At 44.4% G+C, this 144179-nt stretch overlaps 5 protein-coding genes across 12 annotated transcripts in view; 2 read left to right on the top strand and 3 right to left on the bottom strand.

Annotated features, from left to right (window-relative positions):
• LOC139364605 (junction plakoglobin-like) overlaps positions 1–31021 on the top strand; it is a 71744-nt gene extending 40723 nt beyond the window's left edge. For 3 of the 4 annotated variants that reach the window (XM_071101488.1, XM_071101490.1, XM_071101487.1), the window contains exons 2-16: positions 5550–5604; positions 6291–6455; positions 6899–7152; positions 15807–16045; positions 17191–17392; positions 19878–20022; positions 20198–20301; positions 20985–21323; positions 25048–25200; positions 26300–26419; positions 26586–26736; positions 27599–27720; positions 28457–28499; positions 30358–30507; positions 30790–31021. In XM_071101488.1, the coding sequence (XP_070957589.1) occupies positions 5589–5604; positions 6291–6455; positions 6899–7152; positions 15807–16045; positions 17191–17392; positions 19878–20022; positions 20198–20301; positions 20985–21323; positions 25048–25200; positions 26300–26419; positions 26586–26736; positions 27599–27720; positions 28457–28499; positions 30358–30494 (2190 nt within the window). In that variant the 5' untranslated portion in view covers positions 5550–5588 and the 3' untranslated portion in view covers positions 30495–30507; positions 30790–31021. The remainder of the gene's footprint in view (positions 1–5549; positions 5605–6290; positions 6456–6898; positions 7153–15806; positions 16046–17190; positions 17393–19877; positions 20023–20197; positions 20302–20984; positions 21324–25047; positions 25201–26299; positions 26420–26585; positions 26737–27598; positions 27721–28456; positions 28500–30357; positions 30508–30789) is intronic. The other variant, XM_071101489.1, reaches the window with a different exon arrangement.
• Positions 31022–37394: 6373 nt separating this feature from the next.
• On the top strand, positions 37395–44242 carry LOC139364604 (WAS/WASL-interacting protein family member 2-like). 2 transcript variants are annotated; one of them, XM_071101485.1, is made up of 8 exons: positions 37395–37572; positions 38363–38484; positions 39517–39649; positions 39906–40016; positions 40578–41264; positions 41609–41806; positions 42282–42383; positions 42554–44242. In XM_071101485.1, the coding sequence occupies exons 2-8, from the start codon at positions 38425–38427 to the stop codon at positions 42592–42594; spliced, it is 1332 nt and encodes a 443-aa protein (XP_070957586.1). In that variant the 5' UTR covers positions 37395–37572; positions 38363–38424; the 3' UTR covers positions 42595–44242. The 2 variants fall into 2 exon arrangements, with proteins under 2 accessions (XP_070957586.1, XP_070957587.1); XM_071101486.1 differs by lacking the exon at positions 37395–37572 and adding an exon at positions 37991–38177.
• Positions 44243–54722: 10480 nt separating this feature from the next.
• Positions 54723–87411, bottom strand: LOC139364603 (rap guanine nucleotide exchange factor-like 1). Of its 2 annotated transcripts, none has more exons than XM_071101484.1 (15): positions 86232–87411; positions 71626–71704; positions 68563–68713; positions 67846–67943; positions 66800–66912; positions 66350–66517; positions 65893–65990; positions 65556–65678; positions 65225–65403; positions 64913–65003; positions 64578–64628; positions 64277–64364; positions 59585–59649; positions 59371–59425; positions 54723–56902 (listed from the first exon to the last, which is right to left on the bottom strand). In XM_071101484.1, exons 1-15 carry the CDS (start codon positions 86611–86613, stop codon positions 56778–56780), a joined length of 1866 nt encoding a protein of 621 aa, XP_070957585.1. In that variant the 5' UTR covers positions 86614–87411; the 3' UTR covers positions 54723–56777. The 2 variants fall into 2 exon arrangements, with proteins under 2 accessions (XP_070957585.1, XP_070957584.1); XM_071101483.1 differs by having other exon boundaries at positions 66800–66915; positions 86232–87341.
• Positions 87412–102272: 14861 nt separating this feature from the next.
• LOC139364602 (protein CASC3-like) lies at positions 102273–115666 on the bottom strand. Of its 2 annotated transcripts, XM_071101482.1 has the most exons (13): positions 115481–115666; positions 112891–112915; positions 112743–112798; positions 111612–111815; positions 111366–111511; positions 110394–110567; positions 109185–110077; positions 108551–108612; positions 108305–108413; positions 107041–107148; positions 105441–105643; positions 105025–105214; positions 102273–104318 (listed from the first exon to the last, which is right to left on the bottom strand). In XM_071101482.1, exons 1-12 carry the CDS (start codon positions 115664–115666, stop codon positions 105053–105055), a joined length of 2328 nt encoding a protein of 775 aa, XP_070957583.1. In that variant the 3' UTR covers positions 102273–104318; positions 105025–105052. The 2 variants fall into 2 exon arrangements, with proteins under 2 accessions (XP_070957583.1, XP_070957582.1); XM_071101481.1 differs by having other exon boundaries at positions 102273–105214.
• A 409-nt stretch (positions 115667–116075) lies between these two features.
• On the bottom strand, positions 116076–120662 carry LOC139364601 (male-specific lethal 1-like 1). 2 transcript variants are annotated; one of them, XM_071101479.1, is made up of 9 exons: positions 120608–120662; positions 118965–119790; positions 118364–118569; positions 117917–118182; positions 117651–117715; positions 117484–117551; positions 117185–117309; positions 116867–116939; positions 116076–116749 (listed from the first exon to the last, which is right to left on the bottom strand). In XM_071101479.1, the coding sequence occupies exons 2-9, from the start codon at positions 119640–119642 to the stop codon at positions 116659–116661; spliced, it is 1572 nt and encodes a 523-aa protein (XP_070957580.1). In that variant the 5' UTR covers positions 119643–119790; positions 120608–120662; the 3' UTR covers positions 116076–116658. The 2 variants fall into 2 exon arrangements, with proteins under 2 accessions (XP_070957580.1, XP_070957581.1); XM_071101480.1 differs by lacking the exon at positions 120608–120662 and adding an exon at positions 120249–120365.
• Positions 120663–144179: the final 23517 nt, after the last annotated feature.

Here is a 144179-nt window from a genome sequence, read left to right as displayed (position 1 = left end):
CCCATTCATTTGATTAGTCACTCTCTCTCAGATAGCATAACATGGCTTAAGTCATGGCAAAATGTGTAGAATTGCAGGGAATGAACTCTAAAACATTTTTGTCACTGCACCGTCAAGAGTTGGGCCACTAAAATTATTTCCTGCAAGGTGGAGGGGATGGGGGCAACAATTGTTCACTTAAGGCCCCAAAAGCGTAGGGCTTGCCCTGGGGAACAACAACGTAGAAATAGAATTAACAACAGCAACAGCAACAGCAGTAGCTTTTCAAAGCTCTGAGATCAGTAGCACAGGTATCGGGGGGGAAGGAAAGTTGGGAACACTGTCTGGGTTTGTAATTGGAGGGCGACCGGTGGGGGGGAGTGACGGTGTCATCAGATCCACTCCAGGAATTTGGCAAACATGGCATGTCTGCAGCCGACTGTGATGCCAAATAAACGGCCGCTGCTTTCATTTGCATGGCCCGGTGTGTATAGCGATTAGAGAGTTAGAGAGAGAGACTGTCATCTCATTATCAGATCCCGGAGATGAGTCAGTCATGGAGAGACGGGGTGACCGTTGACCTTGTCTGCACCCACACACACACACACACACACACACACACACACACACACACACACACTCACTGTCACTCACCCACACACATTTTGATCCACAGTGAAGTATAAGTACCAAGGACCCGTGAGTCAGTCACCAATACATCTGTGTGTCATGAACATCAATACGTGTTACACACATACAAACACATCGCACACAATCTGTTGACCTACGACTTACAAACGAAAACACACAAACGCAGACTGCCAAACTTGCACAGGCCCTTGACGTCAGATGGAAGAAGGCAGATCTGCTGGTGTATCATTGTTCAGCTGTGCGCCGTCCAAAAACATCCTTCCTGTGCCTGAGAGCCCTGGCAACAGCAGCCTTGATGTGTGTGTGAGTGAAAGAGAGAAAGAGAGAAATTGATATGTGAGATGAATACAAGAGAGAAGTAGAAACATACAAGGAGAGAAGCCAAGAATTATTGAGAAAGCAAGCAGGGGACTTATAAAGGTGAAAGAAAGAATGGGATATAGAGAAAAGGAAAGTGAAAAAGAGATTACGTGAATATAATCATGACCTTCACTGGGACAATGGACAGAACACAGGAATTTCCTCTCTTCTGCTCTTTCCTGCCCTGGTTATTTCTGTCCTTGACCTATGAGGATACACACACACACACACACACACACACACACACACACACACACACACACACACACACACACACACACACACACATTTAATACTCTTCAAAGCAACTGATCAAGATTAAACCCAGCAGTACGTGTGTATAGCCTACTTTAAATAGTATCACAGTTGTATTCTAATGTGAAAGGAAATAAAAAAATATCCTTCTCTTTCTAAATCAGAGAGCAGGTTTTTGCCCTTTGAACCAAACCAAAGCCTTCAGATAAACTGAATGAACATTAATGAAGAAGGTTCATCTAAGAGTAATATACTAACCTTGTCTTATTTAATTATGTCAAGGCAGTTCTGTTAAAAGCCATTTTGAATTCCACCAGTGTTTTTAAGTGCTTTTTAATGAACTAAATATCATCCCTGGCCACCGTTGGCTAGACCAACTGGCTCTTGGGGCGTGTGTGTGTGTGTGTGTGTGTGTGTGTGTGTGTGCGTGTGTGCATGCATCGACATGAGACACTCCATGGCCAGTTTGATTAATGACTTCGTGGAAAACAGGCTCTGTGGCATCATAACAACAACAATTAAAAAAGCTATTTCCCAGAAGCATTGTGTGTGTCCCAGCGACAGTGAGAGAATGGTGGAGTTGTTTTTTTATCTTCTCCAGAGTAAATGGAGAATGAAAGAGGGAGAGAGAGAGAGAGAGACTTTAGAGAGGAACAGAGGTTTGGAAAGAGAAAAAAGGGAAAAAACATTTGAAAGAAAAGTTATTTTTTAATAGAGGGTTGAAGGAACGATTGAGAAAATACAACCTAGAGAGTTTAATGGTGTGGCTGAAAGTGAGCAAAGAGATTAGGCGTCCTTGGAGAGAGAACATGAGGGATAGATTGAAAGAGAGATAGGAAAAAGAGGTTGTGAGAAAAAGGCATGTCCGTAGAGATTGCAGAAACAAACTTAAGAATGACGGCTTCTGTCAAAAAACACCCTTGTGCTAAAGAGAATTGTCAGTTTGTCTTAGTGGAGGTTTCTAAATGTTTTATATCGAGAACTAACATTCAGGTTTTTTTTCTCTCTCGAGGTGCCGCTGAACATCGAACGGTAAACCTGAGAAAATGGCTCTCTGAAAAGCCTGTTGTGACAGTCCAAATGTCCAACTCTGCTTTTTACCAGTTATGCTTCTGCTTTCATGTCACCCTGCCATTTTGTGTCAGAAAGACAGGCTGCATTATCTCTTAGTGTGGGTGCGGATCGAGGCCCTCACTAATTTGGCTCTATGGGTGATTGTGTGGTTGGTGTGGAAACTGGAGGTCTTTCATCTACCTGTCAGTCACACGGAACACTTCATTACGTTGTGAAGGGGGTGATGATGAAATGTATGAGCCGTTTTCCATGCCTGGAGAAAAGCAGTTACACTTTGCTCATTTGTTTTGTTCTCCGTCTGCCTTCCAGTCAGTTTAAGTTCAGTTAAAGAGAGTGTATCTGTCATCATTTGTTAGCAATTTCTCATTCGGAATGGAGAAAATGTGGTTTATATGCAGGCTAGCATAATGAGTTTTAGATATCTCGCTTCGAACAAGATTAGTATCAGATGCACATACAGTTGAAGTCGGAAGTTTACATACACCTTAGCCAAATACATTTAAACTCAGTTTTTCACAATTCCTGACATTTAATCCTAGTAAAGAATTCCCTGTCGTAGGTCAGTTAGGATCATCACTTTATTTTAAGAATGTGAAATGTCAGAATGATAGTAGAGAGAATAATTTATTTCAGCTTTGATTTCATTCATCACATTCCCAGTGGGTCAGAAGTTTACATACACTCAATTCGTTTTTGGTAGCATTGCCTTTAAATTGTTTAACTTGGGTCAAACATTTGAGGTAGCCTTCCACAAGCTTCCCACAATAAGTTGAATGAATTTTGGCTCATTCCTCCTGACAGAGCTGGTGTAACTGAGTCAGGTTTGTAGGCCTCCTTGCTCGCACACTTTTTTAGTTCTGCAAAACACATTTTCTATAGGATTAAGGTCATGGCTTTGTGATGGCCACTCCAATACCTTGACTTTGTTGTTCTTAAGCCATTTTGCCATTTTACTTTGGAAGTATGCTTGGGGTCATTGTCCATTTGGAAGACCCATTTGCGACCAAGCTTTAACTTCCTGACTGATGTCTTGAGATGTTGCTTCAATATATCCACATAATTTTCCTACCTCATGATTCCATCTATTTTGTGAAGTGCACCAGTCCCTCCTTCAGCAAAGCACCCTCACAACATGATGCTGCCACGCCCGTGCTTCACGGATGGGATTGTGTTCTTTGGCTTGCAAGCCTCCCCATTTTTTCCTCCAAACATAATGATGGTAATTATGGCCAAACAGTTCTATTTTTGTTTCATCTGACCAGAGGATATTTCTCCAAAAGGTACGATCTTTGTCCCCATGTGCAGTTGTAAACCGTAGTCTCTTTTTTATGGCGGTTTTGGAGCAGTGGCTTCTTCTTTGCTGAGCGGACTTTCAGGTTACGTCGTTATAGGACTCATTTTACTGTGGATATAGATACTTTTGTACCTGTTTCCTCCAGCATCTTCACAAGGTCATTTGCTGTTGTTCTGGGATTGATTTTCACTTTTCGCACCAAAGTACGTTCATCTCTAGGAGACAGAACGCCTCTCCTTCCTGAGCAGTATGACGGCTGCGTGGTCCCATGATGTTTATACTTGTGTACTATTGTTTGTACAGATGAACGTGTTACCTTCAGGTGTTTTTAAATTGCTCCCAGGGATGAACCAGACTTGATTTGATTTTCCCATGATGTCAAGCAAAGAGGCACTGAGTTTGAAGGTAGGCCTTGAAATACATCCACAGGTACACCTCCAATTGACTCAAATGATGTCAATTAGCCTATCAGAAGCTTCTAAAACCATGACATAATTTTCTGGAATTTTCCAAGCTGTTTAAAGGCACAGTCAACTTAGTGTATGTAAACTTCTGACCCACCGGAATTGTGACACAGTGAATTATAAGTGAAGTAATTTGTCTGTAAACAATTGTTGGAAAAATGACTTATGTCATGCACAAAGTAGATGTCCTAACCGACTTGCCAAAACTATAGTTTGTTAACAAGAAATTTGTGGAGTGGTTGAAAAACGAGTTTTAATCACTCCAACCTAAGTGTATGTAAACTTCTGACTTCAGCTGTACATGGACAGTGGACATACACCGCGCACACAGACACACTCATATTGTGCTCCACACGACCACACATTCCAAGTAGCCTAGATCACTCGCTAGTTCATTTATCACTTTGTTTTATATTCTGCTCAGTAAGTGGTTAGCAAATAGATCTGAGCTATTTGGCAGAATGGCCAATTCAGACATTGATTAGCTCAGAGGAGAGAAGAAGAAAAACAAGATTTCCCACCCAAAATTAGGGTCGATAATTGATTAAGCGCCTTCCAGCGAGTACTTTGCAGCTATTTACATCAGCGACAAACATGCAGAAAAGCTCTCTGATGTCTCTTGGGGAATTTTTGTCACAAACAGCAGGGGACAATGCTCTTTCCCATAATGCATTTGGAATATTCCTCTGCAACACCACCGCCAGCCTCCTCCCTCTGTCGCTCATCTCCACCATTGGCCTAATTATAGTCATGAATTAAGCATTGTTCTGCGAACGGAAAGGAGAAACCTTTTCAGGGAGTGACGCTCACGACTTCTTAAATGTCACCGTCTCCCCCCCCCCCCACCCCACCCCCCCACCCGCCCTGCAGTAGTTGGGCCGGGCTGTACCGTAGGGACAGGATATGTCTGTCCCATTTACGCCACTCTCAGTCCTTACTGTCGTGCTGCACAAACTTTGTTCGATTTTATGGGGACGCACAAACTTTGTTCGATTTTATGGGGGCACTTAATATTATGTTGACATTAATGTGACATTTTACATGGTTTGGAGTGTCCAGTTTAGTTGTGCCTCACTTACATGGGAGCATTGGACTCAATGAAACAAATCAACAGCCAAAGGTGTTTTATGAACTTTTCAGTTGTTACCAGGCAGATAATAGTCTAGTTGTTTATACAATGAGTTATTACAGTAGATGCTCCATGTTTTTGGTATCCCGCAGCAATAAGGGCATTGTAATATATAGTTGCTCTGGATGCATTCGTTTTTGTTTTTCTTCAGATTTATTAGCTCTCTGACGGTCGTTTTCCGTTCATGTCATTTAGCAGACGCCCTTATCCAGAGCGACTTACAGTAGTGATACCAACCCACAACCCTGGCGCTGCAAGGGCCATGGTCTACCAATTGAGCCACACAGGACCATGATTCACGGCCTAATGTTCTCTCTTTCTCTTTTATTCTCCTTTCTTCTAGAAAGTTTTCTCCAAAGGCCAGTTTTGAGAGTGGACAGTGATGATGTCCATGCAAAGTAAGTATTTTGTTAAAGACTCGCTGGCTTCGTTTAATCTGCCAAGAATCATTCTTGATGAACCAAAGTTTGGAGCACTGTGTTGCTGTACCCTAGAAACACACTAGCAACCGTCCCCTCAGTGTCCCTTCAGAGTGGCTGAGCATAAGTATAGTGTCTGAATATGGTGCAGAGGGAGACAATAGACCACTGGCTGTCAGTCAATCAATCACACTATTTTTATAGCCTGTTTTACATATCCACTGTGTCACAAGGTTAATCCAGGGTCTAGGATAGTGAAAAGGGATATGTCACTCTGCCAACCCGTCTCCAACCTCTCTCTCTCTCTCTCTCTCTCTCTCTCTCTCTCTCTCTCTCTCTCTCTCTCTCTCTCTCTCTCTCTCTCTCGCTCTCTCTCTCTCTCGCTCTCTCGCTCTCTCTCTCTCTCTCTCTCTCTCTCTCTTTGTCTCTCGCTGTCTCCCCATCTCTCTCTCGCTCTCTCTCTCTCTCTCTCTCTCCCTCTCTCTTCTCTCTCTTTGTCTCTCGCTGTCTCCCCATCTCTCTCTTCTCTCGCTCTCTCCCCATCTCTCTCTCTCTCTCCCTCTCTCTCTCTCTCTTCTCTGTCTTTCTTTCGCTCTCTCTTCCCTCTCTCCCTCTCTCTTCTCTCTCTCTCCCTCTCTCTCTTCTCTCTCTCTCTCTCCTCACAGTGAACGAGGCAGAGGGGTCAGTGAAGGTGGCCGAGTGGCAGCAGACGTACTACGCCCACGACTCCGGCATCCAATCAGGCGCCACCACCATGCGAGATGATGAGGGCACAGAGTACAGCGCCAAGAAGTATGCCGTCACCACCACCTTGGTGGAAAACCCTACAGGTATAAGTTATCTCTCTCTCTCGCTCTCTCCCTTTCTCTCATAGTCCCACTTCCCACTCTCTCTTCCCGTCCCTCCCTTTCTCTCTCATTCCAATTTTCCTTCTTGCTCTACTTCTCTTTCAGTCTCTCTACATCTCTCTGTCTGTCTGTACAAATAGGTCAACACTTACTCATTCAATGTCATAATCATGCTGTGATTCACTCACTCGCTCATACGCCATCACATACGTACACAGGCCAGTTTGGACTGTTCTCATGTCTTAAAATAGGCATGATTCTTCTTCTGAAAACTCACTGACTAGGAACTCACTGACTAGGGGCTAGAACAACTTTCAAACTATCACTAGTTTGAAACACTATCTATGGATGTATCTATCACGTATCCAATGATCTCCCCCTCCTCCTCCATTTCTCCACCCTCTTTCATCCCTCTCTCCCACCAGAGATGGAGGCCCAGTACACCCTGACACGGGCCCAGCGAGTGAGAGCGGCCATGTTCCCAGAGACCCTGGTGGAGGGCGAGGCGGTGCTGTCCACTCAGACTGACCCGGGTCAGCAGACCAACGTCCAGCGGCTAGCTGAGCCCTCGCAGCTTCTCAAGACCGCCATCGTCCACCTCATTAACTACCAGGATGACGCCGAGCTGGCCACTCGCGCCGTGCCCGAGCTCACCAAGCTGCTGGCCGATGATGATGCGGTAACTAACCTCTAAGAGTTAACAAACAAAAACTGAACTTTTGTTATAAATCCAATTTTCACAAAGCCCAGCTGTTAACACATGAATGCATTAAACAATACTATTTCCAATGTGCTCCTATTTAAAAAATATAAAAAATCCTTCAGTATTAATCAGTATTAATAAATTAGTGATGCAGCTAATCAAATAGAAGAGATGGTCTTTGATTTCTAGATTAAAGACATTCCAATGGATGACCTTGTCCCTCCTCCCTCCCTCAACCGCCTCATGCTGCCTGGTGGGAGCAATCTTTGATAAAACTCTAGTGCACTGTTTAAACAAATGGGCTGATTTGGAAATGATTCAGCCAGTGACTATTGTAAGATAAACGTGTGTACTATGTGTATCTAATGTACAGTGTCTTCAGAAATGAATCACACCCCTTTTTACTTAAAATTCATTAAATTGCCTTTTTTTGTTGTCACTGCCCTACACAAAATACCCCCCAAAATGTCAAAGAGGAATTATGTTTTTAGAAATATATATATATTTTTTAAGGAAAAGCTGAAATGTCTTCAGTCATTAAGTATTCAACCACTTTGCTATGGCAAGCCTAAATAAGGAGTAAAAGGTTGCTTAACAAGTCACGTAAGTTGCATGGACTCTGTGTGCAATAATAGTGTTTATCATGATTTTTTGAATGACTACCACATCTCTGTCCCCGACACACACATACAATTATGTGTAAGGTCCCTCAGTGGAGCAGTGAATTTCACAGATTCAACCACAGTGGCAAGGGAAACGCAGACGTTGAATATCTGTTTGAGCATGGTGGAGTTTTTAATTACACTTTGGATGGTGTATCAATATACTCAGCCACTACCAAGATAACAGGCGTCCTTCCCTAGGGCTGTGGCGGCCATGAAATGTGTCAGACCGTTACTGTCATGCATAAGACTGCCGGTCTCATGGTAATTTCCCGTTAATTAACATTAACCCGCTTAGCATCGCCAGGCCTCCACGCGTACAAGCTGCCTGATGCGCGCCTTTGAAACATCTACAATTAACACGCGCTTAATACATCTATTTAAAATACACCATCACAACGCATCCATTATTTATTTTAGTCCGTTCTAAATAAACATTATGATATGAAGAAAACGTGTTTCAGAAAAACAGAATATGAGTTGGCCTACTGTAGGACTATGTTATTATAATTGTGTGGTGTTCGTGTGTATGTGTTGCAAATGTATTTATTGCACTTGATGCATGTCTACTGTGTCTTCCTGTCCTTGGGTCCACACACATCACAGCGTTTCTTCTTGTTTCTACCGGCTGCAATCTAGAAGGATGATAACACTTAGTTCAGGAATTGTACTAACATCTCACTCACTCAATCACATACATGATATAGTTACAGCAGGCCACGGTAAGAGAGTCAGACGCACACAAATGCAACAGCATCACTCACACTTACTTCTGGTATTGGAGTTGTTGGTTCTGTGGGTCGGGCGGATGGGGCATCAGCATCCTTCACCTGAATCCTCCTCATGATGGCTCCAGAATCTGGGGTCCTTTGGGATATGGTGCCTCCTCTGGATTTAAGGTCTTACCAATGCCTTGCCCAGCTCCTCAAGAAAGAGCCGTCTCCTCTGGAGCTTCCCTCTGGTCCAATCTGGGTTCAACGCCACCTGGATGACAAACGCGCTGTACACCGAGATGTCCAAGATGTTGAAGAATATCACAAGTGGCCAGCGTAGGGTTCTTCTTCTGCAGCTGTAGCCAGTCACCATCTTGTCTAAATTGTCCACCCCTCCTTTTGTGGCATTATAATCCATTATGATTTGGGTTTTTTTATGTTCCTGGCCACCGATTCTCCCATCCCTATGCAGCGTACTCATGAGTTATCGCATGTGATGATGTGGGCACGGAGTCCCTGTGTCACGTCCAGGACAACCCGCATCTCTTGGTTCTTCTCAGGGGCTCCTCCATCTGGCTTCCCCGTACACACTTGCAAGTTCCACTCATATGATGAAGCAGCATCACAGGCAGCCCAGATCTTGATTCCATATTTTGTTTAGACAGTATGTGCTGCTTGAAAGGGGCAGCGGCCCCTAAATGGCATGACCGGCTCATCAACAGTAACGTTGGGCCCAGGGTTGTAAAATAGGGGAAGGTGGTCCACCCACTTGTCCCACACTGACCTGATAGCAGCTAGCTTGTCTCTCTACACTGACCTGATAGAAGCTAGCTTGTCTCTCTGCACTGACCTGACTGCAGCTAGCTTGTCTCTCTGCACTGACCTGACTGCAGCTAGCTTGTCTCTCTGCACTGACCTGACTGCAGTTAGCTTGTCTCTCTGCACTTACCTGACTGCAGCTAGCTTGTCTCTCTGCACTGACCTGACTGCAGTTAGCTTGTCTCTCTACACTTACCTGACTGCAGCTAGCTTGTCTCTCTACACTTACCTGACTGCAGCTAGCTTGTCTCTCTGCACTGACCTGATTGCAGCTAGCTTGTCTCTCTGCACTGAACTGATTGCAGCTAGCTTGTCTCTCTGCCGCCGAGCTGGTCAGGTGTCTCGATTATCGAAGCGGATCATCCTGGAAATAATGGGACATTGTTGCACAGGAAAGTTCTCTGCCAGTTTCTGCATCCCCACAGGGATTCTGTTGATTCCCCATTAGATCTGAAAACACCAGCAAGGATAAGAACCCCAAAGAATGCATGTAAATGAGTTGGTCCATCTCCTTCCACCAAAATTACGCCTTCCCTCCAAATTAGTGCAGTCCAGAATGATTTTCTACACGGTGTCTGGGATGAACAGTTCAAAAGAAGACTCTATGTCTTGCACATGAGTTACCGCCATCTGCGTCGACCTTGGTTGCATCCTTATCACATTGGCAGCCATGCGGGTGGCTCATTCCTTGGGCAAGAAGACCATTCAATTTCTTTTCTACATCCATATTTCTCCGCCTGCAAGCTGCTGATGAGCTGGTTGCTGACGGGCTGGTCCTGGGGCTGACTGAGGGTCAATCTCATCCTCTTCTTCCAACTCACTGTCAGACTCCGAATTGACAGAGACATGTTCCTAATATTCTGAAAATACGTCATCTTTCAACGTGGAAGACATTTCTTCCACACTAGCTTCTCTCTCTGCAAAACAAATGGCTAAGGCCCTCTGAGCGTACTGATTGATTGTGGTAATGAGCCACACATGCAAAGCTACTTATTTGTTGTGTCCCTCCCCCAATTTGCACTTGGCTGGGGTAGAGTGTGGGAAAATACTGAATTTTGTACAATGTATCGAAAGATAATGTATTGTAATAACATTGTGCAGGTACCCACAAGACATTGTGTAGTTTAACACACTACAAAGGGTAAAGAGTGCAAGAAAAGCGGGAGACAGGGAGAGAGACAGAGAGAGAGACAGACAGGTTTTTGGTGCTATGTTGAAACAGCAGGCCCAGGGAGGAGGAAGACAGAGTGAAGGCACACAGCAAAACTTTTTGTTTAAATTTGACTTGTTTTCACCTACACACACACTTTTACACACTTTTATTACCCTCGGGTCCAGGGGACCCGAACACCACATATGTAATATACATTTGTATGGGGGATGCACAGTGTGCACTCAATGAAAATGTGTTCTTTTAGTAAACATTGAAAATGGGTCAACAGACCCGAACGCCACACAAGGGTTAATATGAGCAGCTGTGAATTAAATCTAAAAACACTTGTTTCATTCCACGCGTCAACCACTGAGGCCGAGCAATTGCCGTACCAGGCAGTGATGCAACCGGTCAGGATGCTCTCGATGTTGCAACTGTAGAACCTTTTGAGGATCTCAGGACCCATGCCAAATATTTTTAGTTTCCTGAGGGGGAATAGGCTTTGTCGTGCCCTCTTCACGTCTGTCTTGGTGTGTTTGGACCAATCTAGTTTGTTGTTGATGTGGACACCTAGGAATTTAAAGCTCTCAACCTGCTCCACTACAGCCCTGTCGATGAGAATGTGGACGTGCTCGGTGTTTAGTCCCAGGATCCTTAGCTTGGTGATGAGCTTTGAGGGTACTATGGTGTTGAACCCTGAGCTGTAGTCAATGAACAGCATTCTCACATAGGTGTTCCTTTTGTCCAGGTGGGAAAGGGCAGTGTGGAGTGCAATAGAGATTGCATCATCTGTGGATCTGTTTGGCCGGTTTGCAAATTGGAGTGTGTCTAGGGTTTCTAGGATAATGGTGTTGATGTGAGCCATTACCAGCCTTTCAAAGCTCTTCATGGCTACGGACATGAGTGCTACAGGTCTGTAGTCATTTAGGCAGGTTGCCTTTGTGTTCTTGGGCACAGGGACTATGGTGGTCTGCTTGAAGCATGTTGGTATTACAGACTCAATCAGAGACATGTTGAAAATGTCAGTGAAGACACCTGCCAGTTGGTCAGCACATGCCCGGAGCACATGTCCTTGTAATCCGTCTGGCCCCGCAGCCTTGTGTATGTTGACCTGTTTAAAGGTCTTACTCACGTCTGCTACGGAGAGCGTGATCACACAGTCGTCTGGAGCAGCTGATGCTCTCATGCATGCCTCAGTGTTGCTTGCCTCAAAGCGAGCATAGAGCATAGGGAACATCAATAGTAGTGTATTTTTGTAGCAAAACAACTGTAGACAGCCCGTCTGCGTGCCCAAGAAAGGATAAAGGAGAGAGAGGAGGAGATGGAAATGCATGGTGGTGAGATATTCTGTATAGCTGAAGGTAATGTGACACTCAATTAATATGAAGATATTTGTAAAAGATCCCTATTACTAGGCTATTCCAAATCAAATACAAATTTTCACTAATTGTAGGCTAACTGTAAGCCGCCCTGCACAAACAATGAACCAACAGCATTGCCTAGGCCTGGCTATATGTTCTCTCCCAGACTCGTGCATATACATTTTGGAGCGTAGCGTAAGGTTCATCCAGTATGAATAATAATACAGTCCACACTCAAAGGCGATTACACAAATTTGTTTACTTTTGGAGAATAGGCTAGAACAATTATGTACCAAGACGTCTTAAATCAGTGTTTTTTAATGTTTTTCTGCCATGCGTAATATGCTCTAGGCTGTGTGTTGTATAATCATCATTTTAATTGAGTTTTTTTTCTGGCTTGGGCTGGTAAGCCTATGCAGAAGCTTTAATATGCGTGAGTGTTTCGAATGAATCATCACCTTAGAAAGGCTGTCCAGTTCGTCGTGTTAGGCTTTGAAACAGCATCCACAACAACCATGTTAACACTGTTTCAACCTGCTGTTGAACTTCTTTCTTCAAATTAATCATCACAGTGAGGTGAGTTTTAAAGTATGATTGGCCAACTGTTGATAAGATGATAAGTGTTTGATGTGTTTTTCGAAGCATTTTCATGGATGTCAGAGCGGTTAGGGGGAAAATAGAGGCCTGTGTACCAGGCCATTAGGACCTGATGGTAGTTAGCAAATTGGGTACTACCAAAGCATGTCCAGAGGGCATAAAATGAGATTACTGTGACTCAACAGTCAACTGGAATTTTACTGTGGTCACGACTCATGACTGCCTGTGTGGCGGTAACATGGTCACTGCAACAGCCCAAGTCCACTCAGGGATTTCACAATGAGGCCAATGGTGACAGATACAGAGTTTAATGGCTGTGATAGAGAAAACTGAGGATGGATCAACAACATTGTAGTTGCTCCACAATACTAACCTAATTGACAAAGTGAAAAGAAGGGAACCTATACAGAATACAAATATTCCAAAACATGCATCCTGTTTACAAACAAGGCACTAAAGTAATACTGCAAAAAATGTGTCAATGTTATGTTTGCATCATGTTATAGGTACGCTTGTAATCGTTAAGGACTGGAGAGTTTTTCAGGATAAAAAATAAACAGAATGGCGCTAAGCACAGGCAAATCCTAGAGTAAAACCTGGTTCAGTCTGCCTTCCACCAGACACTGGGAGATTAATTCACAGTTCATCAAGACTATAACCTAAAACACAAGGCCAAATCTACACTGGAGTTGCTTACCAAGAAGACAGTGAATGTTCCTGAGTGGCCGAGTTACAGTTTTGACTTACATATATAGCAAGATCTGAAAATGGTTGTCTAGCAATGATCAATAACCAATTTGAGCTTGAAGAATTTTGAAAATAATAATGGGCAAATGTTGCACCTTCCAGGTGTGGAAAGCTCTTAGAGACTTAACCAGAAAGACTCACAGCTATAATTGCTGCCAAAGGTGCTTCTAGAAAGTATGAAAATTAGATATTTCTGTATTTCATTTTCAATAAATGTGCAAACATTTCAAAAAAAATGTTTCCACTTTGTCATTAAGGGGTATTGTGTGTAGATAGGTGAGAAAAATGTTTATTTAATCAATGTTTAGTTTCAGGCCATAACACAACAAAATGTGGAATAAGTCAAGGGGTATGAATACAGTGCCTTGCGAAAGTATTCGGCCCCCTTGAACTTTGCGACCTTTTGCCACATTTCAGGCTTCAAACATAAAGATATAAAACTGTATTTTTTTGTAAAGAATCAACAACAAGTGGGACACAATCATGAAGTGGAACGACATTTATTGGATATTTCAAACTTTTTTAACAAATCAAAAACTGAAAAATTGGGCGTGCAAAATTATTCAGCCCCCTTAAGTTAATACTTTGTAGGTCCACCTTTTGCTGGGATTACAGCTGTAAGTCGCTTGGGGTATGTCTCTATCAGTTTTGCACATCGAGAGACTGAAATTCTTCCCATTCCTCCTTGCAAAACAGCTCGAGCTCAGTGAGGTTGGATGGAGAGCATTTGTGAACAGCAGTTTTCAGTTCTTTCCACAGATTCTCGATTGGATTCAGGTCTGGACTTTGACTTGGCCATTCTAACACCTGGATATGTTTATTTTTGAACCATTCCATTGTAGATTTTGCTTTATGTTTTGGATCATTGTCTTGTTGGAAGACAAATCTCCGTTCCAGTCTCAGGTCTTTTGCAGACTCCATCAGGTTTTCTTCCAGAATGGTCCTGTATTTGGCTCCATCCATCTTCCCATCAATTTTAACCATCTTCCCTGTCCCTGCTGAAGAAAAGCAGGCCCAAACCATGATGCTGCCACCACCATGTTTGACAGTGGGGATGGTGTGTTCAGCTGTGTTGCTTTTACGCCAAACATAACGTTTTGCATTGTTGCCAAAAAGTTCAATTTTGGTTTCATCTGACCAGAGCACCTTCTTCCACATGTTTGGTGTGTCTCCCAGGTGGCTTGTGGCAAACTTTAAACGACACTTTTTATGGATATCTTTAAGAAATGGCTTTCTTCTTGCCACTCTTCCATAAAGGCCAGATTTGTGCAATATACGACTGATTGTTGTCCTATGGACAGAGTCTCCCACCTCAGCTGTAGATCTCTGCAGTTCATCCAGATTGATCATGGGCCTCTTGGCTGCATCTCTGATCAGTCTTCTCCTTGTATGAGCTGAAAGTTTAGAGGGACGGCCAGGTCTTGGTAGATTTGCAGTGGTCTGATACTCCTTCCATTTCAATATTATCACTTGCACAGTGCTCCTTGGGATGTTTAAAGCTTGGGAAATCTTTTTGTATCCAAATCCGGCTTTAAACTTCTTCACAACAGTATCTCGGACCTGCCTGGTGTGTTCCTTGTTCTTCATGATGCTCTCTGCGCTTTTAACGGACCTCTGAGACTATCACAGTGCAGGTGCATTTATACGGAGACTTGATTACACACAGGTGGATTGTATTTATCATCATTAGTCATTTAGGTCAACATTGGATCATTCAGAGATCCTCACTGAACTTCTGGAGAGAGTTTGCTGCACTGAAAGTAAAGGGGCTGAATAATTTTGCACGCCCAATTTTTCAGTTTTTGATTTGTTAAAAAAGTTTGAAATATCCAATAAATGTCGTTCCACTTCATGATTGTGTCCCACTTGTTGTTGATTTTTCACAAAAAAATACAGTTTTATATCTTTATGTTTGAAGCCTGAAATGTGGCAAAAGGCCGCAAAGTTCAAGGGGGCCGAATACTTTCGCAAGGCACTGTAATTTCTGAAGGCACTGTATCTCTTGTACTATAGAAGTACCATTATGTACTTAATAGTGACATTGACTCTGTCACTATTGTGTGCTGTCCCTCCTCACACTCGAGCACCGTCTTACTGGCTAGCATTGATCCAGTTCCATGCTTGACTAGCTCCTAGCTCTCTGTGGCTGTGGCTGTGCTTGTCAAGGTCGTGACTGAGCCAGTTAGATTGGACACAGATTAGGACTACCCCAGAAACAAATCCTCTATAGGTTTATATTGTCATTGAACATCATTTCAGCTGTCCTTAAAGGATTCAGTGTACAACATTGCTTGTGTTGAAGACTAGTTCTGATTATGATTGAAAGTCATGATGAACCCTAGTCCTTCTCTGTCTTCTACTCACAATTCAAACTCAAGGCGTGGTCTGTTCCTGAATCTTGTTATCAATGCCTATGTTCAATGAACCAATGAATTGCTGAAGTGCAACGTTTGAAATCAGCTATGCCGTAAAGCCATGACCCTAAAGAAATGTGCAGACCTAACATTGGGTCCCAATCCAATGTCACCATTTTGCATGCACAGAAATTCACAATTATGCATTGTCTCATTCCCCACAGGTGGTGGTCAACAAGGCGGCCATGATCGTGAACCAGCTGACGCGGAAAGAGGCGTCTCGCCGGGTGCTGATGCAGTCCCCCCAGATGGTGGCGGCGGTGGTGCGGGCCATGCAGAACACGGGAGACATGGAGACAGCCCGTTGTGCTGCCAGCATCCTCCACAGCCTGTCCCACCAGAGAGAGGGCCTGCTCGCCATCTTCAAGTCCGGGGGCATCCCCGCCCTGGTCCGCATGCTCAGGTAGGAGAGGAGGGATGGATTAGTGGGTGGATGGATGTTGAGGGGTAGATGGGAGTGGATAGTGTGAGGGAAGTATCGACAGATGTTTGGATAGATTGTTGGTAAATGGTTTGATGTGAAGGAGTAGGTATGGATGGATGGGTGGATAGAAGGATCGATAGATGTTTGGATACTTTTATGGTTAAAGTAGGGAATGGACTGGTTGGGGTGAATAGGCATGGATGGATGGAGGGATGGATGGATGGTGATGGATTTATATTTTTATAGGCATTGTAGGTTGGTGGTTTGATTGGGAGTGAATTAGTGAAATATAGAGAGAGAAAAAGCAAGGGGGTGAAAGAGAGAAAAATATATACTCGTCAGATGGAATTCAGTGTTAGAAATAAAGTGATTTAGGCACGCACTGTTCTGGCCTGTCTCTGCATCTGCAATTGTGTACGTGCTGTGTGTGCTAATTTGTGTGTGTGTGTGTGTGCTTGCATGTATGCAAGCATGAGCGTGTGTGTGTGTGCGTGCATACATGCTTATGTGTGTGTATCCACACCACCATGTCCACTACTGCCTGCAGGCTACGATATTAGCCTATCACATTATTACCCATCAGAAATGAGGTGTCATGCTGTGCTCATTAACTTGGCCAAACTGGTCTGCACATCATTTCAACCTGACCACCAGGCTCATTTTAACCTCACGATAAGCGGTGGCCATTTTTCATATTCATTTCTCATAGAGGCAGAGAGTCCCTTTATCTCTGTTCACACAGTATAAACCCCGTATAACAGTCTAGGAGGCATTAGACAGAAACCGAATCAAGACATTTAATTAATTCAGAAACATAATTCAGATAAATACAAATGGAAAAACCTACCTTTACTAGACTATCAAATAGGGATTTAGATGCAGATTCACGATATAAAAATATGTGCTTTTTTAATGATACAAAGAGCAGATTCGAGCAAATTAAATTCAGAGGGAACTAATTGGGAAAAGAAAGGTCATGCTAATTTCTCTCACACCTCAATCTCTTCCTCTGCTCTCCTCTGCCTCTCTCTTTTTCTCAACCTACTCTCCCTATTTCCCTCCCTCTCCCTCTCCCCTCCCTCCACTCTCCTCTTACCTCCCCCTCCCCTCTCCTCTTCCCTCAGTTCTCCCATGGAGTCAGTGCTGTTCTATGCCATCACCACCCTCCACAACCTGCTACTGCATCAGGAGGGAGCCAAGATGGCGGTGCGCCTGGCCGACGGCCTGCAGAGGATGGTGCCCCTGCTGAAGAAGAGCAACCCCAAGTTCCTGGCCATCACCACAGACTGCCTGCAGCTGCTCTCCTACGGAAACCAGGAGAGCAAGGTGTGTGGTTGAGCCATCATATTTGGCATAGTGGTATTGGCACAGACTACCTGCATCTTCACTGCAGCCAGGGTTGTGTGTGTGTGTGTGTGTGTGTGTGTGTGTGTGTGTGTGTGTGTGTGTGTGTGTGTGTGTGTGTGTGTGTGTGTGTGAGTAATTTCTTTACTGTCAAATGAGGAGAGACAAACTTATCATACAAGTCAGAGTTATTCTTTCAACTAAATATTTATTCACTTATTAGTAAGAGAGCAGGTCAATACAACAAACACATATAAAGTGAATCGATTGAGTGCTCTACGTTAATGATGACTGGTCGACAAATCACCCTCGGATGATTCGTTGAGAGCCCAGAGACAAAGGTACAAAGGTATTTTATAGCCAAGATACACCCCCGTCAGTCTACATGACAAACAACAGATGTATGGAATGGGCCACAAGGTGAAGATTTGTATGAAAGATACTTAAAATTCACAGCAGACAGTATCTGATTGTGTAGAGACCAGGGTCTGGCCCTGGAGTCATCTCTCCCTGCTACCTTATAGAACAGAAACATTAACTCATGATCTGGAATGCGGTATCACTCAAAGACATCGTAAATCTTCCAGAGGCCCATCCTCAGTAGAACACACACAGATGAGAGTTCTAACAACCCGTTATTCTGTTGCATTAAACAACCCTTTGATGCAATTACAGCATTATAGCATAATCTTGCAATTTTGCTCTCACAGTATGTGTGTGTGTGTGTGTGTGTGTGTGTGTGTGTGTGTGTGTGTGTGTGTGTGTGTGTGTGTGTGTGTGTGTGTGTGTGTGTGTGTGTAGTTGCAGGTCTGGATTATGCGTGGTCCCTTTTAGTGCCACCTGCAGCTGCACTGCAGGAGAGCAAGGGTGTATATGCACGTGATGTGTGTGTGTGTGTGTACATGCACACACACAAGCACTCACACACTGTACATGTCCTTAACACTGGCTGCTTGCAGCTGCATTGGTGCAGCAAATGTAAAACCCTGTATGGGGTTAGTAATGTACCCTCTATTACATCAGTAATATACTGAACATTAAGTAAATATAATTAAATTAAATACACACACTGCTATTATTACTCTAACAATCATATGCGAGACAATTCATAATGCAATGTAATGTAATGTCCAAACTCTGTAATGATATTTCATTGTACATGACAGTGTGTTTTCATTGTTATTCCTCTCAGCTTATCATCTTAGCTAACGGGGGCCCTGAGGGGATGGTCTTCATCATGAGGAACTATAATTATGAGAAACTGTTGTGGACCACCAGCCGTGTGCTCAAAGTTATCTCAGTGTGCCCTAGCAACAAGCCCGCCATAGTGGAATCTGGTGTGTGTGTGTGTGTGCGTGTGTGCGTGTGTGTGTGTGTGTGTGTGTGTGTGTGTGTGTGTGTGTGTGTGTGTGTGTGTGTGTTGTGGTGGTTAATTTCTTTACTGTTAATTGAGGAGAGACAAACTTATCATACAAGTCAGAGTTATACTTCATCTAAATCTTTATTCACTTATTAGTAAGAGAGCAGGTCAATACAACACACACATATAAAGTGAATCGATTGAGTGCTCTAACGTTAATGATGACTGGTCGACGAATCACCCTCAGATGATTAGTTGAGAGCCCCGAGACAAAGGTGCAAAGGTCTTTTATAGCCAAGATACACCCCCTTCAGTCTACATGACAAACAACAGATGTATGGAATGGGTCACAAGGTGAAGATTTGTATGAAAGACACTTAGTATTCACAGCAGACTGTATCTGATTGTGTAGAGACCAGGGTCTGGCCCTGGAGTCATCTCTCCCTGCTACCTTATAGAACAGAAACATTAACTCATGCTCTGGAATGCGGTATCACCCAAAGACATCGTAAATCTTCCAGAGGCCCATCCTCAGTAGAACACACACAGATGAGAGTTCTAACAACCCGTTATTCTGTTGCATTAAACAACCCTTTGATGCAATTACAGCATTATAGCATAATCTTGCAATTTTGCTCTCACAGTATGTGTGTGTGTGTGTGTGTGTGTGTGTGTGTGTGTGTGTGTGTGTGTGTGTGTGTGTGTGTGTGTGTGTGTGTTGCAGGTCTGGATTATGCGTGGTCCCTTTTAGTGCCACCTGCAGCTGCACTGCAGGAGAGCAAGGGTGTATATACACGTGATGTGTGTGTGTGTGTACATGCACACACACAAGCACTCACACACTGTACATGTCCTTAACACTGGCTGCTTGCAGCTGCATTGGTGCAGCAAATGTAAAACCCTGTATGGGGTTAGTAATGTACCCTCTATTACATCAGTAATATACTGAACATTAAGTAAATAGAACTAAATTAAATACACACACTGCTATTATTACTCTAACAATCATATGCGAGACAATTCATAACGCAATGTAATGTAATGTCCAAACTCCATAATGATATTTAATTGTACATGACAGTGTGTTTTCATTGTTATTCCTCTCAGCTTATCATCTTAGCTAACGGGGGCCCTGAGGGGCTGGTCTTCATCATGAGGAACTATAATTATGAGAAACTGCTGTGGACCACCAGCCGTGTGCTCAAAGTTCTCTCAGTGTGCCCTAGCAACAAGCCCGCCATAGTGGAAGCTGGTGAGTGTGTGTGTGTGTGTGTGTGTGTGTGTGTGTGTGTGTGTGTGTGTGTGTGTTTTGGGGGAGGGTGTGTGTTATGTGTGTGTTAGTACATATGTGTGTGTCTGTGCGTGTGTTTGTTATCTCATCCTTACCATAAAAGAGCCATTTAACCTCCCCTCTCTCATCCTTCCAGGGGGCATGCAAGCCCTGGGACAGCACCTGACTGGCTCCAGCCAGCGCCTCACACAGAACTGCCTCTGGACCCTGAGGAATCTGTCTGATGCTGCCACTAAACAGGTAGGAGGTCAGGAGTCCATTTTGAATCCGCAGAGACCGTACCATAGAGTAATACAGAGATAGTACAGAGTTTATAAAGACCAATGACTATATATATTAATGAACAAAGCCATTGATCACGTGACAGTATCTATTCCTATGTGAAGACTCTATAGCGCATTGAAACCAAATTAAGTCGGTTAAGATTGCGCCTCATGCAGATGTAACATGCACAGTTTGAGCTAATTCAGGAAGTGACGTTGCAGGCTAGCTCAGTGCTGCCCGCTTTCATTGAGTAATTCATGTTGAAGGCCGACCATTTGCAAACTAAATTCTTCTGTGTGCGATTTTAAAATAATCGGTTCAAGGACATACTGTACATCTTGTGTGTTAGAAAAACAGTTATTGGTACCATGATTGTCTTCATAACATTTATTTATTTTTATGAAGACGGACCACGAAGATCGACATTTTTCCATTTTCTATAATGGGAGATCCTGTTTTCTCCCGCAATCGGCCTCGAACTGCTGTGGCTTCAATGAGGCAGTCGTTCTCCCCTGTTAAAGACAGTACCATCGAGTTCCACAGAGACAGTAACATACAGTAGTTGGAGCTCTACAGTAAAACATATAATGAACAAACAAAGACAAATATGGAATTCTCAATCCCCAATCTTCCTACCTCCCCCCGTTCTCTGTCTGTAGGAGGGTCTGGACGGCCTGCTGCAGGTGTTAGTGGGACAGCTGGGTTCGGACGATGTCAACATGCTGACGTGCGCCACGGGGATCCTGTCCAACCTCACCTGCAACAACTCCCGCAACAAGACCCTGGTCACGCAGTGCGGCGGCGTGGAGGCGCTCATCCACGCCGTGCTGCGGGCCGGAGAAAAGGAGGACGTGGCCGAGCCCGCCGTCTGCGCCCTGCGCCACTTAACGTCACGCCACCAGGACGCCGAGCTTGCCCAGAATGCTGTGAGGCTGCATTATGGTATTCCTGCCATTGTCAAGCTGCTGGGGCAGCCCCACTACTGGCCTGTGGTGAAGGTGAGAGGGGAGATAGTTGGTTGGGGAGGGAGTGGGAGTGGGAGTGGGGAAGAGCTGAGAAAAAGGGTATACTGTTTTTTTTTGTCTTGCTCGTTGTTTTGTCTGGCTGGAAGCTCCATTACTGTTGAAGTTGAAGGTGAGGGGTTGAAGGATCAAAGAGTTTGCAGGTTGGTTGTGGTTGTTTTGTCTGGCCAGTTGATCTTTTGTTTGTTGTTTTGTCTGGCTTGAGTGTTCGGTTGTTTTGTTTGGTTGGCTGCTTTGTCTTTGTGGTTCTTTTGTTTACCTAAATAACTGGTTGTGGTACATCCAATTTGCCTATGTGTCTATATCCAGCAGCTGCAGTCCGCCTTTAATGATTCCTGATTTAACGGGCGCTTGAGTGAGGTTAAAATCATTGCATACAGCCACCACTCATTGTCCCCTTCTTTGCAATGTATGATGCGCTGTACATATGAATGCATTTTCTTTGAGGCTTTAATTGTAAACAACATGGCTGTACTATATAGGGCTCTATTTCATTTGCATTGCAGAAGTTCCACTTTACAGCGTGATTGAATGTTCCCGCTTTAGTGGAGACTTCATAGTGAACACTGCATATGTCGGCCCAATTGGAAATGACCTTAACTTAACATTTCTATCTGCGGAATCCGTAACACTTCAGCATTAGAGATTGAATAGAGCCCTTCATTTAGCTGGAAGTGTCGTTTGAAAATTGTGGTACTTTAATGAAGAATTACTTTTAAATTAAAGCAGGTCAGAGGGGATGTTTTGGAGAGAGTGAGATCTGCATAGGGGAGGAAGTTGTTCACGATGCGAGATGTAGTGCAGGCAGGGTTCTGGGCTGTACCCCAAGGCAGGGCACAGGACGTGCCTCCCATAATCCTGCTGGGACAACACCCGCTGGCTCCCACTGTCCCCTCTCTGGCTTTTTGTTTTTGTTTTGGAGAAAATGAGGGAGGGAGGGAGGGAGGGAGGGAGGGAGGGAGGGAAAATACACAAAGATTAAGTAAGATAGAAATGGCTAACTTGTTGAGAGAGAGAGAGAGAGAGAGAGAGAGAGAGAGAGAGAGAGAGAGAGAGAGAGAGAGAGAGAGAGAGAGAGAGAGAGAGAGAGAGAGACTCTCACATGCAGCAAGTGTAGTATGCTTCACACAACAATGTCACTGTGAAACAAGGATAACATCATCTGGGATTTACAAGGCCGTCGCTGTCATTTCTTTTTTTTTGCAATGAAAACAAGATTGGTTGGATTTTTCCAAAGTGGCTACCTTGGGAATTTATATCAATGTGTTATTGTTTCATCAGGGAATAATGCACACCCATCTTTGACAGCAGGTTAGTTACATGCTCAACTTGCCAGAATAATCAAACAAAATAAATCATGCTAAAATGTCAGCCTAGTGTGAGGGTAAACCAATATCTAACATTATTAGCTATGCTATTGATATACAGTAGATATACTAAGATGATAGTAGGCATAACAGTAATATCAATAGTAATACAGTATAGCAATAGTTTGATACCAGTAATAGTAATATCAATGGTACATTATCATTGTTTTAAAAATACCACCTACCAATTCATGTCACCTTTGCTTTATGATTGGTCGTTTTCCTCTCTTATGATCTAGACAGTCAAATAGTATGATAAGGAAGGTTAGTTTCCCTTCCCCCTCCAACCCCGTGCTTCAGTGTCTGATCGCTGATTGGTTTCGAGATGCTCCTCTGATTCGCTCCGAGCAAGCAGCATCCGTGAAGCACGCTTGAATTCATGCCAATCGGAACAGAACCCTTCAATGGTCGAGTCTGCTTGTGTGTCTTGCTGTCCTGCTCTGTTCCCATGGGCACTGGTCCACAAGAATGGCCCTTTATTTTTACCCTGATGTGCACTAGCCTCTGTGTGTGTCGTGGTTGTCTCCCAATAGTCCATCGAGGTGTTCTTTCCTTGTGTCCTTTCCTTCAATTCTGATCTGAAAGTATTTGATGAGTGAGTGAAAGCACTATGGTAGGCAGCTATCTAGTCTTTTCTACCTGTCATTGGTCTTTAAGGACAGAGGAAAGTAATCAATTTAAGAGTATTTGTACTCTCTGTGTGTGTGCATGTAGGCCTATGCCTGTACACTTGACAAGTGGCCATGTGTATCTTCATGACTCCAGTGACACATCTCCCCCATCTGTAGCACCAGGTAAACATTGACGTCTCTCATCCTCTACTCCAACTGAAAGAAAGGTGTTTTCTAAGGCCTATCGGCAGCCAGCTATCCATGTATTGGCACCTTGTTCCCGATTCCTTGACCATGTATACAACTCTTCCCATTTGGGGGATATTAGGCTTTTTGAGTTCATTAGCTCTGATTGACTATCACTTAGTTCCCACACAAAGAACATGAATGACACGCACACTCTGCTCTCTCCCACACACACACACACACACACACACACACACATACACATACACAGACACACACACACACACACACACACACACACACACACACACATACATACACACACACACACACACACACACACACACACACACACACACACACACAGCTCTCTCTCTCCCTCACACGCACATACACTCACGCACGCACACACACACACACATACACACACACACAGCTCTCTCCCTCACACACACACTGCTCTCTCCATAACACACACACACTCCTCTATCTCTGCCTCCTTCTGCTCTACGTCAGCCAGAAGGTCGCTCTGCACCAAGCTGTGCCTAATCACTCATTTACGCCTTCTGAATTTAAATCTCATACTGTGGCGGAGTGTGTGTGTGTGTGTGTGTGTGTGTGTGTGTGTGTGTGTGTGTGTGTGTGTGTGTGTGTGCGTGCGTGCGTGCGTGCGTGCGTGCGTGCGTGCGTGTGTGTCCAAACCCATATGGATAAGCAGAGAGAGCCATATAAATATTTACCTGGGCATGCTGGAATGCACTCGTGTGTATGTTCATCTCTGACTGCGTACACATACATGTCTGTGCCTAAGCGGGATTTAATAATTCATTTACAGTCTGAATGAGCCAATCGTTCCGCCCTCTCCCTCTCCCTCTCTCTCAGTGCGGTACGGAGGCAGACGCTATGAGCCATGCCTGAATTTTCCTCCTGATCTGCACTCCTCATTGACAGACAGCAGGGAATGTGTGTGTGCTCGTGTGTGTGTGTGTGGAGAATTAGGCAACCCGATCTCCATCACAGCACACGCCAGTGGAGGATTCTCAATCCAGCCGGAGCTCTTTTAATAAAGGGGAAGTTGTTATTTTATGATGCGAAATGAATGATGTGATTTTTAAAAGGGGACTTTATATAAGATGTTATTGGCCCCTGTTGGGGCTAGAGGTCGGGGTATGTGAAATGGGAGGAAACATCAGAGGGCAGGGCAGGGTTATGGTAAGCCAGATCATCATTTCAGGAGATGGCATCTCACGTTCTGCTAAATGTGACTGCAGTTACATTGCCGCAGCGTGCAACGGCTTGCACAGTCGCACATATAGGTGTATATCTTAGGGTACGCATGCGTTCTTTCACATGAGCGCCACACTGCCGTGCCAAGTCCTTAATAGATGTGTACTGTATGCTTTCATACATGCACTCTCATAGTCATGCAGTATATCATGTATTTGTGGACAAGGTGTTGTAGCAGTAAAAGAGATTATATTGATGCTTTTTCCCCATACAGCTACATTCAACCCGCCCCCTCTCTCTTTCCCGTAGGCCACGGTTGGTCTGATCCGTAACCTGGCGCTGTGCCCAGTCAATCAGGCCCCACTGAGGGATGCTGGAGCCATCCCCCGATTGGTCAACCTGCTGCTGAAGGCTCACCAGGACACCCAGAGACACGCCTCCAGTTCTCAGCAGACGTACCAGGTCGGCCACGACGCCATTTAACACATAAGACTCACTGTCACAGGAATGACACTGTCATAATCCAGAATGATAGAAGTTATGTCGCCTTCACCACAAATGTGCAAGTCACTCACAGTCACAGCACTTGCACAGAGGGAGTCGCCTCCGTTGCAACCCACGTACCACGGATGAATCCACTCCATTACATGCTAGCCATATCACACAATCACCTCAGCCGAATACAGAATTCAAACACACTGAAGCACTCGAGGCAACATTCTTTCAGCACTCCTGCACATCAAACCACACAAATTCCAAGACTGCATTCTCTGTGTTTGAAACCGTTCCTCACACTGTAAAACAAGTAGGTTGTATTTCAGACTCAGTAAAGGGCTGCAATGCGTCACACAGGGGTCCCAGCAGGATAGTCCAGCGGTCAACACCATGCCACGGCGCCAGCACACGCCCCCCATTCCAGGCCTCTCCAACCCAGTGTAGGCCGCTCGGGAGACCCAGTGACAGAGATCCATTTCAGTCCACCGGCCCCACTTTGAACTCTGAACTGCACAACAATACTCACACGTATAGACAGAGAGCTGTGGCTTAAGGGAAGACAAGAAATGTAGGCTAAGTTTGTGAGAGACGCCCGGGGAGTTTTTCACTGATTCTCAGCAGAAGGTTGCAGACATATGCTCCCACCTGTTTCTGGTTTTCACCTGTCAGCTTTTTTCCAGCAAGCCAAAAAGGATTACTAAGCACAACAGGCCCATTCCCCTTGCTCGTTGTCTGTAAATGGTTTACTCAAACATGAGGCAGGATACATGCACACACATACACACCGATACACCCTCCCAAGTCTATGAATCATTTTACAGGGTTTTGCCGCCATTGGGATTAAGGTCCTCTCTGAGTGTCAAAGTGAATGGCGCCCAGCTGTTGTATTGTTAAGATTGTCAAACCAGCTTACATGAAGTAGATCAGACACACACACACACACACACACAATGTTAAGTGCTGAAAACAAACCCATACATCAATGTATCATCCCACAGAGGATTCCACAAAGTTACACATACTACACACACACACTTCCTAAATCTCTTCCCCGCTCTCTTCCCAGGATGGTGTTCGTATGGAGGAGATAGTGGAGGGCTGTACAGGAGCCCTGCACATCCTGGCCAGAGACCCTGTCAACAGGGGAGAGATCGCCAGCATGCAGACCATCCCACTCTTTGTACAGGTTCATGTCTAATACACCATACTCTTGGTTGGTGTTGTATGCACTTGTGTGAGAGAGAGAACGTGGGAAAGAGAGTGAAAATAAGTGAGTGTGTGTACTTGTGAGTTTTTGGTGTATTCTAGCAGATGTGTCTGAGCTCTCCCTCCCTCTCTCCGTCCGTCCGTAGCTGTTGTACTCGTATGTGGAGAACGTGAAGCGTGTGTCTGCGGGGGTGCTGTGTGAGCTGGCCCTGGACAAGCAGTCTGCGGAGATGATCGACGCAGAGGGAGCCTCCGCCCCGCTCATGGAGCTGCTGCACTCCAACAACGAGGGCATCGGTCAGTCTCTTCATAAACAGCAGCTTGTGCTTTAGTGGATTTTATGTAGCACTTGGACTTTCAACAAACAATCAAATATATCTTCTTTACAGACTTGGGCTTTCAAAACAGTCCCATATACTGTACATACAAATATACACGCACGCACACACACGTTACACTCCTACACTCTTAGAGGAGAAAGGTGCTATCTAGGACCTGAAAGGGTTCTTCGGCTGTCCCCATAGGAAAACCCTTTGTATAACCTTTTTTTGGTACCGGGTAGAACCCGTTTGGATCCAGGTAGAACCCTTTTGAAATCCATGTAGAACCCTTTCCACAGAGGGTTCTATGTGGAACCCAAAAGGGTTCTACTATGGGGACAACCGAAGAATCCTTTTGGAAAACCTTTTTTTCTAAGAGTGTACGCACAAGTCTTCAGAAACAAACACACCGTAAGCCACACTTTCTTTATTTTATCTCTCTCTTTCTCTCGCTCTCTCTCTCTCTCTCTCTCTCTCTCACAAGCATATGCACACAGACCTCTTACAAACAAATATGACCTCTTTCTCTATCTCTCCCTGGGCTCTCTCCATCTCCTTTTAATAATGTGTGCTGACTAATCAAACATGACTCTCTGTCTCTTTAAATCTCTCTATATCTCTGCCTCCCACCTCTCTCTGCCCATCTCACTTTCTCAATGTTTCTCAGTGTACCCCATTAGCATTTTGAGTACTCATCATAACTGTCGTAGCATAGAGGCAATGACAAACAACCTCTTGATATCTCTTCCTTCTTCTCTCCCTCCCTCTTTCCATGTCTCTCCCCCCCTCTTTCCCCCACTCCCTCTTTCCATGTCTCTCCCCACACCTCTCCCTCACAGCCACCTATGCGGCAGCTGTTCTCTTCCGTATCTCGGAGGACAAGAGTTCCGACTACAGGAAGCGTGTGTCCGTGGAGCTCACCCACTCACTGTTCAAACACGACCCTGCGGCCTGGGAGATGGTAAGCCTCTGCCTCTGACGCCGCCTATAGCCTGGGAGCGACCAGTACAAGGATCAGTAGTAGCTGGCCCTGTTTGAATACCTTTAAGGTTAATCTCAGTTGTCTATAGGGGCTTGACTGGCCTCCACCCTTGGATTGCTTTAAACCAATCCAATATTTCTCAGGTCAGTCATTGCTTCAGAGAAGAACTGTAGAAAAATCAATATACACGCCACACTACGACACAATCGATACCACTCAGTAATCAATCTGTATGTTTACCTTCCATGCTTGCATTACTATAAGAATGAATCGCCGACAACCAACTATGTCTAGTGTTTGAACATGATTTCAAAACCGGCATGCCTAATGCGCTAAGTATCTCCGAGCCCCACACTTCGCCACAGGCTCCCAAAGCTCATTGGATAATTACCACTATCGAGGCACACCGATTGGATTAGTGGCGGATCTGGCCCAGGTGTGAATCAATCACATCGAGCCGGGAACCTGCTGACTCATCAGGTTGTCAAGGGGAAAGGAGACAGGGAGGCCCAAAGCAGACATGTATACTGTTTACACTACATCCGCCATGAGGAAGTATCGACCTCCAAAAGGATAGATTTAATGACTGAGCGTCGTGGGCACCAGGTGTAAAGTCAACGTCTGCCTCTGTCGGGATCGGTGAAAGTATCGTGTTTTGAAGCTAGAATGGTACAGATTTACATGAATATTTCTCAATCTCTCTCTTTCTCTCCAGGCCCACAATGCTGTACCCATGCAAGCTGCATACTTGGCGGATGGTGAGTGTGGACCAGTCCTATCTTACAGTACAATACACCAATGTACACCACTATTGTATACTATGCTATATTATAAACCAGGTGGTTCAAGCCCTGAATGCTGATTGACTGAAAGCCGTGGTATATCAGACTGCATACCATGGGTATAACAAATATTTACTATTTACTGGTCTAATTGTGTTGGTAACCAGTTTATAATAGCACCTTGGGGGTTTGCGGTATATGGCCAACACACCACGGCTAATGTCTGACAGCCCTTCACCATGGTGCATCAGCCACATACCACACCTCCTCAGGCCTTAATGCTTAATTATACTACTGCAATGAACATCTTACATTACACTACTGCGTCCCCCCCCCCCCCCCCAAAAAAAAAGGCAAGAGCGAGTTAGATTGCAGACCAGAAGAGAGAGAGGCAGAGATGAATTGACACACACGGATTGAAATGGATTGACACACACACACCAGCGTCAGACCGCATTTAGGTTAAGTGCCACTTGATTGGTTTCCTGTTAGTGACTGTGACGAGTGACAGTGGACTGTGTGTGCCAGAGGGTGTTCATTAAGTCAACGCGCAAGCAATGTCACAGCAAAGTCTGCCCTCATCTCACTAGTCACGCACACACACACTTACTTGAACATGAGTGGAAGAAAAGGAAAAAAAACAAATAATTGAGTTTCTCTCTCATATACACGCGTACACATACACACACAGTAGTGAGCATCAGAGAGGAGGGAAACGAGAGACACGTGTCCATAGAACGCCGGAGCCAGGTCTTGTCCTTTTCCCCTCAGCAGTCCATCGGACCGCAGGGAGTGTGGGGGACCCCTGCTGTTTATACAATGTACTCGGCCCCCTGGCCACACTGCGGAGAGTGTGGGTGTGTGTGCGTGCGTGCATTCATGTCCGTTCATGTGTGTGTGTGTTTCTCTCTGATGTGTCTGCGTCCTCCATGCCCTGGAGAGGGGGGGAGGGTGTCAGGGGGTTGGTAAGGGAGGGAGGAGGGGTGCTGTCATCTGGGATGGAATTAAATTCACAGAGGTATCTATCTATTTCCCCTCTGGTCACATTTCCATGTCATTTACATTTCCATTAACTGGCCATCTATCATCATCAAGCGATCTCCCGCTCTCTCTCTCTCTCACACACACACACACACACACACACTGCCGAGTTGACACACACTCTTTCTTTTTCCACTGCTCGGCTAATGCTCCCTCCCGCCTTCCTGTGATTGCGTAACACTTCTCCTCTACAGAAAACACCGGCACTCTCTCTATCTAGTGAATTTATCTTTTGTTTTTTCCCCCTAGCTCTATCGGTCACTACTTTATCTCTTTGCAGTCATACGGCGTCTTTCTCCAGCTAAGCTTCAGGCCTCTGTCATATGTCCTAGTTGTGAATCTCCACTCTGTCTTCCTCTCCTCTCGTCCATCCCTCTCTCTGCATACAGTAAATCCTCCTCATCTCAATATCTTTAATTATAATTCTGAACTCTATCCCTCCTATATCCCCCAGTGTGTGTGTGTGCGCGTGTGTGGTACATTAGTCACCATCCGTCCTTTCGCTGCTGACGCTTTATCCATATTGCAGTGCTCACATTATTAAACAGGGTATGAAATAGCATTAATGGAATAGAATAGAGGTGAAGGTGAAGAGATTGTTATTCCTGCTCTTCTATCCATCCGTCACAGGAAAACGCCTGCTGATGGGAGCAAAGCCCCTTTCTGACTGCCTGTCTAATAATTTGGATGCTTGCACACCGTCTGTCAGTGTCAATCCACCAGATGAGCTTGCCTTTCTGTTGGCCTGTGAATTCTATATTTCTCTCATCTCTCTCGCCCTCCTTCCCCTCAGAGCTGGATGGAGGCTACCCCCCCTACGGCTACTCTGACCTGGGCGTGGACGGGATGCCACTGGAAGCAGAGATGCATGAGCAGTACATGCCTGAGATGGCCTACGATCCCCGACAGGCCTACCCAGAGCCACTCTAACACACAGTGCAAGGTCAGTGATAAGGATGCATACTCACACACACACACACACACACACACAGCTACACAGCACTCCTCTAATGCACAGACTCAGCCCGTACTTTCCCCAGCACACACATACACACAAACACACATGCCCAGAATGGCTGTAAAAAAAAAACAGACAGCTCAGCTCTGTAGTGACATAGTCAATTGCATAGTACACACGCGAATACCTCAACATACCATAATTTCAACATTTTAAGACGCGCATGAAACATGACTTATGTCTAAATAACTGCCTCTTCCATTGAAGGCACAAAATGGAAGGAGTGAAATTGGCATGAACACCATGGAGGGACAGCTGAACGAGGATTTCACAAAGGGAAACTCCTATTTCATGGGGAGACATTGGCCAATCAGGGGCTGTTGTCAGAAAACACAAGAAAAATGTAATAAAAAAATAAAAAAAAGAATTTAGTGTTCCTCAAAATGAAAAGTTGCTTTGTTACAGTTAATGTGGCGGGAAATTGAACTTTAACTTTCAGATGCTGTGTTGGTTTTAGGCGTTTCCTTGCATATTTACCTTGCACATTATTTTACATTATCGTCATGCGTATAATTTACATGGCGGTATGCAGAGCCACATACAGTAGTCCTCGACAATAACAAGTAACATTGAGTTCAGACAAGAAATCCTATTCATCACGTAATGAGTGCTCAGGCCCAGCTGTCTATCCCCCCCAGTCCAGTCCATGATCCAGACTGCCGCTGGGCCTGAGGGTCCGAGACAAGCACCCCCCCCCCACCCCCCCACCCCGGAAGGTTTGTCCACAACCACTCTCTCCCAGTCGAGTGGTCTCCCAAGCACACTGGACCACAACTTCAGTTGGTGCGGTTGGTGCACCCTCTGTTCCTGTGGACCGGTCTTGCTCACCAACAGTTGCAGACACCGCATACATATGCATTGTGGACTCTAATACATTGTGCTTCAACATAAAAATGTGTGTACGATCCAAAAACGTCATGTCTGGCAGGCCCGCACCCTTTTACAGCTACTACAACTGACGTTTCCACAAAGTATGTGCGTTGTTATGGAAGATGTTTTTGATTTTGTCTTGATTCCTGGGGGTTTGGGGGAGGAGGATTGGGAGTGTGTTTTACTGAGGTAAGAGGCAGGGGGTGTATGCCAAAGAGATTTATTTTGTGACGATGATAATCATATAGCTTTCTGTTTATTTTCTATTTTGATTGGGTGGGGGGGTGGGGTTGTGTGTGGGGGGAAGCAGTCATCGTGATCCTGTTGTTTGTAGAGTGTGTTCCATAGCGACCCCGCTGCACATTCCTACCTACCAAACGATTGAAAAGGCAAAGAAAAAACGAGGGATGATCGAAGGATGATGTTGATAAAGAGAGGAGTGAGTGTACCATATGAATGAAGGGGAAATGAACACTATGAATATGCATTTTTACAGAACATTTTTAGTTTGAAACTTTTTCTCAAATAAACAAACTATATTAACTAGCCTGTCTCCTGTGTATTTGTGTGGCTAATTGGATCTTATTTAGCCTTGAGGTCATTATTTGCTTTCACCCACTGTCAGTCAAGCAAGGCCCGAACTCCAGCCTTTTAAAACCACTGCAGGCTGGCGGTGAAGAATCCAAAGGAAACGCTGTCTCACAGCGCCCCCATGTGTCCCTAAGAGGCAGGAAATCTGCCCTCGCAGTACCACATTCGGGTTTCAAACAGTAATAACAACCCCAACGCTTATGATGAATATGCTGATAACTAACCCCTATTCATCTGTGCATGTAACAGAGGGAGATCGTACCGGATAAACTCACCCACAGCTCGAAACGGCGCCATTGAATTGGATCCGGGTTACGGCTCCAATGTAACCGCCATTACTGTGCGTCACATGTGCCAAGAGAGCCATAAAAAAAAGAGAGAAGTATGAAATAAAGTGTATAAAGAGAAGGTAGAGATTCAGCATTGATTATAGGGATAGGATTTCTGGGATAACATAAGAGAAAGGAGGCAGTCAGTGGTTGTGTGTCTGTCTCCCGACTTCATACAGTATAGGCCTACTGCCACCAGGTGACTGTTGTGGTAATTCACTGGGCAGGATGTCTGACGTTTCAATCTCAAACCAATTTGTCACATGCGCCTCAGACAACAGGTGAAATGCATAATTACAAGTCCTTAACCAAAAATGCGGTTTTAAGAAAATACCTATACATTTTTTTTTTTTAAGTAAGAGATAAGAATAACAAATACGGCAGTAAATAAATATATTGTGGCTATTTACAGGGGGTACCGGTACAGAGTCAATGTGCGGGGGCACCGGTGTTGAGGTAATTGAGGTAATATGTACATGTAGGTAGAGTTATTAAAGTGAATATGCATAGATAATAACAGAGAGTAGCAGCAGCACAGAAGGGGGGGGGGGTGCAAATAGTCTGGGTAGCCATTTGAATAGATGTTCAGGAATCTTATGGCTTGGGGGTAGAAGCTGTTTAGAAGCCTCTTGGACCTAGACTTGGCGCTCCGGGAACCGCTTGCCGTGCGCTGGCAGAGAGAGCAGTCTCTGACTAGGGTGGCTGTATTCTTTGACAATTTTTAGGACCTTCCTCTGACACCACCTGGTATAGAGGTCCTGGATGTCAGGAAACTTGGCCATCTACTTTGTGCATGACACAAGTCATTTTCCAACAATTGTTTACAGATTATTTCACTTATAATTCACTGTATCACAATTCCAGTGGGTCAGAATGTACATACATTAAGTTGACTGTGCCTTTAAACAGCTTGGAAAATTCCAGAAAATGATGTCATGGCTTTAGAAGCTTCTGATAGGCTGACATAATTTGAGTCAACTGGAGGTGTACCTGTGAATGTATTTCAAGGCCTACCTTCAAACTCAGTGCCTTATTGCTTGACATCATGGGAAAATCAAAAGAAATCAGCCAAGACCTCAGAAAAAATGTTTTTGACCTCCACAAGTCTGGTTCATCCTCGGGAGAAATTTCCAAATGCCTGAAGGTTCCACGTTCATCTGTACAAACAATAGTACACAAGTATAAACATCATGGGACCACGCAGCCGTCATACGGCTCAGGAAGGAGACGCGTTATGTGTCCTAGAGATGAACGTACTTTGGTGCGAAAAGTGCAATCCCAGAACAACAGCAAAGGACCTTGTGAAGATGCTGGAGGAAACAGGTACAAAAGTATCTATATCCACTGTAAAATAAATCCTATTTCGACATAACCTGAAAGTCCACTCGGCAAGGAAGAAGCCACTGCTCCAAAACCGCCATAAGAACAACTAACTACGGTTTGCAACTGCACATGGGGACAAAGATCGTACTTTTTGGAGAAATGTCCTCTGGTCTGATGAAACTAAAATAGAAATGTTTGGCCATAATGACCATCATTATGTTTGGAGGAAAAAGGGGGAGGCTTGCAAGCCAAAGAACTCCATCCCAACTGTGAAGCACAGGCAGCATCATGTTGTGGGGGTGCTTTGCTGCAGGAGGGACTGGTGCACTTCACAAAATAGATAGAATCATGAGGTAGGAAAATTATGTGGATATATTAAAGCAACATCTCAAGACATCAGTCAGGAAGTTAAAGCTTGGTCGCAAATGGGTCTTCCAAATGGACAATGCCCCAAGCATACTTCCAAAGTCGTGGCAAAATGGCTTAAGGACAACAAAGTCAAGGTATTGGAGTGGCCATCACAAAGCCCTGACCTCAATCCTATTGAAAATTTGTGGGCAGAACTGAAAAATCGTGTGCGAGCAAGGAGGCCTTCCAAACCTGACTCAGTTACACCAGCTCTGTCAGGAGGAATGGGCCAAAATCCACCCATCTTATTGTGGGAAGCTTGTGGAAGGCTACCCGAAACGTTTGACCCAAGTTAAACAATTTAAAGGCAATGCTACCAAATACTAATTGAGTGTATGTAAACTTCTGACCCACTGGGAATGTGATAAAAGAAATAAAAGCTGAAATAAATCATTCTCTCTACTATTATTCTGACATTCTTAGTCCTGTATTGACGCTTCGCCTGTTTGATGGTTCTTCGGAGGGCATAGCGGGATTTCTTATAAACTTCTGGATTAGAGTCACGCTCCTTGAAAGCGGCAGCTCTACGCTTTAGCTCAGTGTGAATATTGCCTGTAATCCATGGCTTCTGATTAGGGTATGTACATACAGTCACTATGGGGGCATTTCCTCAATGTTCCTATTGATAAAGCCAGTGACTGATGTGGTGTACTCCTCAGTGCCATCGGAAGAATCCCGGAACATATTCCAGTCTGTGCTAGCAAAACAGTCCTGTAGTTTAGCATCTGCCTCATCTGACCACTTTTTAAAAAAGTAGTCACTGGTGCTTCCTGCTTGAATATTTGCTTGTAAGCAGGAATCAGGAGAATATAATTATGGTCAGATTTGCCAAATGGAGGGCAAGGGAGAGCTTTGTACGCGTCTCTGTGTGTGGAGTAAAGGTGGTCTAGAATTTTTTTCCCTCTGGATGCACATTTAACATGCTGATAAAAATGAGTTAAAAGTGTTTCCTGTTTGCTTATGCACACACTGTGTATAGACTTATTTCCTATTGTGTTATGTTTGTATGTTTGTTTATTCCATGTGTAACTCTGTGTTGTTGTTTGTGTCGCACTGCTTTGCTTTGTCTTGGCCAAGTCGCAGTTGTAAATGAGAACTTGTTCTCAACTAGCCTACCTGGTTAAATAGAGGTGAAATAAATCAAAAAAATTGAGTGCGATTTTAGTGCCAGCATCGGTCTGTGGTGGTATGTAGACAGCTATGAAAAATACAGATGAAAACTTTCTAGGTAGATAGTGTGGTCTACAGCTTATCATGAGATACTCTAGCTCAGGTGAGCAAAACTTGGCCAACAAAAATAAAAGATTATGATGGGCAAAAGAACACAGGCACTGGACAGAGGAACTCTGCCTAGAAGGCCAGAATCCCAGAGTCGCCTCTTCGCGGTTGACGTTGAGACTGATGTTTTGCATGTATTATTTAATGAAGCTGCCAGTTGAGGACTTGTGAGGCATCTATTTCCAAAACTAGACACTCTAATGTACTTGTCCTCTTGCTTAGTTGGGCACCAGGGCTTCTAATGTTAACATGCATGAAAACAATGCTTTTACAGTTACAGAAGTCAACAAATGAGAGCGCCTGGGGAATGGGAGTGATGCTGGGGGCTGCAGGGTCTTGGTTAACCTCTACGTCACCAGAGGAAGAGGAGGAGTAGGATAAGAGTACTGAAGGGATAAAATAACTGGTTGTCTAGTGCATTCGGAACAGAGAGTAAAAGGAGCAGGTTTCTGGGCGTGGACGAATAGATTCAAGGCATAATGTACAGACAAGGGTATGGTAGGATATGAGGACAGTGGAGGTAAGCCTAGGCATTGAGTGACAATGAGAGAAGTTGTCTCTAGAGGCACCATTTTACCGCATGGAACATAGGTGCTAGCTAAGGCATTGTGAGCAGGGCTGGAGGCTCTACAGTGAAATAAGACAAAAATGACTAACCAAAACAGCAAAAGACAAGGCATGTTGACATTAGGGAGAGGCATGTGTAGCCGAGTGATCATATGGTCCAGTGAGTAGCTAGGCAAGCTGGAGGCACGGCGATTCAGACAGCTAGCGGGCCGGGGAAAGCAGCAGGCTAGCAGATGGGCCTCCGGGGGACGTTGCAAAGGGAGAGCCTGTTGAAACCCCCTCGGACGATTACGTCGGCAGACCAGTCGTGATGTATCGGCGGGGCTCCGTGTAGGCAGCAAAGGGTCCAGGACAATTGGCAAAAGAGGCCTTGAAGCCCAGGAATTATCTGATGGATTTCTTCGGCTAGCCGGGAGACGGGCCTAGCACGAGGCTAGCTCCAGGCTAACTGGTGCTTGCTTCGGGACAGAGATGTTAGCCAGTAGTAGCCACTCGGATAGCAGCTAGCTAGCTGCAATGATCCGGAGTAAAGGTTCAGAGCTTGTGGTAGGAATCCGGAGATGTGGTAGAGAAAAGCAGTCCGATATGCTCTGGGTTGGTATCGCGCTGTGCAGGCTGGCAGGAGTTGACCGGGCTGCGGCTGGCAGTTGTCGGAGTTAACGGTGATGACCGCTAGCAGTGGCTAACTGACTACTAGCCAGTAGGTAGTTAGCTTCCTTCAGCTTCTAAAGTATAAAAACTAGCAGATCCATACCACATTGGGTGAGGCGGGTTGCAGGAGAGTATGTTCAGTCCGTATATGGAAAATGAGATAAAAAATATGTAAAAAATATACATGGAGATAGATAGAGGACTCATCTTTATATCTGCGCCATTATAGTCGGTGACAGCATGGGCAGCACCATTGAGGCAACAACAACCCTTAGGAATCCCCACCCAGTTGACTACTATGACTACTTTAAAATAGCAGAAGCATGGTGGAAGCCCTCAATGGTGCTGGCCATGCGAATATGGCCTTTTGGCCATTAGAGGCCTCTATCGTTCTCTGTAAAGTGACGTGTTCTGACGATACAGACCTCAAGGCTCATGGTACGTGTAGTTATTTTGTGCTCTTTGTGGCAGAAAGTGACGGTAAAGACATGACTTCTCAAGACAGAGTTTGAAACATTCTTAACCAATGGGCACTACATCAACATACGAATTGTACGTTGTACAGTAGTAATATTGCTATCGATAATATTTATCACAACGGGTGATTTTATTGAGAATTCACTTCCTGGAACCGCTCATTGGTGCGCCCTGTCCTAGAAACTTGTTACGTTTCTGGGGGCTCCCCCTCCGCGGGGCGGGGGCAATAGGTAGACCACGGTGGTGCCAGCCCCGACTCGAAAAAATAGGGAGTGGGGTGTCTCGCTTTCTTTACCATCTCTGGGCATTTTCCGTCTGCACACTTCCATCTTCTCTGCTGCAAGTGAAGGGGCGTGTGCGTGAATGCAGGAGTGAAATATCAATGGCCAGCTTGAAACTTATTAATACACTTGAGATGAAGGAACTACCGAGAACGAAGAAACTAATATGAATTAAAACGTCAAATATCAAACGAATGGGCTGCTAAGAATCTCCAGTAAGTTGCATTCTGAAGCAATCTCGCTAGCAATTCGCCTAATTAATCTAATTTGCAAAGGTTGCCAACTCTGGCAAGCTAACCCAGGTAGTTAGCTCGCAACAGATTCTGTAGTTAGCTAACATGATTGCCATGAACATTAGCCAAACATGATAGCCATGATGAGTTCGCGCCATGTACGATATAGCTGAGATTCATAGCGAACGTTACGTTTGTTAGGATGTATTGTAGCCATACTTTACTACAAGATGGTTAGCTAGTTGAGCTGTTATGTATGGAGTTAGCTTATCCTTTTGCTGAAGGGCCGCCGCAATGGCTTCAAGTTTGTATGCTAATTGGTTAGCTAGCTAACGTTACATTTGTGAGCTTGCTACCTAACGTTAGTCAACCGATTTATGCAAACTATTGGCTAATCTGACCTAGCTACCGATGACCAGGTTTATTTGGAGACGTCACACTGTTGGATGACTTAACGCTATCTACAGTCGGCTCATTTCCAATACACAGCAGCACTGACGTTAGCCCTCTGCTAGCATAACTAGCTAGCTAGATAGGCCAACTTGCTAACGAAGTGAAGAGGTCATCAGTAACGTAATATGAAACCAGTATGTTAACGTTTATTAGATGGCTAGCTGCGTGGTTTAAAATATAATTTATTGCAAGGGAAACAATCAAATCAAAGTGAACCACTTCTACTTAGCTAACTATACTAGTTGACAAATTCATGCTAGATAAGACTGAAATATGTCACTAGATGACTCTGAAACATGTTTTTCTGCGTTTATTGCAGGTGGTGACTGAGTTTGTATCTGAGACCCCAGGCCATCCACAAGACTTGTTGAGCAGGTCAGGATGCCCATTCCTCCCTCTCCACCCCCTGGAGGCCCCCCTCCACCCCCCACCCTCAGCCAGGTAAGACCTTATTCAAGTATGCAAAGTGTCACCTGGATGCAAAATGTTTCCTGTGGAACTGTGTGGATCTAATAGCGAACTGTATCTGTCAAACAAATGATAGGGACATATGTAATGGTATGAGCCATGATGTAGGCCTAGCTCTAGTGTAGTTTATATAAATTAGTTGTAACCAACTTGACAACTCTCAGATCCCTTTTTCACTGGTATTGTGAAGCTGAATGTTTACCTTGTTCAGAGAGCACACTACTGAAATCTGAAATGAGCTCTCCTCATGGCCTGTGATTGTATGTGCTATCCTTTCCCTGCCAAACCCAATCAGAGGTTGTGTCTCAAAAGGCACCCTATTCGCTTTAATAGTGCACTGCTTTTGACCAGGGCCCATAGGGCTCTGGTCAAAAGTAGTGCACTATTTAATGAATAGTGTGCCATTCAGGACATACAGAGCGCTTCTGGTGATTAGCGCTGCTCGCTCATGTAATCATCCTCAACATTTTTTTTTGTTTTACACATGAAGTAATTCACATAATGAGCAGTCAACCGACCAGGCCTCTGCAGACGGGGCTGCATAACGATATGGATTTATGCAATGGACAACTAATTAATGACTTGATGTGAAGGACTCACAAAATATAAATCTTCTAAAAATGTATTGTGCTGTAGCCCCTCGAGGACACGTTCTACCCGGCTAATTCCCTTGCACCAACTGTGACATGGCTTTCTGCAAGCTGTTACCTGTCAGGCCATGTATAATCTTCACTCGTTACACCAAGTCTATGGGCCGAATGGCCCCTCCCCATCCCAATTTCGAAGGACTCCTCTGAAATCGTGATTTGTCCAAAGCACCCAAACTAATGCTACTCGTTATCATACACATCCCGTGGTATCATGACAGATCTACTGTACCGTTTATGTAGTCTGTCCACGAGAAATTGGGTTGTGTACTCGGGTCTGTTCTACGTTAGCATAAAGTGTGCTCTGTTGAGCTAACTAGAGGACACGCGGGCTCTCTCTTCCCCTCCCCCCTTGCAGGCCAACACCACCCCACCTAAGCTCAACCGAGATGAGGCCAAAGGCAGAGGAGCCCTGCTCGGGGACATCCACAAAGGGGCCAAGCTGAAGAAGGTCGGCGTGGTAAATGACAGGAGCGCACCCATCTTAGAAAGTAAGGCCACGGCACCACTAAGGTTCACCCTTGTCTCAGACCTACTATTCTGGTGGTGTTTTACTGACTAATCTGATTGGATGGAAGTAAGAAGCACAGAACTGATGATGCTAGGGTAGTAGTGCATGGAGCACACACACTCTGGGGTCAAGGCTTATTTCACAGGAGTGGAATGGGAGACCATGAGTGTAATTATACATATAATAGGTTAATATTGTAATGTATGTCATTTAACCTTGTTTTCTTCCCTGTCCAGATCCTAAAGGAGATGGCGTTAGTAATGTAGGCGGAGGAGGCTCGTCAGGGGTCATTCAGCCGATGGGAGGTCTTTTCCAGGCAGGTGTGCCTAAATTGAGACCAGTCGGAGGCAAGTATTTAATATCTAATCTGTTTTTACTAATGGTGTCACTTACAAAGATTTCCCAAAACAATCTGGACCGCCGAATGAGTGGTCCGTCAAACTTGTGTTGAAGAAGAAGGTTTAGCACAGCAATTTAATTCCCTTCCGTTACATTTATCTCTGACAAGTATGGGAGCAAGCTTCTTCGTCAAAGCACGATTGCAATTGGTTGAAAAATGAGCACTGGTCTTTGACTGCTTAGATGGGGCACGTCAGGTTTCAGTGTTGTCAGAGGGCAGGGCTGTAATGGATCTGAAAGGCATGGCTGAAGGAGATTTTCTGATTCACAATAATGAGTTCCCTAACCTGCACGTCTGCATTAGTCTTAGATTTCATCATAGGAAAGGCCTTACCCTCTGTCAGAGAGAAAATATTAGAAAATGGATTATGATGAATGAAACAACATAACAAGACATTTCTGTTCTGTAGTAACTCTAGACTCAGAAATGTCCTAATGTTTCTCTGTTCATGTATAAATTCATCTTCATATAAATTGCTGATGATTTTTTTTTTTTTTTTTTGGTGCAGATGGTTCGGTTGGCAGGTCAGCCCTGACGCCTCCTGGCACGCGCCCCGCTGCTCCTCGTCCCCCCGGACCCCCTGTTCGCCAGGACAACACAGATTGCTCAGCCCAACAGGCCTCTCCCCCGGAGCACTCCCGATCCCAGAGGCCCTCCCTCCCCGACCTCTCCCGCCCCCTCAGCGGAGGCAGCCCTAACAGTGGCATGAAGCACAGCTCCTCCGCCCCTCCACCTCCTCCCCCTTTTTCTCGCCGGGGCAACGCACCCCCTGCCCCGACTCAGAAGGCGCCACCACCCGCCCCCTCCTACAACCGGGAGAAGCCCCTCCCTCCCACGCCAGGACAGAGGGGGTCTTCCCCGGTGCCGGCCCGCAACAGCGCCCCTCCTCCACCCCCTTCTCCCAACAACAACCGCCGGCCCCTGACGTCAGGGGGCTCCTCTGCATCCTCCTCTTCCTCCTCTCTGGGTCCACCTCCTCCCCCGTACCGTCAGCCCATGACCAACGGCCCCTCGAGCCCGGTTAACGAAGCAGCCCCGGAGCTACCTCAGAGACACAACTCCCTCAGCAAGAAGCCGTCGCCCGGACCTGGACACACTCCAACCCGTGGGCAAGCGCCACCCCCGCCTCCCTCCCCCTCCCCGCCAGGCGGACGCCCACCCCCTCCAGTCCGTGAGCCCCCCGGTAGAGGAGCAGGTGTGTTGCTACTAGTTCCTTTACCTGTAATGGAGCTGGGTTAGGGCCAGTCCCATTTCAAGTCCATTAAGTTCTAAATATTTTTCTCATTTTTCTGCCTCGTTTAACCTCGATCTCCTCTTGTCAATCACCTATCATAATGTGAGGCAAGCGAGGAGGGGTGATTGTTTATTAGTGTAGACATTTTAAACGAGTGTAGAAAAAGTAGTGTGGCAAGGCGTGGCACGACAGGCCTACAGTGTTTTTCTAGCGTTCCTGTCTTACTGTTGTGTTGTAATGACTGATGGGTAGCCAGTGTGGCTTCTCTATTAGTCCTTAATGACTACCGTTCGTTTTCTGTACAGCTCCACCCCCGCCTGGGTCGAGTCAACGAAACGGTGGTCGGGATGCCCCCCCTCCACCACCCCCCTACAGAGGTAGCCCTTCAGAGCCTCATAGCCGGGGCAAGCCCCCCCCTCCTCCCTCCCGTACCCCTGCCGGACCCCCGCCCCCTCCCCCACCTATCCGCAATGGACACACCTCCCTTTCTCGCTCCTTCGTAGGTGAGTCTTCTTCCCCCATACTGCATCACCTGACCTCACATTTGGTTTCCCTCTACATTGACTACCAAAATGAGAGTTGGTTATTAATCTACTTCGGAGTCTTTTGGAATGTATAAAATGTTGCAGTCCACGTAAGTATTGGATCTGTGAAAGAGAATGGGAAACTATGCATCGGAGTTGGTCAAATCAATTTGAGTTGGGTAAAGGGTAAACTGACTTTAAAAAATATATATTTGTTATATACACTTTTATTTTATTTGTGAGAGCTGATTAATCTCTCGTGCTTCAGGGCACTTGATCCATGGCTCCTTCGGGTGGAACAATTTGGATCAATACAAAAGGGGATTGAGAACGACCGACACTTCACACTCTTCCCTACTGTTCTTTCTATCCTCTCCTCCCCTTTTGCCCCTCAATGGCCTTGACCACCACTCCTGACCTGAACTGTCATCTTCCTAACCTTCTCTCCCTACAGATGACTTTGAGTCCAAGTATTCTTTCCACCCTCTGGATGACTTCCCTGCTCCAGAGGAGTACCGGCACGTCACCAAGATCTACCCCAGCAAAGCCAACAGAGGTGAGGGCTCACTTATCAGTGTGACGCAACATGCCAATAAGTAACGTACACACAGATTTTCTGGTGCAGAGTACATTTTTATTTTTATTTTTTTACATGAAAGGAATATCAATATTTTCCCCATAGGCCTATAGTTTATTGTAACAGTTTTTTTATTGTTTCTTTGGCAGTGATGAGGGGAGCTCCTCCTGCACCACCTGTGGGAAGGTGAACACTGAGACTCCGTCACTTCTAGTGTACAGGAGACAAGGGTTACACACACACACACACACACACACACACATTCTCACATGGAACCTACAGCATATAACATATACATGCTTCTCATTTGACAACATTTCACTTAAGCTCCACAATCATTCACTCACACGCTCGCCCTTGAAAATAGCCCAGGAGTTTTTTTCTATGGCAGTCTCACTCCATTTGGAGGTGGAGTTTGGCAGCTTACTTATACCATTCCCAGCCTGTGTCCGCGTGGGTGAACTTGCCCTGTTTAATCACAAAGGCATACTTACCCATTCATAGTGTTTCCAGGCTCGTGTGTGGATGGGGAACACTATGACACCGTTATGATAGACATTCATCTCCTTACCACATGGGCTCCACGTCAGAGTATGCACTGTGAGAGCCCACATCAGCATCAAATGGGAGAAACCAGTGACTGGTCCTAACAGCCTGGTCCTAACGGCGGTGACTCTACAGCCTGGTCCTAACGGCGGTGACTCTACAGCCTGGTCCTAACGGCGGTGACTCTACAGCCTGGTCCTAACGGCGGTGACTCTACAGCCTGGTTCTAAGTGTCTAAAGGTGAGTGACTTTTGGGGACCACTGCACCTCTTGCCGATGGAGGGAACTGCAACTGTTTGAAAGTTCCTTTCAGGTATACGGTTTGTGGAACAGAGAACTGGAGAAGATAAGAGGTTCTTTCCAAAAGTGCCAACTAAGTCCGAACTGAACTGGGAACAGCTCATATCCCCCATCCTGTCTCCCTGCTGCAAGGCTTGTCATGTGGTTCTCTTATGACTGGTTGGAATGATGGACTGACAAAAGCAATAGTTCCATATGTTCTCGGTGATGGTTGGCAGTAATCAACACCTGTGACAATCGTTGGTTTGTGGAAAAAGTAATCCTGTTGAGAATGATAGTGCACATGTATGGGATCTTGCAGCAAGGAATCTCTCCCTCCCTTCCTCTCTGTGCAGGAAAAGACTAACCAGATAGATGCATGTCGTTGTTTTTTTTTTCAGTGTGTCTTGACAAAATGCACAAAGGTGAGCTTGTTAGTTGTCCTAAATGCTAAGCAGAAGGTTATTATGCCTTTAAACACTAGTCTGGGTCACTGAAACCATTTCACAACTAACTCAACACTATAACCCCACTAGCTCCCTAGCCGGGGCGGCAGGGCAGCCTAGTGGTTAGAGCGTTACTAGTCCAAACCCCCGAGATGACAAGGTACAAATCTGTCGTTCTGCCCCTGAACAGGCAGTTAACCCACTGTCCCTAGGCCGTCATTGAAAATAAGAATTTGTTCTTAACTGACTTGCCTAGTTAAATAAAGGTTAAATAAAAAAACAAAGCTTAAAAATGACAGAGCTTTTCAAATGCATTGGATGCTGCACCATTACATTGACACTAAAATACTTCAAGAGTTTATTGTTCAAAATTGATGGGGGGGGAATTATGTTGTGGGGTAAGTAAATGGATGCTTTCAAACACAAACCTTATCCTGCTGATTTCACATGTTGATACCCACAATAGCCACTTGGTGGCAGTATTTTGTTTTTCCCATAGGGAGACGTGGGAGTTACATGGTTGTGATGCAGTACCCCTTCAACTTGTAATTAAAAAAAAAAAAAAAACAGTTGTGTATTATGGATTTGGCCAATGTTGAGCGAAAGGGCAGTGCAGACCTGTGTCTGTGTACCAATTTTGAGCTCTTCTGCTGAGTGTTGAATGGACAAACTAGTGATTTAACAGCCAAGTTGTTCATCTCAGTCATAGTTGTCTACATTCTGTCTTTTGAAAGAAAAAAGAAAAATCTACTTGATTTCCAGAATAACATTTATGTAATGTAGTCCCTACATTTTCTTTGCTTATTAATGCACTTGACCACAAGCCTGAAACAAATGCACATTGTTACCCAAGGGCGTGAACCTTTAAGGCTGGTACTTGTGATTGGTTCCTATTGTTTGTTTTGTCGGGTTAGTCTTATTCCTCATTGTGACAGAACCCCCCCCTTAAACTGTCACTCGCTATTCTCTTTTTATTTCAACCCTTTGCTGGTCTTTTGCCTTATCATACGCATTCGCTGTAAGTCAATTCAGGATGTGTTAAAAAAAAAAAGCTAAACTAATCATTAAGTGTATACACCTCATATGGGTAAAACGGTAGTCATAGCAATTCTACATGTTAATATGTATAAAGCTTGTAATATAGTGAATAAAACTGGGATAGATGACGGCAGGCTTTTGTCAGAAACCAGTGACGAACTGTTAGTATTTCCATATGTCTTTCTCTTGCCTTCTGTCGTTATTTAGATATTCCCTCTCTGTGTCAGAGGGCCTGTGTGGCCATTTCAACAGGAGCAGTATGCACTCACATTGAGAGAACCTCCTTATTCGTGTCTTCTTCTCGTCCTTCCATTTCATACTTGGCTTAATCCAGGCCCTGGTTCCTTCTGTACATTTCACCCTTCTGCGTCAGACATGTTGTACCAATTAAAATGTCACTGATGGAAACAAGTAAACTTTTCCTGTCTCTGTCCAGTCCCTTGTCATCTGTTATTATTGACAGGATGCAATAATGTGCCACCGGCTTTGGTTAAAAGGATAGTTCACCCACACAATTACATCAGTTTTCTTTTAGGGGGTAGATTGATGGAAGCTACAATGTAATTGTCTGCATCATTTAAAGAATGTTTCCTTTTATGTTCCCCAAATTGGTGTAAACTAATAGACAATAACACTTAGCTTTAACACTATATGCACAAGTATGTGGACACCCCGTCTAATTAGTGGCTTCGGCTATTTCAGCCACAGGTGTCTAATATCGAGTGCACAGCCATGCAATCTCCACAGCAAAACATTAGCAGTAGAATGGCATTACTGAAGAGCTTATAGGATGCCACCTTTCTGCCTTGCTAGAGCTGCCCTGGTCACCTAGGCGCTGTTATTGTGAAGAGGAAATGTCTAGGAGCAACAACGGCTCACCTGCGAACTGGTAGGCCACACAAGCTCACAGAGCGGGACTGCCAAGTGCTGAAGCGCATAAAAATTGTCTATACTAGGTTGCAACACTCACTACAGAGTTCCAAACTGCCTCAGGAAGTAACGTCAGCACAATCACTATCTGTCGGGAACATTGCTGAGGAGCCACACACAAGCCTAAGATCAACATGCGCAATTCCAAGCGTTGGCTGGAATGATTTATAAGTCTGTAACGTAACAAAATGTGGACAAAGTCCAGGGGTCTGAATACTTTCCTAACGCTCTGTATATAACATCCCATTGGTTGCAAGAATTTTGTATAATTAATAATTGGGTCTTCCTTTCCTGTGGTGGTCCTCATGAGAGCCAGTTTCATCATAGCGCTTGGTGGTTTTTGCGACTACACTTGAATAAAATATGAAAGTTCTTGAAATGTTCCACATTGACTGATCTTCATGTTTTAAAGTCATGATGGACTGTCATTTCTCTTTGCTTATTTGAGCTGTTCCTGCCATAATATGCACTTTGTCTTTTACCAAATAGGGCTATCTTCTGTATACAACCCCTACCTTGTCTCAACACAACTGATTGGCTCAAACGCATTAAGAGGGAAAGAAATTCCACAAATGTACTTTTAACAAGGCACACCTGTTAATTGAAATGCATTGCAGGTGGCTACCTCGTGAAGTTGGTTGAGAGAAAGCTTTGCACACTTTGGCAAAGGGTGGCTACTTTGAAGAATCTCATATAAAATCTATTTTGATTTATCACTTTTTTTAAGTTACTACATGATTGCATATGTGTAATTTCATAGTTTTGATGTTTTCACTCTTATTCTACAATGTAGAAAATAGTAACAAAGTGAAACACTGGAATGAGTAGGTGTGTCCAAACTTTTGACTGGTATGACTTATTACCAATCTATCGTCCATGTAAAAAAAAATATATATATATATATAAAAAACCTGTGATTTAGGATTAATAATATCTGACTATCTTTTTAATTCTATGCATTTTGCCAGAATGTTTGCATCACAACACTGAAGTGTAAGGGGGGCCTCTAATTTTTTCAATGGACTGCATCTTTATATTTACCACTTGGGTCCTGTTTTAAGTAGTTATGAAATCAGACCACCTTGTTAAGTATCTGATAATCTACCATTTTTATAGGAGTGGTTAAAACATGCTGAAAACGGTCCTCCGGATACATCGAAAAAGGTCTGCCATCCATCCCTGGAGTTTTCCCAGGCTTAAAGGCTTTAATTGCATAATTTGGCCTTCACATCATTCTTTCTGTACAGATGTTAATTTGACATTATTAATAGAAAGAAAAATTCATACAATTTAACTTTGGTTAGTGGAGATGGAGACTGAAATGAACACAAATGCTCAAAAGTACTTTGCTTCCTGTTTCAAAATATGGTTTGGTGAATCATGGCTGGCTCCATTTTGTAACAAGTTTCAGTCAATTATTTTTGGTATCATTTCTTATGGTGAAGATTAAATAATAATTTGGTGCATTTTTTTCCCCATATTCCATCCAGTTTGCTGTATTTTTATAATATATTACACTTGATTTTTCTGGAATAAGTTCCTCCATTTCTTTTTGTTTTCCCTCTAACTTATTCTGTGTCTCTATAGTACCGTTTTTATTGCTATCTATCTGTACTGTTAGTCCTTCTATTTCCTTTGTTAATATGAACTATTTTGACCTAAATTGCTTTTGTTTTAAAGATTAGTATTGAATTGCATTTCCTCTAAAGGCACATTTTAGAAGTGTCTAAAACAATAAGGGGATCTGCTGTACCTATGTTATGTTGGGGAAAAAGTCTGTTTGCAATATATTCTCCCATGTGGAAATTCTGTAATAGTAATGTATATGCCAATTTATTTGATGGTCCGACCGCATTCTGTCCCCTATCAATACTTTCTGGTGCCAGCGAGAATGACATTAAATAGTAGTCAAGATGACTGGCTTGATTGAGCTTCCGCCATGTATATCTCACTAGGTCAGGATATTTAAGGGTCCGTATATCTCACTAGGTCAGGATATTTAAGTGTCTGTATATCTCACTAGGTCAGGATATTTAAGTGTCCGTATATCTCACTAGGTCAGGATATTTAAGAGTCCGTATATCCACTAGTTCTAATATATCCATGATATTCGTGATTTCCTTAAGTGCGCGAGGGTGATCGTTTGTAGTGTGATTTCCTTTACGGTCCATTGATGTATTTAAACCGTATTATAATCTCCCACCATAATAACTACTGCTTTTAGGCTTCATCAATTATTGTATATTTTCAAAGAATCGTCATTATTTGGACCTTATAGATTAATGAGACATATGTTTATGGTCCAATAAAAAATACAAATCAATCTGTTATCTTATAGATCTGTTTGGACAATTTGCACATTTGGATCAAAATTGTTAATATCATCACCCCTTTTTTTCCCTTTGCCCATAGAAGTATATTTCAACATTTTCAGTAAAATAACATCAAATTGATCAGAAATGCCGTGTAGACATTATTAATGTTGTAAATTACTATTGTAGCTGGAAATGGCAGATTTTTTAATGGAATATCTACATAGGTGTACAGAGGTCCATTATCAGCAACCATCACTCCTGTGTTCCAATGGCATGTTGTGTTAGCTAATCCAAGTTTATCATTTTAAAAGGCTAATTGATCATTAGAAAACCGTTTTGCAATTATGTTAGCACAGCTGAAAACTATTGTTCTGATTAAAGAAGCAATAAAACTGGCCTTTAGGCTAGTTGAAAATCTACATTTACAATGACAGCCTACACCAGCCAAACTCAGACGACGCTGGGCCAATTGTGCGCCGCCCTATGGGACTCCCAATCACAGCCGGTTGTGATACAGTCTTGATTTGAACCAGGTTGTCTGTAGTGACGCCTCTGGCGCTGAGATGCACTGCGCCACTTCGGAGCCCTAACCCTTCACAGAGTTCAAGTAACAGACACATCTCAACATCAACTGTTCAGAGCATGAATCAGGCCTTCATGGTTGAATTGCTGTAAAGAAACCACTACTAAAGGACATCAATAAGAAGAAGAGACTTGCTTGGGCCAAGAAACATGAGTGGAGATCTGCTCTTTTTGGATATATTTTTTTTAACTACGCAAGTCAGTTAAGAACAAATTCTTATTTTCAATGACAGCCTAGGAACAGTGGGTTAACTGCCTGTTCAGGGGCAGAATGACAGATTTGTACCTTGTCAGCTCAGGGATTTGAACGTGCAACCTTTTCAGTTACTAGTCCAATGCTCTAACCACTAGGCTACCCTGCCGCCCCCTGCTGATCTCCGCATGTGTGGTTACCACTGTGAAGCATGGAGGAGGTGGTGTGATGGTGCTTTGCTGGTGACACTGTCTATGATTTATTTAGAATTCAAGGTACACTTAACCAGGGTACCACAGCATTCTGCAGCAATACGCCATCCCATCTGGTTTACGCGTACTGGGACTATCATTTGTTTTTCAACAGGACAATGACCCAATACACCTCCAGGCTGTGTAAATGATATTTGACCAAGAAGAAGAGTGATGGAGTGCTGCGTCAGCTGACCTGGCCTCCACAATCACCCGACTTCAACCCAATTGAGATGGTTTGGGATGAGTTGGACCGCCAAGTGATGGGAAAGCAGCCAACAAGTGCACAGCATATGTGGGAACAACTTCAAGAATGTTGGAAAAGCATTTCAGGTGAAGCTGGTTGAGAGAATTCCAAGAGTGTGAAAAGCTGCCATCAAGGCAAAGTGTGGCTACTTTGAAGAATCTAAAATATATTTAATTTTTATTTTTTACACTTTTGTCTTCACTGTTATTTATTCTACAATGTAGAAAATAGTAAAACAATTAAGAAACTGTTCCACGAAATTAATAATTAATGTATGTGTGTTATATTAAACAGAGTAGGGAGTCATGTAGGCAAGCAATAAACATTTCAGAACTACGAGTCGAATAAGACATGGGAGAGATGACGAATTTTGGAAAATAGATTTATTTATAGACTAATACACTTGAAACAAATAGCCAAACCGAAAACTGCAGACATTACTAGTGCCTCCCCCGCGATCAACCCGGAATCGAAATCAAATTAAACACAGCCTAACGTGATCAGAAATCTCAACTAGCAAGCAAGTCGCTGCAATGAAGAATTGAGTGCGTGCGCGTTCACGCGAAGGGGGGGATTCTGACAGTGGGGAGATTTTCGGCACAACACCTGTCCGTACGCCGCCTGATTCAATACCGCCCGCGTAATCATGCTCGGATCACATGAAGAATTTGCAAGGGTAAAGTTTTGAAAAACGTATTTGTTATTCAAATTAAAAGCCCAATGAATACTCGCCTTTGTGTAATGATTTAAATCCCACTGCTTGTGGGACATTTATTTTGAAGGCACGTATAAATAACAACTGCACGAGGACAGACAGCGGCTGACACACGTCACAGTTGCAAATAGTAGATAGCTAGAAATTGCGCAAAAATTAGTTTTTCAAAGAAAAGGAAAGTAGACGATGAAAGTAGGGTGTGTTTTGGCCTTTTTGTACATTAGATGCAGATGTATAGCCTTGTCAAAGCATTCAATGGAAAATTACTCCTCCTGACCCACCAAGTAGAAGCCAACAATCTCACCCACCTTCTGACACTACCAGTCTGTTCCCTATCAGATGACCACGCTGCTGCGTGCTTTCTTAGTTTTTCAGGATTTCAAAATGTTGGGAAATCACATGCTGTTGGCTTCCTTTCCTTTCACCTTCAATGTGGATAACGCTCCCACTGACCTGCAACTTGAGCTTATTGATCTTCAGTCTGACGCAGTGATTGGAGAATTATTCAAAACAACGTCACTGACGAGGTTCTACGTATCTCTCGATGAACAAAACTTTCCAAAGATTAGGAGTCATACTCAGAAGATGTTTGTACTGTTTGGGTCAACCTATGTATGTGAACAGTCATTTTTTTCAGTAATGAAAGGCACAGATCATCTCTTACTGACTCTCAGCAATCCTGCGCATAGCGACGTCAGAAACTATACCTGACTTCACTGCTCTAGTCAATGCCCATCAGAGACTTACACTGATTGAGTAGTTTAAATGTAATGTTGAGCTCTTTTTGTTTTTGTGCATACCCGTTAACAAGAGTTCTGTCCATGGTGCTGAATGCACAGTGTACTTTTCCTCTGTGTAGTTCATTGCATGTTTAATAATGAAAATACCTACCAAAAGGTGAACATGGATGTGGTTTATTTCGGGGCAAGTGAAGTAGCATATCTGGATGTGACTTACAGTAGATATATCTGTCAACACAGTCATACACATGTATAATCCTGTAATATGATTCTGGCCTGTGATGGCAAAAATACACTGCTCAAAAAAATAAAGGGAACACTTAAACAACACAATGTAACTCCAAGTCAATCGCACTTCTGTGAAATCAAACTGTCCACTTAGGAAGCAACACTGATTGACAATACATTTCACATGCTGTTGTGCAAATGGAATAGACAACAGGTGGAAATTATAGGCAATTAGCAAGACACTCCCAATAAAGGAGTGGTTCTGCAGGTGATAACCACAGACCACTTCTCAGTTCCCATGCTTCCTGGCTGATGTTTTGGTCACTTTTGAATGCTGGCTGTGCTTTCACTCTAGTGGTAGCATAAGACAGAGTCTACAACCCACACAAGTGGCTCAGGTAGTGCATCTCATCCAGGATGGCACATCAATGCGAGCTGTGGCAAGAAGGTTTGCTATGTCTGTCAGCGTAGTGTCCAGAGCATGGAGGCGCTACCAGGAGACAGGCCAGTACATCAGCAGACGTGGAGGAGGCCGTAGGAGGGCAACAACCCAGCAGCAGGACCGCTACTTCCGCCTTTGTGCAAGGAGGAGCAGGAGGAGCATTGCCAGAGCCCTGCAAAATGACCTCCAGCAGGCCACAAATGTGCATGTGTCTGCTCAAACGGTCAGAAACAAGACTCCATGAGGGTGGTACGAGGGCCCGACGTCCACAGGTGGGGGTTGTGCTTACAGCCCAACACCGTGCAGGACGTTTGGCATTTGCCAGAGAACACCAAGATTGGCAAATTCGCCACTGGCGCCCTATGCTCTTCACAGATGAAAGCAGGTTCACACTGAGCACATGTGACAGTCTGGAGACGCCATGGAGAACATTCTGCTGCCTGCAACATCCTCCAGCATAACCGGTTTGGCGGTGGGTCAGTCATGGTGTGGGGTGGCATTTCTTTGGGGAGCCGCACAGCCCTCCATGTGCTAGAGGTAGCCTGACTGCCATTAGGTACCGAGATGAGATCCTCAGACCCCTTGTGAGACCATATGCTGGTGCGGTTGGCCCTGGGTTCCTCCTAATGCAAGACAATGCTAGACCTCATGTGACTGGAGTGTGTCAGCAGTTCCTGCAAGAGGAAGGCATTGATGCTATGGTCTGGCCCGCCCGTTCCCCAGACCTGAATCCAATTGAGCACATCTGGGACATCACGTCTCGCTCCATCCACCAATGCCACGTTGCACCACAGACTGTCCAGGAGGTGGCGGATGCTCTAGTCCAGGTCTGGCAGGAGATCCCTCAGGAGACGATCCGCTACCTCATCAGGAGCATGTCCAGGCGTTGTAGGGAGGTCATACAGGCACATGGAGGCCACACACACTACTGAGCCTAATTGTGACTTGTTTTAAGGACATTACATCAAAGTTGGATCAGCCTGTATAGTGGTTTTCCACTTTAATTTGGAGTGTGACTCCAAATCCAGACCTCCATGGGTTGATACATTTGATTTGCATTGATCATTTTTGTGTGATTTTGTTGTCGGCACATTCAACTATGTAAAGAAAAAAGTATTTAATAAGAATATTTCATTCAGATCTAGGATGTGTTATTTTAGTGTTCCCTTTATTTTTTTGAGCAGTGTATATTTGAATGTGGCCCTCCATGGAAAATAATTGCCCAGGCCTGTCCTAAACCCACTCCAATTTGCTTACCTCCAAAATAGATCCACAGACGATGCAATCTCCATCACACTGCATGCTGCCCTATCCCATCTGGACAAGATGAATACCTATTTAAGAATGCTGTTCGTTGACTATAGCTCAGCGTTCAACACTATATTACCCAACACTATAGTACCCAGGTGGGGCCACACAAGGGTGTGTGCTCAGCCACCTCCTGTACTCCCTGTTCACCCATAACTGCGTGACGATGTACGCTTCCAACTCAATCAAGTTTGCAGAAGACAACAATAGTAGGCTTGATTACCAACAATGACGAGACAGCCTACAGGGATGAGGTGAGGGCTCTGGGAGTGTGGTGTCAGGAAAATAACCTCTCACTCAACGTCAACAAAACAAAGGAGATGATCGTGGACTTCAGGAAACAGCACCCCTCGATCCACATCAAAGGGACAGCAGTGGAGAAGCTGAGCAGTTAAGTTCCTCGGCGTACACATCACCAACAAACTGAAATGGACCACCTACACAGACATTGTTGTGAAGCAGGTGCAACAGAGCCTAATCAACCTCAGGAGGCTGAAGAAATGTGGCGTGTCACCTAAAATCCTCACAAACCTTTATATAGATGCACAATTGAGCATCCAGTTGGGCGGTATCACTGCCTGGTACGGCAACTACACCGCCCACAATCGTAGGGCTCTCCAGAGGGTGGTGCGGTCTTTACAATGCAACACTGGGGGCAAACTACCTGCCCTCCAGTACACCTACAGCACTCGATGTCACAAGAAGGCCAGATAGATCATCAAGGACAAAACCACTTGAGCCACTGCCTGTTCACCCCGCTATCATTGCGAGGTCAGTACAGGGACCGAGACTGAAAAACAGCTTCTATCTCAAGGCCATCAGACTGTTAAATAGCCATCACTAGCACAGAGAGACTGCAGCCTACATACACAGACTTGAATACATTAGCCATTTTAATAAATGGAACACTCGTTTAATGTCACTTTAATAATGTTTACATATCTTGCATTACTCATCTCATATGTATATACTGCATTCTATACTATCTACAGTATCTCAGTCTATGCCGGCTCTGACATTGCCCGTCCATATATTTATATATTCTTAATTCCATTCCTTTACTTAGATGTGTGTATTAGGTATGTTGTGAAATTGTTAAATATTACTTGTTAGATATTGCTGCACTGTCAGAACTAGAAACACAAGCATTTCGCTACACCCGCAATAACATCTGCTAAACACGTGTATGTGACAAATTCAAATCAAATTTGTTACACCCCCTTCCCCTGAAACACCTACGCTGGTCCCCTGTTGTGACCATTTCCACAAGCATCTCTATGCAGTCAGACCTTTGATTATTTTGTGCCACAATCATTTCCCCCCTCTCTGATTGTCCAAGTGTGACCCCTCCTCATGGGTTATTGCAGCTAGTGTTGCCAGCACCCACCGGAATTCCCACCGGCTAGGTACAAGGTCGTTAAGGTTCTCATTAGCAGCTGTGAGAAATGTATTTTATGTTACGCTCACCCATCTGGGGGCTTTGGCTTTGTAAGGCCAGGCAGGCTCAGAATCTTGAGAAGGCGGTGCTTCTTTAGTAGGTCTCTGACTGCATTTATTTCTCTGCCTTGGCTGCATATAGGCTTCTTGCCGTAGGCCTATAAAACACATAAGGACTTCTCAGTGTATGGGTCGCTCAGGTGGGTGTCTAGAGTATATGGTCGGGGACCATTCCATCATGATAGGACAAAATGTATATCCCATATCGGCACAAAATGAAAAGCCGTCTGTCATATTGGTTTGCTTACCCTATAAGCAGTTTATGAAAAGGTGTGACCATGCTTTGTTTTGTTTTCTATCCAGCCACTATCAAATGTTAACTTTTTAGTATATGTGACACAAATCCAATGCAAATTAATGCTACCTATATTAGCATTTTCAGGTCTTCATGTCCAAATTCAGCCATGATTAACTCAAGTTAAGTAACTGATACATTTGAATTGGTTAAAATGAGCTTTTCTAAACCCCTGCTCTGTGTGCCAATGCCTATATGTTTTAAGTGAGAAATTGAGAGGCAGTAGCCAAGGTTAAATGACAGAATAAACCAACAGCACACAGGTGTCATCAGAAGAGGCTTTATTTAGGTGCGTGGTAACTGAGGCCAGAGTGAAGGGCCTCCCCATGGTTAAAAAGAACAGATCGACTCCCAAACCCTCAGCCCCAACCTCCTAAACAGGTGATAGGTGTAAGTAATATAATGTAGTGAAAATTCCATCTAGCCTATCACAGGGCAAAGTGGAGGTATTACTACATTACCACCTATCCAATTACTCCAGATCTACACATTGCCTAAGGGTTAAGGGTGGTTTTGATACAACTGCTCTGATATAACCTTGGGCCACGTCTAATGACACATCTGAGTTTCAGGAGAGATGACTGTAAACACTGACTTCTGTACAAAAACAAAACCCCACGCGAGTCAAATTCCCCCCCACCCCACCCTGTCTCGCTTAAGAAAACAAAAAACAGAAGAAATATGCTGTACAATTCATCAATTCACCTCAACTACAGTAGCAGACTCCATTTCTGTCTCCATTTACACCCGTTCTCAGATTTACAAAAACAAATAAAATAATCTCCTTGCATCTTACATAAAATAGAGTCTCCATATTATTTAGCTATTTACACATAGAATATTTACATTACAGCTTTATCGTACAGGCATTGCCAGGCAGCCCTCCGCGAAGGTCGTGACCCAGGGATCCTGAGAGAGTTGTAGGCAAACAAGTGTTGTCAGCGTCACTGGGTCCAGTTGTTTAACTCCATTTTCAAACGAGAAAATTCATCAATCAGCATATTAGAAACTATGGTGTAGTACAAGTGGCCATGATGATGGTACCATGCCTATAGAATAAAACGGGCCTTGGTTCTTCTGTTGAGAGTTGTGTGACAATGGCTTTGTTAAATTAGCGATAAAAATCATACCGAACTGAACTATACTGAACATTTTGTACAAATCACAAACAATTCTCATGCTGTATTATCCTCATTGAAATGTACCCTGAGGTCAGGCAAAAGTGCTTGGTTGGTACAAATATGTTGGCTGCCATCATCTGTACTGTACATAAAGAAGGGTTTGTCTTGTGATGGTGAACCTGAGGCCTCAGTCTGAACACCCCCCCCCCCCCCCCAAAGGGTGGGATTATCAAGAGCTGTCAATCAACAACTGACTCAGCCAATGAGAGAAATCTTTGAATGTGGGGAGCCAATAAGCACATAAATGGGGTTCAGAGACTTTTCATTCCACCATCACTCAGAATACCACATCTTCTTGTGACATGGTGGAAGCTTTTGTTCAGAGGTATAAACTCTGGGTTTATTTTAGCCCAGAAGTACTAGTACAGGAGTATATTTTCTATTATCCAATTGTCACTGACTCGTTGAGGGCTGCCACTGAGCGGTCGGTGGTAAGTGCCCATGTTGGCTGGTGGGGAGGGGTCAAGAGTTAGGTTAGAGGTCACAGGGTTAGATTGTCTCACGTCCGAGTAGTTCACAGAGAAAAGGTGGGACAATAGCAGGAATTGTCTGGGGGTCAAATGTCATAGAGACTTCAGTTCAACTGGTCTAGTAAAACAAAGCCGGCCTTTCCCCATTTGGGCTAACCATCCTGGTTTGGGTAAGTTCAGAAAGGTTCAGTTGGGGAAGGGGGTTTGGTGGCAGTGCAAACTGGACAGGCTTCACTTGGACGTGAAAGCAAAAGCATGACTTGGTGTTGGGGAAACAAAAACAAATCAAACAAAGGTCTACTATTCATTCATCCTCTGCACAAAATGGCTGTCCAATCTGCTACTCAAGTCAGTCCTGAAACCTCCTGCCCTCCTCATACATCAACATGCTCACAAAGTCACACGCACAAGGCTTCAAAGAAAAGAGTTCCAGTCATTTTTCTCAGCCGTTTCCAGCAGTCTGAGTATTGTACACAAAATCAGCGGTGGCTCGTGACAAGCAGACCGGGAAGGGTGTGGGAGGAAGCCAGGAAAACACAGAGCATAGCAAAGTTACAAAAATGGCTAGCTGATTCATCCAATCAGAGTTGAGGCCATTGAGGAGGGCAGTGGAGAAGGGGGGGGGGGGGGGTGATCTCCCTCTTTCTCGTCCCTCTTCTCACACTTTCTCTCACATGTCTTTGGGCTCCATCTTGCAGGACATTTCAAAGAGCAGGTTCTGATTGTCAATGACCTGCAGCTGGCGAATGTAGGCCTTGGTCTGGAGGTGAGAGGGGGAAGGCTCTGTATCCAAAGCTACGAGAGAGAGAGAGAGGTCAGTTCATTAGTTAAACATACCCCCAACAAAACAATTTAAGCAGTAATCATATTTCACCACCTAGATCAGGGTCCCTCAACTGGCGTCCCACTGGTGGTTTTATTTATTTATTTACCCCCCCAAGTTCTTAGCACAAAAATATATTTTTTTGTATAATTATTATTAGACATTAAAGTCTGTAAAAACACACATATATACATATATATATTTAAATCTAGTTGATGATCCCTGCGCTATATGGTAGTGTAACCCCCAGAGAACCTGCTGTGGCGTGCAATGTCCTGATCTCACCACCGGGCGGCGGCAGATACCCCACAACTTCCACTTGACCTAACTAGAGGATCGCAGCAGCATCTGCTCACGACGAGCCCACACAATGCAGCAGGCAAAGAAACTGGTTTGATTCAGTTCTAACCAACAGCAAAAACACTTTGTCAGGCAGGCTATCAATAGCCTCAACTTGTCCTTTCCCATTCTGGGTGCAGCAAATCCTTCTTGGATGCATCGTTATCCTCCTCTGTGCCACCATCACAACAGCAGCAGCGATCTATAGGATAAGATGGCCATTTTACTACTGAGCCCAAAGGGCCATTTTGAAGCTGTTCCCTTTGGGGGGGGGGGTCAATGGGTTTGTGAATGTGGTGTATGCCTGAATGCAGACTATACCTGTCGGAGAACACAGGGTTAAATGTGTGCTCTAGCTTGCTAAGCAGAAGTAACCTATACTTAATAGAATGAGATGACCATTGTCAAAGTCACTCAGGTGGAGAAAAAAAAAAGATGGTGAAAAATAGAGGGATTGAAATGAGGGAGAGAGACCCCTGCGGTCATCCAACGAGGCACTTTGTCATGCAGTCCATTAGGATACAGTGGTAATCTCAGACAATGTACCCGCTGTAACTAAGCCCTCTAGGACTTATGCATCTAAGCCCAGATTCATTATAGCACTGTGTACCATATAATACACATCTAAAAAAGGCTTTCAGCACTTCCTGCAACTGGTCTGAGGATCCCGAAGGAAGACGACGGAATATTCCAGAGTGAAAAGAAACACCATTTTGTCACTTTCAGGTAGAAGCTATTCAACCTCAGGTTCTAACCACCACAGTTTACGTCAAGTCTTGTTTTTGTGTTCTTTATACATCACAAAAGGAGCTTAAGCCTTGGAATTAACTTGTCATCTAATAGACTGAACTAGATCTGTAACTAGATCTAAAAGTAAAATACAACAACAAAAAACATTAACCCTGCCCTGGCTGAGACAACATTATGCACTGATTAAGGTCATGGTATGACGTGAAGCAGTGAGGCTTGGCTCTGGTCTCACGTCGCAAGTTTTAACGTCATGTACACAAGTACAGTGAAATGCCTTTCTTGTAAAGCTCCAACCCCAACAATGCTTTACTCCATATCAATGTAGCAGTACAAATAAGGTACAGTACTTTGTTATTTTAGTGGTGTTCAGCATTGTGTGGTGTTTGTCCATTAGCAAGTGCACTGTGTCAGGAGTGTTACCATGAGAATGTTCTCACATTTTTTTTCTCCAAATATCTAGACGTAGAGTATTTTTCTACATATAACATGCTTGTACATGTGAAAAATCCTCAGCTGGTATAAAACCTCTACATGTTGTGTTGTATGTAGACAGGCCAAGTTGTTCACCTGCTGTGAAACCCTCTCTTTATGCCCCCATGTCAATAAATACACAGCGATAAGAGGGTGGCGAAAGCCAACGTTCTACTGGGTTATCGAGTGTCTTTGCGTTAGAGTCTTATATCACGTCAGCAATCTCTTGTGTGTGTTGATCGGGGCACAGCGTTAGACTGGACGTGGGCCGGACGTCGATGATCTTAGTGTGGCCGACAGCGTCGCGCTTTATTGAAACTAATGAGCGCAAGGCACGGAGTAGCGCACGAGCGCGATACAAATTAATCACACTGACGCTTGGGGATGCTGGCTCTTAAAAATAGTGGACCAGGCTGTGAGATGTGTTGTGTAACCGTGAGAGTGATATTATGGGAGTGTTAAGCATGCTAGACGATGCGATACCAACATTAGCGAGTGTTTTAGCATGTGATGCTATGTGATAATAATGATATTGAACATTTAACATGCTAGGCTGTGTGATAGCCATGTCACAGCGTTTTGAGCTGTGCCCGGTGCGTTGACTTCATGTTAGTTGGCGTTTATGCAAACTAGGCCATGTAATGAATGATAGTGTTAAACTCAACTTAGTGGAGTGTTTTAGCAAGGTGGTTTGTCAGACAGTAATATCATTCATTATGGGTGGAGAATGCCTGTGTGGGTGTGTAGTGGTCGTGAATGGCAGGTTGTGTGATTGAACGGCCCCGAGGCCTGTGCTGTTCTAAACAGATGGCAGGGTGGAGCTTGGCTCCTTCAAGACTATTCTTAACAGACAGGTGTGCCTGTGGCCATTAACGCTTACCTAGTTGGGAGCTCCTGTATCGTCTGATGCTCCTCACCATCTCTGCAACTTTATGCTGGAAGAGAGAGGAGACGCGTGTAGTAAGACAGTAGTCAGGGAAATCGGGGGGGGGGGGGGGGGGGACTTGTTGTCCAGGGAATCACGCCGATTGTGCCGAATAGAAACAGACATGTATTTCTTTGGCTATTCTGTCAATGGCTGAACGTACACTCACCATCTTCTCAAAATTGACAAGCTCCCCATGAAACGACTTGCAGCTCTCGTGGAGGAAGGTCAGATCTGAGAGAGAGAGCAAGAGAGAAGAAAGAGAGAGAGAAGAAAGAGAGAAGAGGGAAAGAGAGAGAGAAAAAGAAGAGACAGGGAGAGAGAGAGAAAGGTAAACACACGGTGAAGGCAGGGAACAGTTAAGTAATGGCTTGTGGACACCTGCCCCAGCAGCTGCCCTTGTCTACCGGTGCTTTAGCCCATAGACGGAGGACAGGTAGGACCGAGAGGGAGACAAGCCAAAGAGTCACAATCCGTGATCCCTTCATAGGAACTGGAATTTGCGGGTGCTGGGTTTGTTTAATGTTTAATCGAGACGATACGCCCAGTCAGAAAGAATGTTCTGAATGCTGCTGATGGCGCTAGACCTGGGGGAGGGAGGGTGTTTGTGCGTGTGGTGGAGGAAGGGAGGGAGGTGAGGCGATACGCTAATGTGACCTTTTTCCACCCCTGGACTAAAGATGCTAGGAGCTGAGCTTTAAGAGCTGCACACTGGACAGCAGGCACACCTTCTCTTCCCGAACACACACACACACACACACACACACACACACACAATGGGAAAGCTGATTTTGCAGCTTTCTTACTTCATATGACTTCCTAGATTAACTTTGCCAACCAACTCTCTATCACACACATAGCAAGCATATGCATCTTCCTCCCTCACTCCCCCACCATCACCCACACAGAGAGAGAGAAAAGCCAGATGCATCTTACTCTTCAACGTACACATGCCTGCTTGAACTGTTCAGTTATTTAACCACAGAGATGAACGGACAAAGGCTATCGTTCTGAACCAGCGAGCGTGGTACCAGGAAGCCCTCACTGAGCTGTCAGGTTACGCACAATAATACACTCCTGCTATAACATAACGTCCAATAACATTTTGAAAATGCTTCACCTGGCCACCCAGGTCAGAGTGAAATATCACAGAGAATGATATGAGGTTGTACTAGCATTTAAAAAGGTGTCACACCTAGAACTTCTCCCCCTTGTGGAAGCTAGGGTAATTGCAACAGCAATAGGCTGCATTCAAAACAAAATCTCCCAGTCTTCTCATTGAGCCTTAGTCTTTCACTTTTGGTCCAAACAGCTGTAAAAACAATTTTTTGTTATTGAAAATATATTTCCCAGCGATTTAGTACAACAGTATTCAGTGCTTGTTTTCTCAAACTGAAATTGAGTGAACAGTGTAGAATATTAGTAAGCAGGACATGACGGAGCGATTTCTACATGGTCACTCGACCTGGTTTAAACTAGATAACACAGCCAAAATCAGCTTTCCCATTGTGTCAACAGATGCCGCTTTTACGGGAGAAATCAATAGACAAAACAATCATTCCACTATTACTGCTGACATATTAAATGGACATTTTCTGATGCAGAATTTCTTTCAAATCCTATGGGTTGCACCATTTATTATTTTATTTACCTGTTATTTTACCAGGTAAGTTGACCGAGAACACGTTCTCATTTGCAGCAACGACCTGGGGAATAGTTACAGGGATGATTAGGTGACCGTGATGGTATGCGGGCCAGATTGGGAACTTACCCAGGACACCGGGGTTAACACCCCTACTCGTACGATAAGTGCCATGGGATCTTTAATGATCTCACAGAGTCAGGACACCCCATCCGAAAGACAGCACCCTACTTTTATTATTATTTTTTTATTTTACCTTTATTTTACTAGGCAAGTCAGTTAAGAACAAATTCTTATTTTCAATGACGGCCTAGGAACAGTGGGTTAACTGCCTGTTCAGGGGCAGAACGACAGATTTGTACCTTGTCAGCTCGGGGATTCGAACTTGCAACCTTTCGGTTAACTAGTCCAACGCTCTAACCACTAGGCTACCCTGCCGCCCTACACAGGGCAGTGTCCCCAATCACTGCCCTGGGGCATTGGGATATTTTTTAGACCAGAGGAAAGAGTGCCTCCTATTGGCCCTCCAACACCACTTCCAGCAGCATCTGGTCTCCCATCCAGGGACTGACCAGGACCAAACCTGTTTAGCTTCAGAAGCAAGCCAGCAGTGACATGCTGGTGGCCATTAAGAAACATTCAGCAATACATATAGCAATGCTTATGCAAGTATAGTTGTTAAGCTGCTAGCCAGCAGATGTGTCCTACCCATAGAGAATGAGAGTACTCTAGTGCCCAAAAGCCTGTTTTAGCATGGGCAACGCCATTCAGGACTTTCAGCCTTTTGCAGTCAACTGGGTGGGAGTGGGTTAAAGGGATAGTTCATGGATTGCTGTACCTTGTCCATAGACTGCTTACAGGCTAAAGAAACCAATGTGTTAATTCTTCCATTTGGGTGAACTATCCCTTTAATGAAGGATCACATACTATTATTTAGGTCATCAGGAGGGATCAGCTAATGAATTATACTCGTGCGCAAACATTCCATAACTGCAGGTGGCAGTATGCACCATTTCAGTTTGTTTACCAACTGATTAAAAACAGTACAAGAAAATGGACATCTACAAAATGGAGATGGCCTCAATTGCGCTGCCTGTGCGCTCACAGACGCCACAATGGGACAGATACAAAGATGAGTCCTTTATCATTGTCTATGGTCCTATTATGAAAAAGTGGAAGTCGACCTGGTAGCCGTAGGAGTTGATTTTTTTAAGTATGTACGTTGTCTTGTACGTTTGTCTTGTTTAAGTTTATGGTCCTCTGTAGCTCAGTTGGAAGAGCATGGTAATTGCAACACCGGGATAGTGGGTACGATCCCCGGGACCAGCCAAATGTTTTTAAAAAAATGTGCGCACACATGACTAAGTCACTTCGGATAAAAAGCCTCATTATTATTTCACAAGAACATTTTAGTCATTTAGCAGACACTCTTCTCCAAAGCGACTTACGGTAAGTGAGTGGATAGTGTAAAAAATATTTTTCAAAGTTGGTCCCCCAGGGGAATCAAACCCACAACCCTGGTGCCATGCTCTACCAACTGAGCTACATTATTATTTTACAGTACACCAAAACCATTCTGTGATTCTATTGGACCATTGGTGGAAAACAGCTGCATAAAAATACTACAACGTTAGATTGAATTGATCTTCAAATAAGGAAGAGACTTGAGAGCAGCCCTGTATAGGAAACTAGGAGCTGGCGTCATTCTTAACTTGACATTATATTAGAGCCTGGTATACACAGCATTCAAATATAAAACATTCCACACGTTTTTGGGGTCTAAGTGACATTGACAAGAGAGCTTTTATACTCAGTGTGTGTGTGAGAGAGAGAGAGAGAGAGAGACGAGACAAGCAAACACTTAATGTGTAGTATATTACACTTAAGGAAATTGCACACACAGTATTATGGTGTAGAATGATGTAAGTACATAACCAATCTATTATCACAGCGATGAATTACAGCTAGCCTATATAATAAGGGGAGTGATATTTTGTTGATCCAATTCCTGAACAGATCCAATTATTTGTTAATCTAAAAAAGATGAGATATCCTTTGCCTTGAAATGATTAGATTTGAAAGAGGAATGAGAGAAAAGAATGGGAGAAAAAAAGGAGTTGACACTCAAAGCAGGGTACATGGCAACGGTGGAGGGAGGGAGGTCAGGGTGGAAGGAGGAAGGGGGTAGAGCTCATTATGGAGCTGATCACCTGTGGAGGTGTGTGTTCTCAAAGTAGAGAAATGAATGCCACCTGGTTATGTTGATAGACAGGGTCCCCCATGCTGAGTTAAAAGGGTGTGCGTGGGAGAGAAAGGAAATGAAAGGGAGAAGGAGAGAGAAAAACACGCTTTTCTTAGATAATGAGGGACTTCTGTTGTGAAGTTGGAGCGGTAGGTTATGAAGTGCCTCAAGCCTGTGTTCATGTTGCATGTGTGTGTGTGTGGATATGCTGGATGTCTTTGTATGTCTGTATGTGTTAGTGTAATGACTGAATGTACAGCCGTCTTTATTCACTCCTCAAGAGGATGCAGAAGTACGTTACATGTAGACTCCAGCATCGGCCTCATTTAACATGAAACGAGTCACATACTCGTGTTGCCCAGCAGGGAGGCAGCATGCTGAGCTCTGTGTGTGTGCAGGGTAGAGGTAGCCTGAGCACCATTCTCTTCAGCGAACATTCCACTGCCATTCCAAATGTTCGCTAAAGAGACTGGTACCCAGGCTAGGGTTGAGGGAGATGGAGAGATTAACTATGGGTGTTAATTAGCAAGGCGGGCTGAAAGGCTGCCTTCTAATCAGCATTGTGTGTGTGTGTGTGTGTGCGCACGTCTGAGAGATGTTATGAGCTCACATCTGGAAAACATCTGGAGGGTAGAGTGAGTGTGTGTTTGAGGGGGGTTGTAGAGGTTTGTGCCCCTGTTTTCAGGGGCACACACACACACCGTGTAGCGTTTCCTCAGCTATGGTGTGTGTGTGTGTGTCCATGGCCAGAGAGAAACCTTGAGGAGCGGCCCGGCGTCACTCATTTAGTCTGTGGTTTGAGCCAATGGCGGCCTGTGTGGATGGGGTGTGTGAGTGTTTGTTTTGTATTAGTAAAGATGCATATTTGTGGCAAAGAACATATGCATTTGGGTAGTGGAGAGAGAGAACTACAGTGTTTGTGTGAATTTACTTGCTGTGTGTGTGTGTGTGTGTGTGTGTGTGTGTATCTGTCTCACCTTTGAGCAGCAGCGGTGTGAAGGGGATGAGAGGGGGCCTGAGGCTGCCCATCAGGTCTCTGTACGACTTGTGGTTCCTGGATGGATCCTGAAAAACAACAACGCGTTCACTCACTCACCCTTCACTAAATGTGCCTTTATAAATGAACCCGTAGCCACATACGGATTGGGGTCATTTACTTTGAGGTCAGAAGACCTATTTTATAATTGTTGACTGACAAATGGAACTTAGCTCAACCCTGATACACAGTAAGCCCATATTATAGGGGCTCCATCAACTGTCCCCTCAACAGCCACTCACCGCAATGCTCTCAAACTGCTGGAACTGCTTCCTGAACTTCCCAGGTAGGCCCTGCCACAAACAAATAGTCCCCAGAGTTATAAACAAATCCCTACGCCAGTGTGTTTGCTGACGTGCATGTTGACTGTCTGCATAGAGGGGTATGTATCATAGGAGGTTGGTGGCACCTTAACTGGGGGAGGACAGGCCTGTGGTAATGGCAGGAGTGGAATGGTATCAAATACATCATTCCATTTACTCCTTTCCAGCCATTATTTGCTGTCTCACACTCAGCAGCCTCCACTGTGTGTGTGTGTGTGTGTGTGTGTGTGTGTGTGTGTGTGTTTGTGTTTTACCTCCCAGGTGAGGCGAAGGCGGCTGACTGCAGGGTTGTCCAACCCCAGAACAACAGCTAGGAAGGACAGCAGGTCCTGCTGCTGCTTACACCTGGAGTACACACACGTTAGATAAGACTAGACAATAACACACACTTCACCATAAACTAAAACACCGTAAAACACACTGTTAGGAATGATCAAATAATAACACTACTTGGCACTATTTTAAACTATTATTGTGGCCACACACACACACACACCATTAAAACGCATATCATCAATACAACACACCTAGTTGTAATACAATTCAATAGGTCACCCGGAACTCACAGAGCTGCGATCTTGATGAACTTGCGGAGGAGCTGCACCCTCTTGGGCAGCGACTGGCACTGCAGGATCTCGGTGGCGACCCAATGCTGCACCTCACTGCATCGCTGCAGTACCAGCTCAAGGTTGAGTGGGCGCCAGCGAGCCTGCTCGCCGTGGAACACATAGCACACAAACTCCACCTGGACATACCAATGAAGAAACGTACTATAAGTCTACCTCATCAAAAATGTAGGTAGACCACACACAGCATAAATCCTTATCATGGATAACTTCTTTTGCAATTATTTGGCAGAGGTTCCGCCCAGAACTAACAGCTCCACCAATCACTGACCTCATGCACGCAGCTGAAGAGCTCCCAGTCAAACACCACCAGCTGAGTGGCTACCTCCTCAGCACTCATGTCATGGAGTTTACTGTCGCCGGGTGACCAGTGGATCTCCTCAGGTAAGGGAAGCTAAGGAGAGAGAGAGAAGAAAAAAAAGTCTGACCAGAGAAGCTTTGGACTAAAGCACCTTCATTGTTTCATCTCCTTAGCATGTTTTTGATAACTTTATGAGCACAATAATGACTCAAATGTAAACAATGTTGTCTAGAGCGATCCAAAATGGCCACCAGCCAGGGCTTTTGTTTCTCCATTGTTAAGTGATGACTCGTGTTCTAGGCCTCACCAGGCTCTCCAGCTCGGAGGGCTCGCAGGCAAACAGGTGAGTGTTGACTCCCAGGGTGGTGAAGACCGCCTCGTCGCTAGGCCGGAAAGCGGTCTTCTCTGAGAACACAGCACAGATGAGCCCACACATCAGCACACACGCAATGGATTAGTAGAGATTCCAGCAACACATAACAAGAAGCACACAGAGACACGCCAGAACATCAACAAACTGTTTTCATCTCCATAGAGTCAAAACACTTTGGCAGCTTAGCGCCAAGCAGTGGTGGGTAGTCATTTGTGGATTTAAATCTAAACCTCCTTTGTGGATGTAAGCGTCGCTGTTAGAAACAAGCATGTCAAAGCTTGCATTGTCTGATTGGCTGTTTTTTCCCCTGCAGAACGCCAATCAAAAGGAGTCATGGCGAGAAGTAATCGTAGGTTTAAAGTATACAGTATCTGTGTGTGGGTGGTCCTACCCCCGGCGGAGGTGACAGCCACCAGCAGCAGGTTGCCAGGTTGGGTTGGCTGGTCTTCACTGTACTGCAGCTTCTCCCTGACTAGTGCCAGTATCTCCCCGACGCGGCACGACAGACGGCTGCGGATCGTCACGTACGAGTGGTCCGGCGTGTACACCCTGCAAAAGACTGTGCACACACACACAGCCGTTTTTACTTCACCCACATGGCTTTAGTGTGTACAACATCTGTCCCATATCCTCATATCGGTTGGCCTATATCTGAATACCTTAGAAAGGAAAATACCACTCAAAAACAATCTTTGGGTATTTTTTTGTTTCTTCTTCATTAGTCCACTGTTGATACAGTCCCAAAATGTTTTGCATGTGAGAAATGACGTTTTTTTTCCCAAGATATAGAACTTTCAAAATACAGAAAGTATCACAGGTATGATTGATGTGTCTCACTCACTCTCATCTGAGCCCCGGAAGGCCTCTCTGGGCTGCAGACAGGCATCGATGCGACGGAAGTGGCGGAAAAGAGGGCGGACCTGCTTCTTCCGTATCTCCTTGTCCTCCTCTGAGCTGCTTAGGGAAACACAGTAGACGGTCTGTCAGTCTTTGCATCCTTTCAAAGCCAGCGAGTTTTTTTAATTGGGTGCGACGGCTTGTGTGCCGCAGTGGGATGGGACCCACAAGGTCTGTATGTACCGTCGCCTGCAAGTAAGTAGATTGTAATTAATAGGGGCCAGAGTTCTTCCTTACAAGGTCAGGGGAAACTCCTAGCCCTATTTATAGGGGGAGGCACCACAATGTGTTAGATAAGCCCGTGTGAGCTAAGAGGCTAAAGGAGAAACCAAGGCCATTAAAACAACCGACAGTGGCTTTGCGAAAGTATTCACCCCCCCCCTTGGCATTTTTTCTATTTTGTTGCCTTACAACCTGGAACTAAAATAGATTTTTTGGGGGGGTTTGTATCATTTGATTTACACAACATGCCTACCCTTTTGAAGATGCTAAATATTTTTATTGTGAAACAAACAAGGAATAAGACAAAAGGCGTGCATAACTATTATAGAACTAATTGGTTGCACCAGATCTTATTTAGGGGCTTCATAGCAAAGGGGGTGAATACATACACACGCACCACTGTAATGTTTTTTTTCATTTCACTTCAACAATTTGGAGTATTTTGTGTATGTCAAATGACATGAAATCTAAATAAAAATCCATTTCAATTACAGGTTGTAATGCAACAAAATAGGAGAAACGCCAAGGGGGGATGAATACTTTTGCAAGGCACTGTATTACACTAATTAACAGTGATTGTTAAACTTGTGAGATAAAAGGCATTCAGACTAAACCAAGAGGAGTGACACAGCAACATCCAGCTGCAATGCCTTTCACAGCCCCAGAACACCAGAAAAGCTGTCCCTAGCAGACTGGTGCTAAAAGGCAAGACTGCGGGCTCGGTGTGTGTGTGCGTGTGTATCTGGCTGGCGTGGATGTGTGACTTACGGGCACTGGAGGATCTCGGTCCAGCGCTGAAGCTTCAGCACGTCTTCCACGAGCTCGGGGAACTGACTGAGTTCTTGGACTGCACACAGATATAGCTCCTGAGGCAGAGGAGAGACATTACATTCAGAGGGGGAGTGCACTTTGTGCCTCTTGTCTGTGTGCTCGTTTGTGTCTACCAGCACTGTGTGGGCAGTTGCAGTTCGTCACAAGATCTGCTGCTAGACGGACTGCATCTACAGTATTGCAGAAAGAAAGGAGAGATCGAGAGGGAGAGAAATAAAGCGAGACAGAACACCAGAGAGACAGGTAGACGACAGTGGAGACAGAACAGAGCAGTGGAAGAAGCCAAGGGGTCTGTGTGAAAGAAACTGACAAGAGATGTGTTGTTAAATGTGACTACAGAAGGAAAGGTAGAAGCGCCCCAAAAGCCGCCTCACTTCCCAAGGTGTGCTCAGCTGAGTCAGTTCCGTCACCATGACAACCCGGGTGGCCCTAAAAAGAGTGCCGCCAGAATCAACACTCCACCCAGAGAGAACGCCACAGCACACGGCCTTGATGCCAGGCTGCTTGGATGGAAGAGCAGGTGTGTGTGTGTGTGCTTGTAGTGTGTGTTTAACACTGACAAGTCATTCGATCTCACACCATCGTCCTGCAGGATGGCTATTGTGTGTGTGGTGTATCTGTGCGCACGTGTGTGTGTGTGTGTTGGACCAGTACCTTGGGGAAGCTGTTGGACCTCTCGCCCTCTTCCTGCAGCAGTTCTCTGTATGTGTCCAGGTAACGGAAGGCAACACTCAGCACAGCCTGCTTCCTCTCTGCCCCGTCCCAGCTGGGCCAGCCCTCCCCTGCCTTCCCCTCGACACCAAATCTGAACCCAGAGTCAAGGAGAATCGCCACAGAGACAGAAGGAGAGAGAATATCTACTGATGCCTGTCATTAGGAGATTGATATTGAAGCTGGAGAGAGCTATTTTCTAGTACTTGTTTACTATACACACCAAAATGATCTATGTCGTACTAGCACAAATTACACTCTTTGTAATTGCATCATAGTTGCACAACATCGGTTGTGAATACCTTCACGCACACACCACACTGACAGAAGGCACACATTAAAATGACCGCTCACACAGACACATGCAGACGCTCAAAGACATCCTGTGGAAACGCAACTAAACTCGCTGAAACACACAGCTGGAGAACCATGGTCACCTGACGCGCAGATGGAAAAACACAGTATTTCAGTGCAGTGTGTTCAGAGTCAAACAAGCAACTAGTAATTACAGCTTAGCCAGAGCAGAGCAGAGAGCTGTGTGGTGAAGGCTCTCAGACACACCCATCGTTGCCCACACACACACTCTCCTCTTTCCTCCAGCTCCCAGCACAACAGGAAGAGAGCATCTTAGCAAATAATGCAGGAAAGCGTTTGAAGAGCTCTGCACAGCATAGTCTTTCCACCAGAATTAGTGGGATAGTAGGATATTTTCAGTCTGTGACTTGAAGCATGCCATCATGCGTCTGTGTTGTACTCACCGCCAAAGAGTAGTCATACGTGCGCACGCATGCACACGGGGAAACCTGACATCCTATTCGAAATATAAAAAGGGACTACCCACCTGACTTCATGGCTAAACTTAAGGGGACTATCCCTGACACTCTCCTCTATTTCAGACCACAATCCAAGTCCACCACAGGCCTGTGACCTACAAACTCACACACTGAACAGTATTTACCAATGCCTTCGATGACATTCCAGATCTAGTAATTCTACATCTATGATCCCCTGTTCGCCTAATTCTCCCAGCTCCAGAAACAGCAACCTAACCGTAAGGCCAACTGCTGGGTTTATATTGCACTCCAGTTTCTAATTCTCTCGGTTATGTTCAATTGGGTTGTGTTCTATTGCTGGTGTGGGAGTTTGGCCCCAGCCCCCACAGTTGCTAGGAGTCCCCCCACAGGGCTCTTCAACATAGCTGGGGTTCTGGGCTTTGATCACTCAGCCACTACAAGTGTGGTGTAGTGTGTATGTGTCTTTAGAGTGTGTGTGAAGGGTCTGGGATGAGTTGTTCAGGGAGAGTGAAGTAAAGGGAAGAATTCTCAGTTTTCCTAATGGAATTGGAGGTAGCTTTTGTTTTCATTTCCAGCAGGAAGCCAAACACATTTCCACAAAAAAAAAAAAGATCTGATTAGGCTGGAATAGGGCCAGCGAGACTGAGGGAGAGGTATGGATGGAGAGAAAGAGGGAGAAGAGAAAAAGAAAGGGTGTGAGAGAAAGACAACGGGAGGGAGGAGGAGAGGGTTAAGAGGTACAGTGGAGAACAGGCTGGATCATTGATCATTTGTAAAGAACACCCCTCTCCACACACACTGGGGCGTCCCACTAGGGCCCAGACAAGCTGCATTAAGGGCAGCGAGGCATGCGGACGGTCTTTCCCAGAATGCCTTTGTGTTGCCGTCTCCGTCGAGACGCCCATTGTCGTCTGGAGGGCCGCTCAGGCCTCTAAAACACAAACACACACACACACACACACAGCCAGGGTCTTCCGTGAGGGAATGTAGGTCAGACACACTGAACGGGGGTTCTGGGATAAAAGGTGGTGCAGTGTCTGTCCACACGCTTAACAAAACGCACAGACAGACAAGACACTATCCCTTTACACACAGACATGCACCGACAGACTCACAAACGCACACAATATCTGGGGGAATACATACCGTCTCATCCCTAAAAGATGAATGTCTTCACTTACAGTACATACACCCTTCAAAAAAAGCAAGCTATCATAATTGGGGGTTAGGGTTAGCTATTGTAATGGGGGGGGGGCAAGCTATTGTAATGGGGGGAAAGGAAGATTCTAAAGCCAGACATAGGCAGTATTATCATATCATTGCTCTAAATATGTTCATTGTAGATAGGCAGAAGCCAAATATCATATCTATTGGTCCACTGTGTTGTAATAATATGGGAAACGGAGTTAGCCACGAGGCAGACGTTAAGTAGCAGTGTGGCCCATTGCCAATGAATGCACTACTACCGCGACCCAAATCCACAGCTCTGTGTCGGGGAATGTTGCTCAACCTTACTGAACCCCCTGTGGTGGTGCCAAAACAAAGTTCCTTGGCTTGGTGCAGACGGGAGCCAGTGGAGTTGTTGTTACTAAGGAGTTTTCGGTTCTTAAGCCTTCGGTCGAGTGCTCCTGCCAAGTTACGCGCAACAGCACTGGATAATCGTACTCAAATTGAGCGTCGGCCCGACTGAGTAGCCTAATATGTCTTTGATACTGTAGAAATATCAATATTCATAAAGAATGACTTTAAAAAAAAAAAATCGGCTAATTTGCAAGAGATTTTATTTGAACACTTGTGTGCATGTTCCACGAAAAACAGCCCTTGCTTTTAACACAGCGAATATCATACGCTAGGCTACTTAACATGTCGCTTCAAATGACAAAGAAAACCCTTTGTAAAGCACAAAAACATGTTGCCCATGTCCAAATAGGTGTCAAGGCCAGTTCAGGGCCATTGTTTATATTATCCTAGCGAAGTAGCGGCGTTGAACAAAACCGCATTCTCTTGGCGCTAACGAGCACTCGGGACAGGAAACCAGAAGTGTGCCACCCTCGCCTTGCATGGCGGATGGGGGTGGTCGGACCGAGCCTTCCTGGCATCCCAGTTCTTCCTGGGGATGTCTGGGAAGGGTGCGCAGGTGTGTGTGTGTATGTGTGTTTACACATTCGGGCTCCCAGGCTAGGCCAGGAAGGAAAGGGAAGGTAAAGGATACTGCTGGAGTAGGACCTGCTGGAACCTGTCTGAGGTCAGGAAGATGGGGTGTGTCAACATGAAGTCATCCAGGAGGGTTTCTGTGGAAACGAGAGAGAGAGAGAGAGAGAGAGAAGAAAATAGGCAGGAAAAGAGAGTGAGAGAAAGGGATTATGACAAGGGAATATTGGAAGAGGGAGAGGAAGAGAGCGGGAGAGAGAGAAAAATGCATGTTAATTATGCATGGATGTGCTTCTACAGCCGTTGCAGCTGAAGCTCCACTGTGCTTGTTTAACCGGTCATGCCCCAAAAGCTCTAATTTGATTATTGTGTCAGAGATAAAAAAAAAATTAAAAAAACGGGCGTCTGAAATCCCTTAACGTCACCTTTGTCTGCTGTTAAATCCCGGGCCCTGGCGCAGCGCGGGGGCTTCTGCTACTGGGCTAAGATAAATCCTGTCTCAGTGAAACCGCCACCTGGTCCTCTGTGCTCCAATTCAGTCTGCAGTCTATAGCGCTACACCAGAGGGGAGGGCAATGTGGTGGCCTCTATTTATAAACCCTGACCAGGAGTCGCGGACCGGCTGGACTGCGGTTAAAGTCGCCCCAATCCCACTAAATCAGATGAGATTTCATTGACTCGTGCTGTGTTATTACTATTTCAAAATGACAACAAACGAGGCGGATGAAATTGGAAAGTGTAGGCCCATTTCCTCTCTGGTTAGGGGAAGTTGTTATTCTGGACAAGCGGTAGACGGAGTGTGGAGGGATTGTTACCGGTGACATGCGATTGTGACAGGATTGACTTTCCCTAGTTTACTGCTGGTATTATGGGGATAAGCAGGCAAGTGGATACCTGACCTCAAAGGGTCAGACATGGGATAAAAGTGTTCTATTTTACAGACAGGTATTAACACACTAATCATCAACAAGACACCACACACACACACACACACACACACACTAGGGGTGTGAGGATGTTGACAATGTAGGACTGCAGATGTCTCTGTTCGGGATATGTTTTTTAAAAAAATGTAAAAAAGGTTTTTATGAAAATTACTAGAAGCTGCGACACAAAGAGTGGCGCCTCAAATTCCATTACCCAGAGTGCATCATTAAGAGCGCACTCACTAGACGTGCTAATCAAACCTCCCCCATGCTCGATCCCAGACTGAGACGGTCACAAAATGGAACCCACTGACCTCTGAGGGGGTGTGTGTGTGTATTTGAATTTGGCACACGTTGGAGCGGGGCTGGGACAGTGGAATGGCAATACCTGCTTTGGATTCATAAAGCGTAGAAAGCATGGAGGTGTTGGCTGTCACTGTTCGATCACCACTAGATTAAGACCTGTTCAGACCGCTCTTCCTCCTGGCCCATTCTAACTGAATCCTTCATATTTCAACAGGAACGAAAGAACATACTGTGACATTGGATATAATGAATAACTTCAGAAGTCATTCTCTGTATGTGATTCTACTTCTAGGGTCTATGTACCATGCTTGATTGTAATAGAGGCTTCTGATCCACTCACTGCCTAAAGTATCCACTACATATGGCAATTATGCTCTTCCAATGAACGTAATATATGGTGTCGGTGTCCATGTGTGGATGACATTTAATGATGTATTGTGTGTTCGACTGTGCATGCTAGCGTGTGTGTCTGTGTGTGTGTCTGTAGTCTCTGCGTGCTGCAGTGAGTGAGTCCACGTATTGTCGACCTCTTGGCAGTACTGGTTTCCCCACAGTTGCCTGGGAGACGCCACGTTGAGTGGCTGCAGTGAGACTGAGCCCAGAAAGAGAGAGAGGGAGAGGGAGCAGCAAAAGTTGAGCAGAGGAAGCAAACAGAACAATATGAAAGTAGCAACAGACAGGCAAAGCAAAGAGAGAGGAGAGGAACGAAAGAGCGCGAGAGAGAGAGTGTGAACGTGGGTGGCGGAGGAGAAACAAATGGGATGCAAAGGAGAGAGAACCAGAGGAAAGTGCATGAGAAAGAGAGAATAAGAGGAGTGGGTGAGTGAGTGAGGAAGAGGGGTGACGGGACACAGGTTTCAATCTTCTTCCTCATCATTATCCCCCTGGAGCTGTGTGTGTGACCACAGGAAAATAGCACATCTGTTCAACTCCATACCTGCAAAGGAACAGCAGGGCACTACAGAGCTAGCTATGAAGTGCAGTGTGGCAGAAGAGACCATAGAAACAAATAGCATAGAGAGGACACATTCCTTGTTTGTTTCATGTGGAGCTTACATTCTAAAGTCTCATAGTAAGAGGCCAGCATAGATCTGAATGTGAGAGAAGGCATCATGTTTGACTCATCCAATATGGCTGCCGGGCTCTCGGGCAGGTTGCCACTGTGTTTTGTTGGGGATGTCTGTTCCGTCCATTCATGTTCTAGATGAGGGGGAAGACCCATTTTGACAGGCTCGTAGATCCACACAGTGGTAACAGAGAGAGATGGCCACTGATAATCTCCCTGCTCCTCTGTCAAACTCTAACACGGTGTGTCCAACTTCCACGCCAAAGAGAAAAATAGCATGTGCTGAAGATGGATCGGCGCACGTAACAGGGGTGGGAAGACGTTTTCCCTCTCGCCAAAGCCTGTTCTCTTGCTTTCTCTCCTCCCACCACGCATTTTGCAGAAGCTTAAAGTGCAGAAAATCTCTGGCTCAGATTAGAATTGAGCACACTGCTCCACATGACAGGAGTGGGAGAGGAGCACAAATCCAACTCCCACATAAACACAGACACAAAACACATACGCCCCAGAATCTCAAACATGTGCACCCCCACGCACACGCAGTACATGTACACATAAACGTGCATGCTTACGCATTCATGCAAAGGTAGATTATTTCAAATGGATACTACACATACATGCACGTACAAAACTAATTTACAGATGACAGACTCTCTCATTCAAACACCTGTGCATAAACAGAAAATAAATTAAATTAAAAAGAAACACTCCCTCCCTGCCCACCTCCCACAGTCTGTGCCTGCATTCAAACGGCAAGAGGGCTGTGGTGGGAGGGGAGGCGGGGGGGTGAAGGCCATGCATGCATGTTTGAGATTTGGAGTGGGCAGAGCATACAGCCTTGAAGAACACCCTATCCCCCTTTCTCTCTGGCCCTGCAGGAAGCACAACGGCTGGGAGGGGAGGAGTGCACACTCCCTTCAGGGGTGGAAAATGGCAGGATAGAGAGATGGAAGGAGGTTGTTGTTCAAGTCACAGCTGTGAACCACCTCATACCAAGGGGGAGTAGTTTCAGAATCATAACGCGAGGTCTGGAGACCGCTCATAAAGCAACATCTGTACATGTGGTTTGGATCTGGATGTGAACCAGTGGGACTGATTCAAAAACAAGATATTTACTCCGGAGGTGCTGACCTCTACAACAGCTGTGACCCTGCTGGTCCTTAATGGCCATGTACTCTTATAATCTCAACCTGGCACAGCCAGAAGAGGACTGGCCACCCCTCAGAGCCTGGTTCCTCTCTAGGTTTCTTCCTATGTTTCTGCCCTTCTAGAGAGTTTTTCAAAGCCACTGTGCTTCTACATCTGCATTGCTTGCTGTTTGGGTTTTTAGGCTGGGTTTCTGTACAGCACTTTGACATCTGCTGATGTAAAAAAGGGCTTTATAAATACATTTGATTTAATATTGGAGACACAAAAGCAGATTTCAGCCCATCCCTAGCTACTAACTGAACTCGTCTGGTATGCAGTTATATAAAACTGTGATACGTATCCCGTTTCTATGGTGACCTTGTCTTTTTGACTGTACTCTACCTTACTATGCGCACACACGCGCCCTCAGCGCTCTCTTAAGTGTTTGGGTTTCAGCAAGAAGCGGTCAGATGGAGAGGTAGAGAGAGTGTGTGTGTGTGTGTGTGTGGGGCGAGTTTGTGTGTGTACTCTCTGCATCTGCCTGTCGGCGCTTGTCCCACTTATCTGGTGCATCTCCAACCCTCTGCCCACCTTCCCCACGCCAATTCTCATTCTCCACCTCCATACACACAGCCATTGACATGCAAATGAACACCAGGGCAAATATAAAAACACACACGCACACACACACAATCCTGCGTTGAAATGGCAGAGGAAAAATTCACATACACACACAAAGCAGATATGCATGGACAATCTGGATTTAGTTAGTAACCCTAAAGCAAATGGTGACAAACATAAACACAGACACGCAGCATTGGTTCCCTGCTGTTCATAGTGAACGGCAGCCCTCTTCTCTGGTTAACCTAATTCAAGCTGCACCCAGGAGCTACGCGGAGGCATTCCCTCCCCAACCACAACCCTCCCTTTTTGGGCAGTGGAGAGGCTCGTCTGAAGAAAGGCTCAAATATGCATCCGAGGGCATCCAACTTGAGGAAATGCGTGTGCCAGTCACATACTTTCCCACAAGTGTGGATAATGCTATCAGACACATAGATGAAGTACCAGTCAAAAAGGTTTGGACCCACATACTCATTCGTGTTTTTAAAAAAAACTATTTTCTACATTGTAGAATAATAGTGAAGATATCAAAACTATGAAATAACACATGGAATCATGTAGCAACCAAAAAAAAGTGTTAAAGAAATACACAATTATATTTTAGATTCTTCAAAGTTGCAACCATTTGCCTTGACAGCTTTGCACACTCTTGGCATTCCCTCAACCAGCTTCATGAAGTCGTCACCTGGAATGCATCTCAATTTACAGGTGTGCCTTGTTAGAAGTTAATTTGTGGAATGTCTTTCCTTCTAATGTGTGTGAGCCAATCAGTTGTGTTGTGACAAGGTGGGGGGGAAGATGTAGAAGATAGCCCTATTTGGTAAAAGACCAAGTCCATATTATGGGAAGAACAGTTCAAATGAGTAAAAAGAAACAACAGTCCATCATTACTTTAAGACATGAAGGTCAGACAATCCGGAAAATGTGGAATAAAATTTTATTGGTCTCATACACGTGTTTAGCAATGTTATTGCGGGTGTAGCGAAATGCTTGTGAACTTTGAACGTTTCTTCAAGTGCAGTCGCAAAAAGCACCAAGCGCTATGATGAAACTGGCTCTCATGAGGACCACCACAGAAAAGGAAGACCCAGAGTTACCTCTGCTGCAGAGGATAAGTTCATTAGAGTTACCAGCCTCAGAAATTGCAGCCCAAATAAATGCTTCAGAGTTCAAGTAACAGACACATCTCAAAATCAACTGTTTAGAGGAGACTGTGTGAATCAGGCATGGCTACCACAGCATTCTGCAGCGATATGCCATCCCATCTTGTTTGCGCTTAGTGGGACTATCATTTGTTTTTCAACAGCACAATGACCTAACACACCTCCAGGCTGTGTAAGGGCTATTTGACCAAGAAGGAGAGTGATGAAGTGCTGCATCAGATGACCTGACCTCCACAGTCACCCGACCTCAACCCAATAGAGATGGTTTGGGATGAGTTGGACCGCAGAGTGAAGGAAAAACAGACAAAAAGTGCTCAGCATATGTGGGAACTCCTTCAAGACTGTTGGAAAAGCATTCCTCATGAAGCTGGTTGAGAGAATGCCAAGAGTGTGCAAAGATTGCATCAAGGCAAACTTTGAAGAATTTCAAATATATTTTGATTTGTTGAACACTTTTGTGGTTTCTACAGTTATGGCCAAAAGTTGAGAATAACAAAAAATATACATTTTTACAAAGTCTGCTACCTCAGTTTGTATGATGGCAATTTGCATATACTCCAGAATGTTATGAAGAGTAATCAGATTAATTGCAATTAATTGCAAAGTTCCTCTTTGCCATGCAAATGAACTGAATCCCCAAAAAACATTTCCACTGCATTTCAGCCCTGCCACAAAAGGACCAGCTGACATCACGTCAGTGATTCTCTCATTAACACAGGTGTGAGTGTTGAAGAGAACAAGGCTGGAGATCACTCCGTCATGCTGATTGAGTTCAAATAACAGACTGGAAGCTTCAAAAGGAGGGTGGTGCTTGGAATAATTGCTCTTCCTCTGTCAACCATGGTTACCTGCAAGGAAACACGTGCATCATTGCTTTGCACAAAAAGGGCTTCACAGGCAAGGATATTGCTGCCAGTAAGATTGCACCTAAATCAACCATTTATCGGATCATCAAGAACTTCAGGGAGAGCGGTTCAATTGTTGTGAAGAAGGCTTCAAGGCGCCCAAGAAAGTCCAGCAATCGCCAGGACCGTCTCCTAAAGTTGATTCAGCTGCGGGATCGGGCACCACCAGTACAGAGCTTGCTCAGGAATGGCAGCAGGCAGGTGTGAGTGCATCTGCATGCACCGTGAGGCGAAGACTTTGAGGATGGCCTGGTGTCAAGAAGGGCAGCAAAGAAGCCACTTCTCTCCAGGAAAAACATCAGGAACAGACTGATATTCTGCAAAAGGTACAGGGATTGGACTGATGAATCCCCATTCCGATTGTTTGGGGCATCTGGAAAATAATTGTCCGGAGAAGACAAGGTGAGCGCTACCATATGTACTGTGTCATGCCAACAGTAAAGCATCCTGAGACCATTCATGTGTGGGGTTGCTTCTCAGCCAAGGGAGTGGGCTCACTCATAATTTAGCCATGAATAAAGAATGGTACCAACACATCCTCCAAGAGCAACTTCTCCCAACCATCCAGGAACAGTTTGGTGACGAACAATGCCTTTTCCAGCATGATGGAGCACCTTGCCATAAGGCAAAAGTGATAACTAAGTGGCTCGGGGAACAAAACATCGATATTTTGGGTCCATGGCCAGGAAACTCCCCAGACCTTAATCCCATTGAGAACTTGTGGTCAATCCTCAAGAGGCGGGTAGACAAACAAAAACCCACAAATTCTGACAAACTCCAAGCATTGATTATGCAAGAATGGGCTGCCATCAGTCAGGATGTGGCCCAGTTAGTTGACAGCATGCCAGGGTTGATTGCAGAGGTCTTGAAAAAGAAGGGTCAACACTGCAAATATTGACTCTTTGCATCAACTTCATGTAATTGTCAATAAAAGCCTTTGACACTTTTGAAATGCTTGTAATTATACTTCAGCATTCCATAGTAACATCTGACAAAAATATCTAAAGACACTGAAGCAGCAAACTTTGTGGAAATGAATATTTGTGTCATTCTCAAAACTTATGGCCACGACTGTACATGATTCCCTGTGTTATTTCATAGTTTTGAAGTCTTCACTACTATTCTACAATGTAGAAAATTGTAAAAAAAAAATAAAAAAATAAAAACCTGGAATGAGTAGGTGTCCAAACTTTTGACTGGTCCTAATATATATATATTATATATATATATATATATATCTCCAGATTTGGAAGCACTGCTCTACTGTTTATTATAGAGCCACAATGAAGTACCAGTCAAAAAGGTTTGGACCCACATACTCATTCGTGTTTTTAAAAAAAACTATTTTCTACATTGTAGAATAATAGTGAAGATATCAAAACTATGAAATAACACATGGAATCATGTAGCAACCAAAAAAAAGTGTTAAAGAAATACACAATTATATTTTAGATTCTTCAAAGTTGCAACCATTTGCCTTGACAGCTTTGCACACTCTTGGCATTCCCTCAACCAGCTTCATGAAGTCGTCACCTGGAATGCATCTCAATTTACAGGTGTGCCTTGTTAGAAGTTAATTTGTGGAATGTCTTTCCTTCTAATGTGTGTGAGCCAATCAGTTGTGTTGTGACAAGGTGGGGGGGGTATGTAGAAGATAGCCCTATTTGGTAAAAGACCAAGTCCATATTATGGGAAGAACAGTTCAAATGAGTAAAAAGAAACAACAGTCCATCATTACTTTAAGACATGAAGGTCAGACAATCCGGAAAATGTGGAATAAAATTTTATTGGTCTCATACACGTGTTTAGCAATGTTATTGCGGGTGTAGCGAAATGCTTGTGAACTTTGAACGTTTCTTCAAGTGCAGTCGCAAAAAGCACCAAGCGCTATGATGAAACTGGCTCTCATGAGGACCACCACAGAAAAGGAAGACCCAGAGTTACCTCTGCTGCAGAGGATAAGTTCATTAGAGTTACCAGCCTCAGAAATTGCAGCCCAAATAAATGCTTCAGAGTTCAAGTAACAGACACATCTCAAAATCAACTGTTTAGAGGAGACTGTGTGAATCAGGCATGGCTACCACAGCATTCTGCAGCGATATGCCAAGCATTGATTATGCAAGAATGCTACTGTTTATTATAGAGCCACTGTAATAGGACACTTCATGCACGTTGTTATTTTCCCAAGACACTCCAACCAAGCAACACTACGGGTCACGCCCCAAATGTCTAAGCGATACGCCCACATGGCGTCTCTCTCTAGTACACGCCCCTGTGACAGAGCTATAAGAATAAGTGCACATGAACAAACACACATGGCTGCCATGGGAAACACCCTTAATCAATAGACTTCACCAAGAAAGAAAAGGCTAAGGCGTTTTTCCTCAGTTTAGGTTGCCCTTCAACTCAGCTGCTGTGACCTTTTGTCTGCTATTCACACATTTAAAGACCATGTTGGAACTGAAGGTTTGGATTGATGGGTCTCTGTTGGAGCCCTTCTGACAGCAGAACTCAGGAGGAGATGGCTACTGCAAACATATGCCTTTCACCTTTCCTCCATTTCTCGTCACTGACGTTTCCTCGAGGTTCTGAAAGAAGAATCTACCGCACAATGCTTTCGTTGGAAAGTTTGAACTACTAACATTTTGCTCTTCACACTGTGTGTTCAGAGGATACTCTAAGTAACAATGCACCTGCCATAGTGGCTTCTTGCCTTCTCCAAACCCTCTCAGTTTATCATCATGTAGCATGTACATCTTCCTCTGGCCCTTATGCTGGGGACCATTCTGGAGAGAGTATGCTTCTCGGCCCTGGATTGAGTCCCTTAAATGTAACCTGACATTTTTCCATGCTAGTCAATTCTCTCTAATACAACTGTTCCCAAATCAGATTCCTAAGCCTGCCAAGTTGATTGGTCTACTATCCCCTGCGATTAGGCCTGTTCCTGGGTCAATATTTAGTGTTACAGGGGGAGGGACGGAGGACGAAGGGTTGTTATTACTGGCGCTGGTTAGCGGCGTTTCTCCTAGCGTGCTTGGGGCCATCTGTGTGCGAGCGTGTGTGCCTAATGTGGCACCTCGCACGGCAGAGAAAATAACCACTGCTCTTGTCACATCAAAGGATGTCAAGTGGCGGGGCAGTTCACCAGGGTAAGTCATCGTCACTACCCGGCTGGCTAGGCTGCTGCAACCCGACTCCCTCTGGATGGTCAACACTCAGAGAAAGAAGCCACTGCACTGATCTGCTTGTCATCAGCCCACCCGGATAGGCTAGTAGGTAAAGAAGTGCTGATTAGATGAGAACATTCTTATGATACAGAAGCCAGTTAACAAGTGTCTTTTGCTTGATCGCTCTGTCCCCTTCTTCCTCTCACTGGCTGGCACACTGTCCACACAGTTTATGGAAGCTCTATTCCCTCTCTCCCAAGTCTCATGTTCTCAAACACTCAACTCCTTCCTTCCTGCACTCCCTCTGTTTCTCTTCCTCCCACTCCTCCTCCTCCTCCTCTTGCTTCCCTGCGAGTGCTGGTTGCCATGTGAACAGGTGCTGTGCTGGAGAGCCTCTTTTCCACGCCGGGCACACAGATAGACAAGCTCCAACCCGCTCTCTCACACACACACACCCAAGCACACACTCTTATGCAAGCACATAAATGCACACATCCATCCAAGCTAAAAAAGTACAGAAATCCAAACACATGCATCAAAGTGCACACACACACGCAAAAAAAAAAAAAAAAAAAACACAGAGACACACACACACAGTAAGGCAAGTCAATCAACCCTGGAGGGCCCCATCGTGCTCTCCTCTCCCCAGAGTGGTCCAGGTGCGTGGGCTAAAGAGGAGAGGAGAGTGCAGGCATGTGAGGGGGGGGGGGGGGGGGGGGGGGGGGGGTCGGCCATCCCTCCCTTCCTTATGTAAAAGCATCCAAAAGGAGTGGGCACTAGGCTAGCAGCTTCTTTTAATCCCTCTTTCTTTACATAAAAGAATCATCAGAATCCCTCCCACACTGCCCAACGCAATCACATTTTCTCTCTGCACTTTGTCCCTCTTCCGCCGCTCGCCTTTCGTTCCACAAGACTTTGCAGCTGCGTGCCTCAGTCTCAGAACAACCGCCTAAGGAGCGTCTCTCTGGGTGTGGAATGTAAAAGCAATGAGAGCATCAAGCAAAGTCAAAGTCTAGTTTAAACATCCCACTTGGCTTTGTGAATGACTGATGTGGAGCTTTTGATACAAGACATGTTCCCTCTGCATTGCAAGTGTTTCAAAGCCAACATCAACCCCCCCAAGTCCTTGTCATTCTGCTGCTGCAACACAAAACAACCATGTAATGTACTGTAAGCAACTGCTGCAGCATCTCCAGGGCCCCCGACACCCTCGTCTGTATCGACCATAGTTATTTTAACCCATTATTGTACCCGTGGGTGACTGGTTTAAATCTCTTCTACTTGTTTAGTTTCATGCTTTTACATGCAATACCATGGTCTACTAAGAATGTGTACAGTCCAAAATGTACAGGATGTGGAGAGGCAAATTCACCCGCTTTGTTATTATGAGGAGAGTCAATCCATCTGTTTTCGTCAGACAATAATAGTGGGAATGGGACTGGAGACATGTGGTTTCCCAGGTTGAAACACGCATCGCAAGTTAGACGTGGCTTCATTAACAGATTGTTTTGATCTCGACTTCCACTGTAACTCGGAGACTGTACACACCTGAAAAAAATGTGCCTAACCCTTGCCTCAACACGCCCATTCCGAGAACCAATGGTGTGATTGGACAAGAAATGAAACCACAAGGTAAAACAGGGTTACACAAGAGCAGGGCCGTTGACCTTGGAAAAAGGACGGGACTTTTTAGATAGGGGCTGTCAAAATGCTTCTAATCTGTTCTTCACCTGCGGCTCGGTCTCCCCCTCTCTCACACACACACACACAAGCAGAGGGCAGTGACTCAGACGGTTTATGGTGTTTGGAGCGCCACTCAGCCAACACTGATCTGGGACTGCTGATATGGACAGCCTGGTGCATAGTATCTCCGTGAGAGCACTGTGGTATGGGGTGGTAAAATGTTATTGGGTGTGGTGTACTCAGGTCTGTCAGGTAGTGTGTCAGACAGGAGTGTGTGAGACAGGGAGTCATAAGGTGCAAGGGGTTGGGGAGCATGCCGTGTTTAGGTCGTAGTGGACCTTGTTGACATTGTTTCACCATAAACACATTTGCAACCAACAGACACACTTCCGAATTAGAAACATTCAGACTATATAAACCAGGATCAAGATCCAATCTAGATCCATAATCCAAAGATTCATTTCTGCTCCACATGTAAGGGTGGGCAGGTCCGCTCAATCTGGTCCGCTATTGGTAACTAATCCTGGATTAGCCGCGCTTTTTCAGATTTTCTACATATTCTAGAACATCCCAATCCAAACAGCAGCGAGCTCGGCCTTCCAAGAAACAGGTTAAACGAGATTAAACATATTTAAAGCTATCTGGGTTGCAGTTCCCTAAGTGTTTATAACACCAACGCAGCTCGCTGAAGTGAATTAAGTCAAAGAGAAAAATGAGTCTGAGGGAGAAAAAAAAAAATGAAAGTCAAACAAAATAGTGACCTTTTGGAATGGACCAGATAAACTCTCATGAACCCTCTTCAGACGTACGACAACCAAGTTCTCTGTATATGTATTTGTCAAACTCAAAGCATACATAGATAAGGTTCAACATTAACCCATGTATCAATACAAATCTCCCATTTTGATTCATTCTGGAATCACACCTGCCGTTTCAAACACGACCATTGGCTGCTATACAAAGTCAATTCAATCTCTAGCAAATACTATGCTGCTTCTCTCGTCTTATGAATGATGCAGTGGAGATATGCCTTTTCCTGTAGAATACAGTAGGGGGAAATTGACAACAAAAAAAGAAGAGCAAGAGAGAGGAATTCGAGCTCAGTCAATTCAGGCTCAGTCAGTTTGACAGGAACATGCAGGATGAGCCGGGGAGCAGGTCAGCGAGGTCATCGGAAAGGAGGTACACTGGCTTTGCAATGCATAATGGGGGATGGTTGCCCGCAAGCAGAATAGTTCTGTGAAAATTGGCTGGAGGTGCAGTGAACCCTTATGCACTAAAATAACCTAGGTAGAGCAGATTCCTCCTGCAACAGAGCAAAAGGAACTGATGTGGATTATCACTAAACAGTAGATCTCAATAAGAGTCCTCCACACAGCTAATTGCCGGTGTTCATTCTGAGACATTTCATGATCATATTTTAATTGAGCTGTTCACCGTTGCCCGTAATAATGCCTGAACAGCACACCACAGTCATACTTCATAAACCTATTGGATTTCCCCAGAGAGACCTGGCAATAGTGTTACAGTGTGCGAAACCCACATCATGCGCCAATGCAACAGATACATTGACCAGAATCCGAGGATTGGCTGGGAGGAAAATCTGCATGTTACACAGGAAGCCCTGGCAATCCACCTTGGAAAACTCTGTTAATAAATCCTGTTACTGCAGGACTTGTTGAGATAAGCAGTGGAGAAAAAATATAATCTCACAATGAGGTATGGCAGTGGCAAAGCTGCATAGTAAAAATGGACATACTGGAGGATTCACTCAAAAGGTAGACATTGACAGCAGGGGTGTCATCTAATGCAGCGTATCACTCACCCAACCATCCCCCACGGGATAGGCATACATCACATCATGACCACTAACCTACTTGCCTTCAACAACAACTGCCTGGGAATCTTCTCTGGCACCATTCCAAGAACCCATCACCAGCTCCATCACAAACATATGTTTATGGTTGCTATATTACAGTGTATTCATATCTGGGCTCAGCGTTGCGTGGGTTGCTTTCTAGGCTTAATCCATTACCTGTACAAAATTGTAATCAGTAGCCTCATTTTTGGATTATACCGAAACTCGGCAATGTAATCTGATTCAGTTTAAGATTACTTTTCCCTTTAGAGGCAGCACATGCAAACCTCACTGGCCACATTGGCTAAAGTAGAACTTGGTTCTATTTGAGACGCCCAGCAAGTCCCCTCCTTATTGGATATCAGGAAGATTCAAACCCAGGTGGAAGCTTGAAAGACTAATTAGGAGAGATGAATTAACGACAACGGAGTCAGAATCGACAGGGGGAACAAACGTAAACCCCTTTTTCAATGCTGAATGGAATGTTGTTTTTTTTACCGCGAATATGCTTTCTGAATTTCAAAGTAATCCAAGAAGTAATCTTGTAGTTTAACAAAAGTATCTGTAATTTGATTCATATTTTTGCTGGCAACGTAATTGATTAGGGTTCATTTTTCGTAATCAGATTACTCCCCCAACCCTGTCTGGGTTTAATTTAAAAATTGGTCACAACCTCCAAATTTCAATTTGGAGAGTCTAAAGGGCAGAGTCAATAGATCTATGACACACACACCAGAGTGGCTATGCATCTGGCACCTTTGACGCTAACGATACCAATTCATATTTGTTATAGTCACAGGAAATATGGAGAGAAATGCTACAGATATGTAGGGTGCGGATATTCTTCTTCTTTAAAGTGTGCAATGGTGTCTTCTAGATTGGTTTACAAAATGTTCAACATATTATTGTTTGAATTCTGCATACTCATCTCCTCACAATCCCTTGTGATACAAAATCCATTTTGGATCAAACCCTTTAGGATAATAATGTAGAATAAAACATGATTAAACCCATTGTATCGTCTGCTCTTTAGCTGCCAACAGAAACATTGCATTTTAGGATGAGAATCATGACCTCCTTTTTTAGAAATAAATAAATAAAAGTGCACAAGCTCAGCAGCCAATGTGCGAAGACTAGCGCGATCCTCCATGACCGAACATGAAGCAGCCAGTTTCCATATGAAAGACATGCTGCTACTGTAATAGGCAAGTGCACGTGAGCTCCATCAAAATGTTACGTTGAATAAACTGAACCCTACACATTAGATTTTGGGAGAGTTTCGTTTTGGGTTTTAAGTGCCACCAACACGTAAATATGATTCAATTTGCGAGGTCTTCTTTTCTAGAGGCGTGAGAAACATCTGGACCATCCCTTTTAATAACAGACTTTCATTTTTTTCTTAACGAGGACAGCCGTTCTTATGTAACCGTAGAATCAGTTAATATAACAAGGCAATGATGGGAAGAAACCCTTCTGCACCAACCACCGCCTAATCCAATCATTCTACAGCCTGGAATAGATCACTGACTGATTATTTGGGGTTTCTGTTATTGTTATGAGCAAAAGGAGAAAATGAGCAAAAGCTTAGTTATTTTGCAATAATAGACTAGGATATAGCCTAATCAAGGACCAAATGGTAGTTGGTAGTTTTGGGTTCCTGGATAGACTACATTCCTTTGACAAGTGAATAGCTTGGCTAATTTGCAAAAGTGAAACGCAAGAACAACATGATTTGGTGTGAAACAGTTGAGGAATTAGTCAAACAACTGAGTGTGATGATTGACAGGCCAATAGGTGGATGCATTGTGTTGCATAAATGCGGTTGATTGACGAGGTCCATTTACCTGTGCAGTTGCCATATCGTTTGCCCGCCACACTGTCCAGGAGCGCCAGCGCCAGGTTGTCCGGTGTGTCCGCAGGCAGCGGGGTCCAGCTCGTGTCCAGACTCGTCTCGGAGCTTTGCTCATCGCTAGACAGCGACGGGCTCCTAATGTCCGCAGTGGCCGAGGGCCAGCACGGTGCTTCCTCAGTGTCCGGGCTGAACACCTCCCTGGCCGGACCGCTCTCTGGAGAAGTCTCCCTGAAAAACGGAACCACCCGAGACAGGCTGGCTCGCCGCCGAGAAGCGCCAGTACCAGTCGCCTTCTCCCCAAAGCCACCAGCTCGAGTGAGCGCCGTTGTCTGTTTCTTCAAAAACTTTTCCAGGGGCTTCATTCCCGCCGGCATTTTGATACAATACCGCAAAAAAAATGCTTTTTTCGATGGTGATTGATATTAACTGAATACCTCTGCAGGAACTATGACTACATTATACAAGCATCCATGCGTACTTCTATTGACCTGTCTTCGTAGTAAGCTCTTGCATGGAAATAATTAACCCATTTGTCAAATCATGATTTTAAAAGATCAGTGTAAAAATCCGATTTGTGAAGCAGCAGTCTATCGACGTCGGCGACAGCGTGCTCACAGACGACTGACTGCCCGTTCTGGCTGAGTGGCATTTATCGCAAAATATCCAAACCTGCTCCACAACAACCGCTCCCTGGCGTCTCCACCTCTGCAGACGTTTCGGGCGCGTCAAGGAACAATGTTTGTCAGTTTCAAGCAGCGGCCAAAATACACTGGATGACGAACACACACTCTCAGCAGAGCACAGTGCGATAAACCGAAACAAAATATAAGGATAACAGCGGGGGGTGGTAAATAGGCGCCCCAGTAGCTTTTTACCAGCGACAAATGCGACGCGTCTCTGCCGCATGGGGTATGTCTTGCTGCTGGCGTCAAAGCAATCTACTGCAGTAATATCGCCAGTGGGAATGGCCTCGGCCCCTCAGCATGTGTGGGAGCTTGTTCAGATAAGTACCAGCGTTTCCCTCTCCCCTTCTCCGTTTGAATGCTTATTGAATGCAGTGGTTCGAGCTCTGTGTGGACAAACGCACACCCCCGAAGAGTGTGAACGTGCTGTATTTGGGACCGCTGCTATATTAACTCGCCCACTCACTCCCTCCATTCCTTCCTTCATCTGCAGTTGCGCGTTTGTTGCAGTCAGTACTCCTCAGTGCCTGCTGAATGGCAGCTGCTCACTCCCACGGAAAACCAGGGCCGGTCCTTGGCATAAATTATATAGGTGGTTGTCTCGTGCCCCCGGCCGCTAGGGGGCCCCGATCAATAAAAACAAACATTTAAAACATTTTTGAAGGGGGAACTCAGTTGGGGTCTAAACTTACTGTTTAGCGCTAGAATAGTAGTATGCACAAGGTGCCATTTCGAAATGTAGTTGTGCATCAGCAGTTTCCCTCTAGTTATGTCAGTCACTGACAACCACTCAATTAGCCCATGTCAGCTAAACCTTTTTTTTTTGGTTGATAAGTTAGTCTACGCAGCTATCTAAACTTGTGGTAATCATGTCGGAGTTACCGACCAGGCACTAAGGGTACGTTTCAAGCCGAGAGACAGGTGGATACTGTATCAGTTGACAAGTCACATAGAAACGGGGGTCTTGTACAATGTCGCATGGAGCAGAGATGGCATACAACACCGTGCTACATGTGGAAAATAGACAACTACTTGACAATACTTCTATTTCTGATGATTTGTCCTACGTACATTATGTACTGTATAAGGACTGTATAAGGACAATGAAACTGTAAGATTGGCGTATTTCTCAACATGCTCACAACGTTGGATACAAAAAAAAAAACGTTTTATGTTGTATGTCAAGTTAGTCAAATACTGTGTGGAAAATGACACTGAGTGCACAAATCATTAGGAACACCTACTCTTTCCATGACATACACTAACCAGGTGAATGTGGTTGAAAATCTTGTTGATGTCACCTGTTAAATCCACTTTAACTAGTATAGACAAAGGGAAGTAGATCGGTTGAAGAAGTATTTTTTTATCCTTGTCAATTGAGGCGTGGATTGTGTTTGTGTGCCACTCAGCGGGTGAATGGGCAAGATAAAGGATTTAAGTGCCTTTGAACGGATATGGTAGTAGGTGCCAGGCACACACATTTGTGTCAGTGTGTGTGTGCAACGCTGCTGGGATTTTCAAGCTCAACAGTTTCCCGTGTGTATCAAGAATGGTCCACCACCCAAAGGACATCCGGCCAACTTGACACAACTGTGGGAAGCATTGGAGTCAACATGGGCCAGCGTCCATGTGGAACGCTTTCGACACCTTGTAGAGTCCACGCCCTGACAAATTGAGGCTGTTCCGAGGACAAAAGGGGGTGAAACTCAATATTAGGAATATGTTCCTAATGTTTTGTTCACTCAGTGGATATTTACAATCTACAATTTGTTCCATTCAGTGCTTCAAACATTAGCTTTGAAATGTGCCTTGTATTTTTGATATTGGAATAAATGGTTGTTAAAATTACTAAATGGAGATCAAATAGCCCCACCTGTTTATCAAAAAAAAGGTTGTTTGCAAACTGATATGTGACATGTATTAATGCCAAAATAACAGCAATGGAAGAAAAAAAAAGCATTGAGTTAATAAAGCCACAGACAAACATGGTCTCTTTTTTTGTTTTCTTGATCAAGGCAGCTCCAAAATGCAAGTGTTTCAGCCTAGCTTAGTGCTGTCTGAGGTGGAGGGCCGGCATGCGGAAAATACGGAGCGTAGGGGTTGGTAATGTTCTCTAGTTGCGCCGTGATTGGTTCAGTGTTCTGTCACTCATGTGGACACTACATCACCACAAAATCTACGGGAGAGCTAGAAATGTCAAGCCCCTTGGGTGCTGCCATAGAGTTGCATTAGAAGTTTCCATCCAAGAAGGCTCAAGGTCATTGGCCACAGATAAAATGACATCAAATCACATATCTACTGTAGCTTTGATTGGACTGATCATGTCAACATCATACTTTCAAAATCTTAGCTAGCAAGCTAGCAGTCATCATCATGAATCAAGTCAACAATCTACTGGTAAATCCTTTCAATCCTTGTCATATGAAGAGAAATTATAGATAAAACGTATCGGTGCTCATCTGCCATTGGACATAACACTACACAACTACTTGTAAATCGCAAATTCAACAATGACTGGTTTGGAAGGAATGAGTGGCTAACTTTTTTCCCAGTTGTCTTGAAAGCAGCATAAATTCTGAGAATGCCAGACTTTGATGACAAAGTTTGATGACAAAATCTGCCCACGAAGGACCTCCGAGCCACCTTCCTTTTCAAGTGAGCACAGCACAACAAGGTAACTCCAAAAAAAGTATTGTATGCTGCTGCATAAATGATGTAATATGCCCGGGAGATATGTATACTGTAGTTAACAAAGTAGTACTAAGTGTATGTTGTGTAGTAAGCCATTGGTAGCTCATGTGCCTCACTCTAATAATTTGGTCCCTTTCGCCTTCATAACTTAGCCTACTGTTCTGACTTGGTGGTGCACATGTAACCTATAGCCTGTTTTAGAGAAATGTAATCATCAAATATCATAAGATCTTTCATTGTCTGCTTTATTTATCCTATGGTTCTGACTTGGTGTACAGGGAGAATACTGTAAGAACGGCCCATGTTCTGGCCCATGTTCTGAATTCTGTCGCTGTACATTTCAACAGTGCTGAACAAATGGTTATATTGACTACGTCCGTCCTAGCTCGCTCACTAATGTTTTAATCAAAATTATGGATTGCCTCTTATCCGCTCATCGTCCCCTTATGCCATAGTTTGTACATCTCAATTGCCATTAGAAACCACATTTGTTTAAGCAAGTCAGCCATATCAGCTATGTTTTTAACAGTCTGTGTGCATTGTTTGGCATCATTATAGTGCAATTAATGTATTGTGTTGTGTTGTGGCTTTAAAACGTTTTTTGAGAGTTTCCCGCACCAAGATTTACTTGCCAAAATCACCACTGGCTGTATTGTTCACTACACTAAATGTTCTCATGGTATTTCACTGACAACTTTGATTTCGTATGAACGATGTGTGAAACCCCAATGAAGGCACAATCAAAGGTTCTGAACATAAGGTAGGGTTTCGAGTTTGTACTTAGTTTTGAAAATTCACCACATACACCAAAAATATGGCATAAATCATGGCAAAATGTGCAGAATTTCACAGAATTGGCTTTTAAACTGAAAAACTTTCTCCACCCATGGCAAAATGTGTAGAATTGCAGTAAAAAAAAATTGTTTAGCTCTGCCGTCAAGAGAGGGGCACTAAAATGTTTTGCCCACGAGGTGAGGGGGGCCTTCAAACAAAATCTCGCCTAGGGTCCCCAAAAGCCTAGAGCCCTGCTGAAAACACACGTGTGTGGCAGGTTAACCCTTTATACACACACCGGTCAAGAACAAGAGTTCTATATGCTAGTTCTATATGTCAGTTGTGGTGTCGTCTTGCTCTATCTTCTCTTTTGTTGTGGATATGCCTATTTGCTCAAATGGCCCCATTGTTAATTGTGGGTGGATGGGTGCTGTCTATATGGACAGGTGGCAGTCACAACCAGTGACACTAACAGAAGAACACATGGTTCCAAGGCAAGCACCTAATGTAATGCTCCACGGATTATTGGCTTGTCATTTTTCAGTTCAGTGAGGTTCGATGGACATTGTAACAAACATGGTGAAGGACATATAGTATCTCTGTTATGTTACAATAATTGAATAAATTCATATTGCAAGGGCTGAAGCATCAAAGAAAGAGCATAGGCTTACTGACTATTTGTGAAGAAGTTAGGGGTTGGATGGAAGCCAATTAATCAATTATTAAAATCCCCATTCACTTATTAGATTTAGTAGTTCATTAAAGGCATAACTCAGGGATTGATTAATTATTAATCTAAGCACAATGTATTTGACCTTATTTCAGAGAAGGCCTTTCTTAGTTAAGTTCCATTCAAATTTAATTTGCCCTGTTTAAACCAGCTGCGGCCATTTGAAAAGTAGTAGTGACTTCATTACTCCAGTACTTGTGGCTGGTGATTGAAAATCATTCAGGATGTATTTTTGGAATCACCAATTGAGTGATATTGATTGTGGTAGCCTATTCGATGGAACAAATTAAGTTATATTTGTCATATTTGTATAAGAAATGTTGATAAAAATGCCAGTTTGGGGCAGACCTTTTATTAAATGTAAAATAAACAAGGTCTCGAAAAGGCTTAAAGAACTTCAAAGAAAGATATAACTTAACGAGGCCAATGAGTGGAGCTATGATGATATAACAACAGAGCGTGAGGCTTGAACAGAAAACAGCAGCCGAGGCACTCATGATGAAATGGAACCTTATCAGGTGTCGCTTAGGGTTTCATCACCATCCTGTTGATCAACTGGACTGCAGGAGGAAACGGTATACTCACTCTGAGCTGCCGCATACTCAATACTTTGTTTCAGAGTAAATACGGGATCCGATTCCGCCCACCCACGGATGACTGATCCGGCTCCATGCCTATGCAAGAGGTCTTTCCAGACAGCGAGCACACAGGTGCCACACAACACATGTCACATGTAAGAGAGCTCATGGCTGGGGATATTGAAAAGCATGGCTTCTCTTCTCAATAACATGCACTTGGGGGCATCTTTTCTCTCTCAACCTACTGCACACAGACTCATTCAGGCTATTGCCTGGACATTGAGGCAGTGTAGAAACATCTTAATAACTGCTAAAGTTACCCGTGAGTTTTTTTGCAGTGAACGGCAAGCATTGTGGCCCTCTATAAAATGTCAAACGAGACAGTGCCTGACAGTAGTAGTGAAGCCTACCTCGCACACAACCAACCACAATGCAGTTGAGTTTTTAGCTGTGGGATCGTGCATGGATTTGCAAGCCCCCTGAGACAATAGTTCTGATTGTCTGATCTCCTTGAGGAATGGCCTCGTCCTTGTCACTGGTTCCTTTAGCTCATCCACACTCTCTGTCCCTATTGACACAAGGCACTAGCTCCCTAGCGCCTGTCTGTGAGTGACAGGAGCGCTTACACACAGAGACCACAGCCTTCCGTCACAGCTGGCAATATGCCAAGCTCAGCAACGTCTGGCCCGGAGCTGTAGGGATGTCGATGGGGAGGGATGTCGATGGGGAGGGATGTCGATGGGGAGGAATGTCGATGGGGAACGTGTGTAGTGAGTGACTTATCTCAGGGAAACCTCTCTGCCCCACATCACTGACACAGGAGTGGAGTCCCCCACTCATTCACGCACGCACACACACACACACACACACACACACACACACACACACACTCTCTCTTCTCTCTCTCCTGTCTCTCTCCACTGGTCACATAATGGTTGAGTCAACGTTGTTTCCAAGTCATTTCAATGAAATTACATTGAACCATCGTGGAATAGACGTTGAATTGACTGAGCTTGGAATTTTGCATTCTAAAAGAGTAAGATGGTCTGTGTCCTCTTTAAGGCTTTGATCCTCTAAAGTTTTTGGGGGGGCTTTTCTTAACAACACATACATTTTCTTACTGCTCTATTTCCAGAAATGCCCTGAATGAAAAAGTATTTACACCAAACAATAACTCCCGTCGGTAACTATGGTAACAAGGTTTGACCACAAAACTATGATGCAGAGCTATGTTGTGTATTAGTGATTGCAAGCATTGCCCTCGGTCACAAGGTCATTACTAAATGAGGATACGGTTATCACTATACTGTACTGTACTTCCACCACAGGAGGCAGCTGAGGGGAGGACGGCTCATAATAATGGCTGGAACGGAGCAAATGGAATGTCGTCAAACCATGTGTTTGATGTATTTGATACCATTCCACCTGTTCCGCTCCAGTCATTACCATGAGCCCGTCCTCTCCAATTAGGGTGCCACCGACCTCCTGTGACTTCCACATCCCCTCAGCCCTGGCTTTCTGTTTCTTCTCTCCGTCCTCCTCCTCCACTTCTGCTTTCTCTGTAACTGCCTGGTCTGTGTGGGCACGGGGTATTCCCACTGAGGAATCCCCTACACTTCCAACACTTTGATATACAGTGAACTCCAAAAGTATTGGCAGAGTGACACATTTTGGGGGGTTTTACTTCTGTACTCCAGCACTTTGGATGTGAAATGATACAATGACTATGGTTAAAGTGCAGACTGTCAGCTTTGATTTGAGGGTATTTTCATATATATCAGGTGAACCGTTTAGAAATGACAGCGCTTTTTGTACGGTCCCCACATTTTAGGGGACCAAAAGTATTGGGATAAATTCACATATATGTGTATTAAAGGGGGGTTATGATATTTGTGAGTCTGTAACTTTCTCACTATCCATTGCAGCCATACCTCTTTCCAGCACTCCTGAGGTATCAGATAACAACTTGAGCTGCACCTGCTAGCTAAGTCAGTGGACTTTTGACAGCAAAGTTTCTGCAGGGTCAAGTCGGGAATTAGCTCACTGGGCACAGACGTCAATTCAACGTCTAGTCCAGCCTTTTATTTGAAAGAGAAGAACAGGCCGTGTCCTCTTTCAGGCTTTGTCCCTCTAAAGTTTTTTCTAGGCTTTTCTTAACAACACATTTTCTTACTGCTCTATTTCTGGAAATGCCATGAATTAAAAATAATTCACACCAAACAATAACTCCCTTTGGTAACTATGGTAACAATGTTTGACCACAAAACTATGACGCAGAGCTATGTTGCGTTGTAGTGATTGCAAGCATTGCCCTCGGTCACAAGGTCTGCCGTGTTACTAAATGAGGATATGGTTATCATGTTACGGTACTGTCCCCTCTGCTCCTTCTCTCCGTCCTCCTCCTCCACTTCTGCTTTCTCTGTAAGTGCCTGGTCTGTGTGGGCACTGGGTATTACCACTAAGGAATCCCCTGCACTCCAAAAATTAGCACTTGTGCTTTACACCATACTATGGACGGAACCAGTATCTCCACTCTGGCCTATGCAATCAAATGTATTTTAAGGGAAGCATAGAGGTGCTAAAAGGTGAATGAACAGGCTGGGAGGGAGAGGAGAGGGAAGGGGGCGGGGGTCTACTATGAGGTTACTGGTCATAACCTTTTCATTTGCACTTACCACACACGGGTGGAAAATGTCACATGAAGGTTCTAGTATGATCACCAGATTAGCTATTATGGGAGCACTGGCCTTCCAATGGCGAATGGTTTTCTATGGAGCTGAGGTCAGCAAGGTCACAGGGTCACAAAGATACTTTTATTGACACACAGTTACCAGAGCTATAGGTTTTTAGTTCCACCTAATGTCCTTTACTGTGGATAGTCTGTTTGGTGTGGTAAAAAACAACAACATTTAAAAGCAAACTGAGCAAAGTATCACTTGTGTTCAATTGGATCAAGATTGATGTCATTCTGTTTTCTTATGAATGACTGGAATCAGCTTAGAATCCATGAGGTTATAGTGGCACACTTGCTCTGTACCTTAGGACATCTCTAGGAGTAAAAAAAAACATGAAAAAATATTGAATTGATATTCACTGTGGCTGAACAACAGCGAGACAGACGTTGCCACGGCGATTGGGTAATCCTATCAGTCAGTGACTGTATTGAATGTGATTCTCAGCGGTGCTGTGCCTCTCCAATGTGTCATCCACCAAGATGACAAATGACCCAGGGTGCCTAATGCACTCGCTACACTCCACTCTCTGCTCTACTGACGGACGGACATAGTTGGAGGGAGGGAGGTGCACATCTGCGATGACTCATCTGGACAACCCCCCCCCCCCCCCCCCCCACCCCCACACCCCCCAATGAAATACACACACACACACACATTCCCTCAGGGCTCCATGGGCTACACACACAAACAAAGCCAAGGAGGGAGCCCCGCCCCGCCCCTCTGAGAGATAAATGAGGCCGGTCACCTGAGTGTGTCTGAGGATGGAGATCAGCTGGCTCTCTGTCAGAGCCTCCAACGCTCCACTGGCTCTCCTCTGGGTATCTGGGAGGAAGGAGGCTGCTCTGCCCTCTGGGGCCGTTCCACTCCTAAAAAGATTATCCTTAACTCCTCAAACAGACTCCCAACCTTCAAGCACTCTGATAAATGGAGCTTTCACTTCTCATTCTCAACACCCACCCCGCCCCTTCCTCCATCCCTTCACATCCACCCACACATGCACTCCAGACGTCTATCTGATGCTGCATATTTAGTTGAGAGCTGCTAAATGTTCTGTCTCGGTTGCAAGGACAGACAGAATGTGCCATCGTTATGGCTCTGCTGTTTTGAATTGCATCTCCCGATTTCAGCCCGGCGAAGATGAGTCAGTTCAGACAGTTCCAAATCAGAGTCCTTCAACAGGGAATAAACTCACACATACTGCTCGAGTAGCCCAACAAGAGCTTTTACTCATCTCTCATTATTTTTTTATTTTTTTGAATTTTTAGCCCTTTTTCTCCCCAATTTCGTGGTATCCATTTGTTGTAGTAGCTACTATCTTGTCTCATCGCTACAACTCCCGTACGGGCTCGGGAGAGACGAAGGTTGAAAGTCATGCGTCCTCCGATACACAACCCAACCAGCCGCACTGCTTCTTAACACAGCGCGCATCCAACCCGGAAGCCAGCGGCACCAATGTGTCGGAGGCTACACCGTGCACCTGGCAACCTTGGTTAGCGCGCACTGCGCCCGGCCCGCCACAGGAGTCGCTGGTGCGCGATGAGACAAGGACATCCCTACCGACCAAGCCCTCCCTAACCCGGACGACGCTAGGCCAATTGGGCGCGAACCCAGGGACTCTGATGGCACAGCTGGCGCTGCAGTACAGCGCCCTTAACCACTGCGCCACACGGGAGGCCCCCATCTCTCATTATTACTCATCTCTCAGCAGGTAGCCTAGTGGTTAGCGTGTTGAGCCAGTAACCCGAAAGGTTGCTAGATCAAATCCCCGAGCTGACAAGGTAAAAATCTGTTGTTCTTCCCCTGAACAAGGCAATTAACCCACTGTTCCTAGTCATTGTAAATAAGAATTTGTTCTTAACTGACTTGCCTAGTTAAATAAATGTTCAATAAATACAAATATTCTCATCTTTCTATACCGGTGCTATCTAGAATCTTAAAGGGTTCTTCAGCTGTCCCTATAGTGGAACCCTTTTGGTTCCAGTTAGATCCCTTTTGAGTTCCATATAGTACCCTTTACACAGAGGGTTCTACATGGAACCCAAAAGGGTTCTACCTGGAACCAAAAATGGTTCTCCTATGGGGACAGCTGGACAACCCCTTTGGAACCCTTTTTTTCTAAGTGTAGGATCTTAATTTGAGCCAGCAGGAAAATAATCGTGCAACAACAGGAAATGTTAATTATTATGTGAATTATAATTCATGGCAAATTTTTGTAAGTGTTGATACATTTTTCATCCGGGCAAATCAAGTCTGACATTTTAAAGTGGAAATTACAAACTTTTGAAGCCTTTTTAAACCTCGAATACAGTTCAAGTTTGCATTTCCTGCTTTGCAGGAAAATTCTCAGCAACTAAAGAGGGATCAAATTCATATCCTACATCTGTATACTCACAAGCCATAGGGTTACTGCTATTGGCAGTCGACGAGTCATCTTGAGGTCTATTCAGTGTCACAACACTGAACTTCAGATCATTTTTACATTGGCTCAAACGGGACTTAGATGTTCAAGAAGGGTCATCAAATGGTCTACCTACCTAAACACAGCCGTAAAGCTTCATGAAAGACGTAAAAACTTAGTTGACATGTTTTAAAAAATATATTTCCGTGTTGGGAAAAGGGTAAACAAAGAAGATAGAAAGAGAGGAGAGGAGCACCCTCACACTTTGCACTCCCTTGCACACTCATTCGTGGCAGCCTAAGTGTCAAACAGAAGAACACTGTCACTAGAGCCAGGGTGACACCAGTGTGTGATCCGACCCCGCCCAGCGCAGGAGTCCAGACGGGGTGAGAGGAGTCCAGACGGGGTGAGAGGAGTCCAGACGGGGTGAGAGGAGTCGCAACAGACCAAAACAGGGAGGGAGAGAAAGAAAGAGAGACAGAGGGATTTAGATGGAAGAAGAGGCAGACAGTCAGAGTAGCAGACTGAGAGAGACCCAGAGAGAGAGTGCAGGCCCTGTACACTACAGTGTGATAGCCTGAGTCATGTTCTATGCGTCAATGTAGGAGTGAGGGAGCAGAACAGTATCTGGGCCTTATGTGATGTGCTGTCCTGACCGTCACTCATTAGCCGGAGCCTTACAGACAGATCATTTGTCTATGGATGAGCACTACAGAGCAACTGAGGCTGCCATGAATCATGCCTGAGTTTAATGACGTGTGTCTCACACACACACACACATGGATGGGGGGGTTAGGGGGTTGCGTCGTGGTGACATCACCACCCTTGGTGGCAGGGTGCTTTGTTTGGCCTGTAACAGTTACAATGGGACGGGAGGACGGGCCCCACCTCTGCGACGCGCACCGCGATGCTGAACAAAAACAAGGACTGGGGGACCCTGCGTTAAATATACAGGACTGTCAAAGATGGGCCATTAAGGATACATGTGTGTGCCGCTGCATGTTAGTGGAGTTGGCAGGTATTGAGGGGGACACAGAATAGACTCTCCCGCTCCCCTCAGCGCACACACACACGTTTCACGCATAGCATGCACATCCGTGAAACCCCAGCAGGCACATCAAATCAAATCATATTGGTCACATACACATGGTTAGTAGAAGCAATTGCGAGTGTAGCGAAATGCTTGTGCTTCTAGTTCCAACAGTGCAGCAATATCTAACATGTAATCTAACAACTACCAAATACACATAATTCAAAGTAATGGAATGGAACAGGAATATGTACACATAATGCCACGCTACATCCGAAAGCCAGTCTGTTGGTGGTGGTGCATATGGAGGCCAAAGGGGCCCGACAACAATACAACCGAAACAGAGCCATTCACTTCAACTCTGCCCACACAAGTCGAGAGGGCCGGACACAAAAGAGGGAGAGAGGCAAAGGGGAGAGAGGCGAAGGGGAGAGAGGGGAATCCATATGTTACACATTCATCAGGGACAGGAGAGGAAGGAAGGGGGCTGGGGTGGATACTGAGGCAATAAGGGAAAGTAATGGGGTTGAGGGGGAAGCGGTTTTGTGGGGTAGGGGGAAGAGAGTGGTGAGGGGTAAGAGGTTTGAGGGGATTGGGGAAGAGAGGGGGGTAAAGAAGGGCTTTCAGGAAGAAAACAAGATTGACAGTTAGAGAGAGAATGGGATTACAGCATGATACCATAGTAACAAGCAGCAGCAGAAGAAGGTCTGCATTAAAGAGTGGGAGAGAAAAAACGTGAAAATGGGTTTGTGAGAAAATGTTGGCCAGCTTCGTTGATTGTGTGGGAGGTGTCGTGAACCCATTTCGCAAAGCTAATTAAAATGCACAAAACATCAATGGCAAGAATAATTCATTTATTTCTTCTTCAAATGAGCCTGTTTACATAAGAAACATGGCTGTGATCCCTCCCGGGCCAGAACACAAGCAACAGTTTAGAACTGTCAATCCAAAACCTCACATGGCAGCTGCCTCCATGAACAACGTGCGATGAAATGAGTCGCTCGTCAACTGCATTAAAAAAGCATGAGACAGAGCCTGCTATTGGACAGCATAGGTGTGGAAAAGAGACAGCGTTGTAATGTAAATGCTGAGCGCCTTCATTCCAAATGTACTGAATATATTAGGCCACTTATAACATGGTTGTTAAAGCAGGGGGATGAGTAGTACATGAGTCCAGTATCTGCAATACAAGGTTTCTGTGTGACTCATAATATGGCTGGGTGTTATAGAATCACTTTGATTCTACCGTTACTGTCTGCTGGTGGCTGAATTCTCTCTTTCTGGCTGTGGGCACATACAGTGGGGCAAAAACGTATTTAGTCAGCCACCAATTGTGCAAGTTCTCCCACTTAAAAAGATGAGAGAGGCCTGTAATTTTCATCACAGGTACACTTCAACTATGACAGACAAAAAGAGAAAAAAAATCCAGAAAATCACATTGTAGGATTTTTTATGAATTTATTTGCAAATTATGGTGGAAAATAAGTATTTGGTCACCTACAAACAAGCAAGATTTCTGGCTCTCACAGACCTGTAACTTCTTCTTTAAGAGTCTCCTCTGTCCTCCACTCGTTACCTGTATTAATGGCACCTGTTTGAACTAGTTATCAGTATAAAAGACACCTGTCCACAACCTCAAACAGTCACACTCCAAACTCCACATTGGCCTAGACCAAAGAGCTGTTAAAGGACACCAGAAACAAAATTATAGACCTGCACCAGGCTGGGAAGACTCAATCTACTATAGATAAGCAGCTTGGTTTGAAGAAATCAACTGTGGGAGCTATTATTAGGAAATGGAAGGCATACAAGACTACTGATAATCTCCCTCAATCTGGGGCTCCACGCAAGATCTCACCCCGTGGGGTCAAAATGATCACAAGAACGGTGAGCAAAAATCCCAGAACCACACGGGGGGACCTAGTGAATGACCTGCAGAGAGCTGGGACCAACGTAACAAAGCCTACCATCAGCAAGGGCATTGAAGATGAAACGTGGCTGGGTCTTTTAGCATGACAATGATCCCAAACACACTGCCAGGGCAACGAAGGAGTGGCTTCGTAAGAAGCATTTCAAGGTCCTGAAGTGGCCTAGCCAGTCTCCAGATCTCAACCCCATAGAAAATCTTTGGAGGGAGTTGAAAGTCTGTGTTGCCCAGCAACAGCCCCATCACTGCTCTAGTGGAGATCTGCATGGAGGAATGGGCCAAAATACCAGCAACCGTGTGTGAAAACCTTGTGAAGACTTACAGAAAACGTTTGACCTCTGTCATTGCCAACAAAGGGTATATAACAAAGTATTGAGATAAACTTTTGTTATTGACCAAATACTTATTTTCCACCATCATTTGCAAATAAATTCATTAAAAATCCTACGATGTGATTTTCTGGATTTATTTTCTCATTTTGTCTGTCATAGTTGAAGTGTACCTATGATGAAAATTACAGGCCTCTCTCATCTTTTTAAGTGGGAGATCTTGCACAATTGGTGGCTGACTAAATACTTTTTTGCCCCACTGTAAATATTCACAAGGAGGGTGATTGGTGCTCCTTGTTGGGGAAGCTACTCTGAAAACATAGTTTACCAAGCTACTAATAACTTCACACTGAAAGAAGTTAAGCTACACTAAAACGTCCCTTAAGAAAAATATAGTTTTAGTGTTTAGTATGTATCAGGAGCCCCATTAGCTGCTGCGAACTGAAGTTGAATATATATATATATGAATATTCAATGCCTCTCTCTTCTCTCTAATTTACCTCCAATACATTTGTGCCCAAAGGGATGAGTGTATCGAGAGCAAAGTTCACTAAACAGAAGAAGCAAACCACCCCTTTTTGGGGGGGAAAGAGGAAAACACATCCTATATTAGCTTTGCTTGTCCTCCAACACCTGAATTCTGGTGGAATGTGGCCCAAATGGACCTATTAGTTATGGTAGGCTACCAATAAAAATGTTTTTGGTCATAATGTCTCCACAATCCTAACCTTCAAAGAAAGAATGGTTGAATTTTAACAGTGGCTTAACTCTGAAACTCTCAGCTAAAATATACATATTATACCATGGATCAGGATCAAAGTAAACCTCCACAGCGGTCTAGGGAGTTTGAATTAGTTCAGCTTTTAGCCCCCTGGCTGTGCAATATTCAGAGTTTTGACCTCATTCATACACAATTATTGATGTAGAAGCTTGAGTACCCCTAGGCTTCCCTCAGCTCCTCCCACCCGCACTCCTCTTACACCAGACCAGTAGGCTCCCTAAAGCTCAGCTTTACTTGAAATCTTTCATATGGTCTGGTTCCTCTCAATGTTTCTTCCACAAGTGTTTCATCTCAATGCCAAATGTCACCTTCAGTATGCTCTGTGAGAGTTTACACCTGGCTTTTGTAATAAATGGTAGTCTGTGACAAATGACTGTGGAAAGCGCTACAAATACATTTAAGTGGATACACTATTCTCATCCATGCTTGTATGAAGCGAGATACCACATTGGTAAGTAGATAATGCCGCTGTGGCTATTTTCAAAGTGTACTCTGTATACCTACATTCTCGAGAAGATGTCATGACAGAAACATTGTAATTTGCTACATGGCAGAAAGTGAGATTCCACCCTATTGGTAATGTCAGCAATAGATTGGCATAGAGACAGACAGAGGGACCCTGGCAAAGAGATGGCAGGCAAGTGCATTTCCTTTGTAGCCTATCATGTACAACGTAGCTAACCAAACAAGGGCTATAGTTAAGTATACAATTACAGCATTGCCTTGTCCTCTTATTCAGATTTGAATCAATTGTGTTCACCTCGTTTTTGAAACACAAACCATATTTTCCACTCGAAGAGTCAAAATTGACCCGTTAATGTCTCTTGCCATCAAGCTGTCACTCATCTCTGTAGCTCCACAGCAAGAGGCCTTTCAGTCTCAGTACAGGCCCCAGCCATTATAAGTGGGCCATTTTACCATCCATCAATGGCCCCATTATAATACAACAGTGAAATGCAACTAATTTAATTTTCATGTGATGGCTGGACTCAAGTCATGTTAACTTAAGGGTCAACTGGAAAGGGCAAATTGTATCATTGAGTATTCTGACTTGTATAATTGTGGCCATCAGTTCGTAGATAGGTAGTCCCGTATGGCCGTTGGTGGAGCATGGTTTTTGCAACACCAATGTTGTGGGTTTGACTCCCACGGGGGACCAGTATGAAAATGTACACACTGGATACTGTAAGTTTCTCTGGATAAGAGTGTCTGGTAAATCACTTATTTAAATAATACATATAGTTGATTTGTGAATGATTTAAATAGGCCTACATAAGAAACGCAGTACCATGCAGTCAGTCTGAAGGCTTGGCACAATGTCGCCATCCAGTGGTAGCCATTGAATTAACTTCAAATCAACCACACGACAATCATTATCCTATACTTTGTTTAATATTCCTGTCTAAACAAAATTTGCTCCACAAAGAAACATTTTATATTCAAACATCTATGAAACAAGCCCTCAGTGTTGGCAGGTCTAGTATTTTTTTTTAAATGTAACCTTTATTTAAAATGAAACATTTCAAACCAATTTATTAAGGCAGAGAAAATAATTTAAAATAACATTACCAGCCATTTCTAAACAAATAACTTAATACAACTCAATTCAGTTTATACTGATTCAGTAGTTTAAGAAAATATAAAGCCAATTTAAAGATACATCAATAACCTGCCCTTTTCCAGGCAGACTAACTATAACAGCTTGCAGCCACCAGCACCAACTGAATTATTTTCACAATCATATCTATGTATGTATAACATGCATGTATTGTAGGTTTGTTAGGTTGCTTTTAGACTTCTATTCAGTCTTTTGACCAATCAGATCTGAAAAATATCTGATGTGATTGGTCAAAAGACCAATTAGTGGAAAACGCTCAGAATTGGGCTGCCTGTGTAAAACGCAGCAGTTAAAGGAATTTTCTTTAGGCAAAAAACCCCATTTCAGATCAGCAGTATGTTCTGCAAACAGACCCAGTTTAGTGGTAGAGTAGCCACACCAGTCACTCTACTTTTACAAAAAGGATTCTGAGGAAATAAGGAAAAAGCAAAACCTCCAAACCACCATTTAAAATTTCAAAAGCCAGACGTTTTTAAATGTATTTTTTATCCATCCGTCCATAACCATGTATACAGAAAACAGACAGGACATCCCTGCAGACTTTTGTTCATTGTGACAGTATTCATTTGATAAGGTGGTAGTATTTATACGAATTTAAGCCACAGGCTTTAATATACATTTATCTATATACACACACTTACATTAGAGAAAGCTATCACCAAGCAGTAGCACTGTCAAGTACATCAGTTTCAGGCAAAGTTAAATGGTTCTCTGGTAATACAGTAATACGTTTAAAACAAACAAAAAAACAGTACAATGTGGAAGGTATCAAGAGAAATGGAAAATACCAAGTTGTTGAAATGCTAGGGTACTAGCTATAGGTTAGCACCATTTGTATATAGGATTTATTCTTGATCTAAAAAATAAAAAAAAGTGCGTTAACGAGACTTAAAACCATAAAATAAAAACTAAGACCTACGATGCCGTTGTGAGATGAAATGAGACACTCCTCCACATATTTATTTGGACAGTGAAGCAAAACAATTTGTCTCTACTCCAGCATTTAGATGAGATTCAAATATTTCATTTGATTGGACTAGATACATAGTGCTTTCATTTCTAAAAAAGGAAAAAAAATATATTTATTAAAAGAGCCTTAAATTAAACAGAAGGCGACATTCTGTACTGCCGCCTCGTATGAAACATTGATCTCAAATCCAAAACGCTGGAGTAGAGACATTTAAAGTTTTGCTTCACTGTCCAAATAAATACGTAGGGGAATGTAAATGTAGCTATGGAGGGTTCCGGAAACACTGGAGTAGAATCGTCTGGTGGGTGGGACGAACACAGGTCTAGCTAGCCCACATAAAATGACTACCTATCCCAGTTATAACTCTCCATAATACTCACATGACACATTTAACCCAGTCCTAAACATTTGTTCGAGCTTACACATTTTTTTGCATGAATATACCTACAGTTGAACGACAGATTGTTAGAAGGAACAAAATTCTACGAATGTCGTCATCGGTGTCAAGTAATGTTTAAAGAGGAGTTGTTACCAAGGGCTTTCTTTAACAGTTTATGGTTACATTTTATAGGGGTTTTAAGACAGCACTCCACTCAGAGGCAAAACACTGGTAGGTGTACCAAAACAGCAAAAAAAAACTTCAGCATTGTGGGCGACCGACCAATGGTGCACCTGAACACAAGGCAGATAAAAACTCTATTCATCATCCGCTCCACAGGTGGCGCTGGTCCTCTATTGCAGACCCAGTCTCCCTGTCCCTCGCTCTCTTCCGACTGGCGTAGTCATTCGGAACGTCGTGCTAGGACCTGATCTGACTGGCCTTCCCACTCCGGTCCTGGAGAGACGGGAAAAAATAGCAAAAACGGGACAAATCAGTGCAACCGTTCTGTCGCACAAGCTTTGGATTAGGCAGGAAGAGGGAGGCGAGAGAGACATGAACGCATGGTTCAGCAATTACAATTGAGCTCATTGGAAAAGTCTTGAGATTTTCACGCAGCTAGGTGTTGGGCGTTCGTTTGTTTGCAGGTTACCTCTGCATCTCTGCTGGGATTTTGAGTCATGTCTCTGTAGAGTGTGTGTGTCCACTCACATTTCAAAAAGAGACATCAGTTTGAAGGCAGTTTTAGGAGGAGCTCTAGGGGATAAGAGGAGCTCGTCTGTCAGAACGAACTGGAGAGCAGAGATCTAAACACACATTCAGCTGCTTTCCTCCGACTCAGAGCCACTGGCCTTCACACGTGTCCAAGGCAAAAACACCATTTGATTTAGACATGTAGCCTACGTTTGAACGGGGGCTAAAATTTTTAAAAAGAGGAACACAGACACATGTATGGCTACGGTATAGTGTGACCTACAGCTACACAGACCTATTCCGTACTCCTCACCCACCCAACAAAACAGACTTTCAACATTACCAACATTTTAAAAGAACCTAACCTTCCCTTTCGTCCTACTCTCACACCGGCTCATCCAGTTAGGACTGAGGCAGGTCTAAGTCTAAGTGTTTGATTGGGCGAGTGGGTGAGAGACTGAAGACTTGCCAGTTGTTGGGTCGCTGGGGTTCGGGGCTCACTCCGGGCCGTACCCTACCTCTGGTGGGGGAGGTTTGACGGTGACGGGCTGGGAGGAACGCCGGGGAGGCGAGGGTTTGGGCTGGGCTTGCTGCTGCATCGGGTCGTAGTACGTCACCCCACCGTACACCTGCGACTGGCCGTACACCTGCGACTGGGCCTGAGGGGAGGTTAAACGGTTTATGCATGAGTGTAAATACCAGCATGTTTGTAGCATGTGCTACACATTCCTAAATGTTAACGGTAGAGTTGAACACCCCTTATACATTTGCCAAGAATTGCAGAGCTGACAGAATATTGCAACAGTAATGTTGCACTGGGTAGAATATATAGCAACATTTGACATGCAGATATGGTAGCTATGGTGTCGAGGGCAGAGGTCTCACCGGGGGGTTGTACATGGGGGGCAGGGTGGCTCCTGCCGGGTAGGGGTAGTTGGTGTTCCCAAAGGTCATGACACCTGGCGGAGGGTAGAATGGCGGGGCCAACAGCTGCTGTGGAGGGGGCTGTCCAGGGGACATGGAGACAGGGGGAGCAGCGTAGAGAGCCGGGTTGGGCATGGGGCCGCTCGACTGGTGGGGGTGTAGACCTGAGGGGAGACAGGAGGGGTTCATGGGTGTGACCAGACAGAACCATACAGTAGCCAATACCATACCGGCATTTCTGGTCAGGAGTAGAAGTGGCATTTAAATGAAATTGTAAACATTTTGAAAAAAATCCTTCACCGAAAAACAGCACCCCCCCCACAATTAAAATCACAGTGCAGTTAGTTATCACACAACTACCATTAAAAAAGGTCACCAGTCATCATAAATGGGAAAAAAATAAACATACCTAACAACAATGCTGTAACGTTAGGAGATCTGAATCTTTCGAAATGATTTGCCACGAATATAAAGCGCGCCGCCGCACGTCATCATTGCTGGGAAAATGTCAGAGTGAGACAGGGAAGCGACAGCAGCAAAGTCCCGTACGGCAATAATTAGAGGTTAAATTAGGTAGTGAAATGCAAACTTTGCAAAGTGGAATTGAGCTACAATGGGAGTACAGGTACAATGCTCAACTATCTGAAAGGGAGGCACCGCGAGACACGAAACATTGCTGGCAGCAGCACAGGACCCCAACAAAAGACAGGATCTTCACAAGAAAAGAAGTGCGATAAGGGATGGAGAAAATAACAGCGCTGATTACAGAAACTATTGCAGTTAATATGCAGCCATTGTCAATGGTAGAGGATGTCGGCTTCAGTGCCCTGATGGTATATCTAGAACCAGACTACAAGAAAAACTGTGAAGCCCCGGAAAGTGAAATTGTACAATGATTGCTCTGCAATCTGAACACGCGGTCAAACATCATTGCCACGAGCCATCACATTGATGAGAAGCGGGACATTAAGTCCCATGTGCTGACCACCGAGCATGGAGAAGAGGTACACAGGAGAGAGCCTACCATCATTGCTGAGTGGGTGGGGGACAGCAGTAAGGTGAGTGCCGTCTGGCAGCCATGACTGGGGTGGATTGAGCGCCATTGCCCCCTAGTGGCCATATGAATAACAATATCTGCATTGTGAATTCACATGTCATTTTATGTTTTTTTTCTTATCGAAAAAAAAAAAAAATGGTTAAAGACAAATTGTAAATTTTTCACATCCCTAGTCTGGAGGCACTTGAGTCAACTTTTTATGACGTGAAACACTTGTTGAAAAGCACTATACAAAGTAGTTATTTTTCTTTATTAATCCAGTAAGAATAACAATTAATTTGAGAGTTGAGAATTTAAGCAATACTATTACCGAGTTGATTGAACATGTCTTCACTTGCATGGTGATTATGCAGAGAGAGGTAAGTGATGTTCAAGAAAGCTTGTCATTGATTTATTTTTTTTGCCAGCGAAGACTCCAGGCCAAGTTCATATCTGTCATCTTAGTTGAGGGGTAACTGCTTCCCACACATGTATTTCCCTGGCAGCAAGTTGACAGACACTAACCTGGGTGTCCTGGGTGGGGGAGGTGCATCTCAGGCTGGACCAGAATGCCCTGGGGTGGGAGGGGGGCGGGGCTGTCGCCGTGGGAATAGATTGGTCCTTGGTAAGACACTGCAGGAGGAGACAATATAGCATTTACACTCACGTTTACACTCTACAGTATATTATTCTACAACTCCACGACCAAACCAAAAGTATGTGGACACCTGCTTTTCAAACATTCCTAAATCATAGGCATTAATATGAAGTTGGTCCCCCTCCTTCCCCAAACTGTTGCCACAAAGTTGGAAGTACAGAATATTCTAGAATGTAAGTTATGCTGTAGCATTAAGTTATCCCTTCAATGGAACTAAGGGGCCAAGCCCGAACCATGATAAACAGCCCCAGACCATATTCATGCATTGGGGCAGGTAACTTTCTTCTGGCATCTGCCAAACCGAGATTCGCCCTGTCGGACATTTCTCCACACAATGCGTTTCCACTGGTGCAATGGCAGTGAGCTTTACGCCACTCCAGGCGACGCTTGGCATTGCACATGGTGATCTTAGATCTTTCATGAAGCTCCCGACGAATAGTTCTTGTGCTGACGTTGCTTCCAGTGGCAGTTTGGAACTCGGTAGTGAGTGACGCAACCGAGGACTGATGATTTTTACCCGCTTCAGCACTCAGCGGTCCCATTCTTGTGTGGCCTACCGCTTCACGCCTGAGCCGTTGTTGCTCCTAGACGTTTCCACATCACAATAACAGCACTTACAGTTGACCGGGGCAGCTCTAGCAGGGCAGAAATTTGACGAACTGACTTGTTGGAAAGGTGGCATCGTATGATGGTGCCACGTTGAAAGACCCTGAGCTCTTCAGTAAGGCCATTCTACTGATGTTTGTCTATGGAGATTGCATGGTTGTGTGCTCAATGTAATACACCGTCAGCAACGGGAGTGGCTGTACAAGCCATATCCACTAATTTGAAGAGGTGTCCACATACACTATACATACACACACAAGTATCTGATGTGGCAATCAGGTAATCATGTGTTAAACTATAACATAAGCTACGTGTTTATGACAGCTCCACAGATACCCGTGTACCCTACCATTCTAACTAACCTCTCAAAACAGTTAAAACAGCTTTTTAATGCAGCTAAAACATGTTGTAGTTTAGTACCGATTCTACCAGAGCCTGGCTCTGAGCCTATGGACAAAGACACCGGCTAGTGTGTGTTTTCAGTTGTGCCCTGCCTTCTGGTGGTAGTGTGTGGCACTGACTCACTGGGCTCGTAGTAGTGGCCCTCCATGACCCCTATGTGCATAGGAGGAGCGGGCTCCGGGCTTGGCCTCTGGCGCTGGGACGAGTACCGCTTTGCCCGGTTACCAGCTCCCTGAGATGGAGAGAAAGAGGATGAGAGCTAACCGAACCACTCAAAATGTCAGGTAAAAAATGCCAGATTTCCCCTTGAAGGCAACATATAAAAATGACAAACTCATCTTGGTACATAACACAAGCAGGCCTACTCACCAGCTCTTCTATGTTACTGTATTGTGGAGGTGCTCCACCCATGTGTATAGAGCTAGGGATGCCTGCAAAGAGACGAGAAAAGGGTCGACAACACGCAAGCAAAACAAATCCAACTAACTGATCAACTGCGGCTGTTTAGTTAGTTACAGTGAGGAACACGTTACATCGTATCATGTCAAAACAGCTACCAACGTGTAGTTCTAACTAGGGTTTCTGTCCTGACAAAATGTGTACTTGAGGCACTTTAAACCTCAGGTGCCAAAAGTACATTTTATTTTCGATGTATTGCACGATAAAAACCTCCCAGGCTCCAGACTACGTGCAAGGCTTAGGAGAGAGAGACTTCCATTCCCACACTACCGTCTGCCCACACTGCTCCACACTGACTGCAATGGCCTCATGTCAACCAGCCACACTGAGCGGTCAGCGACTGACCGACCAACCAACTCAGTGCTGCACCAGGGAGCTGCTGCTTAGCTTCACCTGGGCTGCTGGTGCAGTGGTGACTGAGCTGCTTGTAACAGTGTGGCTGGAGCTCTGAGGGGGTGTGTGTCACTACATAATACTTAAAAATTTAAAAAATTAAAAAGGAGTAGAGCGAGCGAGAAAGGAGAGAACAAAAGAGAAGGCTCACCCCTCATCTCAGCGCGTAGATATGAAGATGGGTTCTGGGGCCAGTTCGGTCCGGCCAGGCTGAGTCTGGTCAGGTCCTGGTCCAACCCTGCGAGTACTGTCCCCTGGCTGCTGTCTCCAGCATCCCCCTGACTCTGACCGGGGCCATGCCACGGCTCACTCTTCAGGGCCGAGGAAGAGACGGTGGAGGCAGGCTCCTCAAGAGAGGCCTGCTTGCCCAGCTCAGTGGCCCGGGTGCGAGTTCTCCTGGCTAGGGAATACGACTTCTTCTCCACGGGGCGCTCTGGAGCCGGGGAGGCATCGCGGGTAACCTGGTTGTCTGCCGGAGGAGCAGATCCCCCTCGCTGCTGCTCCTGTCGTCGTGGCGGTGGCGCAGAGTCCCTTTCGCGATCTCCCTTGCCACTGTAGTGGCGACTGTAGTACACGGACTGTGACGTTGTCACTGTAGTTGTGTTGCGCTCGTCATCCTCCTCGCTGCGGACCTCTTCCACCACGACCGAAGGGCTGCGCTCTGTATGGGCCCCTCTGTTCCCCCGGCCCCTGGGGCCTTGTTCCCCGTCCATGGGCGGTAAACTCCGGGTCTGGAGGGGCTCGGCGAGGTGGGCCTTGGGGCCTGGCCGTTGGGACTCCTGGTTTCGGTCATTCCTGTGGTGTGCCTGGGGAGGGCGGTTGCCCTGGAAGCCCCGGGGAGGGGGGTGGGAGGAGGGCCTGGGGGGGTTGTTGCTGCGCTGGGTGTTTGGGGCTGCTGAGGGGGGAGGACCAGACTGCTGCAGGGCCACGGCTGGGGGGGCGCTACGGCTGTTGGGGTTCCCTCCTTGCTGCCAGGAGGTATGGACAGGCCTCTCCCAGTCTCCGTCCTGCCAGCGCTTGTCCCGGACTGGAGAGGTGCTGTGTCTGCAGGGGGAGGAGGCGGCTAGTGTGAGGACAAGCTGCAAGTAGACCAGCAATGGGCAAACTATGGTACGTGGGCCAGATTATGTTTTTATTTGTATTTATTTTTAACATCTAAAACGAGATAGTAAGTATGTAGAATTTATAAATGGGGACCTATATATTTTCAAAGAATTTTCCCTTTTCTGTCCTGCAAAAAGCATTGTGACATTGTGCCTGTTAATTGGCGCGATAGACGGTACTGGTGGTTAGTGTTACAGGCTGTCAGGGACATGGGGATTTGAAAACTGGGCCAATAGAGTTGAAGGGTTAGTAGTACCTGGGCTTGCGCTGTCTATAGGACCGCTCATTGGAGACACCTCCGTTGCGGATGTCATAGCCATAGATCGCAACCAGCTCCTCACGTGACTTGGGCGCCTGCTCCTCCTCCCTGAACCTATCGTGTTCCCAGCGACCCTCATCCTTCCACAGCTTCCTGTTACGACCCTTAGGCCTGGAGGACAGGAAAGAAGCCACAAATATATCAATAACACAGGTTTACCAATGAAACACCCATCTATTACTCAGGGATACAAACTGGTGAGGGCCCAAAAAGGTGACACTTTTTTGTTGTTGCACTGAAACATGCTAAAAATCCCTGCTAGGGGGAAATGCAGGTTAACTAATTAAACAAAGAATATGATCTACATTATCAGTCTGAGTGTAAAATAAGTGGTTCATGTGAACCTAACTCACAGCTAAAAAATGTAAAGAAAGCAAGCCAATGTTACTGGTTGCCTAGACTTTACAGCAAATTACACTAGTCTTGAGAAAAAAACAATACACTAATATTACAGTTAGCCATGACAGCCTTCATAATAGAACACTTGTGACCACACACACAAATATTACACTTGGGGATTTTTAAAATATTTTTAAGTAGAACGCATGACACAAACAAGCATTCTGTGTTTGCTCTATTATAGTGGCCACTATAGATGACATCAGGTGCAACAGGCTCAGTGTGCAAAAATAACGTTCACTTAGTAACAAATGAAATCACCCCCACCCCCCTTTTCAGTCGCGTGCTTGCATGCGGTTTTGTGAACCGGATTTTCTCATCGGATCTACACGAATCACATATTCTGGATTCAAAATGGCGAAATTCATTGAGAGGTGACTAGTTTGCATCCCTGATTAGTAGTTATTAGGAGTTATTCCTCCTTTCTGTGTGGTTGTTGGTCACGTTTGGCTAGTTCCAGTTGAACGAAAAACATTTCATGGATAAAAAGGGTAAACGCTCCCCCTTTACCGTTCCTCCTCCTGTGCATTTCCTCTGACGTCGTGCTCAAAGAACATTCCCTTACGGGGGATATAGGCTGGGTTATTACGATCCTGGTCATCATCCAGCTTCTGGCCTGGTTTAACGCCTTTATTCTCAGAGTCTTCTGTGCTTTCCTAGTAACACAAGAGTAGAATTACTCAAAATGATTGACCAAGAGGCCTATATTTGTATGTGATTCCTCAACTCCATTTTCTTTTCAATTAACCATCTTACCTGTCCATCTCCGCTTTGCCGCTCCCCTGCCAGGTTGCCTTTGTCTTCACACTTCACTTCTTTCCTCATACTTTTCTCACCCTCCCCATCCTTTCCCCCTCCCTCCTGCAGCTCCCCCTCTGCAGCAGGGGTGTCGGAAGCAGGAGTGGGTTTGGGCCCAGCAGCCGGTGGAGGGACCTCTTCCTCCTCCTCCTCCTCACCTCCCTGAGAGAGAAAACACAAGACTTGAGTTAGTTTGCTCCATGTGTATCATTATCAAGATACTGTCAGAGAGCTCAATGCAAATATCCTTGGAGTCCTACTTATTGCAGTCAAAACCGTCCATGCATAGTGGACAAATTAAACTTCACATCAGAACCACAGTTAAGACCTCATTAAGAGGATTCCAGTACCATCATAGGCATTGCAGTGCACGAGTACATCAATTGTAAATGTTTTTATTTTTCTGTATCCTGCAAATAGGGGCTGCTACAATGCAGAAGGTCTGTGTTCCGAAATACCGGTACCTGTATCAATGGTTGAAACCTGCTCATCTCTTCAGTCCCTCCAGGATTTCACTGCAGCAATTCTGACATTTTGCATGGCAATATGCAATGATTTCGTCAAATTTGTTACAAAAATGCACTGACAAGGGAAAAGCTTGTGATGTGTGCTTAAATTAACAATATTATGCAGTAAATGTGCAGTGGAATTTAAATTGTGAGCCCTTAAGTGTGGTGATCGGTCAGTTGTATGCGATAATTTGACTGTTTTATGAGGTAATAGTGCAGGATTGGTCAAATTTGCAAGCCCTTAAATAATATACTAGGAATTGTTGATTTAACAAAACAAAAAAAGGGGGGGGTCTCAGAATAGAAAAATCCTGGAGGGACTCTCGTTTCATGGTGATACACAAAACAATTTTCACAAATACTTTGGAAGTTAGAAACATCATGATCTTTCCAATCTATTTGTTGGGATATTCTGTTGGGAGAATGAGGAACCTTGTGGTAGGCTCATGAAGCCTGCATTACTGAAATTCAAACAACCTGATTAGTCATATACTATTTTGCCCATGCAAATTATTATTATTTTTTAAATTACACTCAAATTTGACCCTAAAGTATACTCTGTTCAGCAGTGGCAACTTACCTCTGAATGGGAGCCATTCTCCTCAGGATCTGCGCTTTCATAGTCAGAAAGGACAGCTGCAAAAATAAACATCAACTGTGGGAAATGCCTCAGATGTGTGCATCATTCTAGATAGGCCATTGGATTGCATCAACAAACACCGACTCACCTTCTCCTACACCATCTTCACTTTCCTGTTAAGAAAGGATAACACTAGTCAAACAATGCGACTGAACCGACAACAAATAGCAACAGTATGTAGCCTACACACCACTGACAGGCAAACATGATACCAACTCTCCACAGATGTGGAAGCGGACAGGTTTTTCTATCCACAACCCAGACTGACTACAATTAATGGTTTCCTAAACAAAATCTAATCCAAACCTGGCCAATGCATCCTGTGTTAGACTGTCATTCACATAGATGTCCAGTCTTTTTGCAGTGTCACTGTTAACTTTTTTTTTTAGATTCTTCCAGATCAATTTAGCATTTCCCTTTGCTTCACCAATTATGTTGATTAAAAAAAAAGTTTGAGTCACTCATTGGCCCCATTACCAAGGTCACCAACACATCTATTGGTCATGGGGTGTTTCCAAGGGTCTGGAAGTTGGCCATAATAACATCCATCTTTAAATCAGGTGACCCTGCTGAAGTGAGTAACAGGCCCATTAGTAAACTACCTGTGGTGTCGAAGGTTGCTGACAAGTGTGTAGCAGAGCAACAGATTACCAACCTCAACAGCCCCTTCACATTACACTCCATTCAGTTTGACTTCAGAGCAAAACACACCACAGAAATGCCCAACTGCTTTCTTCTGGAAAATGTGAAGTCCAATATGGACAAAGGGGGCATTGTTGGGGCTGTATTTCTAGACCTAAGGAAAGATGTTGACACTGTTAACCATGAGGTTCTCATAAACAACTGTCCCAAGTTTTAACTTCTCCCCTGACGCCTTGAGATGGATGAGCACATACTTTGAAAAGGCAGAACCCAGTGTGTCAGAGTGAGCAATGAGCTGTCGACCACTATCAGCTATGAGGTGGGCGTGCCCCAAGGATCAGTACTGTTCAGCCTGTCTTCTGTCTGTACTGGATCTGAAGTTTAAATGTATGCAAATTATAGTGATATAGGTGCATGCAAAGAGCAAACAAGCTGCACAAGAACTCACTACTGTAATGGTCCAGGTTACAAAGTGGCTCATGTTTGCATCTCAAAGTATTTAAAAAATATAACAGTCTACATGTTCTTCTCAAAGAGGGCAACTGATGATCCTGAGCCAGATGTCTATGTCAGGTGGTATCCGATGTTAAGTACCGTGGCATCATACTTGAGTCCAACCTCTCGTAAAGAGCAGGTGAAAAGGGTGCCTCAAAAAAATTAATTAAACCTAGCTAATTTCCGATTTATACGAAATTGTTTGACTAGGAGGTAGCAAAACTGTAAGTCAAATCTATGATAACACATCTAAACATACTACTTGATTAGTTGGGCCCAACATTAAAACCCATTCAGTCCATCTACAAACAGGCTCTCAAAGTGCTTGATAGGACGCCCAATAGCCATCATCACTGTTATATCCTCAGAAAGCATGAGCTCATGAGCACATTTAATCAACCTGCTTTCTCTGTGAGAGCTTCCCATGTCTGGAACACACTGCCACCAGACACACAACTGCCTTACCTATCGAACCTCAACTAAACATGAAAACATGGCTAAAGGCCAATCAGACTTGTGAACATAAACCTTAGTTGTATATTGCCACTTTCCATGCTATAGCTTGTGAGGTGTGGAAACTGTTGCATTGATGTATTTTGTTGCTTTTTGTGCTATTGCTCAGTCTGCGTGCTACGTGTTGCTTGTCCTACGTTGCTCTGCAAGTGCTCACTGCTCATTGTCTGTATTGTTGTTTTTAATAACCTGCCCTGGGACTGCAGTTGAAAATTAGCTGGCTGACTAAAAAGTGCACTTTTACTGAAACGTTGATTAATGTGCACTTTCCAAGTCAAATAAAAATATAATCAAACAACCATTCATTGTGCCAAACATGGATTCCTCACATCACTAGGGATTTCGATAAATATCAACAAGCTTTGGCGTAGTGGTGGCCATTCAAAACAAGAGGGTGAAGTCAAGTTCTTTACTGATTACTGGACAAGAAAATGACTTTAAAATTAGGCGTGATTGGTGGAGGTAAATATCGTAACTAGTTAACGACGTTAATTATGGTCACATTTTCACAGTCAGTAGTGGAATAACTCAATATCAAAGCTCCCTTTGGATTTAACTTTAGCATAGCTACTACTAGCTAGTACAGTAGTTGCAAAGAGCTTAACTACAAACACTGATAGTACAGTAACGTTATTTAGCTAAATTAAACACTTCCCTATAGATAACCATTAGGTAACGCGTTACCAGCGTGGTAAACATTCTAAGCTAAAATTACAAAACAAAGTTAGCTAGCTCCAACGTTAGTTTACGGTTTGGCGCTGCAGACGATTCCCGGCAGAACATGAGTTAGTTTGTTGATTTATGAGAAACATTAGCTGGACGTGGCAAACGCAAAACATGGGGATATGACTTGGCCTAAACACCGGACAACTATCCGCCCGACACCGTTCCATTCCCATAGCCGGGTGACTTGTTGACCCAGCCAATGAATTAGTAGCGAGCACGCTAACGTTAGCCGAGTTAGCTAGTTATCCAACTAATCAAGTCCTATTAATTGATCGGCTTCGCGTCTCGGGAGTAAGACTCACACACTCGGATTCAGCATCGTTTTCCGGCACCACACGAACAGCTGGTGCCTCTACTGGTTCAGGGTCCCGTACTCGGGGCTTTGTCGTTGGCGAAAGGGACTTTCCACTTTCTGATCCCGAACCAGATTCATCGTCCTCCTCGCTGTCCTGGGATGCGCGCCTCCTTCGACGTCGCCGGTCCGCCATCTTAGGAATCAGATAAAGGAAACCGGAAGAATGCCAGGAATTGTGGGTGAATGTTAGTTACGCAATTCCGCCCTAGCCTACTCGATCTTTTTTCAATCAAGGCATTTCAATCTTTCTGCCAAGTTATCTTTTCAATTAGCAAGTGTCGTTAATTGGTTGAAGCATTTTGAAATTATTAAAAAATGATTATGATGACATCTGTGAACAAAATTATAAATCTCCGGAAATCTCAAGAGGTTGAATGAATATGAATTATTAACCAGAGACAATATATTGATAGTGATAAAGATTCACTTTCACTCATTACCTAATTCTTCCAATTCCCATTATGTTCCAGTGCTTTCAAGGTCATTTTATATCCTGCACTTATCAAATCAGGCAGACACAATTCAAAAGAAACCAAGTCATGTTCATAAAGCATTTTTGTTTTTTAAATTTCAACATCTTGTTTGAAACACAAACCATAAGTGCTGCTGAAGCGCTTTCAAACCATCTCACTCTCCTAATGTCCAATGTTTTTTTCCCCCTTTTATCTCCAACAGGAGATCTCCTTTCTATAGGATGCAACAGCAATCACATACAGATGGGAGTCAGCCATTCTGGCATGTCAATGTGAATGACAACGTCAACAGTTTGTACAACTTTAGCTTGGGGATTTTTGGGGTGAAGTGACAAAGAGGAAAACTGTCCTCAAATGAACCCAGTGGGACTCTAGAGGAGACAAACATGTCTGCTCTTCCTGGATAGTCCACACCACCCTCAATCTTCTTCCAAACCAGCCCTACTATAGGATCTGTTCTGCAGTCCAGCAACCATGTCCAAACTGTGGCACAGTGCATCCTTTGATTTTAGGGGATTGTGGCATGCAAATCCCCAACCTCCTGTGTGTGTTCCTCTCCCAAATAACAAGGCAGACGTTTACACAGAGGAGTCCTGCCTGGCACCAATCCAGCCGGAGTCTCCTCTCTTGGACTCAGGTGGAAAGGACAGATTTATTTACGGCAGGTCCGGTGGGGGGTCTGCTTTTTGGGCACCTCGACTCGACAGCGGCTCCGCTCATCCAGCCAGGGCAGGTCAAAGATCCTTCAATGGTGAATAGAGAAACATAGGGGTTTAGGTTGAGAGGCAAGCACTCTGATTGTATTCAAGTGATGTTTAGCATGGTGTAATTCAAGAACCAGTGCGTATGACTCAACTCACCGTCTTGACAGCTTTGGCAGAGGTCGTCCAAACACCACCACTGGAAGGTGGGGGGTGATCATGAGGTACTCCACTGAGGAGAGAGAAATAACACTTTCATAAGCAATGAGTATAAGACCCTGCTCAGTATTTCTACTGACGACATCTCAAAAAACATTTCTTATGGGATAGTTGATTTTTGGCAATATCTAAAAAATAAAATGTAATTGGTCACATACACATATTTCACAGATGTTATTGCAGGTGTAGCGAAATGCTTGTATTCCTAGCTCCAACAGTGCAGTAGTATCTAACAATTCAGTGTATAGGTGGACTTACCATCCTCAGCTTCTGGGTAGAAGGAGAACACTTCTGGCTCACTCTCTTGGATACCCTTCCTCTTGTTCATGCGCTGCTGCAGTCGCTGGAACATCCGCTGCTCACGGATCCGCTGGATGTCCCATCTATGGGAGGTGAACGAAGGAGAGTGAAGAACACAGCGACGGAAGGTCAAAATAAGGGACACACAAAAATAAGGAGAAAGGCAGAAGCTGTATGCCAGAGAAACAGACCGACTCATAGCAAGAGTTGGTCAGACACGCAAACAAAGCTGAGTGAAAACTCCAGCCCTCCCTTACCTCTTCCTTCTCTTCTCATCCAGTTCATGCTTCGAGTGGCGCTTCAGGAAGACATTGTCATCCAGATTCTGTAAGAGAAAACAGTTTGACTTTAGACCTCCTGACCAGGGGTCCAATCTGGACTTCCACCAGCGTAGGGCTTCACACAGTGCAAGACAAGTAGCCACCTCAGGGATATCAGATGCCTCCTCCTCTCCTAGGGGCTCCATAAGGTTTTCCTTCCATGAGGGAACTGTGTACAAGAGGGAGAAGGTCATTCCACCACCCATGGACTGTTACAAATCCTGTTTAGCACATATTTTCCAAAAGATACAGCAACAAAAAGCAATGTGGCCTATTCTAACATACTTAAGGCCCAAGTCTTAGCCTTCTTATGCACTGTTCTATGCGCTGGTCCCAATACAACCATTTTCTAACAATTTGTAACACTCACTAGCCACAGGCTCCTCCTTCTTGGGTGAGGGCTCTCGCGAAGTTGGTGACGGGGGAGGCACATGCCAGCGACACAGGTACATGTCTGTGGTGGACAGGTAGTCCAGTTCCTCAGTGGCAGCCGAGCTGGTTCCAGGAGACCCATCTGAAAACTCTCCTCCGTCCAGTGGCTCCTCTTTGGGGAGAAGTGCCTCGTTGTGTGGGGACTGGGAAGCCTTGGCTTGGGCACGTCGTTTGGCTGCCCTGGGGTCCTGGAAGAGGAAACGCCTATTGGCAAGAACATAACCTTTAGAGGAATTGCCTGAGGGACAATAAGGGATTTTTACATGCATCTACAGTGTGTTATATATATATATCTCCATGTATGCATCTAGGAAGTACGTAATATCATGGAGTCTAAAAAAATTATAAAAAACATTGCTACCTCTACCTGAATGTGGAGCCCTACCGTTTGTGGCACTTGCCTCCTCTGCCAAAATTCAGCGTTCGGGGTGTATGGCTGCTGCGGCCCTCAGACAGCCCCTGCCCCTCTGGTGTCCCTGGCGTTGCTGCTTTGTCTTGTTGCCGGCTAGGGATGTGGGTGGGGTGCTGGTCACACCCATCCTTCTTACCTAGCCGCAGACGGCGCTCCATGCGCTCGATCCGCGCCATGAGCTGCAGTAGTGAAAAAACACGCCACGTCAATGGGGCTAAAGTGAGGTTTATACCCCTTCTGGCATTTAAATAGTTTGTCTTGAAGGGTAGCCTATTCTCTTCAACACTTGTGAGATGTACAGTCCATAAGAGTACAACAAAAAGATATTGAATGTGTTTGAGGCTGATTTAGTTGACTTCAATTACATCACACTTGATAGAAACAATGATGTCATAATAGTGCTGCACTGCTATTACATCACAATACCACTGGTGGCATTGTGGAGCTGGCCTAGGTTGGAGGGAAAATACCTGCTGCTGGTTATTCTGGAAAATTAAATTTTTCACAAAATATGCTGACCAGTTTTGACAATTGAAATGTTATACATTTGTGTTTGGAGTGTTTGCTAGCATACCATTTCCTTCTCAGCTTTAAGGTCATCTATCTCCTTACTCTTGGACTGGAGCTGCTGTTGCTGTTGTTCAATAAGTTCCAGTTGGAGGAGGAGGATCTGGCGTATGCAGCTGGTCTGTGTAGGGGAGTGACCAGGCCCTTTCCTAATATTCCCTCTTTTGCAGTCTGGGCTGTGTTCTGATGACTGTGCCCCCATGACTGCTGCCGTAGCAGCCCCTCTGACCTCCCTGCCACCCACTACATCGTCCCGGGGCTGTTTGATAGTGTTGTGCACTCCAAGGTCCGTCTTGCCCATATTGCTGTTTGTCTGTCCTAGTAGTGTCTTGCTCTTGACTGGTGTGGTGCCTTCGCCCCCCATCGGTTTGCCCTGGGGAGTTTGGGCTCCAAAGCTCACCCAGTTCTCCTCTTGCCCCGACCCAAGCCCAAGGTTCTGTCCAGATCCAGGCCTGCAGGTAACCTGTACCTGTCCTGGCACCACCTTGGCTTTCCCCTGAAGCTGCTGGCCGCTGCTGTTGTGGATACTGCCCAGCACGTTTGGGACTCCGATGACATATTCACTTGGCTCCCTCCTCAGGCTGCTGAAGGAATCAGGTGTTCCTCCCGCTGGAGCTTTGACCAAATCAATCTTCCCTACTGTGTCCAGCTTATATCCTCCACTTGTGAACACAGTGGATGTCATTGTTGTGGCAACCCTACAACCAGAACCCTTGCCAACCAACGCCCACCAATGTCTTCCTGACAGGGGCGTTGGTGGCACAAAGAGCTTGATCTCACACCGTGGATGCCGTTTCTCCTCAACAGTGGGCTGTCTAGATGTCCATGCAAGCCTGAAATACAAGGGAGGGATGTCAGATGGACACACAGTTAATTCAACATAACCTTGTGTCTATCAGGTATAAACTAACTCAAATCAAATGTTGAAACAGACAGGAATCAGCCACCTTTTACCAAGTTGGCCACAGCACCTTCTCTTACAGCAGATATAGCCAAACAGAAAGCCACTTAGCTAGTGACGTTAGTGTTCTCAATCTCTGGTAGCTACCAACTACAATTTCTCCTCACACATTTCTATACGTCCATGAATAATCTGTATGATATTGACACATAAACCAACAAGGTGACACAATAACAAAAATCGAGCTACCCAGGGAGATTAGCTGACTTGCATCTCAACAACACATGTGTATGCCTCGCAGACGAGGTAGTTAACTAACGTTACCCTAATACAATCATTAAATAGTTGAGTTTATTCGGCTAACGTTGCCTAATGATGTGTATAACTGACCTAGCCGGTGTTTGAAAGAAAACGGGTGATTGGAGAACACATTATGCAGCGACTGGCAATTGCTTGGTTACAAGGGAAACAGTCATAGAATAACAAACGTTAACAGATGAGCTGCAGTCGCTTAGTTGGCTAGCTACGTTAGCTGGTTAGCCAAGTCCTCCATTTTAGGTCCGCAGGAAAGAGCAAAACAATGACAGCCACTTTGCCTTCAACCAACCCGGTCTCATTTGACGCCATTTTAACTTTAAACGCTTTACAAAGTTACGTTTTTCTCTTGAACGTTATAACATATTGTGCTTGACACTTATGACTAAAGGCCACCTGTCTATTTGATGTTCTCCGTACTCATTGGAACTCACCTATCGCCTTGATGCCCACCTTCTCAGGTCGTTTAAAAATAATGATATTGCGCATGCGTTCCCCGTATGCTCGCCTCTGATTGGTCAATTAGCGAGCGGTTGCACTTCAAAGGATTTCTGAAGGATAAAAAGACCAAGACAAATGCATATTCCTACCTAATTTTAACGATTGTTGCTATTTGTTGTTGTTAATATTTTTTTGTACAATCATGCAACCATGATGAAATTGTTATTTCTCTACTCACAAGCGGACTAGGTGCAACCAATTGGCAACTGGCTCAGTCACCAACAAGGATTTTTTTAAATTTAAGTACTGTGGAATGGATACAGCATTACGGCATTTCACCTGCTTGCTTGATATTAGGTTGGGCTCTTCTCTATTTGGGGAGAGGACAATTCTGGGGAGGACAAATTCCCTATCTTGTAAGGGAGTTATGTTGATGGAAGATTCGTTGAAGATAAACATTACATGTTTCTATTTTTCTTATAAATGAGTTAATATCTCTTAACACTAGAGACCACAGACTGATACGTAGGTGTCACTGTGGATCAATGTCGCTCTTTTACCACTAGATGGTATACTTTCCTAACTGAAACGGGTGTCAGTCCCACCCATCATTGTTTGTAAAGTAACAACATTCAGTTGAAACACCTGTTTTTAGTAAACAGTGTTTCATAAGCATGCATGGACAGGCCAACTTCAACAGCAAAAAAGCAATAGCCTACTATAATATTTTAACAATAACATATGAATACAAAGAAACATTAAAAAATAAAAAGTTATGCCTTGTGCTAGGTAGTTTTTTTCGAATAGGCTATAGCCTTGGCCTATAATATGGAGATATACAAATCCAAGATTATATTGCGCTTCTTCCCTCACATGTCTCTCTACCGCTCCTCTGATAAGTGTTTACATTGATGTAGCCTATGACTGAGTGATGCTACACTCTAAAGTATTTTTTTCCACGAAAACAGCAGAGGATCGGCCCCCATGCCTGGTCGTAACAGCACCCCTGTCACGTGGACAGGCCCGGTGACCATGCATAGCCGCTGCAGTGTTTATTAGTGTGAACACTCCTCTCACGCTCCGGAGCTGGCAGAGCGGTCCTCTGTGCTACATGGCGCACGGGGACCCTGCGTCAAAATATACACCTAAGGATTATATATATTTGTTTTACAAATACTATAATAAAACGGAGTGGCAGTTAAATAGTCTAAATTCTTGTATTATTATTGGAATTATTCTCAAGAATGGTAATGAGCTCTGCCAGGTTTTAATGTTTTCTACTGCTTGTCATATTTATGCTGATGCAATTGAGAATCGTGTGAGAGGTTTCCTCTGCACTGTGCATTATGGCATAGCTTACAATGTTGTTATTTTATTGGAATAAATTAATTATAATTTTGCCTATGGGTATTGTGAATTTTTAAATAAACTTGATGTCCAAACACCGCAGGCCTATACAACATGTCCCTATTATTTTGGGAGAAAAATAAGGACACATTGAGTATGAGACATGATTGATTATAAACTGGGTGGTTCGAGCCCTGAATGCTGATTGGCTGACAGTCGTGGTATATCAGATCATATACCACTACCATGGGTATGACAAAACATGTATTTTTACTACTCTAGTTATGTTAAAAATAACAATAAGGCACCTTGGCCACTCCGCGATGCGTCATGGATAAGAACACCCCACAGCCGTGGTATATTGGCCATATACCACAAACATTTGTGCCTTATTGCTTAATGATATACCAGAGAAGAGAGGCATAACATTTGCACCATTTGACAATACAGTTGCCCAATGTCTGCAGTATAATTGAGCCCACCCATTTACTGTCTGTGAGTCCCATGAACAGTAGTTTGGGAGGCGGCAAGACTCGCGATGTGACCTACTTTTACTTCAGTCATGTCTTCACTGAAACTTTTAAAGGATTCGAGTTCAACAATATACAAATGGCGGTTTAGATGATGAAATGTTTAGGCAATTCAAAACTAGAATAGGCTTTTTCTAATTGTACATAGGCTATGAGATATATTTTGACACACCTACTCATTCAAGGGTTTTTCTTTATTTTTACTATTTTCTACATTGTAGAATAATAGTGAAGACATCAAAATGATGAAATAACACATCTGGAATCATGTAGAAACCAAAAAAGTGTTAAACAGATTAAATTATATTTTATATTTGAGATTCTTCAAAGTAGCCACCCTTTGCCTTGATGACAGCTTTGCACACTCTTGGCTTTCTCTCAAACAGCTTCATGAGGAATGCTTTTCCAGCAGTCTTGAAGGAGTTTCCCCATATGCTGAGCACTTCTTGGCTGCTTTTCCTTCACTCTGCGGTCCAACTCATCCCAAACCCTCTCAATTGGGTTGAGGTCAGGTGATTGTGAAGGCCAGGTCATCTAATGCAGCACTCCATCACTCTCCTTCTTGGTCAAATAGCCCTTACACAGCCTGGAGGTGTGTTTTGGGTCATTATCCTGTTGAAAAACAAATTATAGTCCCACTAAGTGCAAACCAGATGGGATGGCTTATCTCTGCAGAATGCTGTGGTACCCATGCTGGTTAAGTGTGCCTTGAATTCTAAATAAATCCCAACAGTGTCACCAGCAAAGCACCCCCACACATCACACCTCCTCCTCCATGCTTCATGGTGGGAACCACACATGCGGAGATCATCCGTTCACCTACACTGTGTCTCAAAAAGACACGGGCTCATCAGACCAAAGGACAGATTCCACCGGTCTAATGTCTATTGCTCGTGTTTCTTGGCCCAAGCAAGTCTCTTCTTCTTATTGGTGTCATTTAGTAGTGGTTTCTTTGCAGCAATTCGAACATGAAGGCCTGATTCAAGCAGTCTCCTATGAACAGTTGATGTTGAGATGTGTCTGTTACTTGAATTCTGTGAAGCATTTATTTGGGCTGCAATTTCTGAGGCTGGTAACTCTAATGAACTTATCCCCTGCAGCAGAGGTAACTCTGGGTCTTCCTTTTCTGTGGCGGTCCTCATGAGAGTTCAGTTTCATCATAGCGCTTGATGGTTTTTGCGACTGCACTTGAAGAAACTTTCAAAGTTCTTGACATTTTCCAGATTGACTGACGTTCATGTCTTATAGTAATGATGGACTGTCATTTCTCTTTGCTTATTTGAGCAGTTCTTGCCATAATATGGTATTTCACCAAATATGGCTATCTTCTGAATACCACCCCTACCTTGTCATAACACAACTGATTGTCTCAAATGCAATAAGAAGAAAAGAAATTCCACAAAATTAACTTTTAACCAGGCACACCTGTTAATTGAAATGCATTCCAGGTGACTACCTCATGAAGCTGGTTGAGAGAAAGCCATTATTCTACAATGTAGAAAATAGTAAAAATAAAGAAAAACCATGCATTTTTGAAATAAAAATACAATTGAAAAAAATTAAGATAGGCTGAATTCTCAACCTCCTCAAGCAAAATATTGACATTTTGAAGGCGCAATGCCCAATACAGTGTCGAAATTAAGGCTGTCCAAAGTCATAATTTTGAGTGTCTCATAAAAGCCTGTATGTCAAGGTTCTCAAAGGAATCAAATCGTGAAGAAACCTTTTTCATTATGGTCTCATTAGTCGCCATGGTGTGCTGACAGTGTTTTTCTTTCAAACGTCATTCATTCAAGGCGAGCCGGTGATGAAAGATCAACAAAGACGGAAACACTGCTGCAGCATGGCACATAAGAATGGTACATGGCACATAAGAATTTCCTCACCAGGACCGACACGGGTACCGCCGGTGGCACACCTGATAACCAGACACAAACAACTCTTGATTCCTAAAGGCACGAGATATGATATGCTCTTTATCCGTTCGACCATTAAGGTGATGCTCTGCCCGAGATTCAAAACAGATATGGCAACATTATTTCAGTATGCCAGTTAAAGCCTATACACAAATCTGTGTGATACTCATGTGCCTTAGGAAGGGAATAATAACCTATTATTTGCCTGTGATTCTTCAGATTACTTCATTTATAGCAAAAAACTTGCATCTCCCGATTAACCCCAAATATGGAGTTTGGCAACCTGCTCTGGGTTGCTTCCTCTCATCTCTGAGACAGATCTTGGAGAGCTGCTGGCTATACTACAGACCTTTATTGAAAACCAAACTTTCCTATCCCCAAAGATCAGATAGGCTTTTCAGGTCATGCCTGTCTGGTAAACTAGCATGAACGGCACCTTGGCTCTCTAGGCCAAGGGCACACCTCGCCAAATAGGCAGGTAGTAAGATATGGTTAAGAGGATAAGGAAGTCATAATTCGAGACAGATAGCATGACGAATATAGGCCACGTATATCCCTGTTCTTATTTATGGTCACATAAGTGCTCATTACGCACACGTAAAAGACATGAGTGACATTCATGTATTGGTCTATTTTTGATAATGTGTGTTCTCTCTTGCTAATCCTTTTAGTCAATACTGTAACAATCCTGGGTTTATAAGCGCAGAAATCGACCTGTGCATGCTTTGCGGCACAGTCGATGGCGCACCGGACCTCGGGCTCGAACGTCAAGGGTTCGACACCTGCTCCCTGCTGTTTCATTACAATACATAACTAATGTTGATTTGGGGTATTCAATGTGGATTTTGTTAATTAAGCAAACATTTTAAATTTGATTTCCAGTTATTGCACTTGAAATGTTATACATTTATTTAAGTGATAACGCCCTGAAAGCCGGTGTTTGGAGGATATATTGGCACGGGTGCTGCTTCGAGGGCATTATCACATTATACAAGGGGATACCCAAATATTCAAATAATGTTTTATATATTTTCTTTAAAAACGTTATTTTGATGAATGTGTTATACTATTTCATCCTTCCACAAGATATAGTCCTGACACAAATCTAGGGTTGCTACCCAAGCCGGATGGTCGTCTGTTCTATCGGTTCGGTTGCTAGAGACGCGACCCAGTCATTCAGGCTTTTTGATTTGTATCTATTGACGCGACCCAGTCGTTCGTTCTAAATGTTCCATTGCCATACTGACTAGCAACATTCTTATCCATTGTTTGCTAGCCAGCCAGCTATGGCTAATTTACAGTCACGTCAAAAACTGCAGCCAAATAACAGCAAAGTAGCCACATTTGAAATTGTTTAAGCTGTTTTCTAGTGACATTTAATTTGATACATCCATAGCAATGAGCTAATGAGTCATGATTTCGCCTGGCATAGAAAATGCGCTCACTCATCAGGATACTGTTCTTCAGAGGAGCTAGCCAACAACACAGCTAACACAGTCACTTCGAACTGAAGCTGGAAAGACTGCAATCTACAGTAGCTGCGATTCGTTTCATTTGACTTTTTTTTCAATTGACATTTCTTTGTATACTATCAGGGTTTACATACACCTTTAGCCAAATACACTTAAATTCAGTTTTTCACAATTCCTGACATTTAATCAGAGTATAAATTCCCTGTCTTAGGTCAGTTAGGATCACCACTTTATTTTAAGAATGTGAAATGTCAGAATAATCGAGAGATTTATTTCAGCTTTTATTTCTTTCATCACATTCCCAGTGGGTCAGAAGTTTACATGCACTCAATTAGTATTTGGTCGCATTTCCTTTAAATTGTTTAACTTGGGTCAAACGTTTCAGGTAGCCTTCCACAAGCGTCCCACAATAAATTGGGTGAATTTTGGCCCATTCCTCCTGACAGAGCTGGTGTAACTGAGTCAGGTTTGTCGGTCTCCTTGCTCACACAGCTTTTTCAGTTCTGCCCACACATTTTCTATAGGCTTGAGGTCAGGGCTTTGTGATGGCCACTCCAATACCTTGACTTTGTTGTCCTTAAGCCATTTTGACACCACTTTGCTTGGGGTCATTGTCCATTTGGAAGACCCATTTGTGACCAAGCTTTAACTGATGTCTTGAGATGTTGCTTCAATATATCCACATAATTTTCCATCCTCATGATGCCATCTATTTTGTGAAGTGCACCAGTCCCTCCTGGAGCAAAGCACCCCCACAACAATGATGCTGACACCCCTGTGCTTCACGGTTGGGATGGTGTTCTTCGGCTTGCAAGCCTCCCACTTTTTCCTCCTAACATAACGATGGGCATTATGGCCAAACAGTTCTATTTTTGTTTCATCAGACCAGGGGACCATTCTACGTACGATCTTTGGTCCCATGCGTAGTCTGGCTTTTTTATGGCCGTTTTGGAGCAGTGGCTTCTTCCTTGATGAGCAGTATGACGGCTGTGTGGTCCCATGGTGTTTATACTTGGGTACTATTGTTTGTACAGATGAACGTGGTACCTTCAGGCGTTTGGAAATTGCTCCCAAGGATGAACCAGACATGTGGAGGTCTACATTTTTTTCTGAGATCTTGGCTGATTTATTTTGATTTTCCCATGATGTCAAGCAAAGAGACACTGAGTTTGAAGGTAGGCCTTGAAATACATCCACAGGTACACCTCCAATTGACTCAAATTACAGTGCCTTGCGAAAGTATTCGGCCCCCTTGAACTTTGCGACCTTTTGCCACATTTCAGGCTTCAAACATAAAGATATAAAACTGTATTTTTTTGTGAAGAATCAACAACAAGTGGGACACAATCATGAAGTGGAACGACATTTATTGGATATTTCAAACTTTTTTAACAAATCAAAAACTGAAAAATTGGGCGTGCAAAATTATTCAGCCCCTTTACTTTCAGTGCAGCAAACTCTCTCCAGAAGTTCAGTGAGGATCTCTGAATGATCCAATGTTGACCTAAATGACTAATGATGATAAATACAATCCACCTGTGTGTAATCAAGTCTCCGTATAAATGCACCTGCACTATGATAGTCTCAGAGGTCCGTTAAAAGCGCAGAGAGCATCATGAAGAACAAGGAACACACCAGGCAGGTCCGAGATACTGTTGTGAAGAAGTTTAAAGCCGGATTTGGATACAAAAAGATTTCCCAAGCTTTAAACATCCCAAGGAGCACTGTGCAAGCGATAATATTGAAATGGAAGGCGTATCAGACCACTGCAAATCTACCAAGACCTGGCCGTCCCTCTAAACTTTCAGCTCATACAAGGAGAAGACTGATCAGAGATGCAGCCAAGAGGCCCATGATCACTCTGGATGAACTGCAGAGATCTACAGCTGAGGTGGGAGACTCTGTCCATAGGACAACAATCAGTCGTATATTGCACAAATCTGGCCTTTATGGAAGAGTGGCAAGAAGAAAGCCATTTCTTAAAGATATCCATAAAAAGTGTTGTTTAAAGTTTGCCACAAGCCACCTGGGAGACACACCAAACATGTGGAAGAAGGTGCTCTGGTCAGATGAAACCAAAATTGAACTTTTTGGCAACAATGCAAAACGTTATGTTTGGCGTAAAAGCAACACAGCTGAACACACCATCCCCACTGTCAAACATGGTGGTGGCAGCATCATGGTTTGGGCCTGCTTTTCTTCAGCAGGGACAGGGAAGATGGTTAAAATTGATGGGAAGATGGATGGAGCCAAATACAGGACCATTCTGGAAGAAAACCTGATGGAGTCTGCAAAAGACCTGAGACTGGGACGGAGATTTGTCTTCCAACAAGACAATGATCCAAAACATAAAGCAAAATCTACAATGGAATGGTTCAAAAATAAACATATCCAGGTGTTAGAATGGCCAAGTCAAAGTCCAGACCTGAATCCAATCGAGAATCTGTGGAAAGAACTGAAAACTGCTGTTCACAAATGCTCTCCATCCAACCTCACTGAGCTCGAGCTGTTTTGCAAGGAGGAATGGGAAAACATTTCAGTCTCTCGATGTGCAAAACTGATAGAGACATACCCCAAGCGACTTACAGCTGTAACCGCAGCAAAAGGTGGCGCTACAAAGTATTAACTTAAGGGGGCTGAATCATTTTGCACGCCCAATTTTTCAGTTTTTGATTTGTTAAAAAAGTTTGAAATATCCAATAAATGTCGTTCCACTTCATGATTGTGTCCCACTTGTTGTTGATTCTTCACAAAAAAATACAGTTTTATATCTTTATGTTTGAAGCCTGAAATGTGGCAAAAGGTCGCAAAGTTCAAGGGGGCCGAATACTTCCGCAAGGCACTGTATGTCAATTAGCCTATCAGAAACTTCCAAAGCCATGACATCATTTCCTGGAATTTTCCAAGCTGTTTAAAGGCACAGTCAACTTAGTGTATGTAAATTTCTGACCCACTGGAATTGAATTATAAGTGAATTATAAGTGAAATAATCTATCTGTAAACATATGTTGGAAAAATGACTTGTGTCATGCACAAAGTAGATGTCCTAACCAACTTGCCAAAACTATAGTTTGTTAACAAGCAATTTGTGGAGTGGTTAAAAAATGAGTTTTAATGACTCCAACCTAAGTGTATGTAAACTTCCGCTTCAACTGTATATCTATAAAAAAAAAGTATGCTGCTTGCCTCTCTTTGTCTGCTATGGGACAGCTGAAGATCAAATTTGAACATTGAAACAATGTTGCAAATGTCAGAGAGACAGACAGCAAGGTTTATACAAATCTTAGCTGTGTGTTTAGGGTCGTTGTCCTGTTGGAAGGTGAACATTCGCCCCAGTCTGAGGTCCTGAGTGCTCTAGAGCAGGTTTTCATCAAGGATCTCTCTGTCCTTTCCCTCTATTCTGACTAGTCTCCCAGTCCCTGCAGCTGAAAAACATCCCCAGAGCATAATGCTGCCACCACCATGCTTCACCGTAGGTTTCCTCCAGACGTGACACTTGGCATTCTGGCCAAAGAGTTCAATCTTGGTTTCATCAGACCAGAGAATCATGTTTCTCATGATCTGAGAGTCCTTAGGTGCCTTTTGGCAAACTCCAAGTTGGCTGTCATGTGCCTTTTACAGAGGAGTGGCTTTGGTCTGGCCACTCTACCAGAAAGGCCCGATTGGTGGAGTGCTACAGAGATAGGAAAACCTTCCAGAAGGACAACTACCTCCACAGAGGAACTCCGAAGCTCTGTCAGAGTGACCATCAAGTTCTTGGTCACCTCCCTCACCAAGGCCCTTCTCCCCAGATTGCTCAGTTTGGCCTGGTGGTCAGCTCTAGGAAGGGTCTTGGTTGTTCCAAACTTCTTCCATTTAAGAATGATGGAATCCACTGTGTTCTTGGGGGGCTTCAATGCTGCAGAAATGTTTTGGGACCCTTCCCCAGATCTGTGCCTCGACACAATCCTGTCTCAGAGCTCTACGGACAATTACTTCGGCCTCACGGCTTGGTTTTTGCTCAATTGTGGGACCTTATATAGACAGGTGTGTGCCTTTCCAAATCATGTCCAATCAATTTAATTTACCACAGGTGGACTCCAATCAAGTTGTAGAAACATCTCAAGGATGATCAATGGAAACAGGATGCACCTGAGCTTAATTTCCAGTCTCATAGTAAAGGGTCTGAATTTTTACGGAAATAAGGTATTTATTTATTTTATTTATTTTCTAAAATATCAAAAAAACTGTTTTCACTTTGCCACTATGGAGTATTGTGTGTAGATTGATGAGTATTTAAAAAAAAATGATTTTAGAGTAAGGCTGTAATGTAACAAAATGTGGAAAAAGGGGAGATATCTGAATACTTTCCAAATGCACTGTATGTAGGCTACCTGTTTGACAGATTCGATGTGGTTTCTCAAGGGGAGGCTGTTCAGTCTTGCCCTCTACCTGTGTCTACCTGTGTCCCTGTTTTGCCTGATACAGAGGTTATTTATTTTGGGGTATTGCCAGTGTTAATTTCGTATGATATGGTGCTTTGAACATGGGATCACCAAGACCTGTAAATAAATTGTTGTGAAGAGGGCACGACAAAGCCTATTCCTCTCAGGAAACTAAAAAGATTTGGCATGGGTCCTGAGATCCTCAAAAGGTTCTACAGCTGCAACATCAAGAGCATCCTGACTGGTTGCATCACTGCCTGGTACGGCAATTGCTCGGCTTCTGACCGCAATGCACTACAGAGGGTAGTGCTTATGGCCCAGTACATCACTGAGGCTAAGCTGCCTGCCATTCAGGACCTCTACACCAGGCGGTGTCAGAGGAAGGCCCTAAAAATTGTCAAAGACCCCAGCCACCCCAGTCATAGACTGTTCTCTCTACTACCGCATAGCAAGCGGTACCGGAGTGCCAAGTCTAGGACAAAAAGGCTTCTCAACAGTTTTTACCCCCAAGCCATAAGACTCCTGAACAGGTACTCAAATTGCTACCCGGACTATTTGCATTGTGTGCCCCCCTCCAACCCCTCTTTTTACGCTGCTGCTACTCTCTGTTTATCATATATGCATAGTCACTTTAACTATACATTCATGTACATACTACCTCAATTGGGCCGACCAACCAGTGCTCCCACACATTGTCTAACCGGGCTATCTGCATTGTGTCCCACGCACCACCCGCCAACCCCACTTTTACGCTACTGCTACTCTCTGTTTATCATATATGCATAGTCACTTTAACCATATCTACATGTACATACTACCTCAATCAGCCTGACTAACCGGTGTCTGTATGTGACCTCGCTACTTTTATAACCTCGGTACTGTATATAGCCTGTCTTTTTACTGTTGTTTTATTTCTTTACTTTCCTATTGTTCACCTAATACCTTTCTTGCACTATTTTTTAGAGCCTGTAAGTAAGCATTTCACTGTAAGGTATTTGGCGCACAAGACAAATAAACTTGGTTTTGAAATATACACTCTTAGCACTTCAAACTGCCTTGTCTTCTGCTGATTTAATGCCCATAGAACGGCTACAAAGTCCATATTTTACAATTACATGATCGAAATGTATTGTAGCCAAAATAATGAAAAGGGCTGTCTGGTAGCCTCAATAAATAGAGAAAAAAATTCTTGACTTGAGACTTGCTCTTTTATTTATTTATCTATTATTTTACCATGTATGTTGACTGAGAACACATTCTCATTTACAGCAACGACCCGGGGAATAGTTACAGAGGGGGATGAATGAGCCCATTGTAAACTGGAGATTATTAGGTGACTGTTTGAGGGCCAGATTGGGAATTTAGCCAGGACACCAGGGTTAACACCCCTACTCTTACAATAAGTGTCATGGGATCTTTAATGACCTCAGAGAGGCAGGACACCTGTTTAATGTCCCATCCGAAAGACGGCACCCTACACAGTGTCCCTGGGGCATTTTTTAGACCAGAGGAAAGAGAGCATCCTACTGGCCCTCCAACACCACTTCCAGCAGCATCTGGTGTCTCATCCAAGGACTGACCAGGACCAACCCTGCTTAGCTTCAGAAGCAAGCCAACAGTGGTATGCAGGGTGGTAGAATGCACAACTTCGATTTGGGACTCGACTGAGACTAGGACCGTGTGACTCGAGACTTGCTTGTGACTCGAATAATAGGCTGGCCAACCAAGAAAACCCAGTTGCCCGTAAAGACAATAATGTAGCATATCTCGAGTGATTTATCTCATTGTCTGCACAGTACACAGTGAGCAAAGATAGCTCCTATAATATTGTTCCAAATGTCTGTTTTGAATGCTTCAATAAGCCGGACCAACTATTAATAGCCTAATGATGTTCCCATGCACACCATTGGATTATGTTTTAATTGTTTTAATTTAACCTTTATTTAACTAGGCAAGTCAGTTAAGAGCAGATTATTTTTTACAATGCTGTCCTACCAAAAGGCAAAAAGCCTCCTGTGGGGACAGGGGCTGGGATAAAAAATTAAAACAGTATAAATATAGGACAAAAAACACATCACGACAAGGGAGACAACACAACACTACATAAAGAGAGACCTAAGACAACAAAATAGCAAGGCAGGAACACATGACAACACGGCATGGTAGCAACACAACATGACAACAACATGGTAGCAACACGACATGGTAGCAGCACAAAACATGGTACAAACATTGATGCAGCTATTGTAGCTTATGGAACAGTCTGGAATGGTTGGCTGTATATTGTAAACACATATGGCAAATAATAGGATAGAATAGGTTCTGTTTATTTCCTCAACAGCCCTTTCCTCTCTGACAGTGATCTATGCCTTCAAACTGGACAGTTTCATCTCCATCTCTTCATTCAAAGACTCAATCATGAACACTCTTACTGAGTTGTGGCTGCTTCGGGTGATGTATTTTTGTCTCTACCTTCTTGCCCTTTGTGCTGTTGTCTGTGCCCAATAATGTTTGTACAATGTTTAGTACCTCTACCATGTTGGGCTGCTGCCATGTTGTGTTGCTACCAAGCTGTTTTGTCATGTGTTGCTGCCATGCTATGTTGTTGTCTTAGGTCTCTCTTTATGTAGTGTTGTGGTGTCATGACTCTTGTCATCATGTGTGTTTTGTCCTATATTTTTATTGTATTTTTACATTTTTATCCCAGCCCCCATCCCTGCAGGAGGCCTTTTGCCTTTTGGTAGGCCGTCATTGTAAAAAAAAAAGAATGTGTTCTTATTAACTAACTTGTCTAGTTAAATAAAAAAAATATTTAAACAAATTTAAAAACATCCGTGGTAACCCAGCTAGCAATGAGGAATCGGCACAGCCCTCTTTCGGGGGCCGGAACTGATTGAATCCGCCCGGAATTGGGTGTGGACTCAGCCTGGAATCAAAATGAATGACTGACCAGAATCGGCCCAAGTACATCGGGATGTTTCGGTCTACCGGAATTCCGCGAACGTTGCCGGCATCTTACCAGAATCCCATGCAAATTTAAATAAATGTATACAAAATTACCTGCTTTTGTCATTTTAAATATTACTATTATACATTTTATGCATACAAATCATACCCATCCACCAAAAAAAAATTTAATGTCGGAGGGAACACAGTACACCTGGTGACCGTGTCAGAGCGCAAGCGCCGGGCCAGGAACAGGAGTCCCTACAGCGAAATGGGACAAGTACATCCCGGCCGGCCAAACCCTCCCCGATTGACGAGGCTTCGGACGATTAGAGAATTGCGTAACATTTTCGTCACGTTTACTAATCACTCGTCGGGCGATTAGAGAATTGCGTAACATTTTCGTTACGTTTACTAATCACGTTACCTATATCTGGCCAGCCACCACGAGACAGCAGGGAACGCGCACGAGTCAATTAGGCCTACAGGCTTGGCAGCTTCCCAGCTACCACAGTGGATCTGGGCGGATTCCGGCTGAGATTTGGGGCACTCGGCTGAGAGTCAGACTCAGTCGACGTTTTATGACTAGGATGCGGGGATTAAGTTCGGGCCGATTCCGGTGTGAATTATCTGGGCAAAATGTATTACTTGGGGCTCGGGACAATTCCGGTGTGAGTTATCTGGCCAAATGTATACACTGCTCAAAAAAATAATAGGAACACTAAAATAACACATCCTAGATCTGAATTAATGAAATATTCTTATTAAATACTTTTTTCTTTACATAGTTGCATGTGCTGACAACAAAATCACACAACAATCTGGATTTGGAGTCACATTCAAAATTAAAGTGGAAAACCACACTACAGGCTGATCCAACTTTGATGTAATGTCCTTGAAACAAGTCAAAATGAGGCTCAGTAGTGTGTGTGGCCTCCACCTGCCTGTATGACCTCCCTAAAATGCCTGAGCATGCTCCTGGTGAGGTGGCGGATGGTCTCCTGAGGGATCTCCTCCCAGACCTGGACTAAAGCATCCGCCAACTCCTGGACAGTCTGTGGTGCAACGTGGCGTTGGTGGATTGAGCGAGACATGATGTGCCAGATGTGCTCAATTGGATTCAGGTCTGGGGAACGGGCGGGCCAGTCCATAGCATCAATGCCTTCCTCTTGCAGGAACTGCTGACACACTCCAGCCACATGAGGTCTAGCATTGTCTTGCATTAGGAGGAACCCAGGGTCAACCGCACCAGCATATGGTCTCACAAGGGGTCTGAGGATCTCATCTCTGTGCCTAATGGCAGTCAGGCTACCTCTGGCGAGCACATGGAGGGCTGTGCGGCCCCGCAAAGAAATGCCACCCCACACCATGACTGACCCACTGCCAAACCGGTCATGCTGGAGGATGTTGCAGGCAGCAGAACATTCTCCACGGCGTCTCCAGACTCTGTCAAGTCTGTCACGTGCTCAGTGTGAACCTGCTTTCATCTGTGAAGAGCACAGGGCGCCAGTGGCGAATTTGCCAATCTTGGTGTTCTCTGGCAAATGCCAAACGTCCTGCACGGTGTTGGGCTGTAAGCACAACCCCCACCTGTGGACGTTTTGGCCCTCATACCACCCTCATGGAGTCTGTTTCTGACCGTTTGAGCAGACACATGCACATTTGTGGCCTGCTGGAGGTCATTTTGCAGGGCTCTGGCAGTGCTCCTCCTGCTCCTCCTTGCACAAAGGCGGAGGTAGCGGTCCTGCGGCTGGGTTGTTGCCCTCCTACGGCCTCCTCCACGTCTCCTGATGTACTGGCCTGTCTCCTGGTAGCGCCTCCATGCTCTGGACACTACGCTGACAGACACAGCAAACCTTCTTGCCACAGCTCGCATTGATGGTCATCCTGGATGAGCTGCACTACCTGAGCCACTTGTGTGGGTTGTAGACTCCGTCTCATGCTACCACTAGAGTGAAAGCACAGCCAGCATTCAAAAGTGACCAAAACATCAGCCAGGAAGCATAGGAACTGAGAAGTGGTCTGTGGTCCCCACCTGCAGAACCACTCCTTTATTGGGGGATGTCTTGCTAATTGTCTATAATTTCCATTTGCACAACAGCATGTGAAATTTATTGTCAATCAGTGTTGCTTCCTAAGTGGACAGTTTGATTTCACAGAAGTGTGATTGACTTGGAGTTACATTGTGTTGTTTAAGTGTTCCCTTTATTTTTTTGAGCAGTGTATATTACTTGGGGCTTGGGCCGATTTGGGTGTGAGTTATCTGGCCCAAATGTATTATCTGGGGCTCAGGCCGATTGGGGTTACTCTCTAACAGATAATTACACAGGCTGCTTTATATAATTAACATTTCATTGTTTATTTTCACATATTTTCTCACAATTAACATTTAAAATAAATTCTTCAAGAGTCCTGTGTAGTATTTTAGTCTTTTGATACCTGGTGCAAGGAAATTGATAAGCTTTAAAAACTTTGAGGATGGAGCCTCCCAAGTGGCGCAGCGGTCTAACTGCATCGCAGTGCAAACTGAGTTATTACAGATGCTGGCTCGAGACCCATTAGGCGACGCACAATTGGCGGAGCGTCGTCCGAGTAACAGCCTTGATCTACACCCCGTCTACCTGAGTTGCAGAATTAATTACATCAGCTCATTAACTCGTCATAGCAAACGCACCACCGTAGAGAAAGCTCAATGTTCTCAGGGCTCTAAAGAGCCATGGCAATAAATAGCCTACTGGATATGTTTTTCTGCATGCAGTAAAACCGTTTCTAAGAATTTCAAACCAACACCCACGAAGTCTTTCAATAACAAGTAAGACAACAATAGTCACCGGTGGAGCCACGTGTGCTTGGCATGCATCATTTGTGTTATTAATGAACTGCCATAATAATCACTGAAATGATACATGAAGTCGATATGACTCGTTTGGTTATATTGATGTTATCATGCACCTCCACGGATGCAAAATGAATCGACATTTACATTTGACAATGAGTGACTGCTTTGTAAGTACACCTACGCCTAAACAATTTATATTTAGAAGTGCGCCCATGTCTGCTCGACAGGCTTGCACGCACACATAATCAAGTTATTCCTCCCCTTGCTTGGTAATGCGCTGTTTCGAATCACATTGCTCTCCGACACTTGTACAGCGAAGTTAAGGCTGGAATCCTTATATAGTTGCTACATCCATTTTTGGACTTATACATTCATTATATATACCATTATTTCTTGAAGAATGTAACTTATAAATGCCTCATGAACTTAGTTCAACTATCGTACTCACAATACAAGCTTGCTTTAAATGTAAACAAAACATGGTTAAAAACAGGTTAAATAAAAAGTTAAATCTATAGGCCTGATGTTGGTGTGTCCTTGCATCCATAGCTCTGTCTATGCATTTGAGAGTGGTTACATTTGTTCAGGCCCATGCCTCGGCTTTTTACCAAAACACAGGGGGGTGACCCTTTGTTATTGTTTCAATTATGGATTCTAGCTTTGAAAATGAATGAGTCTACCGATCTTAGATAACCGCTTTCGGGTTACTTTCTCTCCCGCGCTATATGCAGCAGCAGCACAGCGGGTAGCATAGGCCTCCTCATTTTGGGTTTTAAATACTTTTTATCACGGGGAGTGCATTTACTCGATGCGTGGAGGTAGCCTAACTCTGCAGGTGGTAAGAGCCTTTGTTCAAGATTCTAGAACAGTCCCCAGCTAGCACACAAAGTTCTGAGAACCATGTGTTTTTTAGAGCTTGGAGAGAGCATGGCTGTCCTATGGTTATTTTGCATACAACCTTCCCGCAACTTCTGGGAATGGTGTGGATAGTTGCTTATCTTTGGCACATGTGCAACACATTCAAGGAACCTGAAGAAAAAAACATCTTGGTATTTCATAACTTTAACAGAACTTTTCTAAAAGTTTCAAGATGGCTTGACATTGGGAATGTTCTCAAATAGTTCAGACAACATTAATAAACAACATTCTTCTGTGGAAATTTCAGTACTTCAAAATAATGTCTCCTCCAGGTTTCCTTATAGTTCTTTTTAAAGTCAAATAGTTTTCCATGTCTGTGCTTGGAGTCTAAAAAACGTTGACCAAAATAAGATAGACGTGTTATTAAAAGTCTTATTGAAATATTGTGTGAATAGTTTAACCCTTTAGGCCCCAATAGAATTCCAGAATGCTAATGTAGATTACTGAGAATTTTCAAGATAAAGGTAATTTTCTCACACATTTCAAGCAGACAGACATAGCTCAAAAACAAAGAACAAATTACAATTAACTTACTTTTAAAGAGCACAACCTCTTCTTTAATATGACACCACATTCATGTTGATAGGAATACCACTCTTTTTGTCTTCCATTGTGTAAAGACACTCTATCAAAAAACAACTAACACTCAACACAAAAAAACTAAAGTATTTCAATTGTAAAATATTTGACTAACTGATTCACTCAAAATGTAGCAAGTATAATATACTGAACTAAAATATAAACGCAACATGTAAAGTGTTGGTCTCATGTTTCATAAGCTGAAATGAAATATCCAATAAATTTCCCATATGCACATGAAGCTTATTTCTCTCAAATGTTGTGCACAAATTTGTTTACATTCCTGTTAGTGAGCATTTCTCCTTTGCCAAGATAATGCACCCACCTGACAGGTGTGGCATATCAAGAAGCTGATTAAACAGTATGATCATTACACAGGTGCTCCTTGTGCTGGGGACAATAAAAGGCCACTCTAAAATGTGCAGTTTTGTCATACAACACAATGCCACAGATGTCAGCATTTTTGAGGGAGTGTGCAATTGGCATGCTGACTGCAGGAATGTCCACTAGAGCTGTTACCAGACAATTTAATGTTAATTTCTCTACCATAAGCCGCCTCCAATGTCATTTTAGAGAATTTGGCAGTACATCCAACTGCCTCACAACAGCAGACCATGTGTAACCACGCCAGCCCAGGACCTCTACACCCTGCTTCTTCACCTGTGGCATTGTCTGAGGAGTGCGGTGCCGAGGAGTATTTCTGTTTGTAATAAAGCCCTTTTATGGGGAAAAACTCATTCCGATTTGCTGGGCCTGGCTCCCCAGTGCAACCCTGCCCAGTCATGTTAAATCCATAGATTAGGTGAAATTTATTTATTTCAGTTGACTGAATTCCTTCTATGAACTGTAATTCCTTCTATGAACTGTAATTCTACTTAAATATTATTTACATATAAATAAAAAAATAGATCCAAAATGTGACCAGAGGACAATATTCAGAAAGTATTACAAAACACACACAAAGTAGGCTATTTGATTGACAATGATTCTTACTTCTGTAACAATGTAAAAATGCAAACAACTATTCAGGGACTATTTCAAAATGTAGGTAACCTCTCTCAATAAGATATAGTACAGCCCGGGCCTGACACAAAATGTAGAAATAGTAGCCTACTTCGACAACAATTCAGTGAATGCAACAAGTATTTCATATTTCACACTTTAAAATGTTTGCATTTAGCCTACGACATATCATGGAACTTCTGGAAGCACTGCCCCATCCTGCAAAGTGGCACAGAACACGTAGAGCACCCAAAGGAGGTTTCTACACATTTCTCACTCTTTGCCCAGCGTCCACTCCTGATGCACACCATCCACCCTTTCTTGCGCCCTTCTGACTTCACCTGCTTTCAAATGAGTTACAACTCGGTCCACACACCCTCTTGGCTCCCCTCTTCCTGCCAATGTGGCCATATTACTAAGTAAATGCACTAGCTGCTTTTTGAATGGCATCAGGGACCAGCACCTGTGGTTTCTAGGAAGAGGCTTTTGCAGGGTCCCCCCCACACAATGTACGCAATTATGATGTTCATGTTGAGCATCCCCCAAAACACATACTTACACCATTTTCTGCCTGTGCGTCCAACATCGTAATAAATCCTCAGTCAAGATGGTCAACCAGGCCCATTTTCTTGTTGTAATCCATTACAAGCTCTGGAAAATACATAAGTTCCTACCACTTTTAAAAACAACTCCAAAACCCCTGCCACTACCAATTTAGAGCCAGGCCGTGTGGTACAAGGATGAATGGTGGGACTTGGGGCTGACTCAATCCATGGAAATTTAGGCTCCCCTCTCGGGTGTGCTCTCCCTCTTCCCCTCCCTCCCTCCTCCTCTCCCTCTGCTTCCTCCTCTCCCACTGCTTTGTACTCTCCCTCTTCTTTGTACTCTCCCTCTGCTTCGTCCTCTCCCTCCTCCTTTCCCTCTTCCTCCTCCTCTCCATGTTCCTCTCCCTCCCCTCTCCTCTCATTCGCTCTCCTTTTCCTCTCTTCCTCTACTCTCTCTCCTCCCTCCACTCCTCATCTCTATCCCTCCAATCTCTAACTCCTCTTCCTCCCTTCCTTTTCCTGCTGAGCCCTGACTCTCCACATCACTTCCCTTACTTTCACTGACCAAGAGGAACATGGGGTATTGTGTGTAGATTGATGAGGAAAAAAACAGAATAAGGCTGTAAAGTAACAAAATGTGGAAAAAGTCACTGTATTTGCACCTAACAAACATATAACCTAAGCCCAACATATAAAAACGAATTACTCTATCCTTAAATTCAGCTGAGATGTTGGAACATTGCTCTGGGGGCTTCCATTCAGCCATAAGAGCATTAGTGAGGTTGGGCACTGATGTTAGATGATTAGGTCTGGCTCTCAGTCGGCGTTCCAATTCATCCCAAAGGTGTTCAATGGGGTTGAGGTCAGGACTCTGTACAGGCTAGTCAAGTTTTTCCACACCAATCTCGACAAACCATTTCTGTATGGACCTCGCTTAGTGTACTGGGGGCATTGGTGCAGCGTAGGGGGCTCTTAATTAACGCAGTGGTCTAAGGCACTGCATCTCAGTGCTAGAGGTGTCACTACAGACCCTGTTCAATTCTATGCTGTATCACAACCAGCCATGATTGGGTGGCGCACAATTGGCACAGCGTCATCCGGGTTAGGGTTCGGCCGGGGTAGGCCGTCGTTGTCAGCTGAAGAGGCCCATTGGACAAATTCTTTGGCCACTATACATCTTTTGCCAATTGGCCTGGACCCTTTTACCACACGGAGCCCTGCTGATCCATCAAGACTGGTCTGCTGACGTAACAGCACGCGGGGGCTACAACAGACATTTTCCGTCTCAACATCCCTCTAAGGCCCTTCTGCTAGCTTGCTAGCCTCGGCCCGCTATCTGTCTGAATCGCCGTGTCTCCAGCCCGCAGAGCTACTCACTAGACCCCTATGATCACTCGGCTATGCAGAGGTTAATCCAGGCCCTGCAGTCCCTAGCTCCACTCCCATTCCCCAGGCACTCTCATTTGTTGACTTCTGTAACCGTAAAAGCCTTGGTTTCATGCATGTTAACATTAGAAGCCTCCTCCCTAAGTTTGTTTTATTCACTGCTTTAGCACACTCTGCCAACCCGGATATCCTAGTCGTGTCTGAATCCTTGCTTAGGAATACCACCAAAAACCTTGGCATTTCGATCCCTAACTATAACATTTTCCGACAAGATAGAACTGCCAAAGGGGGCAGAGTTGCAATCTGCTGCAGAGATAGCCTGCAGAGTTCTGTCTTACTATCCAGGTCTGTGCCCAAAGAATTTGAGCTTCTACTTTTAAAAATCCACCTTTCCAGAAACAAGTCTCTCACCGTTGCCGCTTGCTATAGATCACCTTCTGCCCCCAGCTGTGCCCTGGACACCATATGTGAATTTATTTCCGCCCATCTATCTTCAGAGCTTGTGCTGTTAGGTGACCTAAACTGGGACATGCTTAACACCCCGGCCATCCTACAATCTAAGTTTGCTGCCCTCAAACTCACACAAATTATCAATGAACCTACCAGGTACAACCCCAAATCCGTAAACACGAGCACCCCTCATAGACATCATCCTAACCAACTTGCCCTCCAAACACAACTCTGCTGTTTTCAACCAGGATCTCAGCGATCACTGCCTCATTTCCTGTGTCCATAATGGGTCTGCGGTCAAACGACCACCCATCATCACTGTCAAACGTTCCCTAAAACACTTCAGCGAGCAGGCCTTTCTAATCGACCTGGCCCGGGTATCCTGAAAGGATATTGACCTCATTCCGTCAGTAGAGGATGCCTGGTTATTCTTTAAAAGTGCTTTCCTCACCATCTTAAATAAGCAAGCCCCATTCAAAAAATGTAGTACCAGGAACAGATATAGCCCTTGGTTCACTCCAGACCTGACTGCCCTTGACCAGCACAAAAACATCCTGTGGCATAATGTATTAGCATCGAATAGCCTCCACGATATGCAACTTTTCATGGAAGTTAGGAACCGATATACACAGGCAGTTAGGAAAGCAAAGGCTAGCTTTTTCAAACAGAAATTTGCATCCTGTACCACAAACTCCAAAAAGTTCCGGGACACTGTAAAGTCCATGGAGAATAAGAGCACCTCCTCCCAGCTGCCCACTGCACTGAGGCTAGGAAACACTGTCACCACCGATAAATCCATGATAATTGAGAATTTCAAGAAGCATTTTTCTACAGCTGGCCATGTTTTCCACCTGGCTACCCCTACCCTGGTCAACAGCCCTGCACCCCCCACAGAAACTTGCCCAAGCCTCCCCATTTCTCCTTCACCCAAATCCAGATAGCTGATGTTCTGAAAGAGATGCAAAATCTGGACTCTACAAATCAGCTGGGATAGACAATCTGGGCCCTCTCCTTCTAAAATTATCTGCCAAAATTGTTGCAACTCCTATTACTAGCCTGTTCAACCTCTCTTTCGTATCATCTGAGATCCCCAAAGATTGGAAAGCTGCCGCGGTCATCCCCCTCTTCAAAGGGGGAGACGCTCTAGACCCAAACTGCTACAGACCTATATCTATCCTACCCTGCCTTTCTAAGGTCTTCGAAATCCAAGTTAACAAACAGATCACCGACCATTTTGAATCCCACCGTACCTTCTCCGCTATGCAATCTGGTTTCCGAGCTGGTCATGGGTGCACCTCAGCCACGCTCAAGGTCCTAAACGATATCATAACCGCCGTCGATAAGAGACAATACTGTGCCGTATTCATCAACCTGGCCAAGGCTTTCGACTCTGTCAGTCACCACATTCTTATCGACAGACTCAATAGCCTTGGTTTCTCAAATGACTGTCTCACCTGGTTCACCAACTACTTCTCAGACAGAGTTCAGTGTGTCAAATCGGAGGGCCAGTTGTCCGGACCACTGGCAGTCTATGGGGGTGCCACAGGGTTCAATTCTTGGGCCGACTCTTTTCTCTGTATCCATTAATGATGTCGCTCTTGCTGCTGATGATTCTCTGACCCAACTACGCAGACGACACCATTCTGTATACTTCTGGACCTTCTTTGGACACTGTGTTAACTAACCTCCAGATGAGCTGCAATGCCATACAACTCTCCTTCAGTGGCCTCCAACTGCTCTTAGATGCAAGTAAATCTAAATGCATGCTCTTCAACCGATCGCTGCCCACACCTGCCCGCCCGTCCAGCATCGCTACTCTGGACGGTTCTGATTTAGAATATGTGGACAACAACAAATACCTAGGTGTCTGGTTAGACTGTAAACTCTCCTTCCAGACTCACATTTCCAATCCAAAATTAAATCTAGAATCAGCTTCCTATTTCGCAACAAAGCATCCTTCACTCATGCTGCCAAACATACCCTCGTAAAACTGACTATCAAACCGATCCTTGACTTCGGCGATGTCATTTACAAAATAGCCTCTAACACTCTACTCACCAAATTGGATGCAGTCTATCACAGTGCCGTCCGTTTGGTCACCAAAGCCCCATATACTACCCACCACTGCGACCTGTATGCTCTCGTTGGCTGGCCCTCGCTTCATATTCAATGCCAAACCCACTTGCTCCAGGTCATCTATAACTCTTTGCTAGGTAAAGCCCCGCCTTATCTCAGCTCACTGGTCACCATAGCAGCACCCACCCGTAGTATGCGCTCCAGCAGGTATATTTCACTGGTCACCCCCAAAGCCAATTCCTCCTATGACCGCCTTTCCTTCCAGTTCTATGCTGCCAATGACTGGAACGAACTGCAAAAATCACTGAAGCTGGAGACTCATATCTCCCTCACTAACTTTAAGCACCAGCTGTCAGAGCAGCTCACAGACCACTGCACCTGTACATATCCCATCTGTAAATAGCCCATCCAACTACCTCATCCCCATACTGTTATTTATTTTGCTCTTTTACACCCCAGTATCTCTACTTGCACACTCATCTTCTGCACGTCTATCACTCCAGTGTTTAATTGCTATATTGTAATTATGTCGCCACTATGGCCAATTTATTGCCTTACCTCCCTCATTTGCACACACTGTATATAGACTTTTTTCTATTGTATTATTGACTGGATGTTTGTTTATTCCATGTGTAACTCTGTGTTGTTGTTTGTGTCTCACTGCTTTGCTTTATCTTGGCCAGGTCGCAGTTGTAAATTAGAACTTTTTCTCAACTAGTCTACCTGGTTAAATAAAGGTGATTTTTTTTTTATATAAAAAAAAATTGTAAATAAACATTTGTTCTTAACTGACTTCCCTCGTTAAAGGTTAAATAAATAAAATAAAAAATGGCATGCTGAATGAGGACAGGGCCTTCCCCAAACTGTTGCCACAAAGTTGGAAGCGCAGAATCGTCTAGAATGTAATTGTTTGCTGTAGAGTTAAAATGTCCCTTCACTGGAACTAAGTGAAGCCTAGCCCGAACCATGAACAACAGCCCCAGACCCCTTTTCCTCCTGCATCAAACTTTACAGTTGGCACTATGCACTGGGGCAGGTAGCATTCTCCTGGCATCCACAAAACCCAGATTTGTCCATCAGACTGCCAGATGATGAAGAGTGATGGCCAGAGAACGCGTTTACACTGCTCCGGAGT

The sequence above is a fragment of the Oncorhynchus clarkii genome, chromosome 13 (assembly GCF_045791955.1).
Source record: "Oncorhynchus clarkii lewisi isolate Uvic-CL-2024 chromosome 13, UVic_Ocla_1.0, whole genome shotgun sequence".
Lineage (NCBI taxonomy): Eukaryota > Metazoa > Chordata > Actinopteri > Salmoniformes > Salmonidae > Oncorhynchus > Oncorhynchus clarkii.
The sequence above is the reverse complement of the archived record's forward strand: the minus strand, read 5'-3'. Positions and strand labels throughout refer to the sequence as shown.

Bases quoted from the DNA above. Each gene is read 5' to 3' on its own strand.
- LOC139364604 (XM_071101485.1), top strand. From the start codon at position 38,425: ATGCCCATTCCTCCCTCTCCACCCCCTGGAGGCCCCCCTCCACCCCCC. The intron at 40,017-40,577 runs GCAAGTATTTAA...TTTTTGGTGCAG, and splicing joins TAAATTGAGACCAGTCGGAG to ATGGTTCGGTTGGCAGGTCA. The intron at 42,384-42,553 runs GTGAGGGCTCAC...TTTCTTTGGCAG, and splicing joins CCCCAGCAAAGCCAACAGAG to TGATGAGGGGAGCTCCTCCT.
- LOC139364602 (XM_071101481.1), bottom strand. From the start codon at position 115,666: ATGGCGGACCGGCGACGTCGAAGGAGGCGCGCATCCCAGGACAGCGAG. The intron at 111,816-112,742 runs GTAAGTTGCCAC...TTTCTCTCTCAG, and splicing joins AGAATGGCTCCCATTCAGAG to GGAGGTGAGGAGGAGGAGGA. The intron at 108,613-109,184 runs GTGAGCCTTCTC...GTCTCTTTGCAG, and splicing joins TCTACGCGCTGAGATGAGGG to GCATCCCTAGCTCTATACAC.
- LOC139364603 (XM_071101483.1), bottom strand. From the start codon at position 86,613: ATGCCGGCGGGAATGAAGCCCCTGGAAAAGTTTTTGAAGAAACAGACA. The intron at 68,714-71,625 runs GTATCCTTTACC...CTCTGGGTTCAG, and splicing joins CAGCAGGTCCTACTCCAGCA to ATTTGGTGTCGAGGGGAAGG. The intron at 64,365-64,577 runs GTGAGTGGCTGT...GTTGTTTTTCAG, and splicing joins AGCAGTTTGAGAGCATTGCG to GATCCATCCAGGAACCACAA.
- LOC139364601 (XM_071101479.1), bottom strand. From the start codon at position 119,642: ATGACATCCACTGTGTTCACAAGTGGAGGATATAAGCTGGACACAGTA. The intron at 117,716-117,916 runs GTGAGTGTTACA...TCTTGTACACAG, and splicing joins GAAGGAGGAGCCTGTGGCTA to TTCCCTCATGGAAGGAAAAC. The intron at 116,940-117,184 runs GTAAGTCCACCT...CTCTCTCCTCAG, and splicing joins CTACCCAGAAGCTGAGGATG to TGGAGTACCTCATGATCACC.